Raw genomic sequence first — 129,388 nt, 5'->3', positions numbered from 1 at the left:
GGAGGGAGGGAGGGAAGGAGGGAGGGAGGGAAGGAGGGAGGGAGGGAGGGAAGGAGGGAGGGAGGGAAGGAGGGAGGGAGGGAGGGAAGGAAGGAGGGAGGGAAGGAGGGAGGGAAGGAAGGAAGGAAGGAGGGAGGGAGGGAAGGAAGGAAGGAAGAAGGGAGGGAGGGAAGGAGGGAGGGAGGGAAGGAAGGAAGGAGGGAGGGAGGGAAGGAGGGAGGGAGGGAAGGAAGGAAGGAGGGAGGGGGAGGGAGGGAGGGAGGGAAGGAGGAAGGAAGGAAATGTGGAGGCACAGTGACTACTTCCCCACAGCCATGCAGCTCATGAGGCATTTGGTGATGCTCACCTGCCGTCACAGAACTCCACAAGGAACTGAGGAAAGAATGAAAGAGGAAAAGGGAGGGGAGAGATTGGAACTTAGGGGCCTATTTCCTAAATCTGGCTGTTTGAGGGCAGGGACCAAGCCCTCTGCATGTGTCAAGTCCGGGGGTTTCTGGATGGGAATGCCAAGAACGTCTCCATCTCCACCACCCCCCAAATGGAGCGTGGTGCTTGGGAGTCGTCGTTCCCATCCCAGAGACCTGGCTTTCATTCATTCAATAAATATGTCTTCATCGTCTGATAGGTGCTAGGCACTTCACATATAGGAACTCATTTAATTCCTCTAACAATGGGATTTGGGGCCAGGCGCAGCAGCTCATGCCTGTAATCCAAGCACTTTGGGAGGCCGAGGTGGGAGGATTATGAGATCAGGAGTTTGACACCAGCCTGGCTAACACTGTGAAACCCCATCTCTACTAAAAATACAAAAAATTAGCCGGGCGTGGCGGCATGTGCCTGTTGTCCCAGCTACTCAGGAGGCTGAGGCAGGAGAATCGCTTGAACCCGGGAGGCAGAGGTCGCCGTGATCTGAGATCGCACCGCTGCACTCCAGCCTGGGTGACGAGAGTGAAACTCCATCTCAAAAAAAAAAAAGAAAAGAAAAGAAAAAGAAGAGAAATGGAGCCATATCTCAGATGCTGACTCATTGTGTGTCTTTGGGCAAATTGCTTCATCCTTCTGAGCCCATTTGCTCACCTGCTGAAAGGAGACCATTACTCATCTGCTCCACCCACCTGCCCAGGCTGTTGGAAGGATCAAAATTAGATAATGGACTCAGGGGACGTCTGTTTTTGTTGTTGTCCCAATGTCAACCCATGACTCTGGGGAATTTTTTGCAGCCAGAGGATGTAAGCCCGCTTGAGTTCTATAGAAAAACCCATTAAACTTTCTCCAGATACCATGAGCTAATGATTCCATCCAATGCACTTCTTGCTGAATTTTTAAAGGCAGAGCACTGTGTGTGCCCACTCATTCTTGATCAGTGGCAGCCACCTGACAGTTAACCTGAGGCCTTCCCCAAAGCAAGCTCTGTCTTTCTCTTTCTTTCTTTCTTTTCTTTTCTTTCTTTTCTTTTTTGCTTTATTTTTCTTTCTTTCTTTCTTTTTCTCCTTCCTTCCTTCCCTCCTTCCTTCCTTCCTTCCTTCCTTCCTTCCTTCCTTCCTTCCTTCCTTCCTTCCTTCCTTCCTTCCTTCCTTCTTTCCTTCCTTCCTTCCTTCTTTCCTTCTCTCTCTCTCTTTTTCTTTCTTTCATTTGTTTATTTTGTTTTGAGACAGAGTCTGGCTCCGCCACCCAGGCTGGAGTGCAGTGCCGGGATCTCAGTTCACGGCAAACCTCCACCTCCTGGGTTCAAGCTATTCTCTTGCCTCAGCCTCCCGAGTAGCTGGTATTACAGGGACCCGCCACCACACCTGGCTAATTTTTGTATTTTTAGTAGAGGCGAGGTTTCACCATGTTGGCCAGGCTGGTCTTGAGCTCCTGACTTCAGGTCATCCACCCGCCTCGGCCTTCCAAAGTGATGGGATTACAGGCATGAGCCATAGCACCTGGCCTATTTTATTTTATTTTTATTTTAGAGACAGAGTCTCACTCTGTCACCCAGGCTGGAGTGCAGTGGTGTGAAGACGGCTTACTGCAGCCTCGAGCTCCCGGGCTCAAGCAAACCTCCTGCCTCAGCCTCCTGAGTAGCTGTAATTGCAGGTGCCTGCCACCACGCCCAGCTTATTATTTTTTTTTTTATTTTTGTAGAGACCAGGTCTTGCTATATTGCCCCGGTTGGAGAAGCAACATTATCTGAGATGGAACTTTCTGGAATATTAACCATTAAACCTCCCCACCCCCATGAGAAGCTCAAACCACAAGAGACCAAGGGGCAGCTCTTGCCGCACGGGACCAGGAGCTGATGGCTTCCATTGCTCCAGATCCACCTGCCATCCTTTTCTACCCCGTCCTGGGTCCAGGAGGCTGACCCCCCGAGTACTTGCCTGGGTTCCTGCTTTCTGGCTCTAGTTGGGTTTGGCCGAAGGAGATGCTAGGAGGAGATGGGTGCACAGGAGGGGAGAGGTAAACGCACCCCCGGCTCTGCTGGGTCTGGTTGGTCAGCAGTTGCACTGTCCCCCTGGAGTTGCTCCGTGCCCCTGGGGGCCAACGCTTCTCCCGCAGCCATATCCAGGGTGCAGGGACTTCGCCTGTGGCCTGAGCAGGGGGTGCTTTACTGTACCTACTGTCTTTCTTGAACCCTGCCCCACCTCAGTAAATTGGCTCTTCATTAAACCCTATGCAGTGAGGCTGGGCACCGCGGCTCATGCCTGTAATCCCAGCACTTTGGGAGGCCGAGGCGGGCGGATTACTTGAGCCCAGGACTTCGAGACCAGTCTGGGCAACATAGCAAGATCGACCTCCATCTCTAAAAAAATAAAAATAAAAGTAATCAGCCTGGGCCGGGCACAGTGGTTCATGTTTGTAATCCCAGCACTTTGGGAGGCCGAGGCAGGCGGATCACGAGGTCAGGAGTTCAACACCAGCCTGGCCAACACAGTGAAATGCCATCTCTACTAAAAATACAAAAGTTAGCTGGGTGTGGTGGCAGGTGCTTGTAATCTCAGTTACTCGGGAGGCTGAGGCAGGAGAATTGCTTGAACCCAGGAGGCAGAGGTTGCAATGAGCTGAGATCACGCCACTGCACTCCAGCCTGGGTGACAGAGCGAGACAAGAGTCCGTCTCAAAAATAAAAAAATAATAATCAGCCTGGCATGGTGGTGCACGCCTGTAGTCTCAGCTACTTGTGGGGCTGTGTGAGGCAGGAAGATCACTTGAGCCCAGGCGATTGAGGCTGCAGTGAGCTTTGATCGCACCACTACATTCCAGCCTGGGTGACAGAGCAAGACCCTGTCTCTAATAAATAGAAAAATAAATAAACGCTCTGCAGTGGCCCCACTGGAGTCTGCTGTTTCCTGCTGGGACCCGGACTAGGGCAGAAAGAAAACCTCTGGCCAGAGAACAGACCTTCCCAGAATCCCGGTGGGGCAGAGGCCCGTTTATTCTCACCAGCCTTTACCCCCATCAGCCAGAGCATGGTGATCACATGGGAATAAGCTAGAAGAACCTCAGGACCCAGGCTTGGGAGGGTGGTCCACGGATGGGCTCCAGGCCCCAGCTGCCAGGTGACAGCTCCCACCAGCAGCCTCTCCCGGATCTCTAGACACTGCCGTCAAAAGGCCCGGGAGGGGATGGGACGTGGATCATCATAGGATTACACACAATTGAGCTGAAAGACTTATACAACACATAATCCTCATATCAGGTGGAGAACAATGTAAATTTCACCTCCATTTTAATCTCCCCTGCTCTGCCCGGAGAAGCTCCACTTTTCTCTTTACAAACCAGAACTCTGCACAAGAATCTGCCCGTTAAAAGCTCTGCTGCTAAAGATATTAAAAACAGACCTGGCCAGGCATGGAGGCTCACAGCTGTAATCCCACCACTTTGGGAGGCTGAGACAAGACGATCGCTTGAGGCCAGGAGTTCAAGATCAGTGTGGGCAACATAGTGACTCCCCGCCAGTCTCTACAAAAAAAAAAAAAAAAAAAAATTAAAAAGTTAGTTGGGTGTGGTGGCATGCATGCCTGTAGTCCCAGCTACTTGGGAGGCTGAGGTGGGAGGATTGCTTAAGCCTGGGAGTTCAAGGCTGAAGTGAGCCATGATTGCACCACTGCCCTCCAGCCTGGGCAATAGAGCAAGACCCTGTCTCAAACATTTAATTTAGTTTAATTTTAAAATAATAAAAAAATAAAAACAAACGTGTCAGGTGGTCAGATTTGGGGGAATGGCATCTCAGAAGGCAAAGCTCTGAGCTTCCCATACCCAGAGACTGACAGCATCCATGTATGGAGGCCCTCCAAGCCAAAATCTTATTTCAATTTTGGGGAATCTGAGGCCCAGCATGGGAGAAGTGAGGTTCATCCTCTATTGTGAAGTATTCTGACAGAGCCAGTGTTGGTTGATGTCATGGTTGCTACTTTCTCTTTTTTTTTTTTTTTTTTTTTTTTGAGACAAAGTCTTGCTCTGTTGCTCAGGCTGGAGTGCAGTGGTGCGATCTCAGCTCACTGCAACCTCCGCCTTCCGGGCTCAAGCAATTCTCTAGCCTCAGTTTCCCGAGTAGCTGGGATTAGAGGCGCACACCACTATGATCGGCTAATTTTTGTGTTTTTAGTAGAGATGGGGTTTCACCATGTTGGCCAGGCTGGTCTCGACTCCTGACCTCAGGTGATCCACCTGCCTCGGCCTCCCAAAGTGCTGGGATTACAGGCGTGAGCCACCTCATCCAACCCATGGTTGCTTATTAATATGATTCTTCATTGCTGGATTCCAGTTGTGAGAACACAATAATATGTTTGTAAATGGATTGCTGTCAGGATCAGATGATAATAGGAAGCATTTGAAAACATCTATATGAACTTAAAAGGTTCTCTGGGTTTAAAATAGTTGCTTTTCAAAACTAGAGAGATTTTAAAAAGGAAATCAGTTTTGTGCTCAGATAGGTTCCTTTTTCTCTTGAGAATGAATCAGAGGATCAACAATCCAAATATAAAAGCTAAAACCAATCAACACTTAGAAGAAAACACAGGGGCAAATTTTCAAGACCTCGAACGTGGCCAAGGTTTCTTAAAGATGACACCAGAAGCACAAGTGACAAGAGAAAAAATAGATAGATTGGATTCAGCAACATTAACTCTTGTGCATCAAAGAACATTATCATGGCCGGACACAGTGGCTCAAGCCTGTAATCCCAGCACTTTGGGAAGCCGAGGCGGGCAGATCATCTGAGGTCAGGAGTTCGAGATCAGCCTGACCAACATGGTGAAACCCTGTCTCTACTAAAGATACAAAAAGTAACCAAGTGCAGTGCCAAGCTCATGCCTGTAGTCCCAGCACTTTGGGAAGCAGAGGCAGGAGGATTGCTTGAGCCCAGGAGTTAGAGACCAGCCTGGGCAACATGAAAAGTCCCCATCTCTACAAAAAATACAAAAATTAAGGAGGCGCTGTGGTGCCTGACAGTTGTCTCAGCTACTTGGGAGTCTGAGATGGGAGGATCGCTTGAGCCTGGAAGGTTGAGGGGCTGCAGTGAGCCATGATCGTGCCACTGCATTCCAGCCTGGGTGACCAAGTGAGATCATGTCTCAAAAATAAATAAATAAATAAATAAATAAATAAATAAATAGTAAAAGACTTAAATAGACATTTCTCCAAGGAAGATAAACAAGTACCAACAAGCACATGGCAAAGTCCTCAGCGTCATCAGTCATTAGGAAAATGCAAATCAAAGTCACAGTGAGATGCCACTTCACATTCACTAGTATGACTACAACTTTTTTTTAGTCCAACCAACGTGTTTATTAAGCAACTATGTACTAAACATTTACAAGTACCATATCCCATTTCTTTCTTTTATTTGTAACTTTTATTTTAGGTTCAGGGGTTTATGTGCAAGTCTGTTACATAGGTAAATTGTGTGTCACATGGGTTTGGTGTACAGAGTATTTTGTCACCCAGGCACTAAGGATAGTACCCCATAGGTACTTTTTTTATTGAGATGGAGTCTCCCTCTGTTGCCCAGGCTGGAGTACAATGGCACCATCTCAGCTCACTGCAACCTCTGCCTCCCAGGTTCAAGCGATTCTCCTGCCTCAGCCTCCCAAGTAAGCTGGGATTACAGGCATGCACCACCATGCCTGGCTAATTTTGTAATCATTTTAGTAGAGACGGAGTCTCACCCTGTTGGTCAGGCTGGACTCGAACTCCTGACCTCAAGTGATCCACCCGCCTCGGCCTCCCAAAGTGCTGGGATTACAAGCATAAGCCACCGCGCTTGGCACCATAGGTTCTATTTTTTGGACCTCACCCTCCTCCCGCCCTCCACCCTCAGATAGGCCTCGGTATCTATTGCTCCCTTCTTTGTGTCCATGTGAACTCAATGTTTAGCTCCCACCTATAAATGAAAACATGCAATATTTGTTTTTCTGTTCCTGCATTAGTTTGCTTAGGATAATGGCCTCCAGCTCCACCCATGTTACCACAAAGGACATGATCTTGCTCACTTTTTTTTTTTTTTTTTTGAGACGGAGTCTCAAATCCATCACCCAAGCTGCTCCATCGCCCAGGCTGGAGTGCAGTGGCCCAATCTCGGCTCACTACAAGCTCCGCCTCCAGGGTTCATGCCATTCTCCTGCCTCAGTCTCCCAATAGCTGGGACTACAGGCGCCTGGCTAATTTTTTTTTTATTTTTTAGTAGAGACGGGGTTTCACCATGTTAGCCAGGATGGTCTCGGTCTTCTGACTGTGTGATCCGCCTGCCTCGGCCTCCCAAAGTGCTGGGATTACAGGCGTGAGCCACCGCGCCCGGCCTGTCTTTTCCATGCTGTATACGCACCATATTTTCTGTATCCAGTCTACCACTGATGGGCATTTTGGTTGATTACATGGATGACTACAATTTTTACAAATGGAAATAATATGTGTCAGTGAGAATGTAGAGAAATTAGACTCCTTGCGGCAGTTCCTCAAACAGCTAAATGTAGAATGATCATATGACCTAGAAAGTCCACTCTTAGATAAATATGTGAAAGAATTAAAAACAGGCCCTCACAAACTATACGTGCACATACGTTCATAGCAGCATTATTCACAAGAGCCAAAAGGTGGAAACAAACCAAATGTCCGTCAACAAATGAAGGGACAAAAAAATTGTGGTATATCCATACAATGGATTATCATTCTATTTATTTATTTATTTATTTTTTATTTTTTATTTTTTTTTGAGACAAAGTCTGGCCCTGTCCCCCAGGTTGGAGTGCAGTGGTGCGATCTCGGCTCACTGCAGCCTCCGCCTCCCAGGTTCAAGTGATTCTCCTGCCTCAGCCTCCCGAATAGCTGGGATTACAGGCGCCCACCTCCATGCCTGGCTAATTTTTGTATTTTTAGTAGACAAGCGGTTTCACCGTGTTAGCCAGGCTGATTTTGAACTCCTGACCTCAAGGGATCCACCCGCCTCTGCCTCAGATTACAGGCATGAGCCACCATACCCGACCAGATTAGTATTGAGCCTTAAGAAGGAATGAAGTGTTGGTACAAGATACAGCATGGATGAACTTTGAAAACGATGCAAAAGGTTACACATTGTATGATTCCATTCATATGAAATCTCTAGAATAGGTAAAGCCACAGAGGCAGAAGGCCAATCGGTGGTAACCAGGAGCTAGGGGAGAAATTGCTTATTGGGTAGTAGGCTTCCTTTTGGGCTGATGAAGACGTTCTGAAACTAGATAGAGACGACAGTTGCACAACATTGTGAGTGCACTAAATGCCACTGGATTGTTGGCTTAAAGTGGTTAATTTTATGTTATATAAATTTCACCTCAATTTATTTACACTTAGGTAAGATTTAATATCTTTCAAAAAAAGTCAATGACATTTAAATACGCATCATTAATGAAGGAGTTTAGTCCCTATTTTCGTCATAGGATTACATACAGTTGAGCTTAACGGCTTAAACAGGCCAGCAGAGATGGCTCACGCCTGTACTCCCAGCCCTTTGGGAGGCCGAGGCGGGAGGATCACCCAAGCTCAGGAGTTCGAGACCAACCTGGCCAACGTGGTAAAACCCTGTCTCTACTAAAAATACAAAAAATTAGCCAGGTGTGGTGGCATGCACCTGTAATCTCAGGTACTTGGGAGGCTGAGGCAGGAGAATTGCTTGAACCTGGGAGGCAGAGGTTGCAGTGAGCCAAGATCACGCCACTGCACTCCAGCCTGGGTGACAGAGTGAGACTGACTCAAAAAAATAAAATAAAAATAAAAATAAAAGGCTTATACAACACATGGTCTTGGTATCAAGTGAACAAAAATGTAAATTTCATGTCAATTCTTAAAAAGTGAATTGGGGATGTAGAGTATAGAGATGGGGGGATGATGGATGCCAGGAAGCACGTCCCCAAGGCAGTTTCTCCCTCTAGATACAGAGGCCATCTCTGAACTCAAGGACAACACAAAGGACTCCTAGGGTTCACCCACCCAGCCACCCACTTTACAGATGGGAAAGTCAAGGCCAGAGACAGCAGGGACTTGCTCAAGGCTACATGTCACATGGGAAGCCATAGAGGAGTTAGAGTGAGGGCTTTAGGGGCTTGAGGCTGACACTGCGCCCATGACACTGCATGGCCATGGGGGCTGCAGGGGGCCTATGGCTGTGATCAGAAGAGTAAAGTCCAAGCTAACATGGGTCTTCCAGCCTGAACATGTGGAAGAGACAGTGTCATCAACCGATTGGTTATCCCAGTTCATCCACGCCAAAGGCTCTGTATGAGTCAACCCAGGTCTTCCTTGACCGTCAGCCCCTCCGTGAAGGCAGTTGTAACTTTAAGAGGAAAACTCATTACCCAGCTGTTCTATTTCTGCCCACAGCCTTCACCGCTGGGCTGAGGTCATCAGTTTCCCCACAAGGGTAATGGGAGGAAGGTGAATGTCTTAGATGCAGGGCATTCACGGATCCCCCCTGAGGGACCCAGGAGTGCCCAGTCAGGGCCTGGAAGGAGAGGCCAGCTAAGCTCCTGGACCCCTGAGGGCGTCTCTTCTTTTTTCAGGTTTTGCTGACCCAGACCTGTTAGGCAGGTATAAAAGGGAATGGCCAGGCTCGGCCAGGCACCCGGACTCTTCCAGTGTGGTCTCAGGTAGGAACCTACGGGATGCTGGGGAAGATGGGAACGGGGAGGGCTTGCAGTGGAGGACAACCGGTGGGAGGAGAGTAGAGGTGATGATAAGAGATGAGCCAGGGGGAAGGAGGGGATGAGCATTTTACCAGCACCTGCCTGCCCCAGGGGCTGCAGAGACAGTATCTCATTTAATCCACCAAATTTCCCAGTGCGGTGGCTCACGCCTGTAATCTTAGCATTTTGGGAGGCTGAGGCAGGAGGATCTCTTGAGGCCAGGAGTTCAAGACCAGCCTGGGCAACATAGCAAGACCCTGTCCCTACAAAAACATTAAAAATTAGCAGGGCATGGTGGTGTGCGCCTGTAGTTTCAGCTCCTTGGGAGACTGAGGTGGGAGGATCGCTTGTGCCCAGGAGTTGGAGGCTGCAGTGAGCTATGATCGTACCACTGTACTCCAGCCTAGGCCACAGAGTGAGACCCTATCTCAAAAAAAAAAAAGAAAGAAAGAAAGGAAGAAAAGAAAAGAAAAAAAGAAACTCCCCCAAGTGATCTGTGTTGCATGCCGGCTGGATGTACGGATGAAGGGACTAGTCGGGAGAGCTGCTGGGACTCCCGCATATCCACAAGTGAGACCGAGGAAGCCAGGATTCAAACCCAGATCAGCCTCCTTCCCCTGCACCACCTGCCTTCTTTGGTGCGTGGTGCCAGATTCCTGGGTTCGATCCCCACTCTGCCCTTCCCTTGGTCTGCAAAGCATCATCTTTCCCTCTGAAGACTCTTAGCTTTTGCATTCCACGAGCTACATTGTCTGTACGTTTTGTGGTTCATGATTTATTTAAGTCGGTCTTAGTTATCAAAGATACCTGAGAAGTGCCGTTGCCTGGAGGGACAGGAGGGTTTTGGATTCGGGAGGGGCCTGGAAGTGGGGAGTCATTAGCAAGCAGGAGGCTGGTAGCCACCGAAAGGGATAGAACCTGGTGTCAGAGACCTGCACGTCCTTCAGGGCAGCTCCTGGCTGGAGGGGCCTGTGTCCTAAACCACCAGGCCCACGCAACAGCAGTGACACCTTAGCTTGCTGTTTACAGCAGAACCATCGTTAAAAAAACAGTACAAAGGCCTGGCACAGTGGCTTATACCTGCAAACCCAGCACTTTGAGAGGCTGAGGTGGGTGGATCACTTGAGGTCAGGAGATCAAGACCAGCCTGGCCAACATGGTGAAACCCTATCTCTACTAAAAATACAAAAATTAGCTGGGCATGGTGGTGGGCGCCTGTAATCCCAGCTACTCAGGAGGCTGAAGCAGGAGAATTGCTTGAACCCGGGAGGGGCAGAGTTTGCAGTGAGCTGAGATCATGCCACTGCACTCCAGCCTGGGTGACAATAGCGAAACTCCTTCTCAAAAAAAAAAAAAAAAAAAAAATACAAGTGCCTGGCACAGTGGCTTATACATGCAAATTCAGCACTTTGGGAGGACGAGGTGGAAGGATTGCTTGAGGCCAGGAGTTCAAGACTTCAGGGAGCTATGATTGCATGACTGCACTCCAGCCTGGGTGACAGAATGAGACCCTGTTCTAAATAAATAAATAAAGTCAAGCAGCCTAATTGGTATAAACAAAGGCAACTGTCTTACCTCCCCTACCCCCATTAGAGCAATTGAAAAGAAACTCAGTTCTCAGATGTGGGCATATGTTTCATTTTAGTGACAAGTAGAATGCGTCTTCACCTGACTGCTGGCACATGCATTTCTTTTCTCTTTTTCTTTTCTTTTTTATTTTTAGACAGGGTCTTGCTCTATCACCCAGGCTGGAGCGCAGTGGCACAATCTCGGCTCACTGCAACCTCCACCTCCCAGGTTCAAGCAATTCTCGTACCTCAGCCTCCCAAGTAGCTGGGATTACAGGCACCTACCACTACACCCAGCTAATTTTCGTATTTTTAGTAGAGACGGGGTTTCATCATCCCGAGCTTGAGGCCAGGTTGATCTCAAACTCCAGATCTCAGGTGATCCCCCCCGACCTCAGCCTCCCAAAGTGCTGGGATCACAGGCATGAGTACCCGCACCCGATCACATTTCCTTTTCGTGTGGATTTTGGTCTCATCTCCCTGGTGGTTTCCATCTGTGTTAAGCAGAACCAGGGAAACCGGCAACAAAAAGATGATGCAATTGAGCCACCAGAGGCAGCAAATGACAAAAGGAAGTTTACGTAGAGCTATTGTAGCTTCCAGAAGGGGCAGGGGCAAGGCTGGACAAGGCAGCTTAGCTGCCCAGGAACCAGGTCTCCCGGATGCTGGATACAGACTCCTAGATGCTATGGCAGAAGCCAGAACTCCCAGCTCAGTGCTCCCTGCTGACAGGGCATAGGAAGGATTAGACAGGAGTTCTTAACCTGGCGCTTGGGAGTCTTCAGTGGGAAAACAATTCCATTGTGATTTTTCACTGCCTTTAGCCAAAAGGTTTCATCTTCTCCCTTTTGTAACATGGTCTTATTCATCCCAGTCTCATTAACAGTACTTGTAACTTTCTCTACAGTGGAAGTCACTGGTATTTTTTTATTTTATTTTTAATACTTATTTATTTATTTATTTTGAGACGAAGTCTCACTCTGTTGCCCAGGCTGGAGGGCAGTGGCACAATCTTGGCTCGCTGCAAGCTCCGCCTCCCGGGTTCACGCCATTCTCCTGCCTTAGCCTCCCGAGTAGCTGGGACTACAGGCACCTGCCACCACGCCCGGCTCATTTTTTTTTTTTTTTTAATAGAGACAGGGTTTCACCATGTTAGCCAGGATGGTCTCGATCTCCTGACCTCGTGATCCACCCGTCTCAGCCTCCCAAAGTGCTGGGATTACAGGCGTGAACCACCGCGCCCAGCCAGTCACTGGTATTTTTAAATTTTCTTTTCTTGAGACAGCGTCTCGCTCTGTTGCCCAGGCTAGAGTGCAGAAGTGCAATCATAGCTCATTGCAGCCTTGACCTTCGCAGTTTAAGCAATCCTGCCTCAGTTTCCCAAGTAGTTGGAACCACAGGCATACACCACCACCCCCAGCTAACTTTCTAATTCTTTTTATTTTATTTTATTTTATTTTGAGACAGAGTCTCACTCTGACCCCCAAGCTAGAGTGCAGTGGCACAATCTCAGCTCACCGCAACCTCTGCTTCCAAGGTTGAAGTGATTCTCATACCTCAGTCTCCTGAGTAGCTGGGACTATAGGCACACACCACCATACTCGTCTAATTTTTTTGTATTTTTGTTAGAGATGGGCTTTTGCCGTGTTGACCAGGCTGGTTTCGAACTCCTGGCCTCAAGTGATCCACCTGTCTCGGCCTCCCAAAATGCTGAGATTACAGGCATGAGCCGTGGCACCCTGCCTAACTTTCTAATTTTTATAGAGACAGGGTGTTGGTATGTTGCTCAGGCTGGTCTTGAACTCCCGGCCTCAAGCAATCTTCCTGCCTCAGCCTCCTGAAAGTGCTGGAATTACAAGCGTGAGCTACCTCCACCCAGTCAATCACTGGTATTTTCATATCAAATTACAGTAGTTGCAGACATCTCAAAATATAATTAATTCTTACTGCTGCTCCAAAACTACAGTGCTTGTGAGACCTGCTGCTAGATTATGTTATTTGATGCATTTATAAAGAGGTACATCTATTACTAGATCATGCATTTTTAATATTTTATTAATTATATTTTAATGTCATGTGTTTCCCTGGTAATCCTACATATTTTATTGCTTGAATTTGAAATATTTTGTCCAATAGGACCACAGGTATCACCAGACAACCAAAGGGGTTCCTGGCCTGTGAGGGCACAAGACCCCTGCCCACCTCCTCTCCTTTCTTGTTTTCTGTGCAACAGCGGAGCTTTCGGTGCTAGGATAGCGGGGGTGGACGACGCAGAAAAAAAGTTCCAGCCAGAACTCTCTACGCCAGGCCCCACAGGGAGGCGAGAGGAGGAGAAAGCGCCTGGCTGTGCCTCAGTGGCTTGCCTGTTGTGACTCAGCTTCTTTTGGAAAAACCGGGGGTGTTGGCAGGAGAGGCTGCAGGCACAGTACAGCGGTTGCCCAGCGCACAATTAGGAGTCCCTCATCTAAAGGCTGAGGCTGTACCCTTGGCCTTGAGAAATGCACTGCTGGCAAAGGGGCTCAGAACCACACCCTCCCTGAACCTTCGAGAAGGTTCTTCATCCCCAAGACGAACTGGGGAGGCCCCTGACTTCTGTTTTTGCTCCCTTGAGCCTCCAGTTCCCCTCCTTCCTGGGGATTCAGTGAAACCGTTTGGGGTTTGGGAATTGAGAGACCCAGACTGTCCTCGTTTTAGGAGAGACAATGATTGACCCAGGCAATCACTTTGTACCTGGGACCTGCTTGACGTCTGGTGAAGCCTGTGGACCCTGCTCAGATTAGTGTTTTTAAATGAATAAAATAGGCTGGGCATGGTGGCTCATGCCTGTAATCCTAGCACTTTGGGACGCTGAGGCAGGCGGATCACTTGAGGTCAGGAGTTCAAAACCAGCCTGGCCAACATGGTGAAACCCTGTCTCTACTAAAAATACAAAAAAAAAAAAAAAAAATTAGCTGGGCGTGGTGGCGGGCACCTCCCAGCTACTCAGGAGGCTGAGGCAGGAGAATTGCTTGAACCCAGGGGGCAGAGGTTGTAGTGAACCAAGATTGCACCACTGCATTCCAGCCTGAGCAACAGAAGAAAACTCCATCTCAGAAAAAAAAAGTAAAATAAAATACACAGAGCTACAAAGGAAACCAATGGTATTGCAATACTGGCTGGGTGCGGTGGCTCAAAAACCAGTAATCTCAGCACTTTGGGAGGCCAAGGTGGGAGAATCGTTTGAGGCCAAGAGTTTGAGATCAGCCTGGGCAACATGGTGAGACCTTATCTCTACGAAACATTTGAAAATTAGTCGAGCATAGTAGCTTATGCCTGTAATCCCAGCATTTGGGGAGGCTGAGGTGGGAAGATTGCTTGAGCCCAGAAGTTGGAGGCTGCAGTGAGCTATGACTGTACCAAAGAACTCCAGCCTGGGTGATGGAATAAGACCCTGCCTCTGAAAAAAAAAAGAAAAGAAAAAATATATTAAAAAACTAATTTGTGACATGGCAGTAAGGCAATAATAAATGTCCTTATTAATAAATTTAAAGAATGATATCAAAAAGAGACCATAATTTTAAAGTTGACATGAAGATAAACAGTATTTTGAGACATCTGCAGCCACCCTAACAAGAAGTGAAGAGCTTTGATTTTTGCTAGGAGAAAACAGAGGCAGTGATGGTGCTACTGCGGTCTATGGCCTCTGTTCATATCAGATAGAAAGAGAAAACCAAGTGGCAATTGATTTCCTGTCGCATTTATTTCACAGATCCTGGTTAGAAACCCTACCTTTAACCTCTCCATGCCCCAGTATTCTCCTTCATAAAATGGGCTTCCTGATCCCTACCTCACAGCCTTAGTGTGAGGAACATATGAGATGACAGAGGCAGAAGCATTTGTGTTGTTGGGAGTTGGGGGCACTTAACTGTGAGGATTTATTAGCTTGTTTCATTTTTAAATATAACTTCAACTTTTATTTTAGATTCTGGGGGTATATGTGCAGGTTTTTTACGTGGGTATATTGAGTGACACTGGGATTTGGGATCCAAATGATCCCATCACACAGGTGGTAAGCATAGTATCAAATAGGTCGTTCTTCAACCCTTGCCTCCCTCCCACTCTCCCCCATCTAGTAGTCCCCATTGTCTATTGTTTCTATCTGTATGTCTGTCTGTACCCACTTATAAGCTCCCACTTATAAATGAAAACATGTGGTATTTGGTTTTCTGATTCTATGTTAATTCACTTAGAATAATGGCCTCCAGCTGCATCCATGTTGCTGCAAAGGACGTGATTTCATTCTTTTTTACAGCTGCATAATATTCCATGGTGTATATGTACCACATTTTCCTTCTGTTTTTTGAGGGTTTTTTTTTAAAGACAGGTTCTCGCTTTCTCACCTAAGCTGGAGTGCAGTGGTACAATCATGGCTTCCTGCAGCCTTGACCTCCCCAACTCAAGCGATCCTCCTGCCTTAGCCCTGAGAGTAGCTAGGACTACAGGCACACACCACCATGCCTGGCTAATTTTTAAATGTTTTTGTAGACATGGAGTCTTGCTATATTGCCCAGGCTGGTCTCAAACTCCTGGGCTCAAGCTGTCCTTCCACCTTGGCTTCCCAAAGTGCTGGGATTATAGGTGTGAGCCTCTGTACCTGGCCTTTACCACATTTTCTTTATCTAATCCACCACTGATGGCCACCTAGGTTGATTCCATGTCTTTGCCATTGTGAATAATGCTGCAGTGAACATACAGGTGCATGTGTCCTTTTGGTAGGATGGGACTTAGTTTTCCCTTTGGGTATATAGCCAGGAATAGGATGGCTGGGTTGAATAATAGTTCTGTTTTAAGTTCTTTGAGAAATCTCCATACTGCTTTCTACAGTGGCTGAACAATTAGCTTCTTTCTTATTCTTGGTTATGAAAGCCTAATGGCACCAAGACAGACAAGGTGACATGAGAGAAGAAAGCCTCTATCTTTCTCGGGACATTGGCTCCAGCCTGTCCACCAGCTTCAGCAGCTTGTCTCTGCTTCCCCCGACAGCACCCAGGGAAGTACTGGTTCCCGCCCTCAGTTCCTTCCTGCTCCATCTTCAACCAAGCTGCCATGCCTGGTGGGTACAAAGGGGAGTGTGGGGACGATGTGGATCCTATGCCTTTCCTGGCACCTCCCGAAAAGGAGAGGATTGAAGCCATGAACAAGCCCTATGACATTAAGAGGTCCTGCTGGGTCAAAGATGAGAAGGAAGGCTTCGTCGCTGGGGAGATCCAGTCTGAACAGGGTGACCAAGTCACTGTGAAGACAATCACCAACCAGGTGAGTGGGTCTCGATCTCCAGGATGAAACCAAGTGGCAGGCACCCAGGCCTTTTCTAGGCATTCTCCTGCCCAGAAGGCAGGGTGGCAGAAAGAGCAGGTGCCTCCAAGTCCCGTGTGCTGGGGTCAAATCCAGACTCGCCTACACTCAAGCTGTGCTGTCCTGGGCAAGATGCATTCCCTCTCTGAGCTATATCACAATAGAGATTCCGAGACAGGGCACATGAAAGCACTTCATAGACTCTAAAGCAGTACTGTGCATAAGGGATGATCATGAGAGTTACTTACCTTTGATGTCTCAAACGGCTCTCAAGTGGAAGCTATTTTCTAAGCATGAGAGTGAGCATGTCACTCATGATCATGTCACTGTGTGCCATGGCCCCTGGTGGCATGAGGGGCATGAGAGAGGGTACAGAACACCCTGGCTCACTGGCTGAGCTCTTCAGCTGCATGAAGAACAGATGGTGGTTCCTAGGTCCCTTGGAGCATGGCAGTGGTGTGCTGGATGTGATGGCTTGTGATGGCTTTTAATGGGTTGCAAAGACCCAACCTGGCTTGTGATGGCTTGCAGGGACCCACCTAGCTTACTATGGCTAGCAAGGACCCAACCTGGCTTCTCTTGGATTGCAGGGATCCAACCTGGCTTGTGATGGTTTGCAAGGACCCCAACACTAAACAATGAGGGACTTTACAGCCAGTTGTTAAACCTTGGGTAGCTTGCTATCAGCTTGCTATTTACACCACGGAAATGGGCACATGCTGTAAATCAGGGATGCTTCCCCTCAGACAGGTGGTTTACCAACCCACCCTTCTCTCTGCTGGCCCACACTACATCTGACTGTGAGATATGACTTGAGAGAGTGGATAGAAAATTTGGGTTATTAGGCTGGGCATGGTGACTCACGCCTGTAATCCCAGCACTTTGGGAGACCGAGGCAGGAGGATTACTTGAGCTCAGGAGTTTGAGACCAGCTTGGACAACTTGGTGAGACCCTATCTTTATTTAAAAAAAAAAAAAAAAATTTATTAGAATTTTTAAAATTTGGTTTATCTTAAATGGGTAAGGGCAGGGGTCTCTTATATTCTTGGCAGACCCCTGGTGAGGCACTTGACACTTTGTTTAATCCTTTTGGCAATCTTATGTGGTAGGATTTATTGACCCTATTTTGCAGAGAAGGAAAAATGAGGATCAAGGGCACTTTAGGTGACCTGTGCATGTTGAAAAAATAGCAAATGATGAACTTGGATTCAAACCCACTGTATCTGGCTCATATGCCCATGCCCCCTCTATGACACCATTCCATCTCTCCATGGTGGGCTGCCAAGAGGGAGGCATGAGCCATCGCACCCGGCCACTTTTTCATTTAAGAAAAAAGACATTCCCCTGCTCCCTCCAAACCACCTTCAAGGATAAAACTGAAAGCAAGCAAGCAAAGAAGACAAAAAAATCTTAAAAAAAAAAAAAAAACCACACAGAGCAATGAGTCTTCAGCAATAAATATGTTAGCATCTGCGAGGTCCATTCCTGGTTAATTTCTCGATTAAAAGAAGTCAGAGGCCAGGCACTGTGGCTCAAGCCTGTAATCCCAGCACTTTGGCAGGCCGATACAGGCAGATTGCTTGAGGCTAGGTGTTTGAGACCAGCCTGGGCAACATAACGAGGCCCCCTTTCTACAAAAAATTAGCCAGGTGTGGTGGTGCATCCCTGTACTCCCAGTTACTTGGGAGGCTGAGCCAGGAGGATCGCCTGAGCCCAGGAAGTTGAGGCTGCAGTGAGCTAGGATTGCACTGCTGCACTCCAGCCTGGGTGACAGAGAGAAACTTTGTCTCAAAAAAAAAAAGGAAGCCAGAGACCTCAGTGATCAGTACTGGCAACAGCTATATTTTTATCTGTTCCTGCCTTTGAGAGGAGCAGTGGTGAAAAGATGCGGCTATAATGGGTTTGAATGAAAGTCAAGCTTGATTCCCAGGAGAATCATAGTTTTTGGAGAGGAGAGTGCTGCAGTGTTGTGAGAAATGATGGGTGATGATAGTGGAGACCCAGAGTGCATCCAAGTTTGGATGCACATTTAAGGACAACACAATTTCCTTGAGTATCTGCAGCAGACAGGGCTGGCCAGCCGGGTTTGGGACAGAAAAGATGGAGCCTACGACGCTGACTTCCCTGGCTCCTAAAATAAAGGCCAAGTTCTCCATTCCTCTACTGAAAGTGAAGTGTCTGCACATGGACGAGGACCAGAGATCTGGAAACCCCAAACCCAGCTTGAGGCCAGGCACGGTGGCTCATGCCTGTAATCCCACCACTTTGGGAGGCTGGGCAGGGAGGATCACCTGAGGTCAGGAGTTTCAGACCAGCCTGGCCAACATGGTGAAACCCCATCTCTACCAAAAATACAAAAATTAGTCGGGCATGGTGGCCTGCGCCTGTAATCCCAGCTACTCGGGAGGCTGAGGCAGAATTGCTTGAACCCAGGAGGCGGAAGTTGCAGTGAGCTGAGATCATGCCACTGCACTCCAGCATGAGTGACAGAGTGAGACTCTGTCTCAGAAAAACAAAAACAAACAAAAAACAGCTTGATTTACTATGGGTGTGGTAACCATTACGGGGAGTGGGGGTGGATTTTCCAGAACTGTCAAGATTTCAAATTATCTGCCTATTGTACTAATAAATTATTAAAAGTCCCAGAAATCCCAGTATGGATTCAGGCCTCACATCTAAGGCTGCAGGCAGCCAAAAGATACTTGTTTTCCAGCTCGTGTGTCTTCAGCTTTGATCCCAGATGCTGGAGCTTCTTAAGAGCTGGCGCTAGTTTTTGTTTTTTTGTTTTGTTTTTTTCTTGCTCTGTCACCCAGGCTGGAGTGCAGCGGCATGATCTCGGCTCACTGCAACCCCTGCCCCCTGGGTTCAAACAATTCTCCTGCCCCAGCCTCCCAAGTAGCTGGGATTACAGGAGTGCGCGACCACGCCCAGCTAATTTTTGTATTTTTAGTAGAGACAGGGTTTCGCCATGTTGGCCAGGCTGGTCTCGAAATCCAGACCTCAAGTGGTCCACCCACCTAGGCCTCCCAAAGCGCTGGGATTACAGGCATGAGCCACTGCACCCGGCCTAGTTTTCATTTATAGATGAAGAAATTGGGGTGCAGCATGGTGAAGAGATCTGCCCACATGGCACAGGCGCAAACACACCTACTGATGAACACTCATTGCTGTTTTGTTTGTTTTCTTCTTTTCTTGCTTGCTTTCGGTTTTATCCTTGAAGGTGGCTTGGAGGGAGCAAGGGAATGTCTTTTTTTCAAATGGAACAGTGGCTACAATGTGGTGGCTCACACCTGTAACACTTTTGGGGGCCAAGATGGGAGGATCATTGGAGGCCAAGAGTTTAAGACCAGCATAGGCAACATAGCAAGACCTTGTCTCTAGAAAAAAAAATTAAAAATTAGCCAGGCGTGGTGGTGTGCACCTGTAGTCCCAGCTAATCGGGAGGCTGAGGCAGGAGGATGACTTGAGCCCAAGAGATCGAAGCTGCAGTGAGCTATGATTGTACCACTGCACTCCAGCCTGGGCAACAGAGCAAGATTATGTCTCAAAAAATAAAATTAAATTAAAAATTTAAAAATGGAGAAGTTTGGCTGGTCTGAAGGTAGTGAGTTATCTCAATTAATTGTTCATTGTCAGTTACAGATCAAAATCCTTGTTCCACTCTTCCACCCACCCTTCTCATTACTGCACTTAGTCTTCAAAAAAAAAAAAAGTGAAATGGAAAAGCTCATTGCTATTTCGAAATCACCGCTAACTCTCAAGGCAGAGAGCCAAGAGTCACATCTTTGCAAAGTGTTCATGGGATCAAAGAGTAAGCTCTGATCATCTATCAGGATGGATTTGGCTGGAAAAGAAGCACAGCCCAGAGGTTCTCTGTAACATAGGGAGGGAACGTCATAGTTTATAAGGTATTTTTACATGATTCCACTTCAGTTCATATAATTCTCCCAGCAACCTGCCAAGGAGACTACTGTCATCTCAGCTTCAGAGAGGAGGCAGTTGAAGCTGCATTGGCCTCAGAAGTGCCTCCCCATCCCAGGACACACAGGGGGATGTGGCTGGACCAGGACTTGGGTCCACTGCATGCTCCACTCCATCTCCTTCTGGGACTCCAGAGGGTGTGTGGTGACCTGGGCCAGATGCCCCATGCCTGGTACGGCACTATTTCCTGATGCCTGTGCTGCTGTGTCTTGACCCTCCCCAGACACTCACTATGAAGAAGGATGATATCCAGCAGATGAACCCACCCAAATTCTACCAGGCCAGCGACATGGCAGACATGACCTTCCTGAATGAGGCCAGTGTCCTAGACAATCTGCGCCAACGCTACACCAACATGAGGATCTACGTGAGTGCTGGGGATGGGGTGAGCGCAGGGAGGAAGGAGTGACTGCAGATCTTCTGCTCTTCTTTTGATGAGGAGGGGTGTGGCTACTCCACCCTGCCCAGCTCTCAATACACATTACGACTTAGACAAAGGCACAGAGACCACATTTCTGACATGTTAGAATTTCTACCCAGGCCGGGCGCGGTGGCTCAAGCCTGTAATCCCAGCACTTTGGGAGGCTGAGACGGGCGGATCACGAGGTCAGGAGATCGAGACCATCCTGGCTAACACAGTGAAACCCCATCTCTACTAAAAAATAAAAAAAATAAAAATAAAAAACTAGCCGGGCGAGGTGGCGGGCACCTGTAGTCCCAGCTACTCAGGAGGCTGAGGCAGGAGAATGGCGTGAACCCGGGAGGCGGAGCTTGCAGTGAGCCGACATCCGGCCACTGCACTCCAGCCTGGGCGACAGAGCAAGACTCCGTCTCAAAAAAAAGAATTTCCACCCAAAGCCTTCGGCATCTCAGTAATGGCACCATATCCATGAGCAGCTGAAACACATTTTGCTGAGGCTGTCACCCAAAAATCTTCCTCCTCAGGCTCCACTCCTCTTCCTCAAACTCTCAAATCAAAACAACATTTTTCCCCTAGTGACTTCATGTGCCATTATTAGAAGTCCATCCATCCATCTATCCATTCATCCATCTATCCATTCATCCATCCATACATCCATCCAAACATTCATCCATCTAAACACCCATCCATCCATCCAAATATCTACCCATCCATCCAAACATCTATCCATCAACCCAAACATCCAAACATTCATCCATCCATCCCTCCATCCAAACATCTATCCATCAATCCAAACATTCATCCACCTATCCAAACATCCATACACCTATCCATCCATCCAAACATCTATCCATCAATCCAAACATCCAAACATTCATCCACCTACCCAAACATCCATCCCTCCATCCATCAACCAAACATCCATCCATTCATCCATCCACCCACTCATCCACCCAACCAAATATCCAAATATCCATCCATCCATTCAATCATTCATCAAAACACTCATCCATCCATCCATCCAACAAACATTGAGGAAATGTGATGTAATTGTAGCCTGAGGCACTTAGGAAGGACAACAGACTGCATCCTTGAAGAAGTTCAGTTTCACTTTGTCTGACATGATGACCAGAGGGAGTTACAATCAGTCCTTTGAGCATCTTGGAAATCTTAAGACAGAAAGATGATTTTCTGAAGGTGTTGCAGCTTAACTCCCAAAATGGGTTGTCTAAGGATGTATTGGTGTTTGCCTCTCTAGATGTCTTTACTAAAAAGGAAAGAGGCTTATCTGGTAGGAATAGGTAAGGTGCAGCCTGATTCCCAGGTAAGGGCCTGCCGGGGGTTCCCCCTCCCTGGGCGTATGGTTATAGACAAGAGGGCTTCTGTGACCCCAGATTCATCCTGCTTTAATACTACTGTGGTTCTAGATTCAGGCCCCAGCAGCACCATAGACCCAGGTAGTGCTGGAAGTTCTCTGAAAAGCTCTTGAAGATATTTGCTAAGTCTGGAGGTTAGCAGGGCATCCTTGGACCCCAGGTCTAGAAAGAGCCATACCCAGCCAGGCACGGTGGCTCACACCTGTAATCCCAGCACTTTGGGAGACCGAGGCAGGTGGATCAAGAGGTCAGGAGATTGAGACCATCCTGGCTAACACGGTGAAACCCCGTCTCTACTAAAAACACAAAAAAAAATTAGCTGGGGGTGGTGGCAGACGCCCATAGTCCCAGCTACTCAGGAGGCTGAGGCAGGAGAATGGTGGGAACCCAGGAGGCGGAGCTTGCAGTGAGCCGAGATCGCACCACTGCACTCCGGCCTGGGAAACCGAGCGAGACTCCATCTCAAAAAAAAAAAAGAGAGAGAGAGAAAGAGTCACACCCACTCCTGGCTGAGCCTGGAGCCTGGAGCCTGGGCTGAGAATGTCAAGATGCAGGCTCAAAGGTCAAGCTCAGGGCCAGGGCTTACCTGGGGCTATTCTGCATGCAAGCCCTTGTTCCTCCTGGGTGACCACATCATGACTTTGGGCCAAGGGACTGCAGGCTCTGTGGAGTATAGCCTGAGAGACCAGGGCAGGAGTCCCCTCCTACATTAAAGTGCCTCAATAGAGCCACTAGTGCAACAACTCTAGCTGGCAAGGGCTGATCCCAGCTGCTTCTCTCTCAATTCCTCCTGACCACAGCAGGGAGGTAACTGGCTTCCAGGCTGCTGTCTGCCCCCACCCCACAGCTGAGACAGGCTGGAGGGGAAGAGTGATTCCATGGCTGGCGTCCCGGGATGAGACACCGTGTGTCATACTCTCAGCTGTTCCACTGGGTTTCCTTCATCATCTCTTTAGTCTTTTTTCCTGTGGATCAGTTTCTACTTAATAAGTTTCCTTTTGAAAATTCAGCATATCCCAGTCATGCTAAGGAGAAGCTGGTGGCAGGGAGAGGGGTGGACGGGGAGCAGTTATTCTTATTTGGTTCAAAATGGAAGGGTTTAAAGTTGAACTGAAACCAAGTATTTGGTGGAGGGTTTAGAGGTCAATGTGACTGTCCAGCAAGGAGAAGGGAAATTTAAGGTTCATAGATTTGGCCATTTCCTATCTTCACTTATTCTTCCTGCTCTTCATTTATTTAATGATGTAATTGGTTTTTCTGGGGTTTTGTTGTTTGTTTGTTTGCTTGTTTGTTTGAGATGGAGTCTCACTCTGTCGCCCAGGCTGGAGTGCAATGGCATAGTCTCAGCTCATTGCAACCTCCACTTCCCAGGTTCAGGCGATTCTCCTGCCTCAGCCCTGTTAGTAGCTAGGATTACAAACATGCGCTACCATGCCCAGCTAATTTTTGTATTTTTAGTAGACACAGGGTTTCACCATGTTGCTCACGCTGGTCTCGAACTCCTGACCTCGTGATCTGCCTGCTTCAGCCTCCCGAAGTGCTGGGATTACAGGCATGAGCCACTGCACTTGGCCTTCCTGTTCTTTTTTTTAAAACAGGGTGATTTCCTACAAAATTGCAATCTTGGAGTGAAAAGAAAGTTGGGGTCTCTTTTTAAGAGGAGGTCAAGGCTGGGTGCAGTGGCTCATGCCTGTAATCACAGCACTTTGGGAGGCCAGCGTAGGTGGATTGTTTGAGGACAGGAGTTCATGACAAGCCTGAGCAACACAGTAAGACCCCCATCTCTACAAAAAAACCTTTTTAATTATCCAGGCTTAGTGGGCACATGCCTGTAGTCCCAGCTACTTGGGATGTTGAGATGGAAGGATCGCTTGAGCCCAGGAGGTCAAGGCTGCAGTGAGCTATGATCGTACCACTGCACTCCAGCCTGAGAGACAGAGCAAGCCTCTGTCTCTAAAAAAAAAAAAAAAAAAGAAAAAAAAAAAAAAGAAAAAGATAGGTGGTCAAACCTAGCTGCCACAAGTAGGGAGCTGCATCCACACAGTGAAGATTCCACAGCTTTTGAATCACCCTAGACATCTCTCGATGGACTCTCATGGAAAGCCAGATATATTAAGTGGCAAAAGCAAAATATAAAATAGTACTATAGGCTGGGCACAGTGGCTCACGCCTGTAATCCCAGCGCTTTGGCAGGCCAAGGTGGGTGCATCCCTTGAGGTCAGGAGTTTGTGACCAGCCTGGCCAATATGGCGAAATCCCATCTCTACTAAAAATACAAAAATTAGCCTGATGTGGTGGCGTGCACCTGTACTCCCAGCTGCTCAAGAGGCTGAGGCAGGAGAATCACTTGAATCCGGGGGGCAGAGGTTGCAGTGAACCCAGATGGCACCATTGTACTTCAGCCTGGGTGACAGAATGAGACTCCGTCCACAAAACATATATAAATAAAAAAATATATATATGGAAGGGAGCAAAAGAAACTAGCCCAGCATTTACCTGTGGTGAGGGTAGGGGTGGATAGGGAGCAAGTGGTATATACTTTGCAGTATATATGTTGCCACAGTGACAGTGTTACCTATTCAAATACAGATGGACCCCAACTTACAATGGTTCAAGTTAATGATTTTCGACTTTATGATGGGGCAAAAGCAATACACATTCAATGCACTCCTCGATTTATGATCAAACCCATCATATGTTGAAAATATCATAAATCGACTTCTAATACAATATTTTCAACATATGATAGGTTTATCTAGATGTGACCCCATCTTAAGTTGAGGAGTGTCTGTAATTAAACCAAAAGAAAACAAAAACAAATATATATTAAAGATAAGCCTTATTTAGCTTAATGAAAACAGACTCAGATACTCATAAGATTTTGCCTCCAGAAGGCTGAGTTTTGTTGTTTTTGTTGTTTTTGAGACGGAGTCTCACTCTGACGCCAGGCTGGAGTGCAGTGGCACAATCTTGGCTCACTGCAACCTCTGCCTCCCAGGTTCAAGCGATTCTCCTGCCTCAGCCTCCCGAGTAGCTGGGATTACAGGTGCGCACCACCACTCCCAGCTAATTGTTTTGTATTTTTGGTAGAGACAGGGTTTTACCATGTTGATCAGGCTGGTCTCAAACTCCTGATCCCAGGTGATCCACCGGCCTCAGCCTCCCATAGTGTTGGGATTACAGGCGTGAGCCACCACACCCGACAGAAAGCTTACCTTCTTCACAGCTTGCTCTTTGATAAACTGGGGCCTGAAGGGAACTTCACTGGGGGAAAAGGGTACCAGGAGGAAGAACCAGCTGACCATCTTCCCTCCCTCCCACCAGACCTACTCGGGCTTGTTCTGCGTGACAGTCAACCCCTACAGGTGGCTGCCCATCTATGGGGCCCGTGTGGCCAACATGTACAAGGGCAAGAAGCGCACAGAGATGCCACCTCACCTCTTCTCCATCTCTGACAACGCCTACCACGACATGCTCATGGGTGCGTCAGGGTGGGCTCGCTTTGCTGGGGCAGGGGTGGCGGGAGACAAGCCTTCCTTTGCCATTGTGGCTCCAGACGCATTAAGACTTTGTGATACCCCATCCTAACCCTGACCCTAACCTAACCCTGAGCTACCAGTTGAAGTTCTTTGCTAAATGTTGAGCAGCAGCTGCTGCTACTGGGTGCCAGGGCTCAGTGAGTGTGCTGGGCACTTGCTAGGCACCAGCCCTACCTCACACCCTATCTCATTTAAGCTTCACAAACCCATGGGATGCCAAGGTAAGTAGGTAAGTAACTTGCTTAGAGCTCAAGTTAATGCTCTTAACTATTACCTGTATGATCTTTGCTGCATATTATAGTGATTCCTCTATGTGATTTTTTTCTTTTTTTTTTTTTTTTTTTTTTGAGATGGAGTTTCACTCTTGTCGCCCAAGCTGGAGTGCAATGGTGCGATAGCTCACTGCAACCTCCACCTCCTGAGTTGAAGCAATTCTCCTGCCTCAGCCTTCCAAGTAGCTGGGATTACAAGCATGTGCCACCATGCCCAGCTAATTTTTATATTATTAGTAGATATGGGGTTTCAACACGTTGGGCAGGCTGCTCCTGAACTCCTGACCTCAGGTGATCCACCCACCTCGGCCTACCAAAGTTCTGGGTTTACAGGCATGAGCCACCGCACCAGGCCATGATTTGTATTTAAGAGATGGGGTCTCTGTTGCCCAGGCTGGAGTGCAGTGGTGCAATCTTAGCTCACCGCAGTCTAGAACTTCTGGGCTCAAGCAATCCTCCTGCTTCAGCTTCCTGAGGAGCTGAGACTATAGGCATGCGCCACTATGCCCAGATAATTTTTTAATTTTTTGTAGAGACAGGGTTTCACCATCTTGCCCAGGCAGGTTTTGAACTCCTGGGCTCCAGCCTCAGCTTCCCAAAATGCTGGAATTACAGGCATGAGTCATGCTGTCCAGCCCTCTGTGATTTTTGTCCTCATTTCTCTTTATGTTGCTTAGGGCTGGGTAGCTTTATGGCAACTCTGGGCTGGTAGAAAGAGTGGCTGATAAATTCCTGATCCTTTCTGCAAGGGTGTACACTGCAGGGATGGGCACGGGGCCACAGATCCCACAGGATCCTGGATTTTGGCCTCCAAGTGTAGCCAAGGCCACGATCTAAGCCAGTTGGAATCTGGGGAAGCCCTGACTGGCTGGGGCATTGTTGAATGCCTAGTTTCTAAATGTTTCCTAATTACACCTTCCTGTTTCTTGTTTTCTTCCCTACAGATCGTGAAAATCAGTCTATGCTAATCACGTAAGTGTCTCTTCCATCTCTCAGTCTATACACATATAATTAGATCTGTGTCTTACACATATAATCAAGCCTTCCTAGAATTAATTGTGGGACTTTGTTTGGAACTCTGCAGGCAGTGAGTGGGCTTAGCAGGGCGGGTGAGGCTGCACCTGCTAAACTGATGGGGTGGCCTCCCTGTCTCCTGGACCTCCCCACCTGCCTGTCTGTCCTAGCTAGGGGGTGAAATGTGAACAGAAATGTGTACCTTTGAGGCCAGGTGTGGTGGCTCACACCTGTAATCCCAGGGTTTTGGGAGGCTGAGGCAGGAGGATCGTTTGAACCCATGAGTTTGAGACCACCCTGGGCAACATAGTGAGACCCCATCTCTACAAAAAATTAGCCAGTGTGGTGGTGCACACCTGTATTCCCAGCTACTCAGGAGGCTGAGACAGGAGGATTGCTTGAGCTCAGGAGGTTGAGGCTGCAGTGAGCTATGATCACACCACTGCACTCCACAGACGACAGAGCAAGACTCTCTCAAAAAAAAAAAAAAGAGAGAGAGAGAGAGAGAAAAGAAAAGAGCACTTTTCCTTTCTTTGAGATGGAATCTCACTCTGTGGTCTAGGTTGGAGTGCAGTGGCACTATCTCGGCTCACTGCAAGCTCCGCCTCCTGGGTTCAAGCGATTCTCCTGCCTCAGCCTCCCGAGTAGCTGGGATTACAGGCACGTGCCACCATTTCTGGCTAATTTTTGTATTTTTAATAGAGACGGGGCTTCACCATGCTGGCCAGGCTGGTCTCGAACTCCTAACCTCAGGTGATCCTCCCACCTCGGCCTCCTGAAGTGCTAGAATTATAGGCATGAGCCTCTGTGCCTGATTAACTTTTGTATTTTTAGTAGAGATGGGGTCTCACCTTGTTGGCCAGGCTGATCTTGCTTCTTTTCTCTGCGGCTGACCGCCCCCTCTTCCCGCTTCTCTTGTCTGCTCTTTTTTTCCGCCTGCAGCGGAGAATCTGGTGCTGGTAAGACTGAGAACACGAAGAAGGTCATCCAGTACTTTGCCAACATCGGAGGAACTGGCAAACAGACCACAGATAAGAAGGTAGAGCTGACTGGGTGGGCCCAGGGTCTATTTTCCGTCTTCAGGCTTCTGAGACACACACAGTGGCGACCCTTCAATCTTCACAGCTGCTCACAGCTTAGGGCCATTTTACAGATGAGGAGACTGAGGCTTAGAGCGAAGTGATTTGGATGGGGTCACACAGGGAGAAGGTGGCCATAAATCAGGATCTTCTCCCCGAGGACTTGTTCTGCTGCCCCAGGCCATGTCTGTGTCCAGGGGGACAGGTAGCAGAGCCCCTTGTACTTGGCAGAGGAGAAACGGGAAAGTTCGCTGCCTGTTAAGTGGCTTCTGCAGGCCCTGGCTGCCCCAGGGGCACAAAGAGCCTTAGCTGGGCAGCCAGCTAAGGCAACTGTAAAAGGCCGACAGAGGCCAGGCACAGTGGCTCATGCCTATAATCCCAGTACTCTGGGAGGCTGAGGTGGGAGGTCACTTGAGTCCAGGAGTTAGAGACCAACCTGGGCAACATAGCAAGACACCATCTCTACAAAAAACTTTAAAAATTAGCTGGGAGTGGTGGCATGTACCTATAGTCCCAGCTACTCAGGAGGCTGAAGTGGGAGGATCACTTAAAACCAGGAGTTGGAGGCTGCAGTGAGCCAAGATAGTGCCACTGCACTCCAGCCTGGGCAACAGAGCAAAACCCTGTGTCAAAAAAGGGGCGGGGGGATGTGTAGGGAGGGGTTTCAGACTTGCTCAGAGGGCTCTCTGCCAACAGCAGAGTGAGGAAACAGTAGCTAGGGATCAAGTCCAAGTGGCTGCCCATGTCCCCAGGTGCCTGTCCCAGTGTCATGGAGCCACAGAGGGACAGACGCTGTCAGGCAGGGGCCCTCCTCCCAGGTTACTACATGCAGCCCCTCTGGCCCTGATTTTCTGGCCACCCCAAGGCCATTCTCCTCCTGGGTTCCCAGCACATGAGCCACTGTCATTTGCAAGCCCAGTCCCTCAGCCCTGGCCTCCCAGGCAGCAGCCAACTAACTTTGGGTTTCTTTCTGCGTCAGGGGTCTCTGGAGGATCAGATCATCCAGGCAAACCCCGTGCTGGAGGCCTTCGGGAACGCCAAGACCACCAGGAACAACAACTCCTCTCGCTTCGTAAGTGTGGGGGCTGCATGAGAGGCCCCCCGGGTGGTGAGACAGGTGTCACGACCCCGCCCCAGGTAAAGAAATGGAGGCTGGTTTAAATTAAGGTCAAAGGGGTGGGGCAAGTGAAGACATCCCCTTCCCAGAGATGTTTAAGGCACAGCAATCAGAATCAAATTGGCAACGAGACAAAACGAATTCAAAAGACAAATAATCCCTCGTGGAATTCAGTGCAAGATTTGAAGACTCTTCCTAACTGGTCCAATCAGCCTCAACACCGAGAACTACAAATTGCAAATTTCACAGGTCATTTTGTATCAAAACATCAATTATGAAGCACGTAGAATTTTTCAATGGTACGAAAACATTCTCTGGGTTCTGCAGAGACCCGGACAGGGTTAACTTTTTTTTGTTTTGATTTTTTTTGCCCCTCAGAAATTGGTTTTCTTTGAAGTATCCAAGTCTTACATTTCTCAACAAAGAAAAAAACAAAATCTCTATTAGCATAAAAGAAGGAGGCTGGGCACAGTGGCACACTCCTGTAATCCCAGCACTTTGGGAAGCCAAGGCAGGAGGATCCCTTGAGCCCAGGCAGAGTTGCCAGGCCAGCCTCGGCAACATAGCAAGACCAGCCCCCATCTCTATAAAAAATAAAAATTAGCCAGGCATGGCCATGCATGCCTGTAGTCCCAGCTACTTGGGAGGCTAAGGTGGGAGGATCACCTGAGCCCAGGAAGTCGAGGTTGCAGTGAGCTAAGATTATGCCACTGCACTCCAGCCTGGGCAACAGAGCAAGACCGTGTCTCGGGGGGTGGGGGGTGGGGGGTAAAAAGTATCTAATCAGCAAACAGAACCCTCTTTAGTATTAATATTTAAGTCAAGTGGCTTTGATGCAGAACCTTGGCGACAATAAGGGTGGAGGCGCTGGGAGGTCACCTGGGGAGACAGATTAACAGCAGCAAGAAGCTGCAACCTCCTTCCACGCTGGAGGGACATAAGAGAGGTGCTGTCCTAGGGTCCTAGTGGGTTCTTAAACCAGTGCAGCTATCTGGCGGGAGCTGCAGTCACAGAGGCACCCTGAGACGCCAACTAGAGAGGAGCGATGCCCTGTCCTCGTCTCCCTCACTCCCGCGTCTCCTCTGGGGCTTCCCATCGGCAGAGCGCAGTGAGCTTGCACGAAGCCTGGGAAAACAGGGCTGGCAGGGGGTGAGAGGAGGAACAGAGGTGAGTGCAGACAGGCCCAGGAGCAGCCGAGGTAGAGAGAGAGAGTCCTGTTTCCGGGAGAATTTACTGATGGCTCTGCCATGCAAGCCAGAGAGAGGAATGACACGGAAGTCTCCCCATAAAGAAGCATGGGAGGTGCTCCAAATTCGCATGGTGCCTGGTCTCTACACAGAATTCCAAAGGGTAGCAGCCCTCCTGCTGGCACTTCTCTCCCTGACAAATGCCCCAAACCACAGACCCTAGATTTAGCTCCGAGACCTGTCCGTGTGCTTCTCTGCCTATCTTCGTGGGAAATCCACTACTGCAATAGAGCCCGGTTACATCCCCGCAGGCCCCGATCAGCAACCCTTGGCCAACTCTGGGCCACTTATTGCTCTAAAGCTATGTCCGACCTCCCTCCTGATCCCTCCCCTCTCTTCCCTGCTCAGGGCAAGTTCATCCGAATCCACTTTGGAACCACAGGGAAACTGGCTGGAGCCGACATCGAGAGCTGTAAGTCACGCCCTCCTTGGAGGGTTTGTCTGGGCAGCTACATGATCTGTGAGGCCCAGTGCAGCATGAAAATGAAGGGCTCTTGTTAAAAAATACCAAGAATTTCAGGCCAGGCGAGGTGGCTTATGCCTGTAATCCTAGCACTTTGGGAGGCCGAGGCGGGAGGGTTGCTTGAACCTAGGAGTTCAAGACCAGCTGGGCAACATAGTAAGATCCCATCTCTACAAAACAATGTGAAAAATTAGCCTGGCATGGTGGTACATGCTTGTAGTCCCAGCTACTCAGGAGGCTAAGGCAAGTGGATCGCTTGAGCCCAGGAGTTAGAGGCTGCAGTGAACAGTCACCAGTGGTGACTGTTCTGGGCTTTAAGGAGAGGGGATTCCTGCTTTGAACCTGGGAGGCGGAGGTTGCAGTGAGCCGAGACCACTCCATTGCACTCCAGCCTGGGCAACAGAGCAAGACTCCATCTCAAAATAAATAAATAAATAATCACACCACTGCACTCCAGCCTGGGCAACGCAGCAAGACCTTGTCTCTAAAAATCGTAATAATAATACAGGAATTTCGAAACAGCAGCAGAGGAGCATTAAACCAAGTGGGAGGTCCTTCTGATTGCAGCCTGTTAGTGCCCAGGAGGCTGGCCCCATTCCCAGGACGCCCTCCGTGACAGTCAGGTCCCTGGAGGCTGCCTGTCTGGGAAGAGCGAAACGTGGGGCTCACCACCACTGGTGCCTGTTCTGGGCTTTATGGAGAGGGGATTCCTGCTTTGTACGGAGCCCTGAACTCCAGGGAAACAGCTGGTACTCACCAGGATCTTCACTTCTTTTTCAGATCTCTTAGAGAAATCTCGTGTCATCTCACAGCAAGCAGCTGAGAGAGGCTACCACATCTTCTACCAGATTCTCTCAAACAAGAAGCCTGAACTTGTTGGTAAAGACCTTTATGTCTATCCACCTGCCCCTGACCTTGCTTTTCTTCTTTTCCATAAGGAAAGAATTCCCATGTGTAGGGAGTCTCGTGTCACTCCTGGGGTTCTGTGATAATGTCTTCAGTTTAAAGTGATGTGAATGGGGCTGGGCGTGGTGGCTCATGCCTGTAACCCTAGGACTTTGGGAGGCAGAGGCAGGTGGATCACCTGAGGTCAGGAGTTCAGGACCAGCCTGGCCAACATGGTGAAACCCCGTCTCTACAAAAATACAAAAAAAATTAGCCGGGCATGATGGCAGGTGCCTGTAATCCCAGCTACTCAGGAGGCTGACGCAGGAGAATTGGTTGAACCTGGGAGGAGGAGGTTACAGTGAGCCAAGATCACTCCATTGCACTCCAGCCTGGGCAACAGAGCAAGACTCCATCTCAAAAACGAACAAAGAAAGTCATGTGAATGGGTTACAGGGAACTTTCTCCAAGTTCTATTTGCACATCGCATCCTCATAGTAGCCAGATGAGGACCACTGTGGGCCCATTTCACAGATGAAGCTTTGAGTACCTGCAAAATCTGGGATATAAACAGGAGATGTGAGGCTTTAAACCGTTTGTGTCTGCAACCTGCTGCCTCTGAGCCTGGCGCTCAGGCAGCAGCACGGGGATCAGCCCAAGACCACGATAGGCTCTGCCAGTGCTTGCATGCACAGTCCCAACAGGCTCTCCTCTTGGCAGACACAGCATACACCAGGCACACAGCTCAGAGAGTGGAGGACACTCACCCACTCAACTGGATGCCCTTGTGCAGGCGCCAACATGCTCAATGGTACACGGCAGACCTCCCCAGACATAAAGTGGGAGGAGGGATGAAGGCTCAGTCTTACACACACACACACCTCCTAACCCAGCCAGAAATAAGGGCATTGAGTACCATTCCCCACCCACAGGTGGGCTTTATTTGTTTGGACAAAGTATACTTTTAAATTAACAGCATTTTGAGATTGGGAGACTTCACATAAAAATGCAATTTTCAGCCAGGTACAGTGGCTCATGTCTGTAATCCCAACACTTTGGGAGGCGAAGGCAGGAGGATTGCTTGACCCCAGGAGTTTGAGACCAGCCTGGGCAACATAGCAAGACCCTGTCTCTACAAAAAATAAAAAATGGCTCACACCTGTAATCTCAGTACTTTGGGAGGCCAAGGCAGGCAGATCACCTGAGGTCAGGAGTTCAAAACCAGCCTGGCCAACATGGTGAAACCCCATCTCTACTAAAAATACAAAAACTAGCTAGGTGTGGTGGTGCGCACCTGTAATCCCAGCTACTTAGGAGACTGAGGCACGAGAATCGCTTGAACCCGAGAGGCAGAGGTTGCAGTGGGCCGAGATTGCTCCACCACACTCCAGCCTGGTGACAGAACAAGACTCGTCTCAAAAAAAATTTTTTTATAAATAAATAACAAAAATTAGCCAGGTGTGGTGGTACCTGTGGTCTCAGCTACTCAGGAGGCTGAGGCAGGCAGGCCACTTAAGCCCAGGAATTCAAGGCTGCAGTGAGCTATGATTGTGCCACCACACTCTAGCCTGGGTGACAGAGCCAGACCCTGTTGAAAGACAGACAGAGAGAAAGAGAGAGAGAGAGGAAGGAAAGGAAGAAGGGACGGAGGGAGGGAGGGAGGAAGGGAGGAGAGGTTGGAGATGGCAGAGAAGAAAACCGCATGTCCGCCATTGGTTAACCTGCTTTGCTGCTCTTGGCAGAGAGTTTGCTGCTGGTCCCCAACCCTAAGGAATACCATTGGGTCAGCCAAGGCGTCACCATGGTGGACAACATGGACGACAAGGAGGAGCTGCAGATCACAGACGTGAGTGGGCAGGCAGAGCTGGAACAGGACGGGGAGAAGGCTTGGGACTCTGCGTGCATGGCCACTAGATCGGGGTGGCGGTGGGGACAGGAGCCCACTTAGAGTTGCCAGACAGCTGCCCAGATCTTCCCTGGAGATTTCTGGGGTTGCAGTCAGCGTTTTATTCCAAGCCCATTTTAGCAAGCTGAGTTTCTCTTTGCAGAGTCGAACTAGAATTCCGTGGGGACTTCAGGGGCCATCAACCCCATGCAACTTTTCCTCCTCCCCAGCCCAGCTAGAAGTGACTCTGTCATTCTTCTGGTCCCTACCACACCCTCTGGCTCCTCTTATGACACTCAGCACTCATGACTCCTGTTAGGATTATTTGTGTACTAGGTTCTGTCTCCTCTTGGACAACAGAATCAATTCCTGATTTATCTTTGCCTTCCCCTCACCTAGTACCTGGCATGAAGCCTTAACAATAATAATAGTGCCAGGCACGGTGGCTTACACCTTTAATCCCAGTGCTTTGGAAGGCTGAGGCAGGAGGATTGCTTGAGTCCAGGAGTTTGAGACCAGCCTGGGCAACATAGTAAGACCCCGTCTCTGCAAAAAAAGTTTAAAAATTAGCTGGGTGTGGTGGCACGCACCTGTTATGATAACCAGCTACTCAGGAGGCTAAAGTGGGAGGATCACTTGAGCCCAGGAGTTCTAGGCTGCAATAAGCCATGATCATGCCACCACACTCTAGCCTGGGCAACAAAGTAAGACTCTATCTCAAAAAAATAAAATAAAATAACTGGCCGGGCATGGTGACTCACAGCTGTAATCCCAGCACTTTGGGAGGCCAAGACAGGGGTATCACTTGAGGTCAGGAGTTCAAGACCAGCCTGACCAACATGGTGAAACCCCGTCTGTACTAAAAGTTCAAAAAATTAGCCAGGCGTGGTGGTGCATGCCTGTAATCTCAGCCACTTGGGAGGCTGAGGAAGGAGAATCACTTGAACCCAGGAGGTGGAAGTTGCAGGGAGCAGAGATTGTGCCACTGCACTCCAGCCTGGGCAACAGAGGGAGGACTCCATCTATAAATAAATAAATAAATAAATAAATAAATAAATAAATAAAATTAGCCAGGTGTGGTGGCACGCACCTGTTATCCCAGGTACTCGGGAAGACAAAGTGGGAGGATCACTTGAGCCCAGGAGTTCTAGGCTGCAGTGAACCATGATCGTGCCACTGTACCCTACTCTGGGCAAAAAGGTAAGACCCAATCTCAAAAAATAAAATAAAATAACAATAATAATACCTCCCTTTCTTGAGCACTTACTATGTGCCAAGCACTGGACTAAACGTTGTCACATCATTCTGATCTATCCTTATCATCACCATCTTGCAGATGATGAAACAGAAGCCAGAGAGGTTATTGTAAATAAATAAAATGACTATATTGCAGAACATCTGATCTGGGCCCCTTGGAGGAAAACAGAACTCTCCCTGTTCAGGGGATGTCCAATTCCAGCGTCCATGCCTTGCCACAGTGGCCCTTTGGCGTGGCCCCACTGTGGCTGTCCTATGGCCTCCACTATGTAGAATGAGAGGCCAGGGGTCACGTGACTTCATCTCTCTGTTGCTTTGCAGGAAGCCTTTGATGTGCTGGGCTTCAGCGCCGAGGAGAAGATGGCCGTGTATAAGCTGACGGGAGGTATCATGCACTTTGGGAACATGAAGTTCAAGCAGAAGCCCAGAGAGGAGCAAGCTGAAGTGGACACCACTGAGGGTGGGTGCTGGGGCTGGGGCTGCTCAGAGACAAGGTGGCCAGTGTGGGGAGTTCCCTGAGTTCCAGGGCTTTGTGACCATTTCAGGGATACGCCAGCTCTATGTGGCTGCAAACCATGCATGTTCAGACATTGATATTTTCAGAAAGGCACAATTGAGAGTCAAGACGTGATTTTGGTTTTGTGTTGTCGTTGTTGTTTTAATTTGTATTTATTTTTTGAGACAAGGTCTTGGTTTGTTGCCTAGGTGGGCGTGCAGAGGTGCAGTCATGCAATTGTGGCTCACTGCAGTCTCAACCTTTTAGGCTCAAATGATCCTCCTGCTTCAACCTCCTCAGTAGCTGGGACTACAGGTGCACGCCACCACACCTGGCTGATTTTTTTTCTGTTTGTAGAAAGGGGTCTTGCTATATTGCCCAGGCTGGTCTCAAACTCCTACCTTAACCACCCAAAGTGCTGGAATCACAGGCATAAGCCACCTTGCCCAGCTGCCACCTGATATTGAGCAAGTGTAGAAACTACCACGTCTTTGTTTTCTCATTGGCAAAATGGGATCTCCTCCACCCTGCCTTTCACCCCATCCCTGAACCACAAGAGATGTTGCCAGGTTTCTCCTGGACATGGCAACATCTTCCTTGCACTCACCTGATTTTCCCATCTCTACTCAGTGGCTGACAAAGTCGCCCATCTCATGGGTCTCAACTCTGGTGAACTGCAGAAGGGCATCACCAGGCCCCGGGTCAAAGTCGGCAATGAGTTTGTGCAAAAAGGTCAGAACATGGAACAGTGCCAAAACTCCATTGGGGCTCTGGGCAAGGCTGTCTACGACAAGATGTTCAAGTGGCTGGTGGCCAGGATTAACAAGACCCTGGACACCAAGATGCAGAGGCAGTTCTTCATTGGAGTGCTGGACATCGCTGGCTTTGAGATCTTTGAGGTGGGCCTGGCCTTGCATTTGGTTTTTGTTTTGGGGTGGCTGTCCTCCTTATGTAAGCTACTTTTTTGCTTATATAAGTTATAAAGTTCTCTTGTTTCTCACCTTGGACCTGGGGCAGACCAATCTCGGTTTGCCACTGGATCTCTGACTTTTGGACTCTAGAAATTTCCAGCTTCATTTGTATGGTTCCAAGTCATAAAGAATGGTGTGAACTTTAAGGATGGGATGAGTGGTGTGCTGAAGCCAGCCTGTACTGGCTAACAAGATTGTGTTATTTTCAGGAATTCTGTGAGCCAGTTGACATCATGTTGATAGCTTGAAATTAGCCATGGCTTGAATATTTACACCATGGAAATTGGCAAACACTATAAATCAGGGGTTTGGTTTTTAAGAAGAGCTGATTTATCAGCTCACCACATAAAAAAAAAAAAAAAAAAAGCTTGTAAACCCCTTTTATTAGTCCATTTTCAAACTGCTATAAAGAACTACCTGAGACTGGGTAATTTATAAAGAAGAGAGGCTTAATTGACTCACAGTTCTGCATGGCTGCGGAGGCCTCAGGAAACTTACAATCACGGTGAAAGGCAAAGCAGAAGCAGACACGTCTTACATGGTGGCAGGAGAGAGAGAGCAAGGCAGGAGGTGCCAAATACTTTTAAACCATCAGATCTCATGAGAACTCCCTTGCTATCACGAGAACAGCATGAGGGAAATCTGACCCTATGATCCAATGTGGGGATTACAATTTGAGATGAGATTTGGGTGGGGACATAGAGCCAAACCATATCACCCCTTAAACTCCTTCATCTTACAGATGAGGAGGAGAAAAACTACAGAGAAAAAGACAAACTGCCCTCAGGCATACGGGGTTCAGATCCATAGAGCATTTCGAGTGATTTCCATCCCTGGAAAGAAAATGGTTCTTTCTTCAATGATTTCTATTCAGACTGGGGCCGCATGCAGTGGCTCATGTCTGTAATCCCAGCACTTTGGGAGGCAGAGGTGGGAGGATCACTTGAGCCCAGGAGTTTGAGACCAGCCTGGGCAACAGGGTGAGACCTCATCTCTTTTTTTATTTTTATTTGTGTTTTTTGTTTTGTTTTGTTTTGTTTTTGAGACAGAGCTTCACACTTTTTGCCCAGGCTAGAGTACAGTGGAGCCATCTCAGCCCACTGCAACCTCCGCCTCCTGGGTGCAAGTGATTCTCCCACCTCAGCCTTCCGAGTAGCTGGGATTAAAGGCATGTGCAACCATGCTCAGCTAATTTTGTATTTTTAGTAGAGACAGGGTTTTACCATCTACCTGTCTACCATCCAGGGCTGAAGTCTGGTTGCCTGGATTTTGGGTCTGAACATCATACTGTGTGGCCGGAGGCATGTGTTAAACCACTTTGTGCCTCTGTAGAGGAGGGAACAGAGAGCTGCTTCTCATAGGGTGCTAAATGGCCATTGTTAGGCACTTAGGGCAGTGCCTGACACTAGTGGGCCCTCTGCAAAGTTTTGTGTTGCTTTTGGTCACTTCATTCAATCCTAGGAGAGGCTCTCTCTGTGCCTGTGCTGACACCCCTCTTTCTGCCCTCCTGCCACCACAGTTCAACAGCTTTGAGCAGCTGTGCATCAACTTCACCAACGAGAAGCTGCAGCAGTTCTTCAACCACCACATGTTCGTGCTGGAGCAGGAGGAGTACAAGAGGGAAGGCATCGAGTGGGTCTTCATCGACTTTGGCCTCGACCTGCAGGCCTGCATCGACCTCCTGGAAAAGGTGACTTGCTTCTCAAAGGAGGGGCTTGGAGAGAGGCCAGGGCCAAAGGATGTCACTGGCACATGCAGGGAGGTGGCACTTGGCTTCAGGGAAGTCAGTGACACCACTGATGACCTTCCTTGGTATGACCTCTAGCTCCCCATCTGCAAAATGGGTACTGAAGTGACTGCAATGACTACTGTTCATTGGGCTATTGTATGCCACCATTCACTGGATCATCACAACCTATTGTATGTGGGGGAGGGGATACTTTCATTACACCCATTTCACAGATGGGAACATTGAGGCACAGAGAAGGGAACTCGCTTGTCCAAGGTCCCACAACCTGTGAGTGGCAGAGTCAGACTCTGACCCAGGCAATACAATAGTTTCGCCTATAACCACATCCACATGGAAGGTCTCAGCAAATAGTCCCCTTCAAGAATGTGTATTGTGGGCCGGGCGCGGTGGCTCAAGCCTGTAATCCCAGCACTTTGGGAGGCCGAGACGGGCGGATCACGAGGTCAGGAGATCGAGACCATCCTGGCTAACACAGTGAAACCCCATCTTTACTAAAAAATACAAAAAACTAGCCGGGCGAGGTGGCGGGCGCCTGTAGTCCCAGCTACTCGGGAGGCTGAGGCAGGAGAATGGCGTAAACCCGGGAGGCGGAGCTTGCAGTGAGCTGAGATCTGGCCACTGCACTCCAGCCTGGGCCACAGAGCGAGACTCTGTCTCAAAAAAAAAAAAGAATGTTTATTGTGGCCAGGCATGGTGGCTCATGCCTGTAATCCCAGCACTTTGGGAGGCCAAGGCAGGTGGATCACCTGAGGTCAGGAGTTTTGAGACCAGGCCTGGCCAACATGGTAAAACCTCATCTCTAATACAAAAATTAGCTGGGTGTGGTGGCGGGTACCTGTAATCCCAGCTACTTGGGAGGCTGAGGCAGGAGAATCACTTGAACCTGGAGGCGGAGGTTGCAGTGAGCCGAGCTCGCGCCACTGCACTCCAGCCTGGGTGACAGAGCGAGACTCTGTCTCAAAACAAATAAATTAAATTAAAAAAAAAAGCAAAGAGCACAGGTGGCATTGACGTCCCCATTTTTCAGAAGGCCAAGCTTGCCAGGGGCCACTGTTTAGTGGGATTAGCATTTGGGAAGCTATCTGGTCCCTTCAGATCTCAGTCTTCCCTTCTGTTGGACTCGATGAATTCAGCCTCTTTCAAGTCTTAATGGCCATTGTGTTTAATGACAAGGCCACAGAGCACCAGGCACTGTTTCCAGATGTCACTGCACAGAGTCCTGCTTCCTGGATGGCCACGTGGGTGTCTGATGCATCTCTACACTGGCCCTGGGCTCAGTGCCAGTTTGACCTCTTTTGGGACCTGCAACCTCCTCTAACATCACCCTGTTCCCTTCCCTCCCAGCCCATGGGCATCTTCTCCATCTTGGAGGAACAGTGTGTCTTCCCCAAAGCCACCGATGCCACATTCAAGGCAGCCCTGTATGACAATCACCTGGGCAAGTCCAGCAACTTCCTGAAGCCCAAGGGGGGCAAGGGCAAGGGGCCCGAGGCCCACTTCGAGCTCGTTCACTACGCAGGCACCGTGAGTACTGGCCTCAGGGTCCCTCTGTGTTTCGGGTCCCAGCTGGCTGCCATCACTGCCACTATTGTAGGTACATGCTGACATACCTCTCCAGACACGTCCCGCTTCCACTAGCACAACCATGGTATAACAGGGTGATCAGCCAATTGAAATGAGTGCCGCTCACACCTCCTCATCACTTCTCTAAAGGAGATATCCACTGGGGAGCAGCTATCAGACCTGTCCAGGCCACACCCTGCCCAGGCCCATCAGACTTGTCCGGGCCCTTGGTTTGACAGCTGAAGTTCAGTCTTGGCCAGAAATGACAATACTTGCAAAAAGAACAAAAAAGAATAAACAACAAAAAAATTCCACAAGCCCATTAATTACTCCCAACTGATAACTTGGCTATCTGACAGCTTGTAGCCACCAAACCAACAAGGTGACATTTATAGAGTGGTTTTTTCACTCGTGACAAACTTAGTCCTTGGGAAGTGGGGAAATTAAGTGCAGCCAGGACTCAGGTTGCATTTGCATAATTAATACGGGAGGTGACATTCGTCCTGCCAGCTTATGAGAATGCATTTGGTTTCCTCGGGATTTTATTATCGCTGTAAGTGCCAATGTTCCTGTTACCCACAGAGGTTGCTGAGCCTCCATGGGCTTGACTGCCACGAAACAGCAGCCTTAAGACGGAGCTGTCGGGAAAGTCATGATGGCATTGGGCATCAGGGCCAAGGTTTTATGATACCATCAACCATAACCGTAATGCCAATTGCTTGTAAAATGGATTTGGCCGATACTTGGAGCAAACAGCAGGCTTGGGACCAAATTGCAGCTCTCCATCCCCTCTTCCCACACTGAACTGAGAAGAGTTCCTTATTTATAGCAATGGAACATTCAAAGTCAAGTGGGACCTGTGCATTTCCAAGAAGGCCCTAAAATAAGGCACAGAGATGACAAATGTCTTTGTGCTGCACAGGAGATGGCAAGCCCAGAAGTTCTGGCATCTCCTCTACTTACCTCACTTCTCTGTGCTCAATGGAAGGACCTGAAAGACTCCTTCCTCCTTACCCTTGCAATGGGGACCATGTGGCAAGATGGGAAGCAGAAATTAGTGGATGTCCAATTACCTGGATATATGCAGTCCCCAGTGCTGGATGGATGGAGCCCCCTTTCCACCAGCCAATGACCCTACAGTGGTATAAGAGAATGTGCATGCTCCCCTAGCAAGAAGAGACCCTACAGTGTTTCAAGAGGGGCTGCATGCTTCCAAGCGAAGAGATTTCTTCATGTAGCTCATGATTCTACAGCCACGGTCAGTCACTGACAGCAAACCACTAGGCAGAAAAAGACCCAAGGGTCAGGGAGGGTCAGTGTGGCCAGCAGAGTAAGCTGTGCAAGAGAAGGTCACACAGTCCAGGAGAGAGTAGCAGGGGAGTCTGGGTTTATGTGCAAAGCTCAGAGTTGGGGTATCCTAGATGGGCAAACTGCAAACGCCCAAGAAGGTAGATGATGGAGCCTCCAACTCAGATGGGGCTTCAGGGGCATCCCAGGACACAAGGCAAGTTATCAGGACAAGAACTGGAGCCCCAGGACATGGGAGTGAAATTTGGTCCTGGGAGTTGAGAACGGGAGAGAGCTGTAAGAGGGGCTCTAGCTGTGGCACCTGAAAGGGGGAGGCTGGATCTCAAAGTTATGCACTCGTGTTTGCCCTCTCCAGGTGGGATATAACATCACAGGCTGGCTGGAGAAGAACAAAGACCCCCTGAATGAAACAGTGGTGGGCTTGTTCCAGAAATCGACTGTGGCAATCCTGGCCCTTCTCTTCAAAGAAGAGGAGGCTGCAGGTAGGGCTGACCCTTTGTTGTGTCCAGTCTCCCTGTGCTGATGCCATTTTGTGGCCAAAATGGAAAGAAGGAACCAAAACTCTTTGATTCAACTCTTGTGGAATGAGTGAGAGAGTGAACCAATGAATGAATGAATGAAAAGTGGCTGAGATAGGCCATGGATGATACTGCAAAAGAGGCATGTAGAGGCAACCTGGGAGCTTCCAATGACTGACCTGATTGCTGGGCACACCTCGCCTCTAGGTGGATGGATACTGCTTTGGAAAAGTTGACACCCAGATGTTCTGGGTTTCTTTCCTGTTTCCCTCTCCCTTGTCAGAAGCAAATGCCAAACTCAGCCCTGCCTCCCAATCAATAGAGGTCATGGAGCTCACAGAGTAATGCCCTGGTGGATGCTGCCCCACCCCATAGGGTTGCCAATTAGTGGGGCCAGAAACACCAGTCTCCCTGGTCTCACTACCAAAGTGCACCTTCTCCCGTGGTCTATGGGTGCTTCTTCCTCCCCAGGCAATGGGAGCTGTTTGTCACCTTGCACCAGAAATCACAAAAGGCTGCACCCTCCCAAGAAGCACAGCAGCTCTTTTGACAATTACGCTGTAGCCAGCCCATTTGACCACTCCCTGGTAGATCTCATTTTCCTCATGTGAGGGTCCCCCTTATCCAGCCCCAAGATAAGCCGTTTTGAATCCAAAGAATGGGTGTGCTTTGGTGCAGCGTGCTTAATGAGGCTGCCTTTCTCCACACTGGGTACTGACGTGAAACGTGCTTGTCCCTTCCTCAGCTGGAAGCAAGAAGCAGAAGAGAGGCTCCTCCTTCATGACAGTCTCCAACTTCTACAGGGTAAGCAGGGGTGCCCCCAACCCTCCCTTTCAATCTTGGGTGGTCTGGCTGCTGCTTCATGACCTGGGGCAGCCTGATTTCATTTCTCTGTCTATGATCACCTCTTTACCTGGAGGGGTCTGTTTCCTTCTGAAGAGGCCACAGAATCAAAGGACCATTGGGCAGAAGAGAGCTTTACAGAAGGCCCAGTCCAACTATATCATTTTTGGATTTAAACCTGGAGAGTAAAGGGATTTGTGCAGTGTGACCACGCGAGATAGCAATGCCCAAGATCTTGTGTCCTAGAGATGGCTGGCAGGTCTTGGGCTGGCTACAACTTCCATGAAGTTTGGGCATTACCTTCCAAAGTGCAGTCTACAAGGAGAGGTTGCACAAAGCAAGATGTCAACACTTTTCAAGAATCAGGCTGTCCCAAGGCAGAGTAGGCCACCTCATTGGAGATATCCAAGCAGAGGAGGAGGGAGCATCCATTAGGGAAGTTAACAGTGGACAGGGCTTTGCCCACATAGACCCTACAGTTCCTCCTGGTACTGAGATTCTACAATGAACCAGCTCTTAATCTGGAGGGGCCCCACTTCTTACAAACCACGGCCCCTTGAGCAAGTCATTGGACCTTGAGAGCGGTGCTGCCCAACGGCACTTTCTGCAATGATGAACTGTTCTCTTCTGCACTGCCCAATATGGTAGCCACTAACCACATGTGGCTGAGTTTTAATTCAGTTTTAAGTGAATAAATTCTAAATAAAATACCTCTCCTGGGTGCAGATGTCCTGCAACATCAATGCAAAGTTTCACTCACTCGTTCTCTGTCCTCCAACCCCAGGAGCAGCTGAACAAGCTGATGACCACCCTCCATAGCACCGCACCCCATTTTGTCCGCTGTATTGTCCCCAATGAGTTTAAGCAATCGGGTATGTTGTGGGGTCACGGCTCCCTGCTGGAAGTCCTGAGGTTCTATGAAGTTAGTTTTCATTCCAAATTAAGTCCACCTTTCATCACCAAGGCTGATGGGGGCAAAACAAGGCTCAGAGAGAAATCTCAACAATGGGTCATCCAAGAATCATATTCTAGCTGCTTTATAAAGCAGAATAGTGCCCAACCAGCTAGAAATCAAACTCAGGGGAGCTTTTGGGCATTGGTCAAATGGTGGGGGACCTGGGGCCTCCAGGACAGTGACAGGAGAAGCCTGGGGATGATGGCACAGATGCTCAGTTCAGCTTCCTTGAGTGGCCAGGACTGGCCTGTCCCACCCCAGAGGAGGGATTCTCCATCTTGCACCCTCCCCCTTGGCAGGTGTGGTGGATGCCCACCTGATCATGCACCAGCTAGCTTGCAATGGTGTCCTGGAAGGCATCCGAATCTGCAGGAAGGGCTTCCCAAACAGGCTGCAGTACCCGGAGTTCAAACAGAGGTGAGTGATGTCTCCCTCAGTGCAAGGCTTAGATGCCCAGGAGTCGACCAACTGATAAGTCACATCCCACTGCAGCAGACACAATGGTGCTCTGTCAATACCACCTCACTGTCAGTCACTACCTTAGTACACACTGGCCCAAATTTCAGATGAGATTGGGTATGTTCAGGGAGGTATGGCCATAGATGCTGGCCCAAATTTCAACTACCAGCCCTTGCATTTCTTGGCTGCTGGATGCTTCTTTACCCCTCCTTGGCAAGCTGTCCTGGGAATTAATGCCTCCCTGGAAGGAGCCCTCAATCAGTGACTGAGGAGAGCTGGTGTATAAATACCTCAGCTCCCTCACCCTTCAGGTAGCTAAGTCTGAGACATTTTCCACACATGTGCTCAGATAGCAGTGTGTTGGTAAATGTTTAACAAGGGCTCCCAGGTCCAAAAAAAGAAGCCCTGATTGCTAGTGTCTGCCCATTTCCTTGGTGTAAATACTCGCGCTGTGGCTCCCAGTGATCCCAAGCACCATTAAGCTTTGGTTGCTTGTTGTGCTAACTGCCTCCATAACGTGCTTTTCATTGGCTTTCTGCCCATTCCCCACTCTGCCACTTTCCAGGTAAACTACTTGCACTTGAATTCTTACCTCAGGGCTTCTGGAGGAACACTGGGTAACTAATACCTCCACCTTAGAAATGATCTTCTTCTACCTTCTCTAACTTCCTAGAACATAAGACCACAGATTGATGGATCAGGAAAAGTCACTAGAGGTCACCTTATCCAAGCCCCTCTGAAGTCCCCAGTTGGGGACTTTTGTGTCCAAGATCACAAAGAGGGCTGCTCACAGGTCAGGATAAAAAATAAATAAATAAAAAATAAATTTTTTATAAAAGCTGTTTTCTGATATCTGAGTCAATGCCCTTTTCTCAACTTCTGCCTCTATCAGGAAGGGATTTTGGTGTCTTCATTTCTAGAAACAGCTTCTCCCTATACCCCCAACCCACACCAATGTCCACTCCCAAGCTAGAGCCCTTATTCCAGAGCCTCCTATTGATCTCATCTCTCTGCCTCCCTGGGGCATCTGTCAAACAAGTCTAGTGCCTGTCCAAAGTCCATCCCAAAGACCAGCAGATAACCGCATGAACATGTTTTATGTGCTGTCGGCTTGGGCACAGTGATGACTGTCAATCATCTCTGTCCTGCCAGGTACCAAGTGCTGAACCCCAACGTGATTCCCCAGGGGTTCGTGGACAACAAAAAGGCCTCAGAGCTGCTTCTTGCAGCCATTGACCTGGATGCAAACGAATACAAAATTGGACACACCAAGGTAGGGTCTGGTGGGCGGTCTCCCCCTACACACCTCCCTCAGCCTTTTCCCAAGAAGGTGGGCTTTGGGGTATGGATTCCACCTGGTCACTGACCAATGGCCTGCTTTGGGCAAGTCTGCCAGTTGCTGAGAGCATCAGTTTCCTGAAAAATCAGGGTTGATCATGCAAGTCTCATAGAATTTGGGGAGATTAGAGGCAACATGCATAGAACCCAGTTCAGCTCAGAGGGGAAGTCAATCATGGTAGAATATTTCTTAGAACCCTATGCTTTGTTTTGTTTGAGACAGGGTCTTCCTGGAGTACAGTGGTACAATCATAGCTCACTACAACCTGGAACTCCCAGGCTCAAGTGATCCTCCTGCCTCAGCCTCCCAAGTAGCTGGGACTTAAGGCATACACCATCACACCCAGTTAATGTTTTAAGTTATTTGTAGAGATGGGGTCTCACTCTGTTGCCCAGGCTGGTCTCAAACTCCTGGGCTCAAGCAATCCTCCTGCCTCAGCCTCCCAAAGCTCTGGGATTACAGGCATAAGCCACTGCACCTGGCCTCAGCCCTGAGTTTCCAAGAATAAAAAGGGCCAATCAGAATCAAGGTCCCGGATCTGACCCATGGGGAAGTTTGCTTGGGCGGAACCTGGACAACGAAGCACTGTAAGCCCAGCTCTGAGCCGGCGGCTGAGTCGGGACTGACTCAGACAGAGCAGCCTCCTGCTCCTGACTCATGGGGCCTGAGTTGCCCTGGGTCTATCCCATTTCCTGGCCCTGCAGCATCCTGGTGGGGTTGTAAAGGCTGGCCAGGCCAGTGGTGCCAGATGTCCTTCCATAGACGCCCCACCTGCCCCCCACCAACAGACTGCACCCCAACATGATCGCCCCGTGACACAGGAGATTCACTGGCTTTGTAGTCAGGAGAGCCGGGCTCAAAGCCTACCTCTGAGCTGCCTGGAGCAGATCATTTCTCCTTCCAAGTTCTCAAGCATGACGCAGGCTTGGCATGAGAGCTTCCAGCATGCCTGTGCCTCTAATGCATCTGGTCACTCAGCAAACACTTATGGTGCGCCTACTGTGTGCCAGGCACGGTTCCAGGCTCTAGGGACACACAGTGAAGAGAACAGAACGAGTCCCTCACTCCCTGGAGCTTGCTTTATAACACTGTGTGTGTGGAATTGTAACACTGCCCTAGAACCTGCCGGAACTGTTTGTTTTGGCCTCCTTCACAATTAAGATGTGCTGTAAATAGCTCGATTGACTTGCGGGGGACACTCGAGGTTTGGAGACAGGATCGTTGAATACTTGAGCTGGAAAGAATCTTAGAAACCAGCAGGCCCCTCCTTTCCCCACCCACCCTTGACAGATGGGGAACTTAAGAAAGCCTGGAGAGGGGGTGGAGATGGCATGCCCAACTTCACAGAACGAGGCGGGACACAGCTAGTCGGCATCGGGCCCACTGGCGCCGGTCGTGTGGCCAGGGAAGCCGGAGCTGGTATCTCAGAATCTGGCACAGCTCAGAATCTGGCCCATTTACCACCTGGCCAAACAGACAGCATCCTGCTGTTGTACAAGGGTTGCATGAGGCACGTCAGTTCCAGGGGAAGGCCCAGGGCTGCTGGGGACAGCTTTGCTCCCTGAGGACTAGGCAGACCGGCAGCAGGAGCAGAACAAAGAACAGGATGGTTCTGACTGCAAATGGTGTTCCTACGTTTGGAGGTGGCTCAGGTGGGCCCCACCCCCAGCCACATGCTTGTTTCAAAGACCAAACCTCAACGCCAATTAATTTTGAAATATCAGGAAACGTTTTATGACATCAAGCCCGATTTCTCTACCTTGCGATGTCCAGCTCCTTGGGGGCCTTTTAGGGGGCAGAGAGCATTCTTCCTCATCTTTTGCCCACAGTGGCTCAGCTGGGTGCTGTCCTCCCTGGCCCCGTGTGGCATCTTGGGCTCCTGCAGCTCAGAGGTCCCAGGGGCCCTGCAGGCGGCATTCTCCCCAGATAGGAGAGGAGGCCTAGGTCCCCCAAAGGGATAGTGACTTAACCACAGTCAGACACACAGCACATCCAAGGCAGGCTAAGGCCAGAATGCAGGTCTCCTGGCACCTTCTCTCCTTCTAAAAGTTTCTATTATGTCCTATTTGAAGCCTGTAAAAAGGTGTTACATTATGAAACATAATAATAAAACCAGCACCCTGTGAACCCACTGAAAAGCCCAGAATGTCAACCTTACATGTCTTTCCTCCCCCACCCGCTTCCCACCCCCAGGAGTAACCCTGTCTTGAATTCTGACATGAACCATTCTTTTTTTTTTTTTCTTAAGAGACATGGCCTTGCTCTGTCGCCCAGGCTGGAGTGCAATGACATGATCACAGCTCACTGCAGCTTCAAACTGCTGGGCTCAAGCGATTCTCCCACCTCAGCCTCCCGAGTAGCTGGGACTACGGGTGCACACCTCCACACCTGGCTAATTTTTGTATTTTTTATAGAGATGCGGTCTCAGTATGTTGCCAAGGCTATTCTCCAACTCCTGGGTTCAAGCGATCCTCCCACCTTGGCCTCCCAAAGCGTTGGGATTACAGGCAGAAGCCACACCACCTGGCTCATTTCGTTACCTTTCAAAAATAGCTTGAGCACATATGCCTGCAGGTCGTGCTTGGTTTTGAGCTTCATGGAAGTATCATACTTGACACACCCTCTGTGACATTCCTCCATGACGTGCTTTTATCGCTTCGCCATGTTTCTAAGCTTCATCCTCACTGGTAGGTGACATTGTCACTGCCACACGGTACTGCAGTGCTGCTGTGAACATCCTTGCTCATGGTCCTGTGCAGGAGTTTCTCTAGAACAAAGTTCTCAACCTTGGCTATACATTAGACTCATCTGGGGAGTTTTTTTTGTTTGTTTGTTTGTTTTTTTGAGACGGAATCTCACTCTGTTTCCCAGGCTAGAGTGCAGTGGCACTGTCTTGGCTCACTGCAACCTGTGCCTCCCGGGTTCAAGTGATTCTCCTGCCTCAGCCTCCCAAGTAGCTGGGATTACAGGCACCTGCCAGCACGCCTGGCTAATTTTTTGTATTTTTAATAGAGATGGGGTTTCACCATGTTGGCCAGGCTGGTCTCGAACTCCTGATCTCATGATCTGCCCTCCTTGGCCTCCCAAGGCACTGGGATTACAGGTGTGAGTCATCGTGTCTGGCCTGGGGGGATTTTTAAAACATCAATAGGCGGGGCATGGTGGCTTATGTCTATAATTCCTGCCTTTTGGGAGGCTGAGGTAGGAAGGTCACTTGAGTCCAGGAGTTCAAGGCCAGCCTGGGCAACGTAGCCAGACTTCATCTCAGAAAAAAATTTTTTTAATTAGCTGGACATGGTGGCACATGCCTGTAATCCCAGTACTTTGGGAGGCCCAGTCTGGATACCATATCTCTACAATAATAATAATAAATTTAGCCAGGCATGGTGGCATGTGCCTGTAGTTTCAGCTACTCGGGAGACTGAGATGGGAGGATTGCTTAAGCTCGGCAGGTCGAGGCTGCAGTGATCCATAGTGACACCACTGCACTCCAGCCTGGATGAGAGAGAGAGATCCTTTCTCAAAAACAAAAAGAAAACAAACAACAAAAAACAAAAACCCTTCTTTGATTTAAAGCTCCCCCAAGTGGCTGCCATTGGTGACAGCCGGGCTTTTTCAAAGACATGCCGTCTTTCCCCCAGGTGTTCTTCCGTGCGGGCATCCTGGCCAAGCTTGAGGACATGAGGGACGAGCGTCTGGCCAAGATCATGACGATGCTGCAGTGTCGCCTCCGGGGCTTCCTCATGAGGGTGGAGTTCAAGAAGATGCTGGAACGAAGGTAGCACTCACAAACACCGACACAAAGGCCCAGAGGAGCCACACGTACTCAGGGCCAGCTCCACTAGCCACACCGCGTGGTAGGCAAGGAGTGGATGCCAACATCTTTGATGGCACAAAGAACCCCGTGTGGCTGGCCAGGTGTGGTGGTTCATGCCTGTAATCCCAGCACATTGGGAGGCCAAGGTGGGAGGATAACCTGAGGTCAGGAGTTCGAGACCAGCCTGGCCAACATGGTGAAACCCCCGTCTCTACAAAAAATACAAAAATTAGCTGGGCATGGTGGTGGGTGCCTACAATTCCAGCTACTTGGGAGGTTGAGGCAGGAGAATCGCCTGAACCCGGGAGGCGGAGGTTGCAGTGAACCAAGATCGTGCCATTGCACTCTAGCCTGGGTGACAGAAACAAAACTCTGTCTCAAAAAAAAAAAAAAAAAAAAAAAAAAAAGGAGCCCTGTCTCTCAGATCCCTGTCTCTCAGAGCTGCTGCAACCAAGTTCACACACTGGGTGGTTTCAAATGACAGGAATTTTGTAAACTTTTTTTACTGATACCTAATAGATATGCATATTTTGGGTTGTATGTGATAACTTGATACATTCATATAACAAAATCAGGATAACTGGGATATCCATCGCCTTAAATTTTATTTTTGAGGGGGGATGGGGTCTTGCTCTGTGGCCCAGGCTGGAATACAGTGGTGTGATCATAGCTCACGGCAGCCTCAACCTCTTGGGCTTGATCTTCCCACCTCAGCCTCCTGAGTAGCTAGGACTACAGGTGCACAGTACCACACCTGGCTAATTTTTTTTTTTTTTTTTGGTAGAGACAAGGTCTCCCTATGTTGCCCAGGCTCATCTATGAGCCCAAACTCCTGGGCTCAAGCAATCCACCTGCCTCAGCTTCTCAAAGTGTTGCGATTATAGGCGTGAACCACTGCACCCAGCCCGTCTTCCCTCTTTTTATATGGACACCAGTCATTGAATTAGGGTCCACCTTACTCCAGTATGACCACCTCATCTTAACTAGTTACATTTGCTGAGACCCTATTCCCAAACAAGGTTCCCTTCCTAGGTATTGGCGGTTAGGACTTCAACATATCCTTTCAGAGGACACAGCTTAACCCCTAACAGGAAACAACTAATATAAACCCTCTCTTTACAGTTTCAAGTCACTTTCACAGCCTTCCTCTTACTTGATTCACGTAATGATGCTGTGAGAGGGGCATGGTAGGGCCAGCACCCCCACTTTACAGATGTGGAAACTGAGGTCTGAGAGGTTAAGGAACTGGGACAGGTTCATGCAGAGCCAGGATTAGAACTCAGCAATTCTCACTCCACATACCTGCTCTTCGAATCATGTTTTTCAGCCATCTCCCTAACCTGGTAATTTAAAAATGACCGGGTCCAGCCAGGTCTGGTAGCTCATACCTGTAATCCCAGCACTTTGAGAAGCCAAGGTGGGAGATCACTTGAGCTCAGGAGTTTGAGACCAGCCTGGGCAACAGTAGATAGGGAGACCCCATCTCTACAAAAAAAAAAAAAAAAGATAGCGGGTGGTGGTGCATGCCTGTAGTCCCAGCTACTTTGGAGGCTGAGGCAGGAGGATCGCTTGAACCAGGGAGTACAAAGTTCCAGTAAGCCATAATTGCACCATTGCCCTCAGCCTGGGCAACAGAGTGAGACCCTGTCTCAAAAACAAAAACAAAAACAAAAAGTTAGGTCCATCCCAGATGACCTGTGATTCACTCTATTTCTTTGTGGCCATAGAATTAGTAATGAATTCCTGTTCCCATCAGCAGGCCACCTGCAGCCCTGGACTGAAGGCAGGGACATCAGTTAGCGGCTGATGTGAGGGATCTTGGCCTGATTCAGCCTAGGGCCTTGGTGCACAGGAGGTCCTCAATAAATGGCAGTTGAATGAAGCTGCAGGGAATAAGACATGGGTGGATTCCAGCATCTTTGCAGATCCGTGGGATTCAGAGACTAATGGGTGATTTCTGGTGGAGGAGGGAAAATGCAGGAGTCTATGACTGGTCTGTCTCAGCCTTGTGCCATCTGGGAGGGACCTGGTTCCATCAGGTTTCACTTCAGTTCCTTTATTGTGCTGCTAAGCTCTGACCCCAACGTGAATCTCCCCGCCCCAGACCACATGGGCAATGCTGGGTCTTGAGAAGGCACTTTGGTGTCTGTACAAGATCTGCTGGCTTCTATTTCCAGGCCCTGCTCCTTCCCCAGGGAAGCCAGGTCCTAACACCTTCATTGTAACCCATTCAACCCTGGATTCTTTTCACAGAATGGGCCTGAAAGTCATTCAGCGGAATGTGCGCAAGTTCCTGCAGCTCCGTTTCTGGGGCTGGTGGAAGCTGTATAACAAGGTGAGGGCCAAGGGGCCAGGCCAGTGGGGACTGCTGCTGCCTGTGGGCTGGGGCAGGGCTCAATCCTGGACGGAGGTGCCCCTCAGGAGAGGCTGCAAGAACAGTTTGAAAATGAGGGCGCCTTAGAGACAAAATCTAGCCTCTGTCCAGACAGGGACTAATTCCTCCCTAAGAAAAATCATGGGGCCAGGCACAGTGGCTCACATCTGTAATCCCAGCCCTTTGGGAGGCTGAGGCAGGAGGATTGCTTGAGGCCAGGAGTTTGAGACCAGCCTGGGCAACACAGTGAGACCCCATTTCAAAAGAAAAGAAAGGAAGAGAGAGAGGAAAGGAAGAGAAAGAGGAAAGGAAGGGAGAGAGGAAAGGAAGAGAGAGAGGAAAGGAAGGGAGAGAGGAAAGGAAGAGAGAGAGGAAAGGAAGGGAGAGAGGAAAGGAAGAGAGAGAGGAAAGGAAGGGAGAGAAGAAAGGAAGGGAGAGGAGAGGAAGTGTCTTTCTGCCTTCCATCTCATCCCTCAAAATAAAATCCACTTGAGATAGAGAGTGCCATACCACCCCCACCAAAAAAAGTGAGCTTGATTATTGACTCCTTGCCCCTGGGCATGTTGAGGCATCTTCAGCTCCAGTGAGTTCTTGGTTTAAAGCTGGAGGAACCTCGGGAAATAAGGTCTGACCTCTCATCTCCTGTTCTTCTGAAACAGCAGTGAGTGTGGTAAGCGAGTCAGCCAGCCGGTAGGACCCACAGAAGTCCCAAGCAGCCAGGCCACCCTCAACCAAGGCAGGAGGCCACCAGCCATGGCACTGCACGTGGGCCCACACCTGTGCTGGGGCCACCATTAAGAGGGAACACGTCCCTGGGCACCAGAGGAGGGAGTCAGGCACCAGGCAGCTGTGTTCAGGAGAAAGGAGGACCCACAGAGGGTGGGGACAGGCTCTGAGTCATCTCGGGTGGCCCTGAGTCCTCCAAAGCTCACAAGGAAGTTTCTTTACACTCCTGTCAAAGAACCGGCTAACAATCAGCACCCACCACAAACGGAAAGGGAGGAATAGTAAGTTCTGCTTTCCCAAATGTATCCACACACAAGCTGGCCCTGGAGGACCTGGGATTGGAGAGGAATCTAGAAGAGCATGTCTCAAAGGCCAGGTGTTGCAGGTGCTGCCTGGCTTTCTCCACCTGTTCCATGACTCACCTTTCTTTACATTCATTCACTTTTTTTTTTTTTTTTTTTTGAGACGGAGTCTCACTCTGTCACCTAGGCTGGAGTGCAGTGGCACAATCTCGGCTCACTGCAAACTCCGCCTCCAGGGTTCAAGTTATTTTCCTGCCTCAGCCTCCTATCTGGGATTACAAGCATCTGCCACCATACCTGGCTAATTTTTGTATTTTTAGTAGAGACAGGGTTTTACCATGTTGGCCAGGCCGGTCTCAAACTCCTGACCTCGGGTGATCTGCCTGCTTTGGCCTCCCAAAGTGCTGCTGGGATTACAGATGTGAGTCACTGCACCTGGCCTCGCTTTTCTATTTTGGAAAAAAAAAAAAAAATTCAGACAGGGTCTGACTCTGTTGCCCAGGCTGGAGTACAGTGATGCAATCATAGCTCACTGCAGCCTCAAACTCCTGGGCTCAAGCAATTCTTCCACCTCAGCCTCCCAAATAGCTGGGACTATAGGTGTGTGCCACCATGCCCAGCTAATTTTTAATTTTTGTTGTTGAAGAGACAGAGTCTTGCTATGTTGCCCAGGCTGGTCTCAAACTCCTGGCCTCAAGCAATCCTCCCACCTCGCCCTCCCAAATGGCTGAGATTACAGGTGCACAGCGCCTACCCAGCTCATTTTTCAACTTTTTGTAGAGAGAGGGTCTTGCTACATTACCCCAGCCAGTTTTGAACTCCTGACCTCAAGTGATACTCCCCAGCCTCCTGGAATTACAGGTGTAAGCCACTGTTCCCAGCCACAAATTTTACTTTAAAAGGAAACTTTGCAGTCTTACCTGCTTTAACCTCATCCTAAGCAAAGATTATCCACAAAATTGTGGATTTGAGGAGTTCTTTTTCATTTTTTAAATTACCTATTAAAGTAACTATTTCACAACTCAAATCAAAGGGTGTCTATGCTTGAATGCATCTCACCAGATCCCTTGGTATACAATTAGACTCTGGGAAGACCCAGGCCAATGGCCTTTAAGGTTCCTTCTGAGCAAGACATGGTAGCAACAGCTGTGAACTCCCCTGCTTGTTACTAATTAGACCTGACAGAGCAAGGTCCTGTTCTAATTAGTTGTTGTCGTTGAGACAAAATCTTGCTCTGTTGCTCAGGCTGGAGTGCAGTGGCACGATCTGGCTCACTGCAACCTCTGCCTCCCGGGTTCAAGCGATTCTCCTGCCTCAGCCTCCTGAGTAGCTGGGACTATAGGCACCCACCACCACACCTAATTTTTTTGTATATTTAGTAGACACGGGATTTCACCATGTTGGCCTGGCTGGTCTTGAACTCCTGACCTCAGGAGATCCGCCCGCCTCAGCCTCCCAAAGTGCTGGGATTACAGGCATGAACCATCGCGCCTGGCCTTTTTATTTTTATTTATTTTTTATTTTTTTAATCCTCTCCTCTTAGTATTCTAACTAAGTTCTAATCTTATTTAACAAAGCCGGATAGGCTGGGTCAATGAAAAAACACTTGTAGTAGGTTTCCATTGAATAAAAAGTGCTACACAGCAGCAAGGTATAGTGGTTACTGCAACCTTTTCATGCCAGCTTTGCCACTGTGACATTTCAGATTCTCAACAGCCAGGCTGGCAATGAACGAGGTTTATCTGTTATCTTTCAAAAGGGGCGCAGGCTGTCCCTCCTCCCAAATCCGTGTTTAGGTCATTTTCCCTCCTGGGAAATGTATCTATTGACTATGTATCTATTGTATCTATGGTATAATGTTTCTGTGGTTCCCAGGGGATCTGCCCCACCAGCTCTGCTAGGTGTTTTAGGAACCCTCAAGGGATGGGAGGGAGGTCTTTGAGGGGCTTGCAGATGCAGGGCAGAATACGGGTGGTGGGACTGGATGGAGCCTGCTGCTCCAGTGCAGGTGAGAAGGGTCAAGTGCACAGAGAGGTCCCGGTGGGTGTTGCGGGTGCAGAGTAGGAGCAAATGCTCCTGGCTAAATGGCAAAGAAGGCCCAGCCCTATAGACACAGGGGCAGGGTCACCGGCCAGGGTGGGAAGTGTCAGCCCTCCTCCTCCACACAGTGCAGGGGGAGGGCAGGGGCTACATTGTGGAAAGCCTGCAAGGCCAAGTCGAGAGGTAGGACTTCATGTTAGAGAGAAGATGAAATAAGTGAGAGACAGAGAGAGAGAGAGAGAAAGAGTAAGAGACAGAGAGAGAGATACACACATAGAGAAAAACAAAGAGAACTGCACAGAAAATGAGAGAGAGAGAAACAAAGAGAGAGACGGCACAACAGAGAGACAGGCAGAGAGAGAGACAAAGATAGAGACAGCATGAGACAGAGAAAGAGACACAGAGAAAGAGAGACAGGGAGAGAGAAAAACAGAGAGGGAGCAGAGCAACAGAGAGAGACTGAGAAGAGAGGCAGAGATAGGAATGGCATGAGAAAGACAGACACAGAGAGAGAGAGAAACAGTGGGTGAGAGAGAGACAGCAAACTGAGACAGACAGAGACAGAAACTGAGAGCGCCAGAGAGTGGGAGGATTCAGTAGGGAAGGAAGGAGGGAGGGGATCCCAAGGCTGTGATTTCACCGGGGCTCCTGGTGTCTACACAACATGCAGAACAGATGTAAGCCATGGGGCACCCAGATGCTGAGGATACCTGACTCCATGTCACTCAGGATTAAAGAGCATCCTAAGAATTGTCCTAGGTGAGGATGGGCCTTCTCTGTTGAGGCCAGGGATGCTTTACACAAGTTCAGCCTGGTGGCGTCTGTGGAGAGGGACCCCACCCCAGAGTTACAGCAAAGCTGCTTCCCACCACAGTGGTGCCGTGAGGTCACACCTGAGGCAGAGACTCCACCGCCCTCCGTCTACCCCCAGGCAAAGCCCATTCTCCTAACGCTCTTTGGTGTTGCTCATTGCCCAGGTCAAGCCGCTCCTGAATGTGGCTCGGCAAGAGGAGGAGATGAAGGCCAAGGAGGAGGAGCTCAGGCAAGCCATGGCCAAGACCCAGGAGCTGGTAAACAAAGTCAAGGAACTGGAGGAGAAGACAGCCACGCTCAGCCAGGAGAAGAATGACCTCACCATTCAGCTGCAGGCTGTACGTGGGGTCGCTGGGGAGAAGGGTGGGGAACCCAGTACAGCCTTGACCCTGGGAGGGAGGGAGGGCGAGCTCTTTTGAAAATCCGTGTCCCTCCAGACCACGGGAAATTCTCCAGCATACAAGGTCACCCTCGACCCAACTACCAAAAGGTCTCCATCCAATTTTTGTGTGTGTGTGTGTCAGAGAGAGAGAGAGAGAGAGAGAGAGAGAGAGAGAGAGACAGACAGACAGACAGACAGGGACAGGGTCTTGCTCTGTTGCCCAGGTTGGAATGAGGTGGCTTGATCACAGCTCACAGCAGCCTCCATCTCCTGGACACAAGTGATCCTCCCACCTCAGCCTCCCAAGTAGCTGGGACTATACCACCACGCCCAGCCAATTTTTTGTATTTTTTGTAGAGACAGGGTCTCACTGTTGCCCAGGCTGCTCTCAAACTCCCAGCCTCAAGTGATCCTCCCATTTCGGCCTCCCAAAGAGCTGGGATTACAGGTGTGAGCCCTTGTGCCTGGTCTCCATCAAATTCTTATTTGCACACAGCAGCAGGCTGGGCATACACAGCTACAGGACCTGCCTGCAGGGAAAGTCCAGGGATGGTGGCCACGAGATGGGGTGAGAACAGCGTCCCCTGGAGTCAGGGCTGGGCTCTGCCCTACGAACTTGGCAATTTACCCTCTCCAAGCCTCCTTTTCCTCACCTGTCCAGGGAAACACAGCAGGGAAGAATAAACGATGTCATTTCTGAAGGATGCCTGCTAAATGTCCCGTGGTGAATTCACTGCTGGGGTCCTTCTGGTTTGCAAAGTTTTTCCTATTCCTTCCCTGATTTGACTCTCACCACCCCCCTGTTAAGACACCCGATTTTCACGTGCGTCATACAGGGTAGAAAAACTCAGTTTGGCAGACATTTAGAGATTTGATCAAAGTCCCAGGCCCCTTAGTAGAAAACCCAGGCCTGGAAGGGGCCCAGTTCCATCTTCAGTCCTCCCTGCTCTGCCACGGCTGTCTCTGCAGCCATGAGTATGTGTGGCACTTGCATTTTCTTTTCACCGTCCCCAAAGGCCTCCAACATCATTTCTCAGTATCCTCTTCAGACCCCTGAGAAGTTGCTTGAACTGATATCCCCATTTTGTTTGTGGAGGCTGAGGCTGGGCAAGACTAAAGTGATGGAAGAATCCTCCTGGGCCAGGTGCAATGGTTCATGCTCGTAAACCCAACACTCTGGGAGGCCAAGGCAGGAGGAATGCTTGAGCCCAGGAATTCCAGACCAGCCTGGGCAACATAGTGAAACCCCATCTCTACAAAAAAGTTTAAAAATTAGCTGAGTGTGGTGGTACATCTGTAGTCCCAGCTACTCAGGAGGCTGAAGTGGGAGGATTGCTTAAGCCTAGAAGGTCGAGACTGCAGTGAGCCATGATTGTGCCACTGCACCCCAGCCTGGGTGACAGAGCGAGACCCTGTTTCAAAAATAAAAATAAAAAACTTAGCTGGGCATTGCAGTGTGTACCTGTAGCCTCAGCTACTTGGAAGGATGAGGTGGGAGGATTGCTTGAGCCCAGGAGGTCAAGACTGCAGTGAGCTGTGATCACACCACTGCACTCCAGCCTGAACAACAAAGCAAAACCCTGACTCAAAAAAAAAACAAAAAAACAAAAAAAAGGAGCTCAGAGATAGCCCAGCCCCTTGTCCAACCCCCAGGACACATTTGTTCAGCTCAAGGCTCTGTGGTCTTTGCCTGGACCCTGCCTGCCACTGGGGCTCTTTCTCCCAACAGGAGCAAGAGAACCTGATGGATGCAGAGGAGCGCCTGACACAGATGATGAAGACCAAGATGGATCTGGAGAGCCAGATCTCAGACATGCAGGAGCGGCTGGAGGAGGAAGAGGGCACAGCGGCCTCGCTGAGTGCTGCCAAGCGCAAGCTGGAGGGGGAGCTGAGTGACCTGAAGCGGGACCTGGAGGGCCTGGAAACCACACTGGCCAAGACAGAGAAGGAGAAGCAGGTGAGGAGAGGCCAGGGCCCTGCCACGCTTTTCTCAGGCCACCGTCAGGGGCCATACCTGAAGCCCCTATGGTGGCTACGCCCAGTGCCCTGACCACTGACCATATGCGGCGTTTTTTTGGTTTTTTTTTTGTTTCTTTGAGCTTTTTTGTTTGTTTTGAGACAGAGTCTCGCTCTCACTCTGTCACCCAGGCTGGAGTGCAATGGTGCGATCTCGGCTCACTGCAACCTCCCCCTCCCGGGTTCCAGTGATTCTCATACCTCCGCCTCCTAAGTAGCTGGAACTACAGGTGTGGCGCCACCATGCCCAGCTAATTTTTGTATTTTTAGTGGAGACAGGGTTTTGCCATGTTGGCCAGACTCATCTTGAACACCTGACCTCAGGGTGATCTGCCCGCCTTGGCCTCCCAAAGTGCTGGGATTACAGGCATGAGCCACCGTACCCAGCCCACATGGGGCTATTGTCACATCCATTGATTTACAACTTAAAATGCAATTCCTCGGTTGCACAAGCCACATTACAGGTGCTCAGCAGCCATGTGCGGTAAGTGTCACTGCATGGGACAGCAAAGGCAGAGAACATGACCGTTACTACAGACAGGTCTGCTGGGCCGGGCAGCTGACTAAGGGGACTGAGAGGTGTTCCCATCACTTTGAAGTGTCTACCTTCAGCTGTTGAATTTCTGCCCAAACAAGCAGTTGCTGCCCCTCTGAGCAGCTCCCTGGGGGAAGCCCTGGCTCCTGATGCCATCTGGCCGGCCCCTGGGCCCAAGGGCCCTACCTGCTATTGCAGGTAGGTGGGGTTCTCCAGCAGGGTAAGCGGGGGCTCTGCCTAAACTTGAGCTTCTCCTGCTCTGCTGCACACACAAACCACCAGGGATACTGTCAGGTGCAGACTCTGGCGGGCCCAGCGGAGTCCGAGAGTCTGTATTTCTAGCATGCTCCTAGGGGATGCCACTGCTGACATCCGGGGACCATGCTTTGAGAAGCCAAGGTTCTTGCTGCTCCCCTTCACCCCCACGGTTCTGACTTGTTTGGTCTGAGACATGCCCTGGGCACTGGCATTTCTGAAGCTCCCAGGAGACTCAAGAGTACACCCAAGCTGAGGATTCCCTCCAGCTTTAAGGCTCTACCTCTCTCCCTGCCCTGGTTTCTAGGCCCTGGATCACAAGGTCCGTACCCTGACCGGGGACCTCTCGCTCCGTGAAGACTCCATCGCCAAGCTCCAGAAGGAGAAGAGGGCCCTGGAGGAGCTGTACCAGGTAGGTTTCCCTTGCGTCTTCCTCGGCCCAGCAGCTGGAGCTTGGCACAGTGTGCTTTCCATTGGACATTGGAGCCCCGAGTTCAAATCCTGGCCCTGCTGCCCCCTCAGCTTGGAGCCTTAGGAAAGTTAAGGAATTCTTCATATATCTCGGTTTCAAGAGTGACATGGGTGTGGCCCCCTTTTACTGCCTTCCTTCCAAGTTTGTTATAAGTGGGGTGACAATATAATTTGTCTTCCAAACTAGGACAGTTTTGAGAGCAAGAGGGGGAGCTATTAACAATTATGAATCAACTAGGCATGGCAGCTCACATCTTTAATCCCAGCACTTTGGGAGGCTGAGGCAGGAGGATCCCCTCAGTTTAGGAGTTTGAGACCAGCCCGGGCAACATGGCAAAACTTCCATCTCTACAAAAAATTACAAAAATTAGCCAGGTCTGGTGGCATGCACCTGTAGTCCCAGCTATTCAGGAGGCTGAGGCAGGAGGATAACTTGAGCCCAGGAGTTGCAGGTTGCAGTGAGCCAAGATTGCGCCATTTCTCTCCAGCCTGGGTGACAGCGAGACTCTGTCTCAAAACAAACAAACAACAAAACAATTATGAGTTAGGTTGGGCCCATGCACACCGGAGAAAGTATGCTCACCGGAGTGGTAGGGATGGAGTGGGGTGTATGGAAGTGCCCCGTGAGCTCAAAAGCCCCAGCAAAGCCTAAGACACTGTGGCAACAACAGGTCATGAGCTCTTGAGGCCATGGGGAGACCCACCGACTTTCCCAGGGCCACTGTCACAGGCTCAGGCTCCTGAATGCAGAGTCGGCTCTGACCGGCCACCAGTGCTGACCTCCAGAGAAACAGGAGCAAAGAGCCGGACAGTGGACCCCTCGTCCCTGTGTTTGCTGACACTGTGAATCCACATGTCCCCTGAGTGCCTCTCCCTGCTGCCTCAGGAACTGCCGCCCTTGCCCTGTGATTTTCAAGCATATCAGACCCAGAGCCTCCTTTCATAACAAACACAGTCGATGAGTGTTATTCACACTGGTTATGTTTTTGTTGTTCTGAGACTGAGGCTCGCTCTGCCACCCAGGCTGGAGTTCAGTGGTGTGGTCTCGGCTCACTGCAACCTCTGCCTCCCAGGTTCAAGTGATTCCCCTGCCTCAGCCTCCCGAGTAGCTGGGATTACAGGCACGCGCCACCGTGCCCAGCTAATTTTTTGTATTTTTAGTAGAGATGGGGGTTTCACCATATCGGCCGGGCTGGTCTCGAACTCCTGACCTCAAATGATCCTCCCACCTGAGCCTCCCAAAGTGCTGGGATTACAGGCGTGAGCCACCGCACCTGGCCTCACAGCGGTTATGTTCTGTAAAGTTGCCATAAACACTGAATTAACCAATAATAATTCAATACTGAATTAGCAAATATGAACCACTGCTCCTGGGGAAAATACAGGGTTAGACTCTTACAAGCCTCTGGTCATAATACTTTTTTTTTTTTTTTTTTTTTTTGAGACATGGTCTGACTCTGTCACCAAGGCTGGAGTGCAGTGGTACAATCACAGCTCACTGTAGCCTTGACTTCCCAGGCTCAGGCGATCCTCCCACCTCAGCCTCCTGAGTAACCGGGATTATAGGCACGTACCACTGCACCCCGCAAATTTTTGTTTCTTCGTTTTTGAGACAGAGCCTCGCACTGTCACCTGAGCTGGAGTGCAGTGGCGCCATTTTGGCTCATTGCAACCTCGGCCTCCCAGGTTCAAGCGATTCTCCTGCCTCAGCCTCCCGAGTAGCTGGGATTACAGGTGCATGCCACAATGCCTGGCTAATTTTTTTGTGTTTTTAGTAGAGACGGGCTTTCACTATGTTGGCCAAGCTGGTCTCAAACTCCTGACCTCGTGATCCACCTGCCTCAGTCTCCCAAAGTGCTGGGATTATAGGTGTGAGCCACCACGCCCAGCCAATTTTTGTATTTCGTGTAGGGTTTCATCATGTTGCCCAGGCTGGTCTTGAATTCCTGGGCTCAAGTCATCCTCCCGCCTCGGCCTCCCAAAGTGCTGGGATTGCAGGCATGAGCCACCGCATGCCCCACCAACATTTTCATCAATCTATCAATACATAATGCATGCAATTATGGTCAATACATTACTTTGTTATGTATGTCTTATTTAAATTGTTGATTCGTTCACACTGAACTTAGGGCCAGCAGCACTATACCTGGCATCTGAATGAAGCTTCTCTCACACACATCACAGCCCTCTTGCACTTAGGGACACTCAACAGCCCTTCAGCACTGTGCTTGGGGGTCATTTTAAGCAGCAAAACCCCCCATAAAAAAAAAAAAGTAAAAAAAGCCATGGCATTAAATACAGCATAAAAATGACATTTGTTTACAGTATGAGGCTGAAACAAAAAGGCAGAGTGTCACTTTGTTCAACCTCAGCAGAGAATGTGCGCATCAAAGTTTCTCCCCACCCCACATGCGTGTTTGCAAATAACCATGAGAAAGTGTTGCGAGTAGTGATTTTGGATTGCAAATATGTTTTGGGGAGTGGGTAAATGGACAAATAGAGAATCTACAAATAGGCCGGGCACTGTGGCCCATGCCTGTAATCTCAGCACTTTGGGAAGCTGAGGCGGGCAGATCACCTGAGGTCAGGAGTTTGAGACCAGCCTGGCCAACATGGTGAAACCCTGTCTCTACTAAAAATACAAAAATTAGCCAGGTGTGGTGGCGCACAGCTGTAGTCCCAGCTACTCAGGAGGCTGAGGTATGAGAATTGCTTGAACCTAGGAGGTAGAGGTTGCAGTGGGCCACGCCACTGCAGTCCAGCCTGGGCAACAGAGCGAGACCCTGTCTCAAAATAAATAAATAAATAAAAATAAAATAAAATGTAGTACAGGCCAGTGCAGGCCGTGGATCATCCCTGTAATCTTAGCATGAGGATTACAGGAGGATCACTGAGCCAGGAGGATCACTTGAGCCTAGAAGTTTGAGACCAGCCTGGGAAACATAGCAAGACCTCGTCTCTACAAAAAATTTAAAAATTAGCCAGGTGTGCTGGCGTGCGCCTCTAGTCCCAGCTACTTGGGAGGCTGAGGCAGAAGGATTGCTTGAGCCCAGGAGTTCAAGACCAGCCTGGGCAACACAGCAAGACCCTGTTTCTACAAAAACTAGAAAAAAAAAATTAGCCAGGAGGCTGAGGCAAGAGGGTTGCTTGAGCCCAAGAGGTGGAGGCTGCAGTTAGCTATGATTGTACCACCGTACTCCAGTCTGAGTGATGGAGTGAGATCCTATCTCAAAAAAACAAAAATTGTAGTGCATATGAAATGAAAAAGAACATTGAGTTACATGTAAAAAGGTGCTAGGCTCTAGGTTTAGAAGAGTAGAAATGGTTGTTTTACTGACGTGAGTGCCTGGGTGGGACATCAGGAATGTGTTCTAGAGAACTCTTCTTCATGGTACCAGATGGTCCAGAGCAAAATGGGATGTCCAGCATCGCTGGAGTCATTCACTAAATGTCAGAGGGGCCTCCAATCACTGTGACAACCAAAAGCACCCCACCTATTTCCCATATGCCCCCTGGGGAACCAGAGATAGGGTCCCACTGTTGCTCAGGCTGAAATGCAGTGGTGCCATTATAGCTCACTGCAGCCCCAACCTGCTGGGCTCGTGATCGTCCTGCCTCAGTCTCCTGAGTAGCTGGCACTACAGACGTGTGCCACCACACGTGGCTAATTTTTGCATTTTTTGTAGAGACAGGGTCTGACTCTGTCACCCAGGCTGGAGTGCAGTAGTATGATCATAGTTCACTGCAGCCTCAACTTTCCTGGTTCAAGCAATTGACCTCCCTGATGGGTGGCTCTGGTCCATCTGCTCGGGCCTCACCCACACCCAGGAGCAGGTGCTCAGTACCTACTCGCTAAAGTCAACTGAACTCCCCAAAGCCTGGGAGCTGCACGGCTCAGAAGTGATGACTGAGGATCAGGACTGTTCAGCTGCTCCCACTGGGCCTCATGGCACTCACGTGTGTATCTGTCCTTCTAGAAAACCCTGGATGACCTACAGGCTGAGGAGGACAAGGTGAACCACCTGACCAAGAATAACAGCAAGCTGAGCACACAGATCCACGAGGTAATACCCGTTGCCATGGCCGCCTTTACAACTCCAAGGCCAGATCCCTCTGGGGGCACGGGGTCCGAAGATAAGTTTTGAGAACTGGACCAACACATCCCCCAGGGCGTGAGGGCCCTTCTGATGCCACAGCTAAAGGATCGGACCCAGTCTGGTTCCTTCTTGCCTTCTGACCTCAGTCTCTCCTCGTCTACCTTCTCTTGCTGTTCTTGTCTCCGTAGCTGGAGGATAACTGGGAGCAGGAAAAGAAAATCCGGGCGGAGGTGGAAAAGGCTCGTCGCAAAGCTGAGAGTGACCTGAAGATGACCATCGACAACCTCAATGAGATGGAGCGTTCCAAGCTGGATCTCGAGGAGGTGGTGAAAAAGTATGTCTTGTCGTTCATTCGTTCTGTCCGTCACAATTGTAGCAATAGCTGGAGTTGCCTGGAGGGCGCCAGGAGCCAGTCACTGTACGGAGGGCCTCACATACATTCATGCATGTCCCAAGCACCTGCCAGGCATGGAAGATATGCAGAGAGGTAGGGGCTGCCCTGTCCACAGGCAACACTCAACGTCACACAATACCTGGTGGGCACTGGAGAGGAGGCAAGCACCGCTATCCCAGGGAACACTGAGGACTCAGCAAGGCAGGGAGGCATCATAAAAGCCTGTGACCAGGTCGGGTACGGTGGCTCATGCCTGTAATCGCAGCACTTTGGGAGGCCAAGGCGGGAGGATGGCTTTGAGGCCAGGAGCTCAAGACCAGCCTGGGCAATGTAGCAAGACCCCGTCTCTACAAAAAATACAAAAATTAACTGGGCACGATTGAGCCAGCCTGTGGCCCCAGCTACTAGAGAGGCTGAGGTGGGAGGATCACATAAGCCCAGGAGGTCAAGGCTGCAGTGAGCCATGATCATACCACTGCACTGCATTCTGGGTGACAGAGCAACACCCTGTCTCAAAAAAAAAGTGTCACATTAGTAAATGTGTGAATGAATGAATGAATGATGAAATGCTTGAGGAGCTCATTCAGGGGTCTAACTGTTCTGTAGCATGAGACCTTCTGGGCTGTCACCACAGAAGGCCAGAAGGGGCTGGGAAGTGCATGCGTTTCAGCAGGTTCAAGGCCTCCTCTGGCAGCCCAGGCGCCATTCCCTCACCAGCTCGCTGGTCTGCCCTCAGAGCCTTTCCTCAGGAGACCAACCCTTCCCTTGCAGGAGGGATTTGGAAATAAACTCTGTCAACTCGAAATATGAGGATGAGCAGTCTCTGAATTCCACGCTGCAGAGGAAACTGAAGGAGCACCAGGTATGTCTAGGACCAAGAAGCATGAGCTCTCTGTCAGAAATGCACTTCTCTGAACCCTTTGTTCGCATCAGCTACTTGGTGGCTGAGGTTTCCTGAGGAGCGAGAGTGCCATAGAGTCCTTGGAGATCGACCCATGTTCCCCTCACTAGGGGTGAAATCCAAAGTCCCTACCATGGTTATGAGGCCCTCCAACTGCTCCCCGCCTGACCTCATTACCGAGTGTTTCCCTCCACTCTATCCAGCCATGCTGGCTCGTGGCTGGGTGTCACGCATGTAGTGCATATGAAATGAAAAAGAACATTGAGTTACATGTAAAAGGGTGCTAGGCTCTAGGTTTAGAAGAGTAGAAATGGTTGTTTTACTGACGTGAGTGCCTGGGTGGGACATCAGGAATGTTCCCCTCCTGCCTGCCCCGGGGCCTTTGCGCGTGCTCTCTGGGATCTGCCTCTCTCTGCTTTTGACAGTGGCTCTCATATTCTCACATCCCTATTTTCCGTCCTAAAAGGCTAAGGGGCTAACTTACTAACTTTGCCTGGGAGAGATGAATCCCCTCCCTTCTCTGTCTGCTAGGCCCGAATTGAAGAGCTGGAGGAAGAATTAGAAGCTGAGAGGGCCATGAGAGCCAAGGTAAATGAAATATGTTTCCCCTTCTTGAGTCAAAAGACGTAACAGCAGCCATACATCCAACCATGGATAGAAACCTCCTCTAAGAAAACCAGTAGAGAAGGCAGGTGTCCAGTTAAAAAGTCTAGTTGCTTCTTGAGCACCTGCTGTGTGCCAGGGACTGAACTGCACATTCACATTAATCATTACGTGAAAGGCAGATGCTTTGTGTGGCTTGAGTCCAGAGGAGAAGAGGCTGGTTCTACCCGGGAGAGATGGGGGAGGGAACACTTGACCTCAAAGATGGAATTCAACAGGTAGACGCAGGGAGGAAGGGCTGGGCAAAGGGAGTAAAATAGCACCTACCTTCATTGGGATGAAAGTGTAAACAGAGAAAGCACGTGTTCGCAAGAGCAGAGCATGGAGGGAGGCTTGAGGGTGGGGATCCTACACGGCATGAGCCCAGAAAGCTGGTGGGAGACAAATCACAGTGTACCTAATCCCAAATTCAGCCAAATTGGACAGGTGGTGGGTAGGACGGGCACTAATGCCCACCCAGTGTGGGGAAGACAGTGTCCTTCACTGATGACAGGCAGGGCACAAGGCCCCCAGGCACAGAATCCTGGCTTCTCAAAGGTGAAGCAGTCATCATGCTCTTTACTGGAGAAAAAGGAGCTCTGGGTGATTATCATTGGTATCATTAAATCTCATCCCATGGCCAGGCACAGTGGCTCATGCCTGTAATCCAGATACCTTGGGAGATCAAGGCGGGAGGATCAGTTGAGACCAGGAGACCAGCCTGGGCAACATGGTGAAAACCCATCTCAACAAAAACTTTAAAAATTAGCTGGGTGTGATGACACGTGTCTGTAGTCGCAGATACTCGGGAGGCGAGGTTAGAGGACTGTTTGAGCAAGGCAGGTGAAGGTTGCAGTGAGTCAAGATGGTGCTGCTGCACTGCAGCCTGGGCCACAGAGGAAGGCTCTATCTCAAAACAAAAATTTTCATCCCAGGTGGAGAAACAACGCAGTGACCTGTCCCGGGATCTCGAAGACCTCAGTGACAGGCTGGAGGAAGCGGGTGGAGCCACATCAGCTCAGGTACCCATCCCAGGGGGCCCAGAAACCCCCAGCCCTGCCCGCATGTAGGGAGAAAAAATGCCGGACTGTAAGCAGTGGGATCAAGACCAGTTCATTCTTGCTAGGTTCCTGAGACAGACTTGAGGAGAAACCAATTAATAATTTAAAAATGAGCCCTGGAGCAGTGGCTCACGCCTGTAATCCCAACACCTGGGGAGGCAAAGGCAGAAGGCTCACTTGAGCCCAGGGGTTTCTGACCAGCCTGGGCAACACAGCAAAAGCCCATCTCTCAAAAAGAAAAAAAAAGGTAGCGGGGCATGGTGGCACATTCCTGTAGTTCCAGATACTCAAGAGGCTAAAGAAGGAGGATCACTTGAGCCCAGGGAGGTTGAGGCTGTGGTGAGCCATGATGGCACCACTGCATTCCAGCCTGGGTGACAGAGCAAGACCCTGTCTCTTGAAAACAAACAGAAAGAGTTTGCTACTCACAGTTCCCAAGAAGCCAGGGCATAGCAGGCCACGCAGGGCCAGAGAGAGGCACTGAGGCTGGTTAGGAGGCAGATGGCCGGGGAGAAATGTAGGCACAGGCCTTTACTCTGGCTCCCATGGGAAGGAACAGGTGAAACAGGGTGAACAGGCTCCTGACTGGCCAGTCTGGACAGTCTCAGTGGACTGTGGAGCTGATCCTAGTTGTCGGTACCTGGACCTGGAGTGATTAGGGCAGGAATATAGTGAGTAGAAATCTGAGAGCCCAGCCAGGTGCAGTGGCTCACGCCTGTACTCCCAACACTTTGGGAGGCTGAGCCAGGTGGATCACCTGAGGTCAGGTGTTCGAGACCAGCCTGGTCAACATGGTGAAACCCCATCTCTACTAAAAACACAAAAAATTAGCTGGGCATGGTGACAGGCACCTGTAATCCCAGCTACTTGGGAGGCTGAGGCAGGAGAATCACTTGAACTCAGGAGGCGGAGGTTGCAGCAAGCCGAGATCATGCCACTGCACTACAGCCTGGGCAACAAGAGTGAAACTGCTTCTCAAAAAAAAAAAAAAAAAAAAAAAAAAAAGGACATTAGTCGTTAGCTTAGGGCCCACCCTAATCCAGTATGACATCTTAACTAGCTCCCTCTGCAAAGACGCTATTTCCAAATCAGGTCCCATTCACAGGTACCCACGGTTAGGACTTGAGTATATCTTTTTGGAGGGTACAATTTAACACACAACACTCCCTAAACAATTCCTGTGGGCAACCCCCGCCCCCCAAAGGCTAAGCATTGGCATTTCAAGCAGGACTTCTTTTAGCGAGGTGCGGGAAAATCAGGGAACCACCGAGCAGCTGGGCAGTGTCCACCCCAAAAAGGCTGGCACTGGCCATTTCTGCTAAGCCGCTCCTCTTCTACCCCAGATCGAGCAGAACCGCAAGCGGGAGGCTGAGCTGCTGAAGCTGCGGCGGGAGCTGGAAGAGGCCGCCCTGCAGAGTGAGGCGACGGCCTCCACACTGCGCAAGAAGCACATGGACTCCATGGCCGAGCTGACAGAGCATGTGGAGAGCCTGCAGAGGGTCAAGTCCAAGTTGGAGAAGGATAAACAGGTCATGAAGGCCGAGATTGACGACCTCAGTGCCAGTGTGGAGACGATACAGAAGTCCAAGGTGAATAACCTAACTGTGGGCCGGGCACAGTGGCTTACTCCTGTAATCCCAGCACTTTGGGAGGCTGAGGCAGGAGGATCGCTTTTGAGAGGCCAGGAGTTGGGGACCAACCTGGACAACATAGCCAAACCTCATCTCTTCAAAAAACAAAATTACCCAGGGATGGGAGCATGCGCCTATAGTCCTAGCTACTCAGGAGGCTGAGGCAGGAGGATTGCTTGAGCCTAGGAGGTTGAGACTGCAGTGAAATGAATATCATTGCGCCACTGCACTCCAGCCTGGGCAACAGAGCGAGACCCTGTCTCTAAAATAAAATAAAATAAAATAAAATAAAATAAAATAAAATAACCTGCCGGTCACAATGGCTTACGCCTGTAATCCCAGCACTTTGGGAGACTGAGGCAAGCGGATTTCCTGAGGTCAGGAGTTCAAGACCAGCCTGGCCAACATGCTGAAACCCTCTCTACTAAAAATACAAAAATTGCTTAAACCTGGGAGGCAGAGGTTGCAGTGAGCCGAGATTGTGCCACTGCACTCCAGCCCGGGCGACAGTGCGAGACTCTGTCTCAAAAAATAAAAATAAAAAATAAAAATAACCTGTGCTTCAATTTCTTCATCTATAACATGAAGACAATTGTCATAATCCCCACCTTAGAGTGCTATTGTGAGGGCTGCAATAGTTTCTGGCACATAAGAAATGCTCAGTAGGCCAGGCACAGTGGCTAATGCCTGTAATCCCAGCACTTTGAGAGGCTAAGGCAGGCAGATCACTTGAGCCCAGTTCAAGACCAGCCTGGGCAACGCAGTGAAACCTTGTCTCTACAAAAAATAAAAATAATTAGCCAGGTATGGTGGCATGCACCTGTGGTCCCAGTTACTCAGGAGGCTGTGGTGAGAGGATGGCTTGAGCCCAGGATGTCGAGGCTACAGTGAGCTACGATTGCATCTACACACTCCAGCCTGGGTGATAGAGTGATACCCTGTCTCAAAAAAAAAAAAAAAGAAAAGAAAAGAAAAAAAAGGCAATGGGGAGCCATTTGGGGTTTCTGAGACAGGGGCATTCTAGAAGGACTAGGCAGGTAGCCTGGGAGGCACACAGGAGGAACAGGGCAAAAATCAATAGGGAAGTAGGGAGGGCTTGGCCTCCCCCACCCGCAACTTCCCCACTGAGTTCATCCTTCCTGAGCAGATGAATGCCGAGGCCCACGTCAGAAAGCTGGAAGACAGCTTATCAGAAGCCAATGCGAAGGTGGCAGAGCTAGAGCGAAACCAGGCAGAAATCAATGCCATCAGGACCCGCCTCCAAGGTGAGCCCTCTCCGCCCTGAAGCTTGCTAAGGAGCAGTGCATGGAAAGGAACTGGGATGCTCAAGGAAACAGAGCTTTCTTGGCCTTGGAAGATTCCCATCCAAACCCCTCGTGATGAGACGAGGAGATTTTATTCCACCTGCTGAATATTCCAAGTAACATCTTTACAATGCAAAACAGGGAACACAATTCAATGCATTTTCGTATCCGTTCTCTCACCTTCCCGGTGAGATCAGCAGGAGAGGCATTCATGCTGACAAAATACAATTTTCAAACATTTTTAAACATGACCCACATACCAATAGAAAGCGAACATGTGTCAAGGGTTTATTTAACTCCTTAATGAGGGAACCAGAAAAAATGGTAAAACTGCCTTCAAAGAGCATTTGAAAGGCAGAGATTTCAGCTGGGAAAAGAAATGCTAAAATAACTTTGCTGAGTTAGATGCAGAACTAGTTAATATCCTATAGGACAATAATACTGTAACCTCAGGTTTAGTTTAGGGTTTGTTTTCCCCCCTGCCGGAAGAAACACACCTTTGTCATAGAAATGCATCTTTGCATCTCTGTAACAAAAATAATTGGCAATTTATCAATGTATAAGTCGATTTCTAACTTTGCAGAAGCTGTGCTCTAATAACACGGGGGTAAACAGTAAGTCAAACAAAGGCACATTTCTGTAGAGAACTAAATAGTCTGCAGGTGGGCCTGTTAGTGCTCCGGTGTAACATCAAGAGAACTTGCAGGCACCCTTTCGCCTTATTTCTCACGTTTGGAATTCTTTGACAATATCCTGGCTGGGTGCGGTGGCTCACACTTGTAATTCCAGCACTTTGAGAGGCCAAAGCGGGAGGATTACTTGAGGCCAGGAGTTTGAGAACAGCCTGGGCAACATAGCAAGAACCCTATCTCTACAAAACAATTTTTTTAAATAGCTGGGTGTGGTGGCGCACACTGGTGGTCCCAGCTACTTGGGAGGCTGAGGCAGGAGGATTGCTTGAGCCCAGGAGTTCAAGGTTGCGATGAGCTATGATTGTGCCACTGCACTCCAGCCTGGGCAACAGAGCAGGACTCTACTTCAAAAAAAAAAAAAAAAATCAATATCAGGCTGTGCACAGTGGCTCGTGCCTGTAATCCCAGCGTTTTCGGAGGCCGAGGTGGGCAGATCACTTGAGGTCAGGAGTTCGAGATCAGCCTGGCCAATGTGGTGAAACCAGGTCTCTACTAAAAATACAAAAAAAATTAGCTGGGCGTGGTGGTACATGCTTGTAATCCCAGTTACTTGGGATGCTGAGGTAGGAGAATCACTTGAACTCGGAAGGCAGAGGTGGCAGTGAGCCGAGAGTACGCCACTGCACTCCAGCCTGGGTGACAAGAGTGAAACTCAGTCTCAAAAAAAAAAAAAAAAGGCTGGGCGCGGTGGCTCACACCTGTAATCCCAGCACTTGGGGAGGCCGAGGTGGGCAGATCACGAGGTCAGGAGATCGAAACCATCCTAGCTAACACGGTGAAACCCCGTCTCTACTAAAAAAAAAAAAAAATACAAAAAATTAGCCGGGTGTGGTGGTAGGCGTCTGTAGTCCCAGTGACTCAGGAGGCTGAGGCAGGAGAATGGTGTGAACCCAGGAGGCAGAGCTTGCAGTGAGCCGAGATCACGCCACTGCGCTCCAGCATGGGTGACAGAGCGAGACTCCGTCTCAAAAAAAAAAAAAAAAATCAATATCCCCACTTGATGGATAAGAAAAGTGAAGCTCAGTAAACTCAGTGACTTACAGGGTAGAACTGGAAATCCTTGCTTTTTCTCTCGGGCTCATGAACTTCTTCCTGGCCTCTGGCTCCAGTGATCATCCCACAATTGACAGGAGTGTAGGTTCTGGAGTGGTGACAAATACGTTTTACAAAGGAAATAGTCTCTGTCCCACTGTTTCTCCAAACTCCTCCACTGCATCTCCTGACATGTAGGAGATGGGGGTTTCATTATGTGAGGCCCCTAAGTCCATGCAGGTTACCTGGATCTTGGTAACCCTTGAGCACTTGTCTTTCTCCTGGGCTCACTTAATTTGGAGGCTAGAGTGGTGATCCACCATGCTCCCCATTCCAGTTCCATTGGCCAAGTCACCATATTTATTGGGTACTTTAGGAGCAATGCCCTGGGGAACTTAGGATCTGGCTGGGGAACCAGTTCTTCATCCAATATTTCTTCCATTCCCTTCTCACCCAGCTGAAAATAGTGAACTGAGCAGGGAATATGAGGAGTCCCAGAGCCGGCTCAATCAAATCCTACGGATAAAGACATCTCTGACGTCACAAGTGGATGATTACAAGAGGCAGCTGGATGAAGAGTCAAAGGTTTGTTTGGGGGTGGGGTTTTGGTGGAGACAGCTGCCTCCTTAAAGTTACAGGTTACAGCTGGGTTTGGTGGCGCATGGCTGTAATCCCAGCACTTTGGGAGGCCTAGGTGGGAGGTTCGCTTAAGGCCAGGAGTTCAAGACCAGCCTGAACAACACAGCAAGACCCCCCCCCCCAACCCCCGCTAACCCCATCTCTACCAAAATAAAAAATAAAAAAGTTGGCTGGGCGTGGTGGCTCACGCCTGTAATCCCAGCACTTTGAGAGGCGAGGGTGGGTGGATCAGCTGAGGTCAGGAGTTCGAGACCAGTCTGGCCAACATGGCAAACCCGGTCTCTACTAAAAATATAAAAATTAGCTGGGTGTGGTGGTGAGTGTCTGTAATCCCAGCTACTCGGGAGGCTGAGACAGGCAGAGGCGGAGGTTGCAGGGAGCTGAGATCGCACCATTGCACTCCAGCCTGGGTGACAAGAGTGAAACTCAGTCTCAGAAAAAAAAAAAAAGTTTCCAGGTATGGTGGTGTACACCTATAGTCCCAGCTAAAGAAAGTTACAGATTATGAAGATGTCAAAGGAGCACAAAAAGCATTTGATATCGTAGCAAGTAAAAAAGCTAACTACAAAACTGTAGGATGTGATGTGTACAACTAAATGAAATTACATATCCTTGTGGACAATAATAGAATGAGAAGAAGTCACAGGATGAAAATTAAAACCCCAGTGGTTTGGATTGTGGGATTGTGTATCTTTTCCCCCTTTCACCTGCCATCACTGCCGCTCCAGTGTTATGTGTATCTAAGTGGTGGCCCTGTGGGCTGCGGAAAGCCCCCACGGCCCCTGACACGCGGGTCCCCACAGTCTCGCAGCACCGCCGTGGTGAGCCTGGCCAACACCAAACACGACCTGGACCTAGTAAAGGAGCAGCTGGAGGAGGAGCAGGGAGGCAAGTCGGAGCTGCAGCGCCTTGTATCCAAACTCAACACCGAGGTCACCACCTGGAGGACCAAATACGAGACCGATGCCATCCAGAGGACAGAGGAGCTGGAGGAGACCAAGTGAGTGTGGTCCTCCTGCTGGGAGAGCCAGGTGGGCTGGGCAGGTGGCGCTGGGGGCCTCACCACCATGTCAATCACTGCTACGGCCAGGGCCAAGCCCAGGAGAAGGACGTTCACAGGCTCCTTTAAGAGGAGGACAATGTGTGTGGACAAAGGAACCTGCTCTGTGGGCCAGAAATGGTGGCTCAGGCCTGTAATCCCAGCACTGTGGGAGGCCAAGGTGGGAGGATTGCTTGAGCCCAGAAGTTCTAGGCCAGCCAGGGCAACATGGTGAGATCCTCATCTCTACAAAAAATTACAAAATTAGCCAGGCATGGTGGCACGTGCCTGTAGTCTCAGCTACTTGGGAGACTAAAGTGGGAGGATTGCTTGAGCCCAGGAATTGGAGGCTGCAGTGAGCAACGATCGAGCCACTGCACTTCAGCCTGGATAACAGAGAAGGATCCTGTCTCTAAAAAAAAAAAAAAAACTACAGAAGTGGACACCTGAGGAAATAAGGGGGGACATGGAAGTGGGCCTCTCTCTGGTGTAAAAGGAGGCTGGCCTGGATGCCCCTGGGCCCATGCACGCAGGGAAGCCCTGTGAGTGGGCCACCCTGGGTCAGGAAGCAGAGGGGACCCATGACAAGTTAAATCAAAGAACATGGTCAACTTAACAAACTCCTCTATAGACTTTTCTGGATTCTCTGAAAAAATAGTCAGATTTTTTCTTGTATAAAACCAAATTAGACAGAAAATGGCACATGTGCTCTAAGTGTTTCCGGGATCCCAGCCTGCTGGCTGGTCCCGTCCATCCACTGAAATTTCTGCTAATATGATAGCAAATAAGGCATAGTGACTTCCAGCTGATGCAATACTTTCATCTAAAGCTCTAAGCTCTTTTTTACCTTGAGCCTAAATTTGCCTTCCTGTGACTTCTACCTCTGTCCTCCAGGTCTTTGCTATAGAGGCTGCTGGGTACTGCCTAGTGTTCCCCCAAGGCTCCCACTCCTGGGCTAAACCTAAATCTCAACCCCTAAGCTTGTCTCTGTCCCAGACACCCTCAGGGCCCCTTCATCCCCTGGCTTAGACCTTTGCTCCTGTGTCCCCTTCTCAGAGAGTCTCCCCTGAGTCTGTATTTGACACTATCACCCCCTCCCACCTGGACTGCCTGTCCTCTTCCTGGCTCTATTTGTCACTGCAGTGCTTATGTTCTATAGGGCATGTATTGCGTGCCCCGTCCCAGCTCCAGAACAAACATTTCATTTGTTAGGGCAGGTATCCTAGCCTGTTTTATTCAGTGCTGCATCCCTAACACCTGCAACAATCCTTGGCACAGAGTAGAGAAAGTGTTTGTTGAATGAATAAATGAGAGAGTGAATGGGCAGCTGTGGCTGTCCTGTAAACACTCTGCATCGTTTCCAATGTTGACACCAGAGCTTAGTACCATGCCCACCACACTCTGACCCTGGCAATGTGGAGGTGGTGCCTGTGAGCGCCTGTGTTTCCTTGACAGCCCCTCTGGCCCTCATTTGCAGGAGGAAGCTGGCCGCCAGGCTTCAGGAGGCAGAAGAAGCAGCTGAAACCGCCCAGGCCCGGGCCGCCTCCCTCGAGAAAAATAAACAGAGACTCCAGGCAGAAGTTGAGGACCTCACCATCGACTTGGAGAAGGTCAGAGGGTCAAATGCTTAAAGCTGCCTATTTACCGGGGCAGAGAGCCCACAGCAGGGTGAGGGCAAGGCTGTCACACGTCTGGGGTCATCAGGAAGAAACACATGGTTCAAGAAGTTGCAGTGCAGGGGTGCCTTCAGGAGCTTGCTGGACACGGCTGCCGCTTGAGCACGCGTTCATGAACTCTTCCGAGATCTAAGAGCACAGTGGCCCATGCCTCTAATCCCAACACACTGGGCGGCCAAGGCAGGAGGATCACTTGAGCCAAGGAGTTCAAGACCAGCCGAACAACACAGGGAGACCCTATCTCAAAAGAAAAAAAAAAGAGATGGAGTTTGGCTCTTGTTGCCCAGGCTGGAGTATAGTGGCGCAATATTGGCTCACTGCAACCTCCGCCTCCTGGGTTCAAGCAATTCTCATTCCTCAGCCTCCTGAGAAGCTGGGATTACAGGTACCCATCAACGCGCCCAGCTAATTTTTTGTATTTTTAGTAGAGGCGGGGTTTCATCATGTTGACCAGGCTGGTCTCGAACTCCTGACCTCAGGTGATCCACCCGCCTCGGTCTCCCAAAGTACCGGGATTACAGGTGTGAGCCACTGTGCCCAGTCCCCCAAAATTTTTAAAATAAAAATTTAGCCAGGTGTGGTGGCATATGCCTGTGGTCCCAGCTACTTGGCAGGCTAAGGCATGAGGATCATTTGAACCAGGTGTTCAAGGCTGCAGTGAGCTATGCTTGCACCGCTGCACTCCAGCCTGGCAGACAGAGTAAGACACTATCTCAAATAAAAAAATAGGGCCATAAGCAGGGTAAAATTTGCCCTGAAAGTTACACGATGCAGCCGGGCACAGTGGCTCATGCCTGTAATCCTATGACTTTGGGAGGCCGAGGCAGGCGGATTGCCTGAGTTCAGGAGTTCGACACCAGCCTGGGCAACACAGCGAAACCCTGTCTGTACTAAAATACAAAAAATTAGCCAGGCATGGCAGCAGGCACCTGTAGTCCCAGCTACTCGGGAGGCTGAGGCAGGAGAATCACTTGAACCCAGGAGGCGGAAGTTGCAGTGAGCCAGATCGTGCCACTGCCCTCTAGCCTGGGCGACGGAGCAAGATTCTGGCTCCAAAAAAAAAAAGCAAGTTACATGATGCACCTTCCCTGTTCCCCTCTCTCTTCCACAAACTGTATCCCATATACTTTGCGTGGCTAACTATTCCTATTTGCATCCCTGGTTCAAACTGAGTTGCCAGTGTCTATGAGAATTAAATAAGATTTCCACTGGCCTACACCTCCCTGGTCCTGGTCTAGATGGAACCATGATTCATGCTGGCTGTGAGGGGCCATATGCAGCCCAGTACAAGAATGTGCCGCATGAAGTGGCCTCATAGGTAGAAGGTCACATCCATATGAGAGGTTTCAGAAAAAAAGTTCTGGCACGGTGGTTCACGCTTGTCATCCCAGGACTTTGGGAGGCTGAGGTAGGAAGACTGCTTAAGTCCAAGAGGCTGAGGCTACAGTTAGCTATGATTATGCCACTGTACTCCAGCCTGGGTGACAGAGTGAGACCTCATCTCTTGAAACAAAAAAAAAGGTTGGGCACTGTGGCCCATGCCTGTAATCTCAGCACTTTGGGAAGCTGAGGCGGGCAGATCACCTGAGGTCAGGAGTTTGAGACCAGCCTGGCCAACATGGTGAAACCCCATCTCTACTAAAAATACAAAAAGTAGCTGGGTGTGGTGGCACATGCCTGTGTAATCCCAACTACTCAGGAGGCTGAGGCAGGAGAATCGCTTGAACCCAGAAGACAGAGGTTGCGGTGAGCCGAGATCACGCCACTGCACTCCAGCCTGGGTGACAGAGTGAGACTCCGTCTCAATTAAAAAAAAAAAAAAAAGTCCTGAAACTCAAAAAGGTTTTGCTACCCCACAAAAGAAACAAAGCAAAACTTTACAAAAGCTAATATAGCACAACAGCAAATAGTTGCCAGGGAGTTATGAGAAAGATGAACTCTATAGAAAAATAAAGTCTAAGAATAGTCTGTTTTGAGTTTATGTGTAATGTATATTACTACATTACAGTGAAATATATCAAGAGGAGTTAGGCCAAATGTCATAAATCTGGGAAGGCCGCTGTGGCCCAAACTCCTCATTTGACACCTGAGAGAATTCTAACCTGGGAAAATAAGGTGGAACGCCCCAGGCCACACACCTCTCGGGGTGGGGGAAGTTTTAGAACTGGCATGCAGCTCTTTGCAGACTCTCTGTTCTGTGCTTCTGCCATAGGTGTTGAATTACATTCCAATTCCCAAGGAGTCCGTAGTCTCAGGAGTTACTGGAGAAAGGGAAGGAAGGAAGAGAGGTTGGTGGGGGGTGGGAGGAGGGGACAGAGGCAGGGAGTTCGGACCCCTAGAGGCCATTTCCAACTTTCCTTAGGCCAATGCGGCAGCCGCTGCCCTGGACAAGAAGCAGAGGCTCTTTGACAAGATGCTGGCTGAGTGGCAGCAGAAGTGTGAGGAGCTGCAGGTGGAACTGGATAACTCACAGAAGGAGTGCCGCATGTACATGACGGAGAGCTTCAAGATCAAGACTGCCTACGAGGAGTCTCTGGAGCATCTAGAGTCCGTGAAGAAGGAGAATAAGACCCTGCAGGGTGAGTCTGAGGGCAGGTGGACGGGATGGGCCTGTAGGGATGGGGACACAGCCAGAGTCCCCTTCGTCCTGAGCACATCATCAGTTGAGTACCTGGCACATAGTAGGTGCTCAATAAATGTTTGTTGACTGACTAGCAAGTGCTTTGCAGAAGCACTTCAGCATTCAGCAGTATAACTTTAGGCGAGTTGCTCATTCTTTCTGTGCCTCACTTTCCTCATCTATAAAATGAGGAAATAGCTGGGCATGGTGGCTCATGCCTGTAATCCCAGCACTTTGGGAGGCCGAGGCAGGAGGATCACTTGAGGTCAGGAGTTCGAGACCAGCCTGACCAACATGGTAAAACCCTGTCTCTACTGAAAATACAAAAAATTAGCTGGGCATGGTGGCAGGTGCCTGTAGTCCCAGCTACTTGGGAGGCTGAGGCAGAAGAATCGCTTGGACCCAGGATGTGGAGGTTGCAGTGAGCCAAGATCATGCCACTGTACTCCAGCCTGGGCAATAGAGCAACACTATGTCCCAAAAATAAATAAATAAATAAAATAAAATGAGGAAATAATTCTACCCTCCTTAAAAGGTTGTCATGACAATGAAATAAGATTATAGCCAGGCGTGATGGTTCATGTCTGCAATCCTGGCACTTTGGGAGACCTGCTTCTTACCCCAATGGAGGAATGATGGTGCCACCTGCCATGACCCTGGAATGCTGAGTCTTATTAACATGAATATTTCTATCTCAGAGGAGATAAAGGATCTCATTGATCAGCTGGGTGAGGGAGGAAGGAGTGTGCATGAGCTGCAGAAGTTGAAGAAAAAACTGGAGATGGAAAAGGAAGAACTCCAGGTGGCCCTGGAAGAGGCTGAGTCTTCCCTGGAGGTAACCACAGGGCCATCACCTTGGGGACTGTGGACCCTTGGCCAGGCACTGCACACCTTCTTGGCCAGAAAGACTCATGTTTATATTCCTGGTAGGTTGAAGAGAGCAAAGTGATTCGAATTCAACTGGAACTGGCTCAGGTTAAAGCTGACATCGACCGGAGAATCCATGAGAAAGAAGAAGAATTTGAGGCTACCAGGTACAGAGCTGGTGGGATGGGAGGCTGACTCTTGGGCAGCGTGATGGAGCAGAGTCCAGAAACCCGGGTCTCTTTCACCTACTAGTTGCATGATGTTGGGAAATTCAGGTGAACCTCGCTGAACCTGTTTCCTCATCTATGAAATGGAAATAAAGATGGTACCTCACACTACTGTGTCTAGTTTATGAACACTTTGTTTTTGGGGGTTTTGGTTTTTTGGTTTTTTTTTGGAGTCATACTCTTGCTCTGTTGCCTAGGCCACAGTGTAGTAGTGCAATCCAAGCTCACTGCAACCTCTACCTCCTGGGTTCAAGCAATTCTCCTGCCTTAGCCTCCCAAGTAGCTAGGATCACAGGCATGTGCCACCGTGCCAAGCTAATTTTTGTATTTTTACTAGAGACAGGGTTTCGCCATGTTGGCCAGGCTGGTCTTGAACTCCTGACCTCAAGTGATCTGCCCACCTTGGCCTCCCAAAGTGCTGGGATTACAGGCGTGAGCCACCGTGCCCGGCCTATGAACACTTTAGATGTAGTATTTTAGCCATGATGGTTAATGAAGCAGAGAATCTATTATGTGCTTACTGGCTGTTTGTATATCTTCTTCGGAGAAATGTCTGTTCTTTGCCCCTTTCAAAAATTGGATTGCTTCTTTTTATTGTTGAGTTGTAAGAGTTCTTTATATATTCTGAACACTAGACTTATCAGTAATGATTTGCAAATATTTTTTTCCCATTCTATGGGTTGTCTTGTCACTTTCTTAAAGGTATCCATTCAAACATAAAGGTTATTTCATTTTGGCTGGGCGCAGTGGCTCATGCCTGTAATCCTAGCACTCTGGAAGGCTGAGATGGGAGGATCCCTTGAGCTCAGGAGTTTGAGACCAGCCTGGGCAACACAGCAAAACCCCCACTCTACCAAAAAAAAAAAAAAAAAAACGCTGGGTGTGGTGGCATGGCCTGTAGTCCCAGTTACTGGGGAGGCTGAGATGGGAAGATCACTCGAGCCGCAGAGTTCAAGGCTGCAGTGAGCTATCATCGCACTACTACACCATCACAGAATGTGATGGTTTTTCCATTACAGCCTGAGCCAGAGAGTGACTCTAAATCAACAAAATGAACTTCCTTTAATTTCCCCAAAGCATGAAACCCTCATCCCTGTCTTGTACCTTTTTAAGGGTTTAATTTCACAACATGGTGCCTGGACTCATGCTGATGCTGAGACCTCTTCTCTAGGGAGGCCTAGCACAGACTGAACAGCTAGCCCAGTATGCCAAGGTCTTCTCTGCTTGGACTTACAGGAAGAACCACCAGCGAGCAATCGAGTCCTTGCAGGCCAGCCTGGAGGCAGAGGCCAAGGGCCGGGCAGAGGCACTTCGGCTCAAGAAGAAGATGGAGACGGACCTCAATGAGATGGAAATCCAGCTGGACCATGCCAACAAGAACAACAGCGAACTTGTAAAGACACTGAAAAGGCTGCAACAGCAAATCAAGGTAGCGATCTGGGAGGAGGAGAAATGAGGTACAAGGCACACTATCATCGGTTGAGTCTGAAGGCCTAAAGGGGGCTAACTTAATGCATGTCTTCAGCCAGCATAAAGGCATAAGAGTGAGAATGTGGGGTGGCTGTCAGTCCAGGGAGCAGGAGGCTTGGGGACTATATAAAGAAGAGGCCCTCAACCACCAAAAGTCCCAATTCTGGACAACTGGAAAGATGGACCAAAGGAGGGAAACAGGAAGTTAAGCTCATCTTGATCCCTCCCTCCCTCCTTCCCTTCCTTCCTTCCTTCCTGAGATGGAGTTTTGCTCTTGTCACTCAGGCTGGAGTACAGTGGTGCAATCTTGGCTCACTGCAACCTCCACCTCCCAGGTTCAAGCAATTCTCCTGCCTCAGCCTCCTGAGCAGCTGGGATTACAGGTGACCACCACCACGCCCAGCTAATTTTTGTATTTTTAATAGAGACGGGGTTTCACCATGCTGGCCAGGCTGATCTCCAACGCCTGACCTCAGGTGATCTGCCCACCTCAGCCTCCCAAAGTGCTGGGATTACAGGCGTGAGCCACCACACCCAGTCCTGTCTTGATTTGTAAAATCATTTTTTACTTATTATAAACCATTTCAGACATAGAGAAATGAAGAACACAACAAAACTCATATACCCACTACTTGCCTTAAAAAATAAACACAAACAGAGCTGAAGACACCTTTACAATCATTCTATTATGAGACTGTTCTTTACAGCATACAGAGCTGGAACCACACTTGCTAACTGGAGACATGCCCTAACCAGGTACTGTTTTAGGTGTCCAAGAGTGGACAAGACAATGCTGGACACAGTTGGTGTTCACATGTAGTCCCAGCTACTCAGGAGGCTGAAGAGAAAGGATTGCCTGAGGCCAGGCTTGAGTTTGTGACCAGTCTGGGCATCATAGCAAGACCCCATCTCCACAAAAAATAAAATGAGCCAGGCATGGTGGTGTGTGCCTGTAGTTTCAGCTACTCAGGAGGCTGAGGTGGGAGGATCACTTGAGCCCAGAAGTTGGAGGCTGCTGTGAGCTATGACTACACCACTGCATTCCAGCCTGGGTGATAGAGTGAGACTCTGTCTCGAAAACAAAACAAAGAGTGGACAAAACAGACAAACATCCCCATGCAGACAGCAACAAAAATAAAACTGTATTGTTAAAACTGGTGATAAGTCCTATGGAGAAATAAGAGGACAGCCTGGGCGCAGTGGCTCACGCCTGTAATCCCAGCACTTTGGGAGGCTGAGGTGGGCAGATTGCTTGAGGTCAGGAGTTTGAGACCAGCCTGAGCAACATGGCAAAAACCCATCTCTACTAAAAATAAAAAAATTAGCCAGGTGTGGTGGCAGGCACCTGTAATCCCAGCTACTTGGGAAGGTGAGGCAGGAGACTCACTTGAACCTGGGAGGCGGAGATTGCAGTGAGCCGAGATCATGCCATTGCACTCCAGCCTAGGGGAGCCAAGATCATGCCATTGCACTCCAGCCTAGGGGACAGAGCAAGACTCCATCTCAAAAAAAAAAAAAAAAAAAAACTATCCTGGCTAACATGGTGAAACCCCGTCTCTACTAAAAATACAAAAAACTAGCCGGGCGCGGTAGCGGGCGCCTGTAGTCCCAGCTACTTGGGAGGCTGAGGCGGGAGAATGGCGTGAACCCGGGGGGCGGAGCTTGCAGTGAGCCGAGATCGCGCCACTGCACTCCAGCCTGGGAGACACAGTGAGACTCCGTCTCAAAAAAAAAAAAAAAGAAATAAGAGGACAGAAGAAAGCTGGGGATCAGCCTAGGCAGGATTAGAATATGATTGGCTGAGGTCACTGGGGAGGCCTCCTGGAGAAGGCTGTGCTGGGAACACCAGGTGCTCTATCATCGGGAAAGGTTTGACTTCACGTTGACCTCATGTTAGATAACTTCCTGGGTCCTGGCCCTGCTGGAGCTCCACCACACCATAAGCTCCCCAAGCCCAGGTCTGTTCCTCACTCTTCTTCTGTGACCTCCCCGCCTGCCCAGTTTCCTGCTGAACCCAGTCGATAAAGGTCACGGCGCCCTCAGGTCTGGCCACCCCCAAGGTCATACCATGGCCCAGTGTATGGGCTCAGGCTGCGTCCCTGTGCCCCCCAGGACTTGCAGGTCCAGATGGACGAGGATGCCAGGCAGCACGAGGAGCTGCGGGAGCAGTACAACCTGCAGGAGCGGCGCCTGAGCCTGCTGCAGACGGAGCTGGAGGAGGGGCGTTCTGCCCTGGAGGGCAGCGAGCGTTCACGCAAGCTGCTGGAGCAGGAAATGGTGGAGATCACCGAACGGCACAACGAGATCAACATCCAGGTAGGACAGGGCTCCTGGGTCAGTGCCACTTGCACCCCACACTCTGGGGGTTAGGGGGTGCTCGGGTGAGGCCAGGATGGTGCCCAAACCATGTGAGCCCCCATCAAAACTCAGAGGAAGGCAGTGCACCCCACTCAGCAAATCCTCAAAACTCATCTGCAGAGCTTTTTGTAAAATTGTGACTTTAAAGTCCAGGATATAAAAGATATCCCAGCCTGGGCCGGGCACGGTGGCTCACACCTGTAATCCCAGCACTTTGGGAGGCCGAGGCAGGCGGATCACCTAAGGTCAGGACCAGCCTGGCCAACATGATGAAACCCCATCTCTACTAAAAATACAAAAATTAGCCGGGTGTGGTGGCAGGCACCTGTAATCCCAGGTACTCAGGAGGCTGAGGCAGGAAAATTGCTTGAACCCAGGAGGCAGAAATTGCGCTGAGCCAAGATCATGCCACTGCATTCCAGCCTGGGTGACAGAATGACCATCTAAAAAAAATGTGTGTGTGTATATATATATATTTATTTATATATATATAAATATTTATATATTTTATATATATATTTATTTAAATATATATTTTTATATATATTTATTTAAATATATATTTTTATATATATTTATTTAAATATATATTTATATATATTTATTTAAATATATATTTATATATATATTTACTTAAATAGATATCTATCCCAGCCTGACCAACATGATGAAACCCCATCTCTACTAAAAATACAATAATTAGCCAGGCGTAGTCATGCATGCCATAATCTTAGCTGCTACTTGGGAAGCTGAGGCACAAGAATCACTTGAACCCTGGAGGTCGAGGTTGCAGTGAGCCAAGATCATGCTACTGCACTCCAGCCTGGGCGACACAGTAAGACTCTGACTCAAAAATAAAAATAAAATAAAATATATAATCTTGGCCAGGCACAGTGGCTCACGTCTGTAATCCCAGCACTATGGGAGGCAGAGGTGGGAGGATTGCTTGGGGCCAAGAATTCAAGACCAACCTAGGCAACATAGCCAGACCCTGTCTCTAAAAACATGAAAAATTAGTTGGGCGTAGTGGTGCTCATCTGTAGTCCCAGGTACTTGGGAGGCTGAGGTGGGAGGATTGCTTGAGCCTAAGAGGTTGAGGCTGCAGTGAGCTGTGATTGCATGACTGCACAATCCAGCCTGAGTGACACAGCAAGATCCTGCCTAAAATAAAATAAAATAAGAATGCAGGAGAGGGACCCATACCCCAGGCAGAGGGCCCAGGGCCATTTCCTGTTGGGGTTGGGCAAGCATGTCTGGCAGAGGTTGTGTTCTTCCCTGGACACAGGAAGGCCCATGCAGACTCCTGGCTCATGGTGAGATCTCCATTTCTTCCTCCAGAACCAGAGCCTCCTCGTGGTCAAACGCAAGCTGGAGTCAGATGTCCAACGCATCTCCAACGAGCACGAGGAGCTCATCAGTGAGTTCCGCTCGGCCGACGAGAGGGCCAAGAAGGCCATGACGGACGTAAGTGCGTGTGCCCCTTGCTGCTGGCAGGCAGGGTTTCGGTGCCTGCTGAGGACCAGGCTGTCTGGGCGGGAAGGCCACTCCTGCCATCGTGGGCCACTGTGGACCCAAGCGTGGTTCCCTGCCAGGGAGAATGTGGCCCTGCTCTGGAGGAGCCCAAGGCTTTTCTAAAAAGCCACACACATGAAAGTAAGAAAGATGGCCGGGCGCGGTGGCTCAAGCCTGTAATCCCAGCACTTTGGGAGGCCGAGACGGGTGGATCACGAGGTCAGGAGATCGAGACCATCCTGGCTAACACGGTGAAACCCCGTCTCTACTAAGAAATACAAAAAACTAGCCGGGCGAGGTGGCGGGCGCCTGTAGTCCCAGCTACTCGGGAGGCTGAGGCCGGAGAATGGCGTGAACCCGGGAGGCGGAGCTTGCAGTGAGCTGAGATCCGGCCACTGCACTCCAGCCTGGGCGACAGAGCGAGACTCCGTCTCAAAAAAAAAAAAAAAAAAAGAAAGTAAGAAAGATTTACAAGCTCTAGGTGATCATGTGAAAGATTATAGCACAACGCCCTGGGTCTTGCATCAAAGAAGCCATCAAAGTGGGTTCATCTGGGCAGGCTTTTTGGCAATGGGATGCATTAAAACAGCCTTGGGCTAGGCATGGTGGCTCACACTTGTAATCCCAGCACTTTGGGAGGCCAAGGCAGCAGGATTGCTTGAGGCCAGGAGTTCAAGACCAGCCTGGGCAATATAGCAACTACTAAAAAATGTTAAAAATTAGCCCGGCATCGTGGCATGTGCCTGTAGTCTCAACTACTCACAAGGCTGAGATGGGAGGATCACCTGAACCCAGGAGTTTGAGGTTGCCGTGAGTCATGATCCCGCCACTGCACTGCAGCCTGGGTGACAGAACAAGACCTTGTCTCAAAACATGAAATAATAACAAAAACAATAAAATCAAACAGCCTTGAGGGAAGGGCTAGTAAAAGGAAGAGAGATGAGCCCAGGGACGCAGAGGAGGACGTTGGCAGGATGTGCCCCCAAGTGCTCTCAGCCCAGTATCCCTTCGGGTGTTCACACCAGCCTCGAGTGGTGGGTTCTGTTTACTCCCTACTTGGAAGATGAAGGAATACAGATTCTCATCATCAGGCTCCTCTCACTTGATGGAAATCCCAGGAGTTCAGGAACATTGCTGGTCTTACTTGTTGCTACCTCCCAAGAGCACAGGCCCATGCCTGGCCCACCATAGACCCTCATGAACATCTGTGGAATGAATGTAAGGAGAAAGGGACTGAGAGGGGACAAGCAACATGCTGAAGGTCACTCAGGGCTGGACACAGTCCTGGGTCTTCCAACTCCAGAGGCTGTGCTTTTCCCACCCTCCATGCTGTGCGCCTCATGGAGAGGGCAGTCAGTAGGGTTTGGCTTGAGTGTGCCCGGCTGGTGGGAGTCTGTGAAGATGGGAGGCATGAGTTTGGCTCCCCCTCCCCTCTCGGAGGCAAAGGGGAGCATAGGGTACCCCTTCCACCAAACCCCAGCGGCATGTCAGCGGGGCTCCCCCTGTCAACCAGTTGGTTTCCTAGAGACCGGGAGACAAGTTCTCACATCTCTCAAAGGAGCTATGAGCCTGGGTAGCACCCAGCTCCAACTCCTGCTCTTCTCCCCACTTGCAGGCCACCCGCATGGCAGAAGAACTCCGGCAAGAGCAGGACCACTGCATGCACCTGGAGAAGATCAAGAAGAACTACGAGGTCACCATCAAAGACCTGCAGGCCAAGATGGAGGAGGCCGAGCAGCTGGCTCTGAAAGGCGGGAAGCGCACAATCATGAAGCTGGAGGCCAGGGTGAGGGCGATGCAGGGCTCAGCTAAGGGAGGAATGGGGATCTGGTGGGGTGTGGGGGGTGTGTGTGAGACGCCTGTCTTTTGCCAAAAAACATGTCCTGGGTTTGATGAAGAATCGGGTTATGCAAGTGCTAGGAAAGAAGAGGAAATTGAAAGGACCAGGTGCAGCGGCTCATGCCTGTAATCCTAATATTTTAGGAGGCTGAGGCGGGAGGATCGCTTGAGGCCAGGAGTTTGAGACCAGCTGAGGCAACATAATGAGCCCTCCATCTCTACAAAAAAAAAAAAAAAAAAAAAAAAAAGTTAAATTAGCTGGGTGTAGTGGCACATGCCTGTAGTCCCAGCTACTCAGGAGGCTGAGTTGGGAGGCTAGCTTGAGCCCAGGAGATTGAGGCTACAGTGAGCTATGACAGCACTACTGCACTTCAGCCTGGGTGACAGAGCCAGACCCTGTCTCAGAAAAAAAGAGAAAAGAAGGAAAGAAAGAAAGAAGGGAGGGAGGGTAAGAAAGAGAAAAGGAAATTGAGAAAAGAGCTCTAATTTCTCTCAAGTTCTCCTCTCCTCCTTCCCTGCCTGTCACCTTCCTCCCCAGAATGTCCTTAGCCTCGAGCAGAGTAATCCCCAATATTCTCCTTGCCTTTTTTTACTCACTGAAAGAAAACAAGGCTTAGTCTTTGCCCCATGAAATGCCAGAGCTGGAAGGGCCCGGAAAGTTCTATCATTTTGTCTGACTCCCTGACACCCCCATTTTCCAGAGGAGGGAATTTGAGGCTCAAGAGAAAGTGTTTGACAACCACAGCATGGCCTGTAAAAGGCAGAGCCCACCCGACTCTCCTGTCCAGGGTCCATCCCCTCACCTCTGGGCAGGAGGCGGATACTGCAGCCACAAGGCCCCTGCCTGAGGCCACTGAGCTCTGAAGCTCAAAACCATGCGTTCCAGGAGGCTGAGGCAGGAGGATCGCTTGAGCGCAGGAGGTCAAGGCTGCAGTAAGCCATGATCACGCCACTGCCCTCCAGCCTGGGCAACAGAGCGGGACCCCGTCAAAAAAACAAAAAACAAAACACACGTGTTCGCTCAGCTGCATTCCTCTCTTCCTCCCACAGATCAAGGAACTAGAGACAGAGCTGGACGGGGAACAGAAACAGCATGCGGAGACGGTCAAGACGCTGCGTAAGAACGAGCGTCGCCTCAAAGAGCTGATCTTCCAGACAGAGGAGGACAACAAGACCAACCAGCGCATGCAGGAGCTGGTGGAGAAGCTACAGAACAAGCTGAAGATCTACAAAAGGCAGATCGAGGAGGCCGTGGGTGCCTATGCGCCTCCCTGCTCCTCCTTCCCTGACGCTTGTTTTCTCAGTGCGGGTCCCCAGCCTTTCTGGGAATTAACCACAGGGAAAGAAGCAAGCATAGGCCCTAAGATGATTCTGTGAGGCTCATGTCCATGGCGTCTCCTCCTTGGAATCCAGTGGGAGGGGCAACCAGACACTACACACCAGAGATGAGAACTTGTAAAGAGGCCAGGCATAGTGGTGGCTCATGCCTGTAATCCCAGCACTTTGGAAGGTTGAGGTAGGTGGATCCCCTGAGATCAGGAGTTCGAGACCAGCCTAGCCAAAATGGTGAAACCCATCTCTACTAAAAATACAAAAATTAGTCAGGCATGGTGGGGGGCACCTTAACCCCAGCTACTTGGGAGGCTGAGGCAGGAGAATCGCTTGAACCCTGGAGGTGGAGGTTGCAGTGAGCCAAGATCGTGCCCCTGCACTCCAGCCTGGGCGACAGAGCGAGACTGTCTCTCAAAAAAAAAAAATGCACATTTAACCAGAACCAGCCATGTTTATGCCCCGTTTCCTGCCGTGCCTTTGTCACAGGAGGACCAGGCCAACCAGACCCTGGCTCGATACAGGAAGACAGTGCACGAGCTGGATGACGCTGAGGAGCGAGCGGGCATGGCAGAGACCGCCCTAAACAAGCTGCGCACCAGACACCGCGTGGCCGGCAAGGGCATCACCTCTGTGGAGATCATCCAGGTGTCTAAGACAGGCACCTCGAAAACCCTTTCTGAGGAGTGAGGCCCTCCGTGTCCTAGGCCACAGCCGGTAGGTGTGGACTCTGCTCTGGACGACCTCGCTCAGAGCGCTCCTTCCCTGCACTGGCTTTGCTCCTAGCAGTGGTACTATGTGACCCAGCCATATTCCCCCTGCTCCCCAGCTCTAGTCTTTGTCACACCCAGTCTCATGCAACAGGAAGCACAAAGCTCTTCCCCTCCCTCTTTAGCTGCAAAACCCCTTTAGATGCTCACAGCCCTCGGGTGGGGCGTTGTTCACCTGTATCACAGGTGCTGGCCGACCTGATGTTCCCCCATCTGCATGGAAGGGCGGTTCCCAAGTGTGATGCCACTTGACGCTAGCCTTGGTACCTAGTGCTTAGTACACAGTCACTGGGACATCCACAAGCTTATGGCAATGTGTGTTCATCTTTCATGTTCCCCACAATATCATTCTTCACTGGATATTTCATCAATCCTGGTTGAGTTCAGGTCTCTAATGCTAAGAAAATGATAATTATCATCACAGCTGCCATTTCTCGAACACCGAGTGCAGGTAGGATTTTGAGGAAACAATGGAAAGTAGTCTTTATTCCTCTTAATTCAGAACTAATCAAGGATGAAAAATATTGGAGATAAATATATAAAAGTTAAAATAGGCTGGGCGCAGTGGCTCGTGCCTGTAAATCCTAGTACTTTCGGAGGCTGAGGTGGGAAGATGGTTTAAACCTGGGAGTTCAAGACCGGCCTGGGCAACACAGTGAAACCCTGCCTCTACAAAAGTAAAAAAAATTAGCCAGGCATGGTGGTGCACACCTGTAGTCCCAGTTACTCGGGAGGCTGAGACAGGAGGATCCCTTGAGCCCAAGAGTCTGAGGTTACAATGATCTATGATCATACCACTGCATTCCAGCCTGGGCAACAGAGCGCGGTCCCATCTCAAACAAAAAAAAAAGTCAAAATACCAGTTTTATTTATTTGTTTATTTATTTGAGAGGGAGTCTCGCTCTGTCACCAGGCTGGAGTGCAGTGGTGCGATTTCGGCTCACTGCAACCTCCACCTCCCAGGTTCAAGCGATTCTCCTGCCTCAGCGTCCCGAGTAGCTAGGACTACAGGGGAACATCACAATGCCCAGCGAATTTTTGTATTTTTAGTAGAGACAAGGTTTCACCATGTTGGCCAGGATGGTCTCAATCTCTTGACCTCATGATCCACCCACCTTGGCCTCCCAAAGTGCTGGGATTACAGGCATGAGCCACCACGCCTGGCCCAAATACCAGTTTTACTATGCTATAATTCTAGATTGAGGATGTGGCTTTAATGTGCGTCCACCATAGGCATCCTCGTACTTTGCCTCAAAATTAAAGATACCTGAAACCCCAACTCTACTAAAAATACAAAATTTGCCAGGCGTGGTGGCGCACGCCTGTAATCCCAGCTGCTTGGGAGGCTGAGGAACTAGAATTGCTTGAACCTAGGAGGCACAGGTTGCAGTGAGCCGACATCGCGCCACTGCACTCCAGCCTGGGTGCGACACAGCAAGACTCTGTCTCAAAAAAAAAAAAAAAAAAAAAAGATAACTGCAGAACTGAACAAATGCAGGCTTAATCCCTGGGGAGCAGCCACTATTCCCAGGAGAGGAACGATCAGAACCCAGCATCCCTGGCAGTAGATCTAAAAGGAGAGATTAGGTGGGGCTCAGCTCTGCCTTCCTGGTTCCTTCCTTATTCCAAAAACAAGATCAATCACTCCTTTTCCCATGGACAGAAGCAAAAAGAAAGTGAGGAGTAAGGCACAGAATGTGATTCTGGAAGAGTGGATCCCAAAACGTGGTCCCGGGACCAGCAGCATCAGTGTCACCTAGGACATTCTTAGAAACGCCTATTCTTAGGCCTGGCTCCAGACCTACTGCATCAGGAGCTCCGGGGGTGCGCCCAGCATCTGTGATTTGGCAAGCCCTCCAGGTGACTCAGATGTGTGACTGAGTTTGAGAACCACCCAGATACACGCAGCCAGGGTGTGGAGGTTTCTCCTTGAACAAGAGCCAAGTGCTAGGAAAGTAAAGGAAACTCAAAGGGCTGGGCGCAGTGTCTCACGCCTCTAATCCCAACACTTTGGGAGGCCAAGGTGGGAGGATCACTTGAGGCCAGAAGTTTGAGACCAGCCTGGGAAACAGAGCAAGGCCCTATCTCTACCAAAAAAAAAATGTAAAAAATGAACGTGGTGGTGGCTAAGTGCATGGAAAATGCTTTTCACTCTCTTTTCTACCCTACAAGGTAGGTATAACTACCCCCATTTGTCAGGTGAGGAAAATGAGCTTGGAGAAGTTCGGTGACTTCCTCATGGTCACACACACCCTGTGCTATGAAAAGGCAAGTTATCTTTTATTTGAAGTTACTGTGGAGATTGATATGGTTGCCATCTGTGTGGGATTAACCAGGGCAGCAAAAAATCAAAGACTTGGTTCACTTTGGGAGGTGGGGTGGGCTGAACCCTAAGCACCACCCTCCATGGCTTCTGGGAATTATATCTGGCCTCCCTGAACCAACATCTTGTTGAATCAGCCCTAGTGAGGAGGGTAAGGTTCCCTGCTCAGTTACAATTCGCTATCTTTCAGTAATGGTGGTCAGTTTGGGTTTTGGCCAAAAGCGATAACCCCATTGACCTTTGATGTGAAGCTGAGCTTTATCTGACCATTTGCTTAGGGAGGAGATAAAATATGGGGCACAGAATCTTTTTCTGAATTCTCTAACCCTGAAATAATGGTTAGCTCAGGAAGTTAAGGAAATCAGAAGCTTGTCTCTGCATTAATGTGTAACCATCTCCTTTCAGGGCAAACACCTGAAAGGGATCCTTCCCAGTGAGCTCTGACCTAGGTGGGGACTACTCTATGAGGCTTCCTGCACACCAAGAGTCAGGAGGCAGTTCAGCTCCTTCCCCTAGGAGTCTTAGGCTCCAGGATTAGACATCCTTTAAAGCAGGTCCCCTGCCCTGGCTTGGCTGGACCTGGTACAATTGCTCTGTCACAGCAAGGATCTACTTCCATGCCATCAGGCTGCCATCCTGCCACCAGAGGTGATGACGCTGTGCCTCTGGGGTCTACTCTCCATGTCCTGATCTGTCCATTTTGTTTTTATTTAATCAGCCAGGCATGAAGGCAGGTCCCTGTAATCCCAGCTACTCAGGAGGTTGAGGCAGGAGAATTGCTTGAACCTGGGAGGCAGAGGTTGCAGTGAGACTCTGTCTCCAGAAAAATTAAAAAAAAAAAAAAATTAAAACTGAAAGGAAAAAAATTAAAAACATAAAAATAAAATATTTTAACAGAAATGTAAGAGAATAAATAAAACCGATCCTTCACCAGGCAGAGGAGAGAAGGGAATTCCAGATAGAAGGCCCAACACACACAAAAGTGCAAAGGTGGGAGGTACATAAGGGCACAGGCTGGCTGGAGCAGATGGGCTCAGGATGAGGCCAGAGACCTGCAGCGCGGTGGGGGATGAAGCTAGCAGGGTAGGGTAGGCAGGGGTGAGACTGTGAATGGCTCTACTGGGTGCAAATATTCCATGAACTCCATAAGGAAACCTTACTAATTTTAAAAATCCATTTGTGGGAATGTGATGTGCAGTAGCTTTTCTTTCTTTGGAAGATGGTCACATCACAATAGCAAAACCCCTTGTGACACATCACAGGCAGGCTCTCAGGGAGAGCTCTGTATCCCAGGGCACTGCACTCTGGGCCCACCCAATGACTTGTAGGGGTACATTAAGCCCAAAGAATGTGTCTCTTAACTCTCAGAACTTCATGCAGAACAAGCTAGGTATGACTCAACAGTATCCATTACTAGGAAGGAAGCCTTTGCAGAAGCTTCCTAGGCATCTCAGGGAGCTGATGTCAGAGGAGCAAAGATGTCAGAGTTCCCAGCTCTGACCCACATGGACTTGCTCACCTTGCTCACTATCTGTCTTTCTCTCTTTTTCCAGGGTAATACAGATCTCAACTGCGGTTCATTGAGAGGGAGAAAATACGAAAATGGAAAACTGGATCTGTCCTGAGAATGTTTACTATGCAAAAGAAAGTGCAAGCCAGGAAGAGACAGGTGGTGAAGAATAAAGAGTGCTATGGTGGAGAATGAACTTGGGAACGTAAATACCAGGCATTAGAAAAATGAAAATGAGCGGGGCTTCTCTGGGACAGCAGTAAGCATTTGGATGACAGTAACAATGGGTCTGTTTCAGTTGAGTTCCTACATGTTCATGTCAAGGACGGAATATGTAATGTCTGTGACCCAGCTGTTCTCTACAAAGAATTCCTCATGTTGACAATGTTAATGTCCCAATATAGCTTAAATAAAAGAAACATTAAAAAAAAAATAGACCAACTGGGGCTTCTTTGCTTTTTTAGACAAAGAGTCTTGCTCTGTGGCCTGGGCTGGCGTGCAGTGGCACAATCATGGCTCACTGCAGCCTTGAACTCCTGGGTATAGGCAATCTTCCTGCCTCTGCCTCCAGTCCAGTACAGTAGCAGTACCGACGTGTCACTCTGCCAGGCTAATTTTTATTTTTCTAGAGATGGGTTCTCACTATGTTGCCCTGGCAGGTCTTGGATTCTTAGGCTCAAGCAATCCTCCCACCTCAGCCTCCTAAAATGTTAGGATTACAGGTGTGAGCCACTACACTAGACTTGAAGCTTCTTTTTAAATGGAGAAATTTTATTTTCCTAAGACTTATCCAAAGGCAATTTTTACCACCGCCACATAAAAAAGTTTTGTTGCATCCCTATATACTAATTCACAGGCTTGTTTCTACTGGAAACCATGAAAACAATACAGTCTTGGTGAAGTTCTTTCCAAATTTTGAAAGTCTGTATCAGAGAAATGAAAACAAACTAGGTTTCTTAAAGCCAAGAAAGTTACGGAATCTCCGGAGCAGGTCAAGTCCATCCAGGCTAATGCTCCACATCGCCCCTGCATGTTCCATCTCATCTCCCAGGATGTCCAGACACCAGTGGGTCAGCTCCGTGAGGGCAGGCAGTTAGCCATTTTGTTCACTACTGTATCCTCAGCAACTAGAGACTGCCAGGGCTGAAGTGTGCACACAGTAAACACATAGAGAGGAAATGAAAGAATGAGCTGCTTCCAGGGTAGTGTCCTTCCTGACACTGCCAGAAAGTTCTTCCTTCAATCCAGATGAGACCTGTGCCCCGGTGGCATCTGCATGCTGACCTGCTATTTCTTTCTTTTTTTAATTTTTTTGAGACAGAGCCTCACTCTGTCACCCAGGCTGGAGTGCAATGGCACAATCTCGGCTCACTGCAACCTCCGCCTCCTGGGTTCAAGCAATTCTCCTGTCTCAGCCTCCCAAGTAGCTGGGATTACAGGCACGTGCCGCCATACCTAGCTAATTTTTGTATTTTTAGTAAAAACGGAGTTTCACCATGTTGGCCAGGCTGGACTCAAACTCCCGATCTCAGGTGATCCCCCCACCTCAGCTGCCCAAAGTGCTGGGATTATAGCCATGAGCCGCTGGCCCCAGCCGCTGGCCTGGTGTTTCTACCCAAAGCCCTACAGAACAACCTTCATGGAAGTCAGTTCTCAAGATAGGTCCCAACAAGTTTTCTCTTCTCTAGGCTGAACATTCCTGGGTCCGTCAACTTGTGTGGCAAGTCCGTCCCTCGTGTGGCAAGGTTTCTATTGTGATCGAATACTCCTCAACCCTTTCCTTTCCTTGCCCTCCTAGTCTTTGGAGAGCTGCTGTGGGGGCAGCGCCATGAGGGAGGGCTCCCTGCCAGTTCCCAGCTCTCAGAACACACGGGCTCTCTGGGAATGGTGTGTCTTCCAGCATTCTGACCTCTCTCCAATCTGTTGGCAGGCAGAAATCACTGTGTGGGGTGGTGGAGAGAGGAACACTACTTCTTCGGTGGGTCCCTCTCTACCTTCACACAAGGGTACATCACCCCTGTGATGGTTTTGAACTTGGCACTCTTGGCTGGGCAAGGTGGTTCATGCCTGTGATTCCAGAACTTTGGGAGGCCGAGGCAGGAGGATCACTTGAGGCCAGGAATTGAAGACCAACCTGGGCAACATATCGAGATCCTGTCTCTACAAAACATGTAAAAATTAGCCAACGATGGTGGTGCACGCCTGTAGTCTCGGTTACTTGGGAGCCTGAAGAGGGAGGATCACTTGAGCCCAGGAGGTCGAAGCTGCAGTGAGCTCTGATTGCATCACTGCACTCCTACCTGGGTGACAAAGCGAGACCCTATCTCAAAAAAAATAAACTGCGTGTTCTCTAGTCGGAGCCCTGGGGGGAGCTTTGGTTCCTTCTATGCAATTGAACCAAATGTGATAACACTGCCCTCAGGTGGCAGGGTCTCTGACTGCTGCGTGTGGATTTCCCAGGAGACATCAAATCACAGAATCTTAGAATTGTATATTACAAAATTCTAGGACTGGAAGGGGCATTTAAAGGGCATCTAGACCAACTCTGAGGCAGCTGGGGATTCCCCTCCATAATATCCCTGAAAAAAAAATGATAATCCAACTTCTACGTGAACCTTCCCAGTGAAAATAGGCAGCCCATTCCAGTTTTTAGTTTTGTTTTGAGACAAAACAAAACCAAAACCAGGGTCTTACTCTGTTGCCCAGACTGGAGTGCAGTGGTGTGATGATAGCTCACTGCAGCCTCAATCTCCCAGGTTCAAGCGATCCTCCCATCTCAGCCTCCTAAGTAACCTGAACTACAGGTGCATGCCACTACATCCAGCTGATGTTTTTTGGGTTTTTTTTTTTTTTTTTTTTTTTTTGGCAGAGATGGGGTCTCCCTACGTTGCCCAGACTAGGTTTGAGCTCCTGGGCTCAAGTGATTCTCCCGCCTTGGCCTCCCAAAGTGCTGGGATTACAGGTGTGAGCCACTGTGCCTGGCCCCATTCCAGTTTTGACTAAAGATCATGGTCAAAAAGTCCCACTTAATATTGAATGAGAATATATGTCCCTGCATTTTGCCCTTACTTTGCTCCAGCCTTCACCTCTATAATTACATAAGTCAAATCTGTACACTCTGAAGTCAGACAGATACAGGTTCCACTTTCCCAGCAGTGTGACTTTGCAATTAGACACTTGCCCAGTTTCTTCCAGCATTCCGTAGGACTTCAACACTTGTCCTCCGGCTAGGGATTTGTCATGAAAAGGTCAACCCTGAGTTATGGTTGAATCAAAGGCTAAAAGGGAACCTATTAGCTATTATAAGGGACTCTTCTTCCCACTTCTTCCTGAGCCCTGGCTTAGGCTAATAAAAAAATGTATTCTGTAGCTTTGCAGTAATACTTCCATAAAACTTCCCTCTACAGCTGTTTTTTGTTTGTTTGTTTGTTTGTTTGTTTTTTGAGATGGAGTTTTGCTTGTTGCCCAGGCTGGAGTACAATAGCACAATCTCAGCTCACTAGAACCTCCACCTCCCAGGTTCAAGTGATTCTCATGCCTCAGCCTCCCAAGTAGTTGGGATTACAGGTGCCCACCACCACACCTCGCTAATTTTCATATTTTTAGTAGAGATTTTTAGAGAGATTTAGTTTCACCATGTTGCCCAGGCTGGCCTCGAACTCCTGATCTCAGGTGATGCACCTGCCTCGGCCTCCCAAAGTGGTGGGATTACAGGTGTGAGCCACTGCGCCCAGCCTACAGATATTTTTAAAAAGCAACTTTAAATAAGGCAGCAATAAAGTAACCAGACCGAAGGGAGAAATGCATTATGGGAATTAGGTCTGGTGATCAGAAAGGCTCCTGTAGGAGTAGGTACAGGGTGCTACAGGAGAGGCACTCGGCCCAGTCTTGGAGGATAAAGGACTGTGTCTGGAAGAAGTCATGTCTCTGCTGAAGCTTAAGGATGAGTAGGAGTTAGGCATCCAGGGAAGAGAGGGCTTGTGGGAAGGGAGAGTGGGAGAGCAGGAGGAGGTAGGCAGGGTGTGTCAGCTAAGAGTGTGCTTGGCTGCAGGTGGCAGCACACTGAGCCAACAATGGCATACGTGGCAGAGACATTTAACGATCTCACACACGCACACACCCCACCCCGCCCTGGCAGAGGGTTTCAGAATGAGTGCAGTGTGAAAGCACCAGGTCTCCACCTTTTCATCCTGCAGCATCCTTGGGCCTGTCAAGGCGATTGCCACAGCGTTAGGCATCATATCTTCCTCTGCCATGTTTAAGCCAGTAAAAAGATATAGGCTGGGCGCAGTGGCTCACACCTGTAATCCCAGCACTTTGGGAGGCCGAGGCGGGGGATCATGAAGTCAGGAGATCGAGACCATCCTGGCTAACACAATGAAACCCTATCTCTACTAAAAATACAAAAAACTAGCCAGGTGTGATGGCAGGTACCTGTAGTCCCAGCTACTCGGGAGGCTGAGGCAGGAGAATGGCATGAACCTGGGAGGCGGAGCTTGCAGTGAGTCCAGAACGTGCCATCCTCCATTTTTTTTGTTTGGAGATGGAGTCTTGCTCAGGCAGGAGTGCAGTGGCGCGATCTTGGCTCACTGCAAGCTCTGCCTCCCGGGTTCACGCCATTCTCCTGCCTCAGCCTCCCAAGAAGCTGGGACTATAGGTGCCCGCCACCACCCCAGGCTAAACTGCAAAATACTATTTCAAATCAGAACCAGTGACTAAGCGTAAATGTCTGTTATTTTTCACCGTGTTGGCTAGGATGGTCTCCATCTCCTGACCTCGTGATACGCCCGCCTCGGCCTCCCAAAGTGCTGGGATTACAGGCCTGAGCCACCGTGCCCGGCCTCTTTTTTTTTTTTTTTGAGACGGAGTCTCGCTCTGTGCCCAGGCTGGAGTACAGTGGTGCGATCTCGGATCACAGAAAGCTCCGCCTCCCGGGTTCACGCCATTCTCCTGCCTCAACCCCCAGAGTAGCTGGGACTACAGGCGCCCGCCACCACAGCCAGCTAATTTTTTTGTATTTTTAGTAGAGATGGGGTTTCACCGTGTTAGCCAGGATGGTCTCGATCTCCTGACCTCATGATCCGCCCGCCTCGGCCTCCCAAAGTGCTGGGATTACAGGCGTGAGCCACCGTGCCCGGCCTGAACTTGCCATCCTTTTATCAAGGAGTACATTTTTTTCCAGAAGCTCCCCATGAAATGAACTCGTGAGTGTTGATTAGCAGAAATGGGGCACAGGGCCATCCCTAAACCAATTAGCGGCAAGTGGGAATGGGCTTGCTGCATTAGACGTGGACCAATCGTGGTTCATTTCCTGGACTTGGGGAGGGCCTAGCTTCCCTGAGATCCACCAGAACAAAAGTAGGGAAGCCATGTAGGGAAAGGTGTTGTGTGGGCAGCCAGTGTCTACCACATAGACAATGTGGTCAGAGACAAAGGTGACAGATCACAGAGACCTCTGTGACTTGTTATGGAGTGCAGACTTTATTCTAAGGGTGAAAAAGATGTGTCCAATGGTTTCCTCATGATCCGATTCAGGTCCTCTATATAATGTAGGTGAAGTTGTATCTCACCTACTGCATCACACTGGAAGACACATGATGTCAACCTAAACTCTGTTCGTGATGTCAACTTTGATCACTTGATTAAGGTGTCTACCTCCATCAAGGAACATTCTAGAAAACAACTGGTATGGGCTGTTTAAGACTCCCAACTCCACCAGGTGCAGTGGCTCATGCCCATAGTCCCAGCACTTTGGAAGGCTGAGGCTGGCAGATCATGAGGTCAGGAGTTCGAGACCAGCCTGACCAACATGGTGAAACCCCCGTCTCTACTAAAAATACAAAAATTAGCCGGGCGTGGTGGCACACACCTGTAATCCCAGCTACTCAGAAGGCTTGTATCGCTTGAACCCAGGAGGCAGAGGTTGTAGTGAGCCAAGATTGCGCCACTGCACTCCAGCCTGGGTGTGCAGACTTCGTTTCAAAAGAAAAAAAAGACTCCCAATTCCACAAAAGTCAAAACAAAAAACAAACAAACAAAAAAAGGCTGAGGACCTCGTCTCTAGTTCCAGCTACTTGGGATACTTGGGAGGCTGAGGCAGAGTCACTTGGGCCCAGGAGTTCAAGGCTGTGGTAGCTATGATCGCATCTGTGAATAGCCACTGCACTCTATCCTGGGCAACACAGCAAGACCCCATCTCAAAAAAAAAAAAAAAAAAAAAGACTGAGGTGAAGAACTGTTCCAGATTAGACTAAAGAAACAAGAACTAAGTGCAACGATTGATCTCAGATTAGTTCCAGGATTGAGGGGGAAAAAAAAAGCTAGAAAGGACATTATTGACCAGGCACAGTGGCTCATACCTGTGATCCCAGCACTTTGGGTGCCTGACGCAGGCAGATCACTCAGTCCAGGAGTTTGAGACCAGCCTGGGCAACATGGTGAAACTCCGTCTCTACTAAAAATACAAAACTTAGCCGGGCATAGTGGCCCACACCTGTAATCCCAGTTACTCAGGTGGTTGAGGCATGAGAATCGCTTGAACCCTGGAGGCAGAGGTTGCAGTGAGCTGAGATCGCACTACTGCACTCCAGCCTAGGCGACAGGGCGAGACTCTGTCTGAAAAATGAAAAAGAAAAAAACAAAAAAGGAGAAAAAGACATTATTGGCACAAGTAAAATTTGAATATAAACTTCTAACGAACATATTAATTTGTTACATTAAGATTTGTAATTAACGTATTTATTATTATAGTAAATAACATTGAATTAATGTTAAATGTCCTAAATTTAATTGTATTACGGTTGTTAAAGAGAAGTTCCGTGTTCTCCAGAGATACATACTGAAGTATGAGGAGTGAAGAGTCTCATGATGTCTGTGACTTACAAATGACTCAACAAATAATAATATCACTATTACTATTACACAGATACATATATAAAACATATACATATATGAGAGAGAAAGAGAGAGAGCAAATGTGACAAAATGTTCACAAGTGGTAAATTTAAGGAAACGGGTATGTTGATATTCATTATTCTCACATATTTTGCAACTTTTCTGTAGGTTTGAAAGTTTTTAAGGAAAAAAAGAAATACATAGGAGGTGGAGGTGCTATGACTTGGTAACTAACTTTCTGGGGGCCATTAATCAATCTGTGGTGGATGATGATACCTGGGACTGAGAGGTAGAGGAGAGCAGAATCTGAGGTGGGGAGCAGAGGGAAACACCGGGTTTGACATGGATTGAACTGAGGTGGGAGGTGATGAGACACCAGGTGGAGACTCTCAGGAGCAGTAAGAATTAACAGGGGTCAGGAACAAACTGAGACACAGATCTGCGGGTTGGCAGCCTATGGGTGGTGGCTGAAGCCAAGAGCCTGTGAGATCACTTAGAGGGCAGGTGTGGATGGACCAATATTCTTGGGCTCACTCGCACTTAAGGTTCGGGTGCAGAAGTAAGAATCAAGCAAGAATGGTTACACTCATGAGCAAACCAGCTATTTCATTCAGGGTTCCTATAAAAAAAACCATTAGACTTGCGATTTTCTACCACTTTACATTTCCTCCTAGAGACACTCTTCTATTGGTTAACTTCTCTCCAGGTAGGGGATTATGAGGCTTTTGTCAACATCTTCCTGGGGAGCGTGATATGGTAAGAAGCCTACAAATATATTTGTGATATAAGCATGCAAAACAGAGGTACGCTATATGCTACAATTAGAACTACGATCCTCCCAGGTTAATTCATTCCTGAAAACAATTCTCAGATCAAATAAGCCTATATGAAGTTATTTTAAATGAGAAAATAGGAATGTATTCCCAGCCTGTCCAGAAACTCCACTTTCTCCAAATATCACTAAAACTCTCTCAAACATCTATAAAACAATCCTCCAAACATTTCTGCACAATATAGACATTTAAACATGAATTATCTAATTATTTAACACTTAATGAACTCCATGGTGATTATGTTTGCAATAGTACACAATGATATGCACTCTATTGAATGAGAATTAGGTATTTTCCCCAATCTGCAACTAACGTGTACAGTAAAGTAAACAACAACACAATAATGAGTTAAAGATAGATAATTAAAAGCAATAAGATTTAGCAAACTGAAATGGACAAATGGGATTTTTCTTTTAAATGGCTACTTGCCAAATGATTCTGGTAATGGAACATGGGGCAACAGACAACCCTCCCATTAGTGATCATTAGAAAAGTGGACAAAATATACAAAATATCTACTCAAAGATAAGCGAGCAATAATGAGGCAGTAAATACCTACCAGGTCAATGTCCAAGAGAACAGAGTACCTAAGAGAGTGAGCCCATCAGTAGGACTGTTTTACCCCAATCAGCTACTTGCTGATTCCAGAACAGGTGGCTGAGAGCCTAAGCAGTACTTTTTTTTTTTTTTGAGAAGGAGTCTCGCTCTGTCGCCCAGGCTGGAGTGCAGTGGCGCCATCTTGGCTCACTGCAACCTCCACTTCCCGGATTCAAGAGATTCTCCTGCCTCAGCCTCTGGAGTAGCTGGGATTACAGGCGTGCGCCACGACGCCCAGCTAATTTTTGTATTTTCAGTAGACACAGGGTTTCACCATGTTGGCCAGGCTGGTCTCAAACTCCTGACCTCAGGTAATCCACCTGCCTCGGCCTCCCAATGTGCTGAGATTACAGGTGTGAGCCACTGCACCTGGCCCTAAGCAGTACTTTTGATAGCCTTTCAGGGGTCTGGGGCCCTCCAAGGATGGGGAGTCTGGGAAATACCTGTTATACTAGTCAGGGTTCTCCAGAGAAACAGAATAGGAGATATCATATAGAGATATAGAGAGATGGAAAATTGACTCACGCAATTATGAAGGTTGGCAAATCCAAAATCTGCAAAGCCAGTGTCCCAGTTCAAATCTGAAGGTTGGAAGCTTCTGCAGAACCAGAAAAGGTCAATGTTCTAGTTCAAAAGGCTCACTTGAGCCCAGGGGTTTGAGGCTATAGTAGCTATGACCACACCTGTGAATAGCCACTGCACTCCACCCTGGGCAACACAGCAAGACCCCATCTCTGAAAAAAAAAAAAGACTGAGGTGAGGAACTGTTCCAGATTAGACTAGAAAGAATTAAGTGCAGCAATTGATCTTGGATTGGCTCCAGGACTGAGAGGAAAAAAAACGCCATCAGGAAGGAGAATATTCTCTTACTCAGGCGAGGGTCAGACTTTTGTTCTATTCAAGCCTTCAACTGATTAGATGAGGCCCACCCACATTAGGGAGGCCAATCTGCTTTATTCAGTCTACTGATTTAAACGTCAACCTCACCCAATAGCATCCTCACAGAAACACCCAGAATCATGCTTGACCAAATATCTGGGCACCCTGCGGCCTAGTCAAGTTGACACATAAAATGATCCAAGCGTGACATACTAAGAAATACAGGCTGGGCACAGTGGCTCACGCCTGTAATCCCAGCACTTCGGGAGGCCAAGGTGGATCACTTGAGGTCAGGCGTTCAAGACCATCCTGGCCGACATGGAGAAACCCTGTCTCTTCTAAAAATACAAAAAATTAGCCAGGCACGATGGCACACGCCTATAGTACCAGCTACTTGGGAGGCTGAGGCAGGAGAATTGTTTGAACCTGAGAGGCAGAGGTTGCAGTGAGCCGAGATCGCACTACTGCACTCTAGCCTGGGCAACAGAGTGAGACTCCATCTCAAAAAAAAATATATATATATATATTTTGGTTTCTGACACGGAGCTTTTAAAATTGTTATACTGTCCTGTATAATGCGGTGATAGGAACATCTTTCCTTTTTTTTTTTTTTTTTTTTGAGACAGTCTTGCTGTATCCCTTGGGCTGGAGTGCAGTGGGGCGATCTTGGCTCACTGCAACCTCCACCTCCCGGGTTCAAGCGATTTTCCTGCCTCAGCTTCCCGAGTAGCTGGGATTACAGGTGCCTGCCACCACGCCAGGCTAATGTTTGTATTTTTAGTAGAGACAGGGTTTTGCCATGTCAGCCAGGCTAGTCTCGAATGCCTGACCTCAGGTGATCCACCCACCTCAGCCTCCCAAATTGCCAGGATTACAGGTGTGAACCACCGTGCCCAGCCTAACACCTTTTGTTATAAATATTTGGTTTTAGCTCCCAGTTCCTCACATAGGAGATTATAAGCCCCTTGGAATCTCTGGTGTCTTTTTGTATGCTAATGAGATGACAGGTGGATGACGGTGCTAGATGGCTCCAGAATGAAACTAATTGCCTGAGGAACCAACCATGTGCCCTGTGATTAGAGGGTAGGAATTTTCAGTCCCACCCCTCAACCTCCAGGGATGAGAGGAGCTGGAGATTTATTTCAATTACCAATGGCCAGTGATTTAATCATCATGCCTACATTATAGAACATCCATAAAAACCTTAAATGATGAGGTCTGGAGAGCATCTGGGTTAGAGAACACGTGGTGGTGCTGGGAGGGTGGCGCGCCCAGAGAGGATATGGAAGCTCTGTGCCCCTTCCCACACACCTCGTACTTGTCCATCAGTAACTGAAATATCTTTTGTTATAATATTTGGTCTTAGCTCCCAGTTCCTCACACAGGAGCTTTTAAGACCTTTGGAATCTCTGGAGTGATAAGTGTGTCTCTCTATGCTAACGAAATGACTGGTGGATGAGGGTGCTAGATGGCTCCAGAATGAAACTACCTTTTTATTAAAATAATCTAAGCTTTGCCTAACATGGAAAAATGTATCGGAAACAAAATGTCTAAGTGGCTCTGGCCTCGAGGAGATTTACAGGTTCGTGGATTACAGATTTCATTTATCAAATTAGGTAAGTAATACAGGGAATTCCCAAGTATGCTTGTGTGCTTGTCTTACAAGTATGGTATTTGTGATGGTATGCTATTCATACACACCACCTGAGACTACCCTATGCCCCTAGACATCCCGTGACTGGTCCCATCTCTGTCCTATGGAAATGAGCTGAGTGAACAGTGGAAAAAATCACATGCATTTTTCAGTTCACCTGTATTGAACTGTACAGAATTCTTCCCACAGGAAGCTTTCCCCACCGGGACCATGCCCAGCAATTAGGACAGTATCTAAAGCATAAGGATGATTGTTAACTAGTAACACAGAATACGCATTAATAGTTTGGTCCTTTTGTTTGTTTATAGCTTTTATTGGCATTGATTCAGTATTCCCAACAGTCTTTTTGGTGACTAGATGGCAGACATTATTGGCAGATTTGCAGTAATTGTTCACCGTTTCAGCTGTTGGCACAAGCAAGAAACAATCTTCTTACTCTCCAACTCCACATTCCAGTTATTAAATCAAGCTCTCCTGAAAAGGAAATCCTTACGCCTTTACAAACATGTAACCTTCCTAAACTATGATGGATTACGTTCCTGATGTGTCTATACAAGCCCCACCTTCCATTCTCAACTAGCAGTAACCTCTGTGTCCTTTGACATCCAGATTGTTTGCTTTCATTCATTCTCACTTCCATTCAAGGAATGTTAACCAGGACCTTCCAGGTTCAAGGTATTGTGCATTTCCTCATATTTAAAATTATTTTAGCAGCCATCCCTGGTCTATAAAATAAGATAAAATAATTTGTGAACTGGTCATATCCTAACCTCTAAATTATTTGAGAACAGAAGGATCTTACTCTACTCATTAACACAATACTTGGCACTTGGTGAGTATTTATTAAATATTTGATGACTTGAATCTTGACCAAATTTTAATTCAACTCAATTCCAATTCCAATCCAATCAGCAAAGCCAACAAAATCACCCACAGTAGTGTCCAATCCCTCCCCTCCCTTCCATTGCCCACTTCTAAGTACCACCTTCCCTGGCACTAATTATGAAGTCTAATTAGGGAAAAAGAGTCAGGATGGTGGGAGCAGGGGAAAGCAAATAAGCAGCAAGTAAACTACAAGTCTGCCATTCTTCATGGTCCAGACACACAGTCCTCCTCTGAAAATAACTCACAATCTTCCTGCACCCAACGATTACAGCATAAACACTATTCCATAAAATCCCCAGCAAGCCTTTCTTTGCAGTTGGCTGCTCTTCTGCTGATTCTGCCTGTTGCCTTCTCGTATCTTCCTGCTTTCTCTAACAAATCTGCCTTTGTCTACAACTGTCTTGGTAAATCCTTTTACTCACAAGCCACCCAGACAGCCGCCCCTCACCCATGATACTAATTTTTTAAAAGGTTGAGTCTGCATTTTGGATACTACATCACACATGCCTTAAAAATAAACACTAAAAGTAACTCACCCTCCTTAGAACCCTGATGGTTGGCTTTTATAGCAGGGCATGATGGTAAACAGGTAAGGCCAGAGCAGGTGGCCAGTCCTGCAACCCTTCCTTGTATCAAAACCCTCAGGTTTCAGGCCAGGTGTGGTGGCTCACCCCTGTAATCCCAGCACTTTGGGAGGCCGAGGCGGACGGATCACGAGGTCAGGAGTTCAAGACCAGCCTGACCAACATGGTGAAACACTGTCTCTACTAAAAATCAAAAATTAGCTGGGTGTGGTGGCGTGCGCCTATAATCCCAGCTACTCAGGAGCCAGAGGCAGGAGAATCGCTTGAATCTGGGAGGCAGAGGTTGCAGTGAGCTGAGATCACGCCATTGCACTCCAGCCTGGGTGACAGAGCAAGACTCCATCTCAAAAAAAAAAAAAAAAGAAGTGAAATGCATCAGATGGTAAGATTTGGTTAGGCTAAACTGCAAAATACTATTTCAAATCAGAACTAGTGACTAAGAGTAAATGTCTGTTATTTTTCTGGGGCTAACATTTCTTGCCACTTATCATAAAGTCTGGTATTAATTTGCATTTGTCACTCTCGTCTATCCAGATTATAAATTCCATCAAAGCAGTAAGTGTTCCTTGTAAAGAGGTGGGACCTTCATAAACTCCTCTACATACTTGGGAATTGATTCATGTAACTTGCAGACACACAAGAATCCCTGCTTTCCACAACTGCTGTCCTCCCTTTCCCAAGCTGTCTCTTGGAGGCGGTAAGGAATTTACAATGGTCTTCATGCTCCATCTGCTCGATTACTCTATGACCAAAGACTTTGTAACCATGGGGCAGAGTTAAAATTAGTGACTTTCAGTGCAGAGGTGCTCCATTAACAGCTGGATTCACTAACTCAGTGGTCCCCAATCTTTTTGGCACCAGGGATCAGTTTCATGGAAGACAATTTTTCCACAGACTAGAGGGCAGGGGCAGGGGGAGAGGGGTGGGATGGTTTTAGATCATCAGGCATTAGATTCTTATACCAGCATGCAACCTAGATCCCTCACATATGCAGTTCACAATAGGGTTCACTTTCCTATGAGAATCTAATGCCCCCACTGATGCAACAGGAGGCAGAGCTCAGGCGGTAATGCGAGAGATGGGGAGCAGCTGTAAATACAGATGACACTTCGTTGGCTCGTCCTGCTCACCTCATGTGCCAATGGGTTCCTAAAAGGCAACAGACCAGTACCCGTTAGCAGCCAGGAGGTTGGGGACCTCTGCACTAACTCCAAAGAACATAGCGGGTCTGGTGGGGCACCGTGGCTCACGCCTGTAATCCTAGCACTTTGGGAGGCTGAGGCAGGTGGGATCACCTGAAGTCAGGAGTTCAACACTAGCATGGCCAACATTGTGAAACCCCGTCTCTACTAAAAATACAAAAATTAGCCAGGCATGGTGGCGCGCGGCTGTAGTCCCAGCTACTCAGGAGGTTAAGGTAGGAGAATCACTTGAATCCGGGAGGCACAGGTTACAGTGAGCCGAGATGGCGCCACTGTACTCCAGCCTGAGCGACAGAGCAACACTCCGTCTCAAAAAGAATATAGCGGGTCTGAAATTGAGAGTTTGACAAGTACACCTATGTAAACCTCAACTTACAACCAAGCATTGGGATAAAACTTGTAAATACCAAAGGGAAGGAGACAAGCCCTTGGTTGGCCTGGCACGGGGGTGGGGGCTCACACTGAGCGCTTTGGGAAGCAGAGGATGGAGGACTGCTTGAGCCCAGGGGCTCAAGACCGGCCTGGACAACATAGGGAAACCTCATCTCTACAAAAAATATAAAAATTAGCCAGGCACAGTGGCTCACACTTGTAATCCGAGGGCTTTGAGAGGCCAAAGAGGAAGGACAGCTTGAGCCCAGGAGTTCAAGACCAGCCTGAGCAACACAGCAAGACCCTGTCTCTACTAAAAAATAAAAATTAGCCAGGCGTGGTGGTGTGCACTTGTAGTCCCAGCTACATGGGGTGCTGAGGCGGGAGGATCGCTTGAGCCCAGGAGTTCCAGGCTGCAGTGAGCTATGATCGCGCCACTGCACTCCAGCCTGGGCTACAGATCGAGAACCTGTTTAAAAAAAGAGAAAAAGAAAGAAAAAAGAAAAGCTCTCGAGTAGCCCCATCTGAGGGGGCTGGGGCTGCTCCAGAATTTCTACGGGTTCAAGGGCAGCAGCCTGGTTGCAGGTGGGGATCAGGGCATTTCTCAGAAGCTGCATCTGCGGGACAGGCTCTGTCCTCTGTGAATTGGGGACCTTGCCAAGTTCCCCCAACCCTTTTTCCCTGAGGCGCCATCTTGGGAGCAGGGAACAAGTGATTCTGCCCCAGGAAGGGTCGAGAATGTTCCTGGGGGGCTTCAGGGGTTTTCCACAGAGGGAGCACCGCGGGGGCGGAGGCCCTGCAGGGAGCAGCGCTGAGGTCGACTGGCTCTGACCTTGGCTCTCTGAAGGGAGAAAAACAATTGTTCGTCAGGTCCAAGAGCTCCAAAGACCCCCAATCCTCAATCACTCATCTCCTGACAAAAGAACTTGCGAAACTGCCAAGGCGCCACACTTCGGCTCGCGATTGTGAGGAAATTAGTTGAGGAACGGAGTGAGATGACCATGCCGCTTCGCCAGCACTTGCCAGGCGTTCCGTGGGGCCGCATTTCCTCTGAAGGGCCGCCGCCGGTACCAAGCCGATCGGACAGCGTATCCTCCCGCTCCACAGCCTGCCTAGCCCTGGACTGCACGCCCGAGCTGTGCGCATGCGCGGACGGCCCGCACGGCCGCAACGCGCAGGCGCTGTGGCCACTTCCGGGATCTGTCAGCCGCTCCCTCTGGGCTTCCGTCCTCCGCCCGCGCCCGCCGGAGCCTGTTCGCGTCGACTGCCCAGAGTCCGCGAATCCTCCGCTCCGAGCTCGTCCGGACTCCCCCTATCCCAGGTAACGGCCAGCAGGGGCGAGCGTCTCAACCTGTCGGCCTCTGTTGTCCAGGCCTCGCGCCGGCCTTGGACCCGCGGGGGCAGTGAGACGGGGTCTTAGGCCGCAGGGCCCCGAGGCTGAGGCGCGGCCGGGTCTCCCGGCCGGGGCCTCCTGAGGGGGCGGGGATCCCCTTTCTCCGTGGATCCCCTGGAGCTTCTCTCAGGATGTTCAAGCTCCTAGCCGCCTCCGATGACCGAATTAACGGCCCCTTCTGCGCTCCCAGGGTCCTACTTGCATCTCTGCTGGGGGCATTTGTCACCGTCTTTAAAATTGTGTCAAGCAGAAAGATCTCCCCTAATCGAGCGACCTGCGGGACTTTTCATCTCTTTGGCGCCTACAGTCGATTCCTGCATACAGTAGGCGCCCATAGGATGTTTGCCTGCTCTCTAGGGCAGCCCTCAATCCTTCAGTTATTGGGGAACCTTCCCGATCTCGAGAAAAACCTTCTCCCGAGTTCTTTAAGATTCCCCTGCATGAGCACCGCCTTCCCCCAAATCAAAATTTCTCCCTTCTCGGCGCTCTTATTCGCTTGTTGGAATCTTTTATGCCAATCCTGGCACCGCCACTTTTGCTGGGTGATCCTGGGAAGATGCTTCTCTGTGCCTGTTTCCTCATCTGCAAGAAAAAGATTCTTACTGTTTTGCTAAGGATGAAATGAGCTTATTTGCGTAAATTGCTTAGAATAGTTCCTGGCCCAGAGTAGGTGATCAATAAATATTAGCTATTATTACTGCTTCTGGGCATTCTATGCATATCCGTCTTCCTTTCCTTTTCTACCTCCTCCACTCTCCCCAAACACCAACCCTCCAGACTTGAAGACCAGAATGGTGTCAGCCTTATTTAAGTTTCTGGCCCCATTCCGGTATTTACAACGCTGCTGGGAACATGAGAGGCACTTAATCAATTATAGCTTAGAATCTTTGATTATAAAGCCATCTGTTTTGCAGCTTTGGAACCTTCTGTCTATGTCAACTCATAGCTTAAATTGCCGAGATTATCTTAGTTCTGCCCTCTCTTCTCAATTTTATCTAGTCTTCTGGTTTTACATAGGGCCTGGGTTTTCAGGTATCTAAAAACAAAAGAGGGGCATCAGTCAGGAAGGTGTTTTTGTCCTGTTAGGGAGTGGGTAACTGTGTGGCTGTTGTCTTCCTTTTTTGTGTGTGTGTCCTGCAGCCTCGACCTCCTGGGCTTAAGAGATCCTCCCACCTCAGCCTCCTGAGTAGCTGAGACTACTGGCATGTGCCACCACGCTGGGCTAATTTTCATTTATTTTTATTTATTTATTTTTGGAGATAGAGTCTCACTTTGTCACCCAGGCTGGAGTGTGGTGGTGTGATCTCGGCTCACTGCAACTTCCACCTCCTGAGTTCAAGCGATTCTCCTGCCTCAGCCTCCCGAGTAGCTGGGACTACAGGCATGAGCCACTGCACTTGGCTAATTTTTTTTTTCTTTTTGTATTTTTTGTAAAGACAGGGTCTCCATATGTGGCCCAACCTGGTCTGGAGCTCCTGAGCTCAAGCTGTCCTCCCACCTCGACCTCCCAAACTGCTGGGATTTGGGGTGTGAGACACCGCACCCAGCTTATATGGCTATTTGCTCCCACAAAGTATTTGGAGATCTTCTGGAGTACATCTGTTAATCACAGTTAAAGGAAGGGACCATTTTGGAAAACTCCTATTTTGGACGGGGAGTGGTGATACTTTGATCTAATCGTCTCATCCAATGCTGAAACAAATCCTACATAAAGAAGTTTAAAATGGTCTGCTAGTGAGGCTGGTGCCTGGACTGGAGCCTGTCTGAACGTTGAGGAGGGTGTGGTGACCTTGTTGGAGTACTTGATGTTGCTAGATTGGGTAATGAGAGTGATTAGGAACTAGGTGAATCACGGTCTTAAAAACTGACCCTAAATAGGGGACGGAAATTACCACTTGTGTGAATACTTTCAAGCTCCAAAGGAGTAGGGCCAAGAATTTATAGCATATGTCAACGTTTCCAAGCTCAGAGAAACTAACTGGTGGGTTCTATGGTTGGTTTAAAAGCCTTGGGTTGGCCAGGCGCAGTGGCTTACGCCTGTAATCCCAACTCTTTGGGAGGCTGAGGCGGGTGGATCACGTGATGTCAGGAGTTTGAGACCAGCCTGACCAACATGGAGAAACCCCGTCTTTACTAAAAATACAAAATTAGCCAGGCATGGTGGCACGCACCTATAATCCCAGCTACTTGGGAGGCTGAGGCTGGAGAGTCACTTGAACCCAGAAGACAGAGGTTGCGGTGAGCTGAGATCGCGCCATTTCACTCCAGCCTGTGCAAGAAGAGCAAAACTCCATCTGAAAAAAAAAAAAGCCTTGGGTCAAAGGAAGAAAGGGAACCTACTGGCATGTATTTTCAGGCTACGCTCTGTACTACCTGCTTTCACATGTTGTCTCATTTAATTCTCCTTGTGATATCAGTGGTATATCTATTTTACAGAAGAAAAAAAATGATATTTAGACATATCAAGTGACTTGCCCAGGGTCTCATAGCTAGTGTGTGTCAAAAGCCAGGGTTCAAACCCAGCCTCGGCTTCACAGCCCATGGCTAGCCATACATCAGAATGACTCTGTATTCCCTGTGATAGATAAAGAAAAGGGATGGGGGGGCCGGGTGCGGTGGTCATGCCTGTAATCCCAGCACTTTGGGTGGCCGAGGCGGGCGGATCACGAGGTCAGGAGATCGAGACCATCCTGGCTAACACTGTGAAACCCTGTCTCTACTAAAAATACAAAAAAATTAGCCAGGCGTGGTGGCAGGCACCTGTAGTCCCAGCTACTCGGGAGGCTGAGGCAGGAGAATGGTGTGAACCCGGGAGGTGGAGCTTGCAACGAGCCGAAATCGCGCGCCACTGCACTCCAACCTGGGTGACAGAGACTCTGTCTGAAAGAAAGAGAGAAAGAGAGAAAGGAAAGAAAGAGAGAGAGAGAAAGAAAGAAAGAAAGAGAAAGAGAGGAAGAAAGAGGAAGAAAAAGGAAGAAAGGAAAGAAAGAAAGAAAGAAAGAAAGACAGACAAAGAAAGAAAGAAAGAAAGAAAAGAAAGAAAGAAAAGGGATGAGGAGTTCCTGACATTTTTATTTGTTCCCTTTTCTCCCTCTCTAGCTCTCTTAAGACAAAACTTTTCAGATTTCACTTAAACATTAATCATAGTTTAGAAATTATAATTATCACCCTATGACAGAAGGTACCCTTTCTTGGTAATTTCTTCTGCATTCACTGGGTTTCATGAATGCAAGCTGTGTTTGCTAGGTGCATTCTAAATTTGACAAACATGAGTGTTGTCTTGGCCTACAGACTTAAAATAGCCACCTGATTATAAAAGAAGTACAGGTCTTGAGTGTATGTCCAAATATGGAACTTGAATGATATGGCAAAATTAGAAATTTTAGAAGCAATTACACTGTTGTGTAAATGGCCACCTCTTTTGAAGTCTTTGCTACATTGCTTATAAAACTGAGTTGAACATGAGAAAGCCTTTTGTCCGCAGCTGTGCTTTTCAACTGGACGTGAAACATATACTTTATGGCACACAGATATTTGCATCAAATTACTGATTTGCAGACCAATTTTATTTTTAGTTAACAAATAAGCTTATCAAAGGTGGCTTTTGAACTAAAGCACTTTAATTAAGGAGTTATTTTATGACAGCGTGTTATTTTGAGTAGCTGTAACTAAAATCTGTTGTGATGGAACAATTTGGAGTGAGCATCTGATATCAGAGATAAAGAGAGAAGCATGCAGTGAGCATCTGGAAGTTCTTTAAAAAAAAAATTAAACATTCTCATTTGAATTCATTTAAAACTTTTTTTTTTTTTTTTGAGACGGAGTCTCGCTCTGTCACCCAGGCTGGAGTGCAGTGGCCGGATCTCAGCTCACTGCAAGCTCCACCTCCCGGGTTCACGCCATTCTCCTGCCTCAGCCTCCCGAGTAGCTGGGACTACAGGCATCCGCCACCTCGCCTGGCTAGTTTTTTGTATTTTTTAGTAGAGACGGGGTTTCACCATGTTAACCAGGATGGTCTTGATCTCCTGACCTCGTGATCCGCCCGTCTCAGCCTCCCAAAGTGCTGGGATTACAGGCTTGAGCCACCGCGCCCGGCCAGAACTTTTTTAAATTGCCAATTCCTAACCTTTTTCTCTGTGAGTTGTAGTTTGCTTTCTAGACTGTATAAAAGAAGAAAGTAACGACTTAACTATCTTCACTCTTAGAATAGAATATGAAATACTAGCATTTCTCTGCCAGTTCAAGATATTGGATGTTTTTTATTTAAAGTTGCACTTACCTTTGGGTTCCCCCCTCCTTTTTTTTTTTTTTTTTTTTTTTTTTTTTTTTTTTTTTTTGATACAGAGTCGCCCTCTGTTACCCAGGCTATAGTGCTGTGGCACCATCTTGCCTCAGTGCAACCTCCGCCTCCCATGTTCAAGAGATTCTTGTGCCTCAGCCTCCCGAGTAGCTGGAATTACAGGTGCCTGCCACCATGCCCAGCTCATTTTTGTATTTTTAGTAGAGACGGTTTCTCCATGTTCGCCTGGCTGGTCTGGAACTCCTGACCTCAGGTGATCCACCCGCCTTGGCCTCCCAAAGTGCTGGGATTACAGGCTTGAGCCACCGCACCTGGCCTGGGTTCCTTTCCAATTAGCAGAGGTGCTATTTCTGCTTTCTAACTGAGATTGATTTCTGCTTTGTCAGCTGAACTTTCATTGTTCACTTTACAACCTTCTAGTGGCCCTTCCATTCATTTCCTGCTTGCATCAGAATTCATGTCTCACATTCAGCCTCCACCCTGGGTTAACATGACACGTACTTACGTGTGTTGAAACTTGAGTTTATAGTGAGGGTGCCTCCTGGAAATGATAAAGTTGGGGGTAGAGGAAGGCTGGCTGCATTTTGAAAAATGTTCCCATTTCAGGTAATGGTTGCTTCTTCAAGTGTATCTAGATTTGGGTACCTATAAAATAGAGAATTTTTAATTTAATGTTTTACAGATTCCTGCTTTTCATTTAGTTACAATTAAAAGTTTGAAAAGTATTATCACAAACACCTACATACTCTTTGCCTAGATTCACCAGTTAGCATTTTGCCACATTCACATTCTATATATTTTCTGTCCTGAACTGTTGAAAATAAGTTACAGTGGCTGGGCATGGTGGCTCATGCCTGTAATCCCGGCCCTTTGGGAGGCTGAGGCAGGTGGATCACTTGACAGGCAGAGCAGCCTGGGCAACATGGTGATACCCCATCTCTACAAAAATTACCTGGGCTTGGCGGTGCATGCTCGTATCCACAGCTACTCAGGAGGCTGAGGTGGGAGGATCACTTAAGCCCAGAAGACGGAGGCTGCAGTAAGCGTAGATTGCACCACTGCCCTCTAAACCTGGGTGAAAGAGCAAGACCCTGTTTCCCCTGCCACCCCCACAAAAAGAAAAGAAGTTACAGAAAACATCATGATACTTCATCCCTGAACACTTCATCATTATCTTTGTCTCCTAAGAGCTAGGATATTCTCCTACCTAATGACAATACCGTTATCTTACCTAAGAAAATGAAAATAATTCCATATGTAATATCTAGTTTAAATTGTAATTTTCCCTGTTGTAGAAAATACATCTTTTCTGCCCAATTTAAAATGTAGATTATGGGCCAGGCACAGTGGCTCACACCTGTAATCTCAGCACTTTGGGAGGCTGAGGAGGGCGGATCACTTGAGGCCAGGAGTTCAAGACCAGCCTGGCCAACATGGTGAAAGTCCGTCTCTACTAAAAATAGAAAAATTAGCCGGACCTGGTGGTGCACACCTGTGATCCCAGCTACTCGGGAGGCTGAGGCAGGAGGATCACCTGAGCCCAGGAAGTGGAGGTTGCAGTGAGCTGAGATGGTGCCGCTATACTCCAGTCTGGGCAACAGAGTGAGACTCTGTTTCAGAAAGAAAGAAATAGATTATAATCAACTTTCACTTATCAAATTTGGTTTTCATAGCTCTCTAGAACAGTTCTCGCCCTGCCTCCATATTGCTATTTTTGGAATAGTCCAGGCCAGTTATTCTATAGAATGGCACACACCCTGGCTTTAACTGTTTATTTCCTCCTTGTATTGTTTGACCAGTTCCTTTACCCTTTATTTCTTGTAAACTGAAAATTAGGTCTGAATCTTGATTGGGTTTAGAGTAAATATGTTTGAAATAAAGACTTTGGCCGGGCGCGGTGGCTCAAGCCTGTAATCCCAGCACTTTGGGAGGCCGAGACGGGCGGATCACGAGGTCAGGAGATCGAGACCATCCTGGCTAACACGGTGAAACCCCGTCTCTATTAAGAAATACAAAAAACTAGCCGGGCGAGGTGGCGGGCGCCTGTAGTCCCAGCTACTCGGGAGGCTGAGGCCGGAGAATGGCGTGAACCCGGGAGGCGGAGCTTGCAGTGAGCTGAGATCCGGCCACTGCACTCCAGCCTGGGCGACAGAGCGAGACTCCGTCTCAAAAAAAAAAAAAAAAAAAAAAAAAAAGAAATAAAGACTTCACTGGTAGGTTGACCATATTCCCAGGTTTCTCCAGGATAGCCCTGTGACCTGTTGTGTCGGCATAATCATTGTTTATTTTTGCTCTCAGAAGTGTTCTGATTTGGATGGTAAGTTAAGTCACTATTTATAAGTGATGATGTACTTCATGTGGACTACCATCAGGAGGCCCATCCAGTTAGATTGATCCGCTATTTATAATACTGAGTTTGATCACGTGGTGATTGCCAGATTTCTTCAATGTGAAGGCATCTTTTTCTCTTTGTAGTTAGTAAGCAATCTGTGGGATAATAATTTGAGACTAGGAATATCCTGTACCTATGACCCTTAACAGAATAAATTCCACATTAGTTGTTACAATGCTAGATTTATTCAGACGGTTAAGTTTCGACAATGAGACAGATTTTTTTTTTTTTTTTCTTGAGGCGGAGTCTTGCTCAGTCACCCAGGCTGGAGTGCAGTGGCATGATCTCGGCTCACTGCAAGCTCCACTTCCCAGGTTTGCCATTCTCCTGCCTTGGCCTCCCAAGTAGCTGGGACTACAGGTACCTGCCACCACGCCCGGCTAATTTTTTGTATTTTTAGTAGAGACAGGGTTTCACCGTGTTAGCCAGGATGGTCTCAATCTCCTGACCACCACGCCCGGCATTTTTCTTTTTTTTTTTTTTTTTCCTTGAGACAGAATCTCGCTCTGTTGCCCAGGCTGGAGTGCAGTGGTATGATCTCAGCTCACTGCAACCTCTGCCTCCTGGGTGCAAGCAATTCTCCTGCCTCAGCCTCCCTAGTAGCTAGAACTACAGGTGTGTGCCACCATGCCCAGCTAATTTTTATATTTTTAGTAGAGACGGGGTTTCACCAGGTCGGCCAGGCTGGTCTTGAACTCCTGACCTCGTGATCCACCAGCCTTGGCCTCCCAAAGTGCTGGGATTACAAGTGTGAGCCACCACGCCTGGCCAGATTATTTTTTAATGGGAGAACAATGTTTTATTTCTGACCATCTTAAGATCCTCAGACAACTTAAACATTGGTTACTTACCTTTTCCCTATTGTACAAAATGTTTTTTGTTGTTGTTCATTGCAGCTTTCTCTCCTTTGAAAACACTAAGAATAATGTCACTGCATCAGTTTTTACTAGAGCCAATCACCTGTCATGCCTGGAACAGGGATCGTACTCGTAAGTATTTTATTAACTTTGCTTTTGTATTTTGGTACCTTTGGTACATCTCATCTTTAGACACATTTGGGGCTCACATATCTCAGTATCACATGTGCAAGGAACATACATCTATTATGTACATTCAGAAGGGAACTAAGTCAGTCCTTTGGTTTACAGATAGATAAACTGAGACCCAGAGTGAAGGAAGGGCTGTGCAGAGGTTACATACCAAGTTCAGGTTTAGTCACAGCACTAGGACCTAGAATAAGCTGTTTCAGAGACAAGTGGTTTGCTCCTGAGCTACTCAGAGCTTTATTAACTAGTATTTACTGTGTTATTCATAAGCAGCTTGAGTTTCTCATTTTCTAGCTCCAGCAAACTAGAAAGGGATGGAGAATGCTCTTAGAAGTAGGCACAGTCCAGCAAGCAAAGTGACAGATAATATAACAAGATGAGGCTGTGTGCAGTGGCTCATGCCTGTAATCCCAGCACTTTGGGAGGCCAAGGCAGGCAAATATCTTGAGCTCAAGAGTTCAAGGCCAGCCTGAGCAACATGGCAAAACCCTGTCTCTGCAAAGAAAAATACAAAAAATGTGTGTGTGTGTACATATATACATATTTTGCTTGTTTGTTTTGTTTTATTTTGTTTTTGAGACAGAGTCTCACAATGGCACAACCTCAGCTCACTGCAAACTCTGCCTCCCGGGTTCAAGCAATTTTCCTACCGCAGCCTCCTGAGTAGCTAGGATTACAGGCATGTGCCATCACTCCTGGTTAATTTTTTTATTTTTAGTAGAGATGGGGTCTCACCATGTTGGCCAGGCTGGTCTTGAACTCCTGACCTCAAATGATCTGCCTGCCTTGGCCTCCCAAAATGCTGGGATTACAGGCATGAGCCTTCATGCTCAGCCTTGTCTGTCTTTATTACAGACATCATAGTGTGTATAAAGTAGTATCTCATTGTGGTTTTGATTTGCATTTCCTCCATGAGTATTGATGTTGAACATTGTTTGACATGCCTGTTGGCTATTTGTATGTCTCTGGAGAAATGTCTATTCCGACATGTCTGCCTAGTTTTAAATAGGGTTATCTTTTTATTGTTGAGTCATAAGAGTTCTTTATATATTCTGGCTGCAAGTCTCTTATCAAATATTTTCTCCCATTCTGTGGGTTGTCCTTTCACTTCTTTGAAGGTATTCTTTGACACACACAAGTTTTTAATTTTGAACAAGTTGCCAGGCACGGTGCTGTAATTCCAGCACTTTGGGAGGCCAAGGCGAGAGGATCGCTTGGGTCTAGGAGTTCGAGATCAGTCTGGGAGAGATAGTGAAACCTCGTCTCTACAAAAAATAAAAATTAGCTGGGTGTGGTAGCACGTGCCTGTGGCCCCAGCTACATGGGAGGCTGAGGTGGGAGGATCACTTGAGTCTGGAAGTCCACGGCTGCAGTGAGCCATGTTCATGCCACTGTACTCCAGCCTAGGTGACAGAGCAAGACTCTCTTTCTCAAAAAAAAAATAATAATTAAATAATAAAAATACAGAAAGAGCAGAATTGGAGAGAAAAAGTCCAATTTCGCTTATTTTTCTTTTGTTGCTTGTATTTCTGCTGTTGTATCAAAGAAACCATTGCATAATCCAGGATCACAACGATGTGTGCCTATGCCTATGTTTCCTTCTAAGAGTCTTAAAGCTTTAGTCCTTTTATGTAGGACTTTGATCCATTTTTAGTTAATTTTTGTGTATCCTGTAAGATAGGGTTCCTTTTGTAGGCAGATATCCAGTTTTCATGGTTTTTTTTTTCCTTCTTTTTTCTGTATTTATTTATTGAGACAGAGTCTTGCGCTGTCATTCAAGCTGGAGCTCAGTGGTGCAACCTCAGCTTACTGCAGCCTCTGCCTCCCAGGTTCAAGTGATTCTTGTGTCTGAGCATCCTAAGAAGCTGTGATTACGTGCATGTGCCACCACACCCGGTTAATTTTTGTATTTTCAGAAGAGACAGGCTTTCACTATGTCGCCTAGGCTGGCCTCGAACTCCTGGTCTCAAGCAATCCACCTGCCTCAGCCTCCCGAAGTGTTGGCATGAGCCACCATGCCGGCCAAGATAATCAAGTTTTTCCCGCACCTTTTGTTGAAAACTATCCTCTCCCCATTTAATTGCCTTGGCACCCTTTTTGAAAATCAACTGACTGTAAATATGAGAGTTTATTTCTGGACTCCCAATTCTATTCCATTGTTCTTTATGTTTATCCTAGTTTCAGGACCAGTGTGTCTTGATTACTGTAGCTTGGTAGTAAGTTTTGTTTTTTTTGTTTTTTGTTTTTTTTGAGACAGAGTCTTGCTCTGTCGCCCAGGCTGGAGTGCAGTGGGGCAATTTTGGCTCACTGCAAGCTCCGCCTCCCAGGTTCATGCCATTCTCCTGCCTCAGCCTCCCGAGTAGCTGGTACTACAGGCACCTGCCACCACGCCCGGCTAATTTTTTTGTGTGTGTTTTTAGTAGAGATGGGGTTTCACTGTGTTACCCAGGATGGTCTTGATCTCCTGACCTCGTGATCCTCCCGCCTCGGCCTCCCAAAGTGCTGGGATTATAGGTGTGAGCCACTGTGCCCGGCCCCGCTTGGTAGTAAGTTTTGAAATCAAGAAGTATAAGTTCCAACTTTGTTCATTTCAAGATTATTTTGGTTATTGTGTCGCTTGCATTTCCATATGAATTTTAGAATCAGCTTGTTAATATCTTTTAAGAAGTGAACTGAGATTTTGACAGAGATTGCTTTGAATCTGTAGATTCACCATCTTTTTAAAGCATTTCAGGGCCGGGCATGGTGGCTCACACCTGTAATCCCAGCACTTTGGGAGGCCAAGGCAGGTGGATCATGAGGTCAGGAGATCGAGACCATCCTGGCTAACACGGTGAAACCCCATCTCTACTAAAAATACAAAAAATTAGCCAGGTGTGGTGGCGGGTGCTTGTAGTCCCAGTTACTTGGGAGGCTGAGGAAGGAGAATGGCCTGAACCCTGGAGGTGGAACTTGCAGTGAGCTGAGATCGTGCCACTGTACTCCAGCCTGGGTGACAGAGCAAGACTCCGTCTCACAAAAAGAAAAAAAAAAAAAAGAGCCTGTGTATTGGGTGCTTGAATATATATAACCTGGCAGGATAGTGAATTTAGAGCATGTGCTTTGTAACCATCTCACAGAGCTTCATAGCCAGCTTTCCTGGATCTTCTGTTTCCACTTTCCCATCTAAAAATAGGCTTTTGGAGTATTTCCAATTATTTTTAATACAGATGCAAGCTATCATTGTCCTCATTTAAACTACTTGATAAATTCAGCATATTAAGTCAACATTTTTTTTTGACATTGGAATTTGAAATTTATAACATTTTCCAGGTTTAAATTTGGACTTGGCTTTTGAAATCTCTATATACATGTGAGAAAGTTAGAGAAATATATAACTAGTTTTCAGAAAGCACTCTTAAGTCCTTAGGATTTTATAGCTAGATATTTACCTAGTTCCACAGTTTTATCTGTAAAGCAGATAGATGTAACTTTCCTAAGGAGGGTAGGAAAGTGAGTGTAGGTGGGGACTATTCATGACTGGCCTAAAGCTTGGATCATAGGTCTTAATTTTTTTTTTTTTTCTTTTTTTTTGAGACAGGGTCTCACTCTGTCACCCAGGCTGGAGTGCAGTGATGCAATCTTGGCTCACTGCAGCCTCTGCCTCCTGGGATCAAGCGATTCTCCTGCCTCAGCCTCCTGAGTAGCTGGGACTACAGGTGCGTGCCACCAGGCCCGGCTAATTTTTGTATTTTTAGTAGAGACAGGGTTTCCCCATGTTGGCCAGGCTGGTCGCGAACTCCTGATCGCAGGTGATCTGCCTGCCTCATCCTCCCAAAGTGGTGGGATCACAGGCATGAGCCACCATGCCCAGCCCATAGATCCTAATTTTAATTTTAAGAAACCAATAAAAAGAAAGAGGGGCAGGGCATCTTGGCTCATGCCTGTAATCCTAGTGCTTTGGGAGGCCAAGGCAGGAGAATTGCTTGAGGCCAGGAATTCAAGACCAGCGTAGGCAACATAGTGAGACCCTGTCTCTCCTAAAAATAAAAATTAAATTAAATTTAAAAAAAAAAAACAAAAAACAGATGAACTAGAAAGGGTAAAAAATGATATATGAATATAGGTCTAGTATCCCTTATCTGAAATGCCTGGGACCAGAAATGTGAAATCCACCCGAGCCCAGTGGCTTATGCCTGTAATCCCAGCACTTTGGGAGGCCGAGGCAGGCAGATTACCTGAGTTCAGGAGTTCGAGACCAGGCTGACCAACATGGAGAAACCCTGTCTCTACTAAAAATACAAAATTATCTGGGCGTGGTGGCACATGCCTGTAATCCCAGCTACTTCAGAGGCTGAGGCAGGAGAATCACTTGAACCTGGGAGGCGGTGGTTGCAGTGAGCCAAGATCGCGCCATTGTACTCCAGCCTGGGCAATGAGAGCAAAACTCCATCTCAAAAAGGAAGAAAAAGAAAATCAGAAATCCAAAATGTTCCAGAGAGCATTACGTTTTAGCATGACCTTTTGAGTGTCATGTTGGTACTCAAAAAGTTTTGGATTTGGGAGCATTTCAGATTTCAGCTTTTCAGATTATGGATGCGCAACCTGTATGAGTTTTTAAAAAGTCCGTTGTGTGTATTACATTTTGGATTAGTTCAGGAAATTACTCTTGAAAACAAAGTTTTGTGATCTATATTGGCTTTATTGTAAAGGAGAAGTTCAGTATAGTTTATCAGCAGAATCAATTTTTTTTTTTTTTTTTTTTTTTTTTTTGAGACGGAGTCTAGCTCTGCCGTCTGGAGTGCAGTGGCCGGATCTCAGCTCACTGCAAGCTCCGCCTCCCGGGTTCACGCCATTCTCCTGCCTCAGCCTCCCGAGTAGCTGGGACTACAGGCGCCCGCCACCTCGCCCGGCTAGTTTTCTGTATTTTTTAGTAGAGACGGGGTTTCACCGTGTCGGCCAGGATGGTCTCGATCTCCTGACCTCGTGATCCGCCCGTCTCGGCCTCCCAAAGTGCTGGGATTACAGGCTTGAGCCACCGCGCCCGGCCAGAATCAATTTTTTTATATAAACTAGTTGTTCCAGCGTGGGTCCATGATAACAGTAATGGAAGTCCATAAACTATTTTCAGCATTTCAAAAAGACCAACAGAAATTTAGATTTAGCTCTAATAATATTCCACAGGTGAATGAAACTGTCAAATATTTTTACCCTGATCTAAATTTATTTTGACTAGGTATAGTAACATTGTTTATTTTTTGCTGGTTAGAATCATTAATTGACAGTTGTACATGTCTCTGGGAAAATGAATTTTTAATCTTAGTTTTCCTGTAAAGCATTATAAAATATAGGACCCAAGTAAAGTTAAAAAATAAATAAATAAAAGGAATTCTTCAGAGGTGAATTTGAGAACTACTTTTTCAAAAGTTTTTCTTTTCCTTAACTACAGTCTGCTTTTAAAACAACTGTGACATGTCTCCTTTTTGGTGACAATTTCAAGTTCAGGTGTTAACTGTTGTTTGAATTCTGTCTCCAGAGATTGCCCTCAGTCCCAATAATCACGAAGTGCACATCTACAAGAAGAACGGAAGCCAGTGGGTGAAAGCTCATGAACTCAAGGAGCACAATGGACACATCACAGGTAAAGGAAGATAGCCGTGAGCTTAGTGTGGTATTTCCAAATCAGGCACTCTTCCTTTTAGATAAAGAGCCTAATAAACCCAGTTGGCCATTTTTTTTTTTTTTTTTTTTTTTTTGAGACAGAGTATCACTCTGTCGCCCAGGCTGGAGTGCAATGGCGCAATCTCGGCTCACTGCAACCTTTGCCTCCCAGGTTCAAGTAATTTTCCTGCCTCAGCTTCCTGAGTAGCTGGGATAACAGGCGCGCACCACTGTGCCCGGCTAATTTTTTAATTTTTAGTAGAGACAGGTTTCACCGTGTTAGTCAGGCTGGTCTCGAACCCCTGACCTCGTGATCCACCTGCCTCGGCCTCCCAATGTGCTGAGATTACAGGATTGAGCCACTGTACCCAGCCCATAGTATTTAAAGTCATGCAGCACTTACTGAATTTCCTTATAATTTTAGAGAAAATACTATAATAATGATCTCAGTTGTTAAGTGCTTCTTGTAGCCCCAGTTGGTACCTAGCACTCTACTGTTGCTATGGAAAGCACTGAACCTACCCTGAGGACTAAACAGCTAAAATTAGGAGATGAGACGTGAAATTGAAAGCTAGATAACATGAAAATGTAGACAACATGAAAACGTGAGCCAAACTGTATTTCCAAGTGTCTTCCAAAAGTTTCCTTTGTGTTTTCAGGATAAGGAAGACTTTCCAGAATATTGAAAAGAACAAAGTAATATAATAAACACCCATATCAGATAATTGCCACCAGAATTACCAACTTTTTCCCTGTGCCAGGAAGTAATTTATTTTCCTGTATCAGGAAACTGAAGGAAAAAGGATATAATAATAAGGAATATTATTCTAGGTAATGGTAAAGTCACCTCTCACCAGCAGTTCTATTCCTCTCCCCTAGAAGGCAGACTATAATTTGCTATGACACCATTCCAGTCCATTTTAATATATTTACATACATACATGTTCATAAACAAGCTTAGGCCAAGCACAGTGGCTCACACCTGTAATCCCAGCACTTTGGGAGGCTGAGGCGGGAGGATTGCTTGAACCAAGGAATCCAAGACAAGCCTGGGCAACATAATGAGACCCCCTTTTTACAAATAAAAAAATTAGCACAGCGTGGTGGCACACACCTATGGTCCCAGCTACTTGGGAGGCTGAAGTGGGAGGATCACTTGAGACAAGTAGATCAAGGCTGCAGTGAGCTGTGATCACACCACTGCACTCCAGCCTGGGCAACAGAGCAAGACCCTGTTTTCAAAAGAAAAAAGAGAAAACAATCTTTAGGACTATTGGCTAATATTTTTTGAAGCTACATAAATGGCATGATATTATGCATCTCTGGCAGCCTGCTTTTGCATTCGTGATTGTTTCTGAGATCCATCTATGCTGCTGTCTAGATCAAGTTGATTCCTTTTAACTACTCTTTAGCATTTTATACCTCACTTACTTACTCTTTCCTCCATTGAAGGACATTTAGGTGGTTTCAATTTTTCCATATTACATGGAAGTGCTGAATAGGCATCCCTTGATTTCTGTACGTATGCGTGAATGTTTGTAGATGGTAGATGTGTTAATACCATAGGATATGCACATCTACAGTGTTGCCAGGCCTCATCAGATTGCTGTCATTCCCACTTGTCCTGTATGAGAGTGCCCGTTTTCCCACACCCCGCCACATACTTGAGGTGGTAAGACTGATGAATGCGTAAAAGGTTCATCCGTTGCTTCTGTAAGTCGTATTTTCCTGATTAATGGAAAAGATGAGCATACTTTCAGACATGTATTAGCCGTGAGAGTTTTTCTTCGTTGTGACTGTCCTGTTCATAAATCCTGATCATTTTTTCATTGAGTGTTTATCTTTTTCTTTTTCTGTTTTTTTGTTTGTTTGTTTTGAGGTGGAGTCTCATTCTGTCGTCCAGGCTGGAATGGAGTGGTACAGTCTTGGCTCACTGCAGCCTCTGCCTTCCAGGTTCAAGCAATTCTCCCGCCTCAGCCTCCCGCGTTGCTGGAATTACAGGCACCTGCCACAATACCTGGCTAATTTTTGTATTTTTAGTAGAGTTGGGATTTCACCACATTGGCCAGGCTGGTCTCGAACTCCTGACCTCAAGTGATCCGCCTGCCTCAGCCTCCCAAAGTGCTGGGATTACAGGTGTGAACCACTGTGCCCGACTTTTTTTTTTTTAGACAGGTTCTTGCTCTGTTGCCCAGTCACCCAGGCTAGAGTGTCATGGCTCACTACAGCCTCAACCCCCAGAGCTCAAGCGATCCTCCCACCTCAGCCTCCCCAGGGAGCTGGTGCTAAAGGTGTACGCCACCACACCTCGCTAATTTTTTTGTAAAGATAGGTTTCACCATGTTGCCCAGGCTGATTTTTTATTCTTTTAGTTGGACTCTGTAATTTTACCTCTAATCACCTAAAATACTGATGAGCTTAGAGATCTCCTTACCCAAATAAGAGAACTTAGCATGTTTTGCTATTCTGCATCCTTTACAGAAGTTGTCCTGCATTCTTCAGCTAACTCACGACCACCCTTGCTTTGACCAGTGATTTGTAAATAATGCTCTTGAGTACCAGGAGCTGAGTATATTTCCAAACCAGCGCCAAAGACAGCGTTTCTATTTTTGTCGCTCTTCCTTTCCCACAACCTTATTTCTATTAGCTTTGGCCTATTTTCTTAAGTTCCTTTGCCAGTGGCCTCATAGGCTAAGAATAAGAATACTCATATTTTAAATTGGAATTTTAGGCCAGGCAGGTGGCTCACACCTATAATCCCAACACTGTAGGAGGCTGAGGCAGGTGGATCACCTGAGGTCAGGAGTTCGAGACCAACCTGGCCAACATGGTGAAACCCTGTCTCCACTAAAAATACAAAAATTAGCCAGACATGGCAGCAGGCACCTATAATCTCAGCTACTTGGGAGACTGAAGCATGAGAATTGCTTGAACCCAGGAGGCAGAGGTTGTGGTAAGCCGAGATGGCGCCATTGTACTCTAGCCTAGGGGATAGAGCAAGACTCTGTCTCCAAAACAAATTAAAAATTAGGCCAGGCGCAGTGGCTCACACCTGTAGTCCCAGCACTTTGGGAGGCTGAGGCGGGCAGATTGCCTGAGGTCGAGAGTTCGAGACCAGCCTGACCAACATGGAGAAACCCTGTCTCTACTAAAAATATACAAAATTAGCCGGGCATGGTGGCTCACGCCTGTAATGCCAGCTACCCGGGAGACTGAGGCAGGAAAATTGCTTGAATGCAGCAGGCGGAGGTTGCGGTGAGCTGAGATTGCGCCATTGCACACCAGCCTGGGCAATAAGAGCGAAACTCTGTCTCAAAAAAAAAAAAAATTCAATTGGAATTTTAGCATTTAAAAGGAAATACTTTTAAATGACAAAAGACAAAGATGAAAGACGAAAGAAATTGCCAAAAATGTGAAATATTTAGTTATGTGGTTTTTTCCCTCTACTTCTCTTTTGGGGTTCTTTGAACTTGGGCCTGTTTTCTGTCTAGCTGCTCACATGGCATTTTTTAGATCTGAAAAAAACTTGTTTGAAAAATCTAAATATAACTCTGGGGCAAGAGATCAAGGATCAGACATATTTTCTCAGAAAGATAGTGATTTTAGGGGGAAAAATATTTTCTAAAGCATTCTAGAAGAAAAAACTAGTCCATACTACAAAGAAAAGAAGTGTGGCAAACATCAGGGATATCATAGTTCTGAGGTTTTATTCTTTTGTGTTAAATATTTGATTGTTCACCTTTTTAAGAAACATGTTTTGTTACCATGGAAAATTTTAAACAGATTTTTTTAAAAAAATGCAATAGTGTATAATGGGCCTTTTATACCCATCACCTAGATTCCACAATTATCAAGTAACGGCCAATCTTGTTCTCAATTCACTTTCTCCTTTCCTGTACTAATTTGAAGCACATCCCAGACATATTATTTCACATTTCAGTTTGTATCTCTAAAAGGTAATGATTTTTCTTTTTAATAATAATAAATATTGATCAGACTTACACCTGTAATCCCAGTGCTTTGGGAGGCTGAAGCGGGCAGATCACTTGAGCCCAGGAGTTCAAGACCTGCCTGGGCAACATGGTGAGACCCCATCTCTACAAAAAGTTAGCCAGGCATGGTGGCTTGCACCTGTAGTCCCAGCTACTCAGGAGGCTGAGGTAGGAGGATTTCATGAACCTGGGAGATTGAGGCTGCAGTGAGCTATGATCGCACCACTGCACTCCAGTCTGGGTGATAAAGTGAGACCCTGTCTCAAAAAAAAAAAAAAAAATCTAAAGTCTAATAAAGAGGACTGCAAGCAAAATTATCTTGTAATGAATAAATAAAATACACATCACTTAGAGTACAGTCTCATATTTTTTTCCCTTCAGTAGTACAAAAAATTGAGCTGACATTTCTTTTTTTTTTTTTTTTTTGAGACGGAGTCTCGCTCTGTCGCCCAGGCTGGAGTGTGAGCTGACATTTCATGTGGGTAAATGAATGAATAAATTAAACTCTTCATACTAAAGTCACTATGACTTATGAGTAATTGAGCCTTGGATTTATATTTGTCTTTTTTCCATATACATGTCAAGAATGCTAAGTATTAATTTTTAGAGAGAGATCTGTAATAAATATTTATTAGTAATATTTCTGTACTTTTTAATGTGAAATTATATTTCTAGAAAATAACTCATCAAGGCCAAGTGCAGTGGCTCACGCCTGTAATCCCAGCAATTTGGGAGGCCAAGGCGGGCAGATTGCCTGAAGTCAGGAGTTCGAGATCAGCCTGGTCAATATGGTGAAACCCCGTCTCTACTAAAAACACAAAAATTAGCTGAGCGTGGTGGCATCCACCTGTAATCCCAGCTACTCGGGAGGCTGAGGCAGGAGAATCACTTGAACCTGGGAGGTGGAGGTTGCAGTGAGCTGAGATCACGCCATTGTACTCCAGCCTAGGCTACAAGAGCAAAACTCCATCTCAAAAAGCAAAAACAAAAGCAAAGAAAATACCTCATTAGTAAATGTTAAATGAGTCATGGTAAATTTTGCTCTTGGTATATAAGAAACTGACCTTGACTTTGGGATTCTTCACAGAGGTACCAGATAAGTAAAGTCTCATCAAGTAAGAAAAGTAAACCTTAAATTCAGGTACACATTTAGGTATCTTCCTGGTTTAGATGCAAAGATAATCAAGAATTTTACAGAACCTGCATCATGTAGAAAAGGTTTTCAGTATGGTTCAACTGACAGCAACTTTCAGAAAAATATGTGATGAATCACAATATATATTTCCTCCTTTACACTAAAGATTATTTTTATTTACCCTGTATGCTGTTTTAGTTGAATGCCATGTAGCAGACTGTTGGTTAATATCATGGAATGAGGTCTGTTAATGAATGAATACAGTTATTTTCACACACAAAAATCTAATAAAGAAGAAAGAGAAAAGTAATGAATCTTGAGATCTTTAGAAGTCTTAGAAATGTGTGAATTTTCTGGGTCGAAAGAATGCCCCCATTTAGTTTTGTAAAGTTTGTAATTATAAAACAGCTCTGTTCTACATGACCTCATAGATAATCCTGAGTCCCAGATGCTTTGCAGAGAAGCATCCTTGCCTTTCCTTGAGGCGGTGATCAGGACATAGATGGGGGGAAGGATGTGCCTGGGAGGAAGGTCCCAAGACCACATCTCATCCTGGCATGTCAGTGCCACCCACCTGCCTGTGCTGCAGTTGTTTGTCATTGACTGGGCAAAGCAGGTGACCCACATCTCACTTGCAGGTATTGACTGGGCTCCCAAGAGCGATCGCATCGTCACTTGTGGAGCAGACCGCAATGCCTATGTCTGGAGTCAGAAAGATGGTGTCTGGAAGCCAACCCTGGTGATCCTGAGAATTAATCGTGCAGCTACTTTTGTGAAGTGGTCCCCCCTAGAGAACAAATTTGCTGTGGGAAGTGGAGCACGACTCATTTCTGTTTGTTACTTTGAGTCTGAAAATGACTGGTGAGTGACATCTGAACTTTTTCTATCCCTCTCTATAGAATTTACATTTGCACTGCTGTGTGAGAAAAAACTCTGGTTTTTTCTCATCTGGAGTTGTGTGGTTTTTTTCTCTGAAATTCTTGATTCTGTCTGAGCATTTTCCCTTCTGATGTGCATGTTAAGTTAAATCGCATGTTTTTTGTATTAACATAGAGCTATTGTGTCCATGTTCTGATCACCTAACTTGTTTCTTCTGCAAGATGCTACTACTGTTCTCACTCTATACTGCACATATTGCTGTTTTCTTACTCTCATATACAAATAATAACCTTGAAAGAGTCTCTGTTCCCTGAGGAATTTTTTTTTCACACGGTATCTATGTAGGATTCCTACAGATAACAATGTTCTTTTTTTTTTGAGACAGAGTCTCACTCTGTTGCCCAGGCCAGATGGAGTGCAGTGGCACGATCTTGGCTCACTGCAACCTCCACCCCTCGTGGTCCAAGCAATTCTCCTGCCTCAGCCTCCTGAGTAGCTGGGATTACAGTCACCTGCCATCACGCCCGGCTAATTTTTGTAATTTTAGTAGAGACGAGGTTTCACCATCTTGGCCAGGCTGGTCTTGAACTCCTGACCTCGTGATCCACCACCGTGGCCTCCCAAAGTACTGGGATTACAGGTGTGAACTACCACGCCCAGCCAGTGTTCTCCTTTCTTTAAAGCTTATTTGCCAAACAACTCTGTGTCTTGATGTAATATTTTACTTGTTTAAACTATTGAAGTGAAAACTCACCAGAATCGTAGAAGTCTAATCAGGCTATTGTACATTTTTTAAATAAATCACTTGTAGCTGACCCAGTCAAAACATAGAGGTTTACTTTATGACCAAAACTTATTTTAACTACTCCTTCCTGTTTATTTTGATAAGAAAACAATTATTCTCCAGCCTGGCCAAGATGGCGAAATCCCATCTCTACTAAAAATACAAAAATTAGCTGGGCACAGTGGCAGGCGCCTATAATCCCAACTACTCGGGAGGCTGAGGCAGGAGAATCATTTGAACTCAGGGGGCAGAGGTTTCAGCGAGCCAAGATCATGCCATTGGGCACTCCAGCCTGGGCGACCCAGTGAGACTCCATCTAAAAAAAAAAAAAAAAAAATTGTATTCTACCTGGAGTGCGTTCAGCCAGGTAGAATGGTAAATATCCTTCAACATAAAGTTGTCATTTAGTACTATACTGGCAGTGTTTGTGTTTCTACTAAAAATAGCAGAGTACACATGACTCTTTGTAGCCGTTTTGTTATTTGTATTCTGCTGAAACTGAAAGGAGGGGATTATCATGTTACCTTTGTAATTTAGTAAAACTTCAGAAATTTTATTCTTCGAAAAGAGATTGGGAACTTGCAGTAAAATTGAGTTATGGGCCGGGCATAGTGGCTCAGGCCTGTAACCCCAGCCCTTTGGGAGGCCAAGGTGGGTGGATCCCCTGAGGTCAGGAGTTCAAGACCAGCCTGACCAACATGGAGAAATCCCGTCTCTACTAAAAATACAAAAAAATTAGCGGGGTGTGGTGGTGCATGCCTGTAATCCCAGCTACCTGGGAGGCTGAGGCAGGAGAATCTCTTGAACCCAGGAAGCGGAAGGTTGTGGTGAGCCGAGATCGTGCCATTGCACTCTAGCCTGGGCATCAAGAATGAAACTCCATCTCAAAAAAAAAAAAAAAAATTGAGTTATGAATTTGAAACATGTTTTTCTTTCAAATGTGTATAAATCAAAGCCAACAAAATGTTACCTGCTAGAAACGATTTGGAAGTTTCATTGTAATGGGATAGGAAACTAAGTTCATTAATATTCCCTCAAGGCTAAACTTTATGTCAGCTGGTACTCCTTGCAGTCTTACGAATTTCTACAGGAAAGTTTTCTTCCAAGTTAAGCTTCAACCTCAGTAATTGTTTACATTTTTATTCGTTGAGAATTAGTGTCAAGTATAGGTAAATTGGATTTTATTATGGTACAAAGTATTGTCTTTGAGCAAGCTGTATGTTTAGGGCAGTTTTTCAGCTATAGAATAGTTACTTCATATTTCATAGGAGTACTTTAAAACAACCTCTCAGAAGCTTATAATTATTTTGTTTGCCATCTTTTCCTCAATTAAAAAAATTACATTATAAAGGCCAGGCACGGTGGCTCACGCCTGTAATCCCAGCACTTTGCGAGGCCAAGGCAGGCGGATCACAAGGTCAAGAGTAGGAGACCAGCCTGGCCAACGTGGAGAAACCCCATCTCTACTAAAAATACAAAATATTAGCCGGGCGTGATGGCGCATGCCTATAATCCCAGCTACTTGGGAGCCTAAGGCAGGAGAATCGCTTGAACCAGGGAGGTGGAGTTTGCAGTGAGCCGAGACCATGCCACTGCACTCCAGCCTGAGCAACACAGCAAGACTCTGTCTCAAATATATATGTATATACACACACACACACATTATGAAACAGTTCAAAATATTGTTCTTTCTCCTTTTTTAGAGACTTTGTGGGGGGGGTTTGGTTTATTTTTTGAGACAGGGTTTCTCTCTGTCACCCAGTCTGGAGTGCGGTGGCACAAACACGGCTCACTGCAGTCTCCAACTCCTGGGACCCAGCAATCTTGCCACTTCAGCCTCCCAAGTAGTTGGGACTACAGGTTTGCACTACCACACCTGGCTAATTTTTTGATTACTTGTGGAGACAGGTTCTCACTTTGTTGCCCAAGCTTATCTCAAATTCCTGTACTCAAGCAATCTTCCTGCTTTGGTCTCCCAAAGTGCTGGGATTACAGGTGCAAGCCTCTGCACCTGGCTGTCTTTTTCAGAACGAACTTTTTCAGATAGGATTCTAAGAAAGCAATTCTATAGCCAGGCGTGGTGGCTCATGCCTGTAATCCTAGCACTTTGGGAGGCTAAGGCAGGTGGATCGCCTGAGACCAGGAGTTTGAGACCAGCCTGGCCAACATGGTGAAAGCTCATCTCTTCTAAAAATACAAAAATTAGCCAGGTGTGGTGGTGTGAGCCTAAAATCCCAGCTATTAGGAGGCTGAGACACAAGAATTGCAAGAACCTAGGGGGCAGAGGTTGCAGTGAGCTAAGATTGCGCCACTGCACTCCAGCCTGGGAGACAGAGTAAGACTCTGTCTCAGAAAAAATAAAAATAAAAAATAAATAAATAAAAGAAAGTGATTCTTGCTTGAAGCTGGGAGGCGGAGGTTGCGGTGAGCCAAAATTGCGCCACTGCACTCCAGCCTAAGCAGCAAGAGTGAAACTCCGCCTCAAAAAAAAAAAAAGTGATTCTATAGAAAGGTAATTTAGCATTCAAGGAAAGGCATTGGCCCAATATTTAGTTTCCCAACTGTAGAGCAATCAGACACGATTGGTTTTTAAACAGCAGTTTGGGGGCAGAAATGAATGAGTTAAGCCAAAATACTGACTGGTCATAGACATAAATCATCTTTTTTGGATGGTGCTAGAGAATTAGAGGCTAATCCCCAATATGAGGTTCTTCCAATTTCTTGGTTGTGATTTTTCAGTGAAAGAAATTAAAAAGAATTTGCAGATTCATGGAGACTTGGGAAGGATATTAAGCTATCTTACAACCCCAAATTGACCAAAAATGGAATAGCAAATCACTGAATATTCATAATAAAAATTGAAGTATTTTCAAACTTCAGTTTTTATCTCAGAGGTTAATGTCATATGTAATCCAAAATCTCACAAAAAAAGTAACTGAGTTAATCAATATCTATGCTTACTAATGAGGACCACTGAAAACCAGCTGTTGTGCCAACATCATCAAGGCCAGGAGTGGAGAAGTGCTTGTTCATGGTTCTTTTCCTTTCTGTCCTTTAGAAATGCACCTTGTCAGCTGGGCATAGTGGCTCATGCTTGTAATCCCAGCACTTTGGGAGGCTGAGGCCGGTGGATCGCTTGAGCCCAAGAGTTTGAGACCAGCCTGGGCAACATGGAGAAATCTCACCTCTACAAAAAATACAAAAATTAGCCAGTCTCAAATTATAACCTGTTCTTAAAAAACCTTGTCTCTGGCAGGAGGCCTGGTGACTGACAGAAAAACGTTGAATGATCTGTTACTTTTCTATGGAATCTTTTTTCATAGAAACCTATCTGAAAAAGTTTATTCTGAAAAAGATAACATTCTGAATTGTTTTATCATTTTTTTTTAAATTAAGGAAAAGTGTGGCATGCTTAGGTGTTTTCACCCGACATAATTTGTAGGTCATTTGGGGATGCTTGTTGAGTGGATAAACTGAAACAGT

The 129,388-nt window shown here is 48.1% G+C and overlaps 2 protein-coding genes across 2 annotated transcripts in view; both read left to right on the top strand.

Moving 5' to 3' along the window:
• The first annotated feature begins 15,793 nt into the window (after window positions 1–15,793).
• Window positions 15,794–86,531, top strand: LOC112620927 (myosin-16). The gene is made up of 42 exons (XM_025379965.1): window positions 15,794–16,003; window positions 20,247–20,390; window positions 25,145–25,301; window positions 26,576–26,603; window positions 27,588–27,684; window positions 28,704–28,796; window positions 30,437–30,500; window positions 31,332–31,430; window positions 33,179–33,286; window positions 34,904–35,038; window positions 35,705–35,973; window positions 37,565–37,735; window positions 39,140–39,319; window positions 41,022–41,148; window positions 41,930–41,988; window positions 42,812–42,899; window positions 43,282–43,399; window positions 44,594–44,714; window positions 48,422–48,558; window positions 50,851–50,932; window positions 55,017–55,190; window positions 56,964–57,191; window positions 58,348–58,452; window positions 62,489–62,575; window positions 62,797–62,942; window positions 63,774–63,864; window positions 64,435–64,491; window positions 65,481–65,567; window positions 66,950–67,195; window positions 68,385–68,502; window positions 70,723–70,850; window positions 71,708–71,904; window positions 73,421–73,553; window positions 75,982–76,198; window positions 76,938–77,074; window positions 77,170–77,273; window positions 78,570–78,762; window positions 80,916–81,119; window positions 82,500–82,625; window positions 84,289–84,459; window positions 85,563–85,763; window positions 86,331–86,531. Exons 1-42 carry the CDS (start codon window positions 15,794–15,796, stop codon window positions 86,529–86,531), a joined length of 5,838 nt encoding a protein of 1,945 aa, XP_025235750.1.
• Window positions 86,532–105,539: 19,008 nt separating this feature from the next.
• Window positions 105,540–129,388, top strand: part of ARPC1A (actin related protein 2/3 complex subunit 1A) — a 40,320-nt gene continuing 16,471 nt past the window's right edge. Inside the window, exons 1-4 of the mRNA XM_025380536.1 lie at window positions 105,540–105,665; window positions 113,326–113,418; window positions 118,991–119,095; window positions 124,881–125,103. Coding sequence (XP_025236321.1) covers window positions 113,355–113,418; window positions 118,991–119,095; window positions 124,881–125,103 — 392 coding nt within the window. The 5' untranslated portion in view covers window positions 105,540–105,665; window positions 113,326–113,354. The remainder of the gene's footprint in view (window positions 105,666–113,325; window positions 113,419–118,990; window positions 119,096–124,880; window positions 125,104–129,388) is intronic.

This window comes from Theropithecus gelada, chromosome 3 (genome assembly GCF_003255815.1).
Source record: "Theropithecus gelada isolate Dixy chromosome 3, Tgel_1.0, whole genome shotgun sequence".
NCBI lineage: Eukaryota > Metazoa > Chordata > Mammalia > Primates > Cercopithecidae > Theropithecus > Theropithecus gelada.
The sequence above is the reverse complement of the archived record's forward strand: the minus strand, read 5'-3'. Positions and strand labels throughout refer to the sequence as shown.

Bases quoted from the DNA above. Each gene is read 5' to 3' on its own strand.
- LOC112620927 (XM_025379965.1), top strand. From the start codon at position 15,794: ATGCCTGGTGGGTACAAAGGGGAGTGTGGGGACGATGTGGATCCTATG. The intron at 71,905-73,420 runs GTGAGTGTGGTC...CCTCATTTGCAG, and splicing joins GAGGAGCTGGAGGAGACCAA to GAGGAAGCTGGCCGCCAGGC. The intron at 77,274-78,569 runs GTACAGAGCTGG...TTGGACTTACAG, and splicing joins GAAGAATTTGAGGCTACCAG to GAAGAACCACCAGCGAGCAA.